This window comes from Nuphar pumila, chromosome 14 (assembly GCF_984573655.1).
Source record: "Nuphar pumila chromosome 14, dmNupPumi1.hap1.1, whole genome shotgun sequence".
Classification (NCBI taxonomy): Eukaryota; Viridiplantae; Streptophyta; class Magnoliopsida; order Nymphaeales; family Nymphaeaceae; genus Nuphar; species Nuphar pumila.
This window is the reverse complement of record NC_143262.1, coordinates 75,800,281-75,925,070: the sequence shown is the minus strand read 5'-3', so window position 1 is coordinate 75,925,070 and position 124,790 is coordinate 75,800,281. Positions and strand designations below refer to the sequence as shown.

Here is a 124,790-nt window from a genome sequence, read left to right as displayed (position 1 = left end):
TCTTTGATATCATCAAGATGTGTTTCGTCAGTTTTTCTGGGCTCAAAAGGCTTTGTGCTCAGAGGTTGCTCCTCATCAGTTGAATCACCATAATAGTTGGAAAGATGTTTAACATTCAATATATCATAAGTATTATAATGCGATGATGAATTCAACCTATATGCATTTTCATTAATTCTCTCAAGAACTTCAAGAAGACCAATATGACAATTTGCTAACTTTTCACGCATATCAAAAGATATCATTTTCATTTCTTTAGAAAAAATAGCCCAACAAAATCATCGGATTCAAAGATTACATGAAGTCGCTTTTTATCCATCGTTTCTTTGTATTTTACAATATTTTTCGATAAGATTTGGTTTTATCTTTTCATGTATCTCATGAAGTGCATTTAGTAATAAAAGATTGAATGTACACATTAATTATATTGATGCTAGTACTTCTAGTTCCATAAAAGTTTATTTAAAGCACAAAATGTTGCTTCTTTCCCAATACGAAGATACATTTTTTAATACCAACTGTATTCGTAGAATGGTAGATATATAACTCATGAGTGAAATCTGATATATCAGGTTAGATGTATTGAGAGCTTATTCTTGACGGTGGTCATCCCTCACCTAACATTGGTGAATAACGCATGACAAAAGTTAAATCATAAATTATTTGAATATATTTCTCTTGAGTCGTTGTCCTGACCTAAGACATTGATCTGTGTTACTATTCACAGATATTGAATATCAAAACAATAATTAAGTATGCATCACTTAAGAAAAAAATATAAATAAAAGATGTTAAAACCATGAAAGAGATATATGATTCACATTGATAAGTAAATGTTCATACATAGTTATGATATTTGCTTCTAATTCAAATTATATTGTACATTTTATGATATTTGCTTCTAAGTCAAATTATAGTGTACATTTGGACTTATAAAATGTTATGAATGAATAACTGCTTAGTTGTTATTAGTACTTATGACATCATGCATCATATATATTTGATTATCTTCACATATTTTATGGTGTAATATTTTTTTATGGAAACTTAACGAGTTTGACCTCTATAACATGATGATGATGATGTGGCAGAATCGAAAGCCCATCTTTTCCTAAGTTAAAATTTTGGGTCGTTAATTTGATGGCTTCCTTAAAGCCCTGTGATATGCTCCCAAACATTTTCTTGGGTCACTGCAAACACCTCAAATTTTTCAGGTCCATTCCGAACATCTCCTTTCACAGATGTCAATCCTCTGCAGGGCGATGTAGAATCTCACCCCTAGGTTTATCCTAGTCTAGAGGTCAGTTTACCCCATTTTTGTCAATAAAATTATCATTTTACCCCTAAGTCACCCTTAGACCCTTTTGTTGCTCAGACTTAGCCAAACTCGTCTTAAGTTCAAAGAAGTTAGAATATCAGTCATTTCTAGCTCCACTGAGCTGACGATGGGTTGTGTCAGTTCACTCAGGCTAAATTTAGTTTATTTCATGCAAAATGAGCTCATTTTTAGTTCGAATTTTACCCAAACTGTCCTTGAGTCAGGTAAACTCAGTAGATCCTATCTCCATGAGTCTAATACGAGTTCATCAGGAGTTTGAACGTTCCAGCACTAAGTCACTTTTCACATTCTCGGACCTTCATTTTATCTCGTTTGAGCTCAATTCAGTCCAAATTGAGCTAACCCAGTCGATTGAGCTAGTGTTTTAACTCTGAATTTAGTTTATCTTAGTATAACTGACTTCCAATTCAGTTTATTCTAATTCTATCTAGTTTAAGTCAATTCAAACCAGTCTAGTGCCATGTTTTGCTACCCCTACAGAGCAAAAACAAAAATTAATAATTTCTTCATAACATCATTTCTATCAATTTTTAAACTGAGCAAGTCCCAATTCAGACTTAGATCAAATTTTTTATCTGATATTTTATCAATATCTAAGATTCAATTCATATTTAAATTCAGATATTGGATCCCATGTTGGATCTGATGTCTATTTGCCACTCTGGACCTAGATTCTTCATCCAATTCATTTTATTATCCAAATTCAGAGTCCACTTTACCTTTTGAACCTGGAATATCTCATTGGATATCTGGAATCAAATTAATCATTCTATATCTATTTCCATCTAGATCCACCTTCTAATCCATTCAAAAGGATAATTGAATCAATTTCTGAATTTGAACTCAGATTCATCTAACATCTGAGATCCAATTTCACTTCTTGGACTCTAATCCAGATCCAATTTTATTTTCAGGCTTGATCCAAATCCAAATTTCATCATGAGCCTAGATCTTTCATTTCAATTCATTTTATAAATCTATATTTAGGGTTCGATTACCATTTTAAACCAATTTCTTTCATTCTTATCTTAAATCGAGATCCAGATCCACTTTATTCAAAATTTCAAATCTAGATCCAAATTTAAAATCTAATTTTTATTCAATTTTTAAAAATCAATTCTTGAATTTCAAATCCAAATTCATCATTTTTATAAAATCTTTTAAAAATTAGTCTGGATCCAATTTCTAACTCGGTTTGGATTTTGAAGAAAAAAAATTGAAATAGATCTTAGATCCAATCAAGATCCATTAAGTTCAAAAAACAAAAATTCTCTTCCTTATTTCTTTTATTTTCACTTTCCCTTTTAAATCCGCTCCTTTGTTTAGTTTTAAAATCAAAAGAAGAAAAATTTTTATTTTTTAAAGGGGGCACCACTTGATATTTTTCAAGTTTTAAATAAAGTTCATTTTAAAAATCCTGTTTTAGCTCAAAAGCCATTGATATTAAAGCCCATTTTTAAAATCCTCTTTGTTTTTAAAACGCACATAGGCATCCACTTGCAAAGTGGTGTCATATGTCAAGGCATTTCCAAAATTCCAACATTGCCCGTTTAAAAATAAAAAAAATGCTCACATGCCCCCCCCCCCCCCCCTTATGAGCTCATTGAATGTCAGGTGGCAAGAGCCTTCTAGAGGCCTTGCCACATCAGCCCTACCCTAACCAATTTTAAAGCTCTTTATACCCAAAATGCCCCTACCTTTGGCTATAAATAGGAGCCAAAAGGAGGGGGGGGGTCATCTCTTGGAGCTCTCTTTCATTCTCTCTTGGAATTGGCACCACCTTTGGAGCTTCTCCTCCTCCTCTTCAGCCAAGGTATGCTTCTTCTTTCTCTCATTTCATTTCATTTCTTTTTTGCATTCAATCAATTCATACTTATTGCAATTTTCATTTCCATTAAAAGCCACTATGGAAATGAAAATTGATCTTCTATAGATCAAATTCATCTTCAATTGGCTATATCAAATCAATCCATGCATTGTTTCTTTTAATTTTTGCTTTGTTAATTTTATATTTGATGATATTTTACTATTTTCTTTCTTTTAAAATTTGAAAAAATATCATCTATGCTTCATTTTTCATTTTATGCTTTGATAGATTAAATGCATTTATTCTCTTTTCTATTTTACATGGATTTTTATTCTAACCTCATATTAGCATATTCATTTTGGATGTTTTTTCTTGTATTTTTTATCTAAATTTTTTATCGGTGACTCATGATTGTATCTTCATAAATCTGCCATTTTTTCATGATTTTTGGGGATCTGTGAACCCACTTTAAAAATTGGGATTCAGACCCTGTCATTGTGCACCGTCAGTATTTTAGCAGAATCTGGACCAATTTACAGGAGTGATTTCTCCCTAACCAAAGATGATCTCTCTTATCCATAAAAAATGATGTCTCCAGGTTTGAATCTAGTTTATTCATGTCAATTTTTAGCAATTTCTATGGTCATTTCATACCTGATTTGGATCAAAAACCACAACCCTTTCTTCTTGTATCATTTTAATTACTCAGATTTTATTCCATTTTGTTAGAGTTATATCTCCCTAATGAGATATTATTTTCTAGATCTGTAAAAAGGGTTTTTTTATATGTATGTATAGTTTATCTCTGTAAATGTTCAATAATTTTTATGGTTAATTTTTATTTCATTTGCATTTAAAACCAAAACTCTGTCTGTCTGCAATCTCAAACATTGCTCAGACCTAGGATCAACTTGTTACAGTCATATCTCCCCAATAGAAGATCATTTTCTAGATCTATAAAAAGAAATTTCTTATTTAAAATGTTTAGTTTATGCATGCCAATTTTCATAAATTTCCATTATCATTTTGTATTTCATTATAATCAAAAATCAGAATTCTATCATTTTGCGGTGTAAGGCTTTGCTCAGACTTTAAGCCATATTGTTTGAATTAGATCTCTCTAATGAGAGATCATTTTTAAGATCTGTAAAATGGATATTTTTTCTCTGCATGTCTAGTTTACCACTATAAATTATTAGCAATTTTCATGAATATTTTATATTTAATTTTGATAAAAAATCAGAACTATGTTATTTTGCATCATTGAGCATTGCTTAGATCTTATCCCATCTTGTCTAGATCAGATCTCTCTAACTAGAAATGGTTTTCAAGATCTGTAAAAAGGGTTCTCTTTTATTATATGTCTAGTTTATACATGCCAATTTTTTATAAATTTTTATGCTCATTTGTTATTTCAATTCTGTTAAAAACTGGGACTGGTTACAGAACTTCATGTTTTATAACAGGTTCATTCCCTGAGATAGAATAGTGACTTCTCAAAGTCACCATTTCCAAACCAGGATTGATTTTTCTTTTCTATAAATTGAAGTAGTTTTTTTATTGTGTTGAGCAATGTATTCTATAAATTTTAGAGAAATTGAGTCAGTTTAGTCTCTGAAGCACTCAAATTACATAAGTTTGTCTGCTAAAATTCAATCTCCTGCTTCTAAAATTAATTCTCCAATGTTTTATTCATATCTCAAGATTCAGAAATGATTTTGATGTTCTTTAAAAAGGAAATGTTTTTCTTATGTGTCCTAAATCCATGGATTCATTTTGATTTTGATTTTTATTTGAGTTGTTTTAGATCTTCATTCACCCGAAACGCTCTGACAAGTTTTTTTGTAAATCCTGATTCAGCAAATTTCTGTTTTAATTTGATAAAGAACCCTAATTCGGGTTTTTCTTTATTATTTTTCTTGAATTTTTCAATTCTAAAGTGTTCATAAGGTTGTTAGGAATCTTCATATCAATTTTTATAAATTTTATAGTCATTTGATCTTCCATTTATTATATTTTTTAAATTTGGTTTTATAAAAAGCATATTTTTGTTAAAATAAAGGTAAATTAGGCATTTTAACATTTTAAAACTCAAATTTCAAATATAATTTATATCATTTTATAACTTGAAAACAATTTTTATTATCTCAGAATGACTTATCTTCATTTCACCAAATTTTGTAGTTCATTTGTATTTATTTAAAAAAAATCAATATTCTTTTCATAAAATCTTGAATTTCAAAGTTATATTAACTTTAAATTCAAATTTTAAAATAAAATTTGGCATTTTCAAATGAAACTTCAAAAATCAAAACTCCAAAATACATTTTCAAATGCTTTTATAAAGTCATGCATCGTTTGCGTTTATTTTGTTTAATTTTTTCCTTATTTTTGAGGCATAAAAGGCTAATTTTCTTCAATTTTCTAATAATTAAAGGAAAATCCATAAAAGCCTACATTTATTTCTAACAAGTTTGCTAATTTTGCAGGAATTTTCTATTTTGCTATTTTATCAATTCATGTATTAATTCAAAGGATTGTAATTAATTGATTAATGAGAATTTTACTTTATGCTTAGTTTAGGAATGAATGAGCATATAGTTTAATTTCTATTTTCATGATTAATTTATTTTATTTTTCTTTTTTATTTCAATTACACCATGGTGAAACACGAATGGCACATGCACTACTTTAATATAGGATAATAAAACTAAGTAAAATTCATATTTATGGCCATAGTCAGAATACGAATATTACTTAGAATTATTATTCTTTATTAAAGAAAATTCAACCTACACTCTTAAGTCATTTTCAAAAATCATCATATTTCAAAATTCATTCATTTTCTTCCTTTATTAGAATTTAAATAAAGATTACCATAGTCATGAATATATATAAAAAATAATCTTGTTTAAATTCTATAAAGGCACAAAACTCTCTTTTAAAATAAAATTCTAATTAATTTTTAATATAATTTCTTCAAAACTTTTAGAAAACAATGCATTCATCATTTAGGATAGAATTGCATGTGAATTTTCAAAATATTTTCTATTTCAGAATAAATATCAAAGTGATTTTTGAAATATTTTTCTTTTTCAAGTTTATTTCAATTTATTTTCAAAACATTTTTAATTTTTAGATCAAAACATTTTCAAATCATTTTCAAGTTTATTTCAAATTATTTTCAATTTTATTTTATGTCATTTTTGAAATATTTTCGAAGTTATTTTGAAATACTTTTAAAATATTTTTAAAAATTATTTTCCAAATATTCTCAAAAGAATATTTCCAAATATTTTTGAAATATTATTTCAAATCATTTTCGAAATATTTTCAAAGCATTCTCCAAGTTATTTTCAAAATAATTTTATATCATTTTTAAAGCATTTTTAAAGCATTTTTAAAGTTATTTTTTAAATATTTTCAAATCAATTTCCAAGTTATTTTTGAAATTATTTGAAAGTATTTTCCAAGTTATTTTTGAAATAATTTCAAATTATTTTTCTAAATGTTTTCAAAGTCATTTTCAAATTAATTTCAAAGCCTATTTTCAACATTTTCCAATAAATTTCAAAATCATTTTTTTAATGCTCTTTTTCAACATGTTCCAAGAAATTTCAAAAATCATTTTTCTTTCAATTTAAAAGTACTTTTGCCATTATTTTCAAAATCATTTCAAGGCACAATTTCCAAAATATTTTCAAAATAAATTATGATCAAGTTCTAAATCATTTCACGAAATTTTCAATTTATTTTCCAAATTTCGAAAAAACACTTGAAATTCAATCTTGAAATACTTTCAGAGGGATTTCTTTTGCAAATCAAACCAATTTGAAAAGCATACATCATGATTTTTCTTTAAAGTTTTCTAAGTAATTTTACATAGATGATCATCTGTTTGCATTATAAGACTTAGAATAATTTTAAAAAAAAATTGAACAAGTAAAAGGCATAAATTTGATCCTTGGTTCAATTGCCCCTAGTAAAGGCGTGAACGGTTGAACCTTGTACCAACGAGTGAGCCTCGTCTCCTCATTTTTCTGCATATTTTTAAAAATAGAGACGAGTTATCTTCAAAATATTTTTTAAAAGGTCAAGTGGACCTTGTTACGACACTGAAGCCGTACATGATACTTCAAGTACAAGGTTTTGATGATGAGCAAGTGAAATCAACTGCATTTCAGCTAAGGCAATGAAGAAATTGAAGAATTCGATGAAGAATCTTTGAAGACTAGTGTGCAAATGTTAAATTCATTAAAAGTCTTAGATTCTTGTAAGAGCCTTACTTAGAGTGCATATTTAGGTTGCATTTTACCTAAAAAGTCTTTAGAAAAACTTTTCTAAAAGAACCCTTCATGAAAATCTTTTTAGAAAACTCTTTTCTTAAATTTTCGTGTTTATTAGTCGACCAATAGACTCACCAGTCGACTAATCTTTTCGTGGCATATTTTCTAAAAAGTCATTTTTGTCAAATTAGTCGATCGATGGTTTTATCAATCGACTGGACAGAATGTCTGTTTTCTGGAAAATTTAGCAGCAGTCGACTAATGCTTTTATCAGTCGACCGGACAGAATGTATGTTTTTCAGAAGATTTTAACAGCAGTCGACTGAAAGTTTTTTCAGTCTACTGATGATATTATCAGTCGACTAATTTTATCTCTAGTCGACTAAGTTTCAAAAGTTTAGATTTTCAAACGGCTCAATAAACAAATCAGTCGACCGACGATAACTGTTAGTCTACTAATAACTAACTATTAGTCGACTAACTACTGTTCTAGTCGACTAATTTTGCTGTTTTTTCTGAAACTTTAAAAAAGTGTGTCTTTTCATTTTTCAAACGTTTTGATTTTTCAAAATGGATTGTTTTGACACCCTTTCATACCCTTAACGTATGGAAACTTTCAACTATAAATATGAGTGCATTTTACACTCAAAAACACTTCAATTCAATCAATTGGAATCAATTACTCTTTGCTTTTCACTCATATTCATTTTCTCACTCACGTGATATTTTTCACTTCAGTTTTTCACTCAAATTCCTTTGAGAGATAGTGAATTCATGAGTAGAGTATTTCAACAACCTCAAAAGCTAATTGCATCTCATTTGCATTCAAAAGAAGGGCTCATAGGTTGTATTGTAAGTTGTTACTTATTTCAATTTTTTGTAAAAGGAAGGACTCCTTGGTTTAAAGGAGTTTGCTTTCAGTAGGTGTGTTACTGAAAGTGGGACCGGATTTGGTTTGTATGATCTTGTAGTTACACAAGGTTGATAGTGGAAATCTCAAGCGGGTTTTGCTTGGGGACTGGATGTAGGTCGGGAAAGACCGAACCAGGATAAATTTTGTGTTCTTTGTGTGTTTGATTTTCAAATTGCAAAATCCATCAATATTCCGCAGACAATTTTTTAAAAGCACTATTCACCCCTCCTCTAGTGCTCGTTGCCTCGATCCTACTGCACTTTCATTTGGTATCAGAGCAAGTTTGCTATTATTTTGATTTGATCATCATCTAGCATGACAACTACAACATTTCAGCACAAAAAATGATGCTCCTCTGTTCGTCCTCCTCTCTTTGACAGAACAAACTATGGATACTGGAAAGTGAGAATGACAATATTCTTACAATCCATTGATCTCGAAATTTGGAGAGTTATTTCAGAAAAGTACCAAATGCCATCAACTGATTTCAGTTAATGGACCGATGAAGAAAAGAAGACTGCTTCACTTAATGCCAAGGCAATGAATACATTGTATTGTGTCGTTGACAAGGTAGAGTTTAATCGCATCTCTCAATGCTCTACAGCAAATAAAATCTGGCATACTCTTCTCGTGACTTATGAAGGTACGTCAAAGGTAAAAGAATCTAAAATCGCTTCTTTAGTTCATAAATTTGAATTGTTTAAAATGAAGCAAAATGAATCTATATCAGACATGGTAACAAGAATGACCGATATCACTAACACTCTAAAATCCCTTGGAAAAGAATATTCACAAGTGAATTTAGTCAGAAAAATCTTAAGGTGTGTAATCCTGAATGGGAGAGAAAAACCACAGCTATTGAAGAAGCAAATGATCTAAACACTCTCACTCTTGAAGATTTGGTTGGTAACCTAATGGCATATGAAGTCCAACTTCAAGACAGACAAGAAGAAGAAATCTCTTGCTTTTAAGGTTACTTTTGACTCTGAAAATTCAGAAGAAGATGAAGATATTGCCCTCATTACAAGACAATTCAGAAGATTCATCAAAAAGGGAAGATTTCAAAGAAAGGTAAAGAAAGCGGATTCTTCCAATCCTAATGAAGTCAAGTGCTTTAACTGCAAAAAGGCAGGACACATCAAGAAAGATTGTCCTCTTCTCAAAATCAAGCCCAAGGACCAATTCAAGAAGAAAAAGGCATTTCAAGCATGTTGGGATGATAGTGACTCCTCTTCTGATGAGGAATCAAATGAAGAAGTCACCAACATGTGTTTTGTAGCACAAGAAGATTCGGTAAGTCAATTTGACTATGATGATTTATTAGAAGCATTCAATGATTTATATGCTAAATTTAAGAGTCTAAGTTCTAAAAACAAAGAGTTAAAAACTAAAAATTTAACTCTTGACTCTCAAAATAAAGTGTTACTTCAAGAGATAGAAGATCTCAAGAAGGAAAACTCTTGCCAAGCATTTGAGATAAAAAAATTGAAATTAGAACCAATCTCTTACAAAAAGAAATAACTAGTCTTAAAGAAAAATCAAATGATCTTCTTTCTATAGTGACCAAATTCACAAATGGTCAAGAGAATCTAGAAAGACTTCTTGGTTCTCAAAGATGCTCAGTTAATAAAACCGGATTGGGATATAGCTTCTTTGATACTCAAAATAGACCAAACTATGTTATGAAAAATGAAAGACAATATTCTCAACCATTTGTTCAAAGAACTAAATTTTTTAGTAGAAATGCATCTAATCATGAAACTTATAATGCTTATAAGCCTAGAAATGATTACTCTAGAAATACTAAACCTTTTTATAGAAAGAATATTTATTATCAAAGGAAACCAAAATCCAAATGGATATGGGTTCCTAAGACTAACTCTCATGGACCCAAAAATAGAAAGGGGTCAAATGCTTTGTCTTCTAATTTTGTTGTAAGTACACAAAATAAGGAGCAAATGGATATTGGACAGCGGTTGTTCCAAACATATGACTGGAAGGCCGGAGTTGTTTTCCACCCTTCAAAATAAGGATGGAGAAACCGTCACCTTTGGTGACAATAACAAGAGAAAAGTAATAGGTATTGGTAATATTGGTAATCCAAAATTTCCCTTGATAGAAAATGTTCTTTTAGTAGATGGTTTAATGCATAATTTATTAACTATTAGTCAATTATGTGATAAAGGTTTTCATGTTTCTTTTGAAAATGATTTATGCTTAATTTCTGATTTTCAATCTAAAAAGATCATTTTTAAAGGTAAAAGAAGGAAAAATGTGTATGAACTATATCTAGATGAGTTACCCACTTTTAATGAAAAATGTCTTATTGTTTCAAATGAAATTCAATGGTTATGGCACAAGAGACTTGGACATGTTAACTTTAAAATTATTTCAAAGTTATCCAAGAATGATCTTGTAAGAGGCCTACCTAGAATACCATATAAGAAAGATCACTTATGTGATGTTTGCCAAATGGGTAAACAAATCAAGAGTTCTTTTAAAGCAAAAGATATAGTTTCAACAAAACGTATTCTTGAACTTTTACATTTAGATCTATTTGGACCATCTAGAATTCAAAATTTGAATGGTAGCAAGTATGCTTTTGTTATAGTAGATGATTATTCTCTGTTTACATGAGTGATTTTTCTAAAAAAGCAAAAATGATGCTTTTTCGGAATTTTCCAAACTTTGTAGAAGAATTACAAAATGAAAAATCTACATCTATTATTAAAATTCGTAGTGATCATGGCGGTGAATTTGAAAATGAATCTTTTCTAAAGTATTGTGATTTACATGGTATATCTCACAACTTTGCTTTTTCTAGAGCGGCTCCACAAAATGGAGTTGTTGAAAGAAAGAATAGAACTTTACAAGAATGTGCTAGAACCATGCTTCAAGATAAAAATTTACCAAAATACTTTTGGGCTGAAGCAATAAATACAATATGTTATGTTTTAAACCGTGTTCTTATTCGACCAATCTTACATAAAACATGATCGTATTCCAAAGATCTCATATTTCAAAATTTTTGGTAGTAAATGCTTCTTGTTAAATACCAAAGATAATCTTGATAAGTTTGATTCAAAATCAGATGAATCAATATTTCTTGGATATTCTTCTAGATGTAAAACTTATCGTATTTTTAATAAAAGAACATCTTGCATTGAAGAATCTTTACATGTTGCATTTGATGAGAATTGTGAGCAGGTAATACCTCTAAGCGAAGGAGAAGAAGTAATACTTCAAGAAGAACCTTTGATAGAGAGTACTTCTCAAGAAAATGTTCTTCTTCAACCAGTTTGGAAAGAAGTTTCTAATCATCCACATGAACAAGTTGTTGGAGAAATAAAGAGTGGTGTCCAAACTAGAAGGCAATTAGAAAAATATATTGCAAATGTTGCTTTCATATCTAAAATAGAACAAAAAAATATCAATGAGGCTTGTGATGATGAATTTTGGTTTTTGGCCATGTCTGAAAAACTTAACCAATTTACTAGGAATGATGTTTGGGATCTAGTTGATAGACCAAAGGATCGTCCAGTAATTGGAACAAGATGGGTCTTCCGAAATAAGCTAAACGAAAATGGCGAAGTCATTCGAAACAAAGTAAGGCTAGTAGCACAAGGCTATAATCAAGAAGAAGGTATAGATTTTGATGAAACATATGCATCAGTGGCTCGATTAGAGTCAATTCGTATGATGCTTGCTTTTGCTAGTTACATGAACTTTAAGTTATATCAAATTGATGTTAAGAGTGCATTTTTAAATGGACACATCAATGAAGAAGTTTATGTAGAGCAACCTCCAGGCTTTGAAAAAGAGAAATATCCAAAAAAAGTCTACAAATTAAAAAGAGCTTTGTATGGACTTAAACAAGTAGCAAGAGCGTGGTATGAAAAACTACGAAATTTTCTAGAACAATCTGGTTTTTCCATTGGTCAGGTAGACTCCACTTTATTTATTAAAAACCTTAATTCAGATATTCTTATTATGCAAATTTATGTTGATGACATAATATTTGATTCTACTAATGATTCTCTTTGTAAAGAATTTGCTAAAGCTATGCAGGAAGAGTTTGAAATGAGCTTGATGGGCGAATTAAACTACTTCCTTGGACTTCAAATAAAGCAAACTGAAGAAGGAATCTTCATCAATCAGGCTAAGTATACAAAAGAACTTCTCAAGAGATTTGGGATGGACTCATTGAAATCAAGAAGGAATCCTATGAGTACAACTACTTCTCTTGATAAAGATGAAAATGGTAAAAATGTAGATACTAAGCTCTACAGAGGTATGATTGGATCTCTATTATACTTAACTGCTAATCGACCTGATATAATGTTTAGTGTTTGTATGTGTGCAAGATTTCAAGCTAATCCAAAGGAATCTCATTTAACTGCAGTAAAACAAATTCTTCGTTATTTGAAAGATACTTCAGATTTCGGTTTGTTTTACCCAAAATTATCTTCCTTTGATTTAGTTTCATATAGTGATGCAGATTTTGCAGGAAGTAAATCTGATCGCAAGAGTACTAGTGGAACTTGTCATTTCTTAGGAAATTCCTTAGTCTCTTGGTTTAGTAAAAAGCAAAATTCAGTGTCACTCTCAACAACTGAAGCAGAATATATAGCAATTAGTTTAGCGTGTTCATAAGGACTATGGATGAAACAGACCTTAAAAGATTTTGGTTTGAATTACTCCATAACAACCATTTATTGTGATAACACTAGTGCTATAAATCTTTCGAAAAATCTTGTTCAGCACTCAAGAACTAAGCATATTGAAGTTAGACATCATTTCTTAAGAGATCATGTGTTAAAAGGAGATATTTCGTTAAATTTTATTTCCACTAAAGAACAACATGCCGATATCTTCACTAAACCACTTAAAAATGAAGATTTTATGAGAATTAGGAGAGAACTAGGTATTTGCTCGTTTTTGAATTTATAAAAATGTTGATTTTTCAACAAAATCTCAAAATCGCACTATATTAGTCAACCGATAAAATTTTAGTCGACTGATGCTTTAAAATTTTTAGTATGAATCACACCATATTAGTCGACCGATAAATTTCTAGTCGACTGATTTTTTTACATTTTTTTTTAGAATGAGTCGCATATTCTTAGTCGACCGATAAAATTTTAGTCGACTAAAATTTTATAAATTTTAACTGAAGGGACCCGATACCCCTTGGATTTTTTTCACCCATTTTTTTTTTTTTGCATCGTTTCATTTTTTTACCTTTCCATTTTTTTTAAAAGGAACGAAACCCTTAAAATGAAACCCTCTCTCTCTCTTTCCTCTCTCTCTCTTTCGAAAAACCCTCGGAGTACCGTTCGAACCTATCCTCGCCGGAATTTTCTGGCCGTGACAGGGAAACGCCAGAATCCTCTTGCAGTAACAGACACATCTTCAAATCTCACCGGAATCCTCTTGTCGTGACAGTGTATCTTCAGTCCTCGTCGGAATCCCCTTGTGGCAGCCTCCTCGCATCTGCCGTCATCTACCGCGGACTCCTCCTCGTCTATTCATTGTTTCTGTTGCATTGGTTCTCCCTCACAATGCCAGACAACATCTTTCTTCTGTCGGACGTCATTTGAAAGTCAACATCATTTTTTGCAATTTTTTTTGAGGTGAATCTGCTTTTTTTAACCATGCCTCGTTCGAAGACTGCATCTGCAAAAGGTTTAGGTTCTCCTCCTCCTACACCTTCTTCAAGACATGGATTTTCTCTCAGATTACTCCGAAATCATTTTTTATATGATACTTTTGGATCGATTTCTGCACTACCTATTTTACCAGGCCGAAATGTACTGTTTCACCTGTTTTCTCATTACAAAATAAGAGAATTATTTCTAGGAATTTCACATCTTTTTGATGCCTGTGCAGACACCTTTCACTATCCTTTTCTGATTCACTTGTTTTATACGAATTTACATTTTGATCATGAAACTGAAGTTCTTTCTTCTCTTGTTTGTGATGTTGAAATCGAGTTTGATTCTAAACTACTTGGAGAAATCCTTGAAATTTCATTTTTAGACACTCTTTTCAATACTGTTGAACTGAATGATGAGAGAATTTTTGAACAAATTCTTCTTCCAGGTGCACCTCACTGCCCTCCTTTTAAAAATACTAATCTTCAAACTCGTGCACGCATTGCTGGACGAATCCTTGCCCACAATGTTCTACCTAAAACTGGTTCTTTTGATTAATATTCCACAGATCATTCTATGGCTCTTTATGTTTTATTTGGAAATATTTCTGTAAATTGGGCCAATGTGTATTTTACAAATTTGTGGAAACAAAAACCATTTCTTCCTTACAAATATCTTCTAACTCGTATTTTCAGACATTTCAAAGTTCCTTTAACAAATGAAAAATATATTGAGCAAAATGAGTTCTTTGATCAAACAATTTTTAAAAGAATGAAAATTAAATATCTGCCTCCTTTAAATGTTGATCAAACTGAACCATCTGATCCTACTAAACCATCAATTTCTGAACCCTCACCATCTTCTGCGACACCTTCATCTCAAGCAAAAAGAAAGAAATTTTCTACAAGTCAAGACAATGATGAAGTTTTGCAGCGACTGGAAGCTTTGGAGCTGCATCAACGCACTTTTTGTGAAGATGTGACTCAACAACTATCTTCGATTCAGAAAGAAATTACTTCAATCAAGGATTTGCTCAACTCACTTTTCTGATCTTTATGTTCTGTCTTTACTAAACTTTGATACTTTATGGGTTGTAATATTTTAAACTTGTATCTCCATTTTGCTTATGCTATTTATGCCCTTACTCTTTTGATTCTGTCTTTTTGATTCTGACAAAGGGGGAGAAAAAGATAAAAATCGAAATTACAAGAGATCTTGCATGATGAATGGAAATGCAAACCAATCAATATGTGATATATGTGCTTTAAATGTGCTAACTTTTAATGTTTTGCAGCATATTGATAGGGGGAGTAAAATCTCCATCTATGCATCTAAATGCTTCATCTTTGATTAAGTTTGTCATCATAAAAAAAGGGAGATTGTTACGTCAATGAAGCCGTACATGATACTTCAAGTACAAGGTTTTGATGATGAGCAAGTAAAATCAACTGCATTTCAGCTAAGGCAATGAAGATATTGAAGAATTCAATGAAGAATCTTTGAAGACTAGTGTGCAAATGTTAAATTCATTAAAAGTCTTAGATTCTTGTAAGAGCCTTACTTAGAGTGTATATTTAGGTTGCATTTTACCTAAAAAGTCTTTAGAAAAACTTTTTTAAAAGAACCCTTCATGAAAATCTTTTTAGAAAACTCTTTTCTTAAATTTTCGTGTTTATTAGTCGACCAATAGACTCACCAGTCGACTAATCCTTTCGTGCCATATTTTATAAAAAGTCATTTTTGTCAAATTAGTCGACCGATGGTTTTATCAATCGACAGGACAGAATGTCTGTTTTCTGGAAAATTTAGTAGCAGTCGACTAATGCTTTTATCAGTCGACCAGACATAATGTATGTTTTTCAAAAGATTTTAACAGCAGTCGACTGAAAGATTTTTCAGTCTACTGATGATATTATCAGTCGACTAATTTTATCTCTAGTCAACTAAGTTTCAAAAGTTTAGATTTTCAAACGGCTCAATAAACAGATCAGTCGACCGACGATAACTGTCAATCTACTAATAACTAACTATTAGTCGACTAACTACTGTTCTAGTCGACTAATTTTGCCGTTTTTTCCGAAACTTCAAAAAGGTGTGTCTTTTCATTTTTCAAACGTTTTGATCGTTCAAAATGGACTGTTTGGAAACTTTCAACTATAAATATGATTGCATTTTACACTCAAAAACACTTTAATTCAATCAATTTGAATCAATTACTCTTTGCTTTTCACTCATATTCATTTTCTCACTCACGTGATATTTTTCACTTCAGTTTTCACTCAAATTCCTTTGAAAGATAGTGAATTCGTGAGTAGAGTATTTCAACAACCTCAAAAGCCAATTGCATCTCATTTGCATTCAAAAGAAGGACTCATAGATTGTATTGTAAGTTGTTACTTATTTCAATTTTTTGTAAAAGGAAGGACTCATTGGTTTAAAGGAGTTGTTTGCTTTCAGTAGGTGTGTTACTGAAAGTGGGACCGGATTTGGTTTGTATGATCTTGTAGTTACACAAGGTTGATAGTGGAAATCTCAAGCGGGTTTTGCTTGGGGACTGGATGTAGGTCGGGAAAGACCGAACCAGGATAAATTTATTGTTCTTTGTGTGTTTGATTTTCAAATTGCAAAATCCGTCAATATTTCGCAGACAATTTTTTAAAAGCACTATTCACCCCCCCCCCCCTCTAGTGCTCTTTGCCTCGATCCTACTGCACTTTCAGACCTTGCGAGAGTCTTCTTCATAAAAAGAAGAAAATTTTTACAATGATCATAGAAGTTGGTGACCGAGATGAGACTCATCTTCATCTGATCAAATCTATGCCTTTGCCTTATTCAAATTTTATAAGTCATTATTATAAAATATCAGTTTCATTTTCATGCAAAACTTAAGAGCCTAGAATCAAACCCAGTTGACATGATGCATACAGACCTAGGCGTGGTTTGGTAGGACTAAATTGAGGAGATTTTGTTCATACTCACTTAAACTTAGATCAAATACAACCCTCCTTAATCTAGGGATTGAATACAAACATTGTATGCAAGTGTATACTTATGATTTTCAAAAATTCTATTTCTTTAGGCATTTGCATTAGAGCCATCTGATTTTCTTGCATGTTTGAATCATATTTTCAAAAACATCCCCCACCTATATTGTTTTGGTCTTCACGTTATTGGGCTTTCTCACTGAACCATAGTTCGGGACAAAGCCTCACAACTGCTTCGAATTTTGTTCACCTTAGTATAACTGACTTTCAATTCATTTTATTCTAATTCTATCCAGTTCAAATCAGTCTAGTATCGTGTTTCGCTACCCCTATAGGGCAAAAACAAAAAAATAATAATTTCTTCAGAACATCATTTTTATCAATTTTCAAACTGGAACCGATCCCAATTCAGATTCAGATCATATCCTTTATTTGATATTTTATCAATATTCGAGATCCAATCCATATTTTAATTCAGATATTGGATCTGATGTCCATTTGCCACTCTGGACCTAGATTCTTCATCCAATTCATTTTATTATCCAGATAAAAAATTTATCTTTTGAACTTGAAATATCTCATTGGATATCTGGGATCCAATTAATCATTTCAGATCTATTTCCATCTAGATCCACCTTTTAATCCATTCAGAAGGATAATTGAATCAATTTATGAATTCAAACTCAGTTTTATCTGATATCTGAAATCTAATTTTACTTCTTGGGCTCTAATCCAGATCCAAGATCCAATTCTATTTTTAGGCTTGATCCAATATCAAAATCTAAAATCCAAATCCAAATCCAAATTTTATCATGAGCCTGGATCTTTCATTTCAATTCATTTTATAAATTTATATTTAGGGTTCGATTACCATTTCAAACCAATTTCTATCATTTTTATCTTAAATCGAGATCTAGATCCACTTTATTCAAAATTTTGGATCCAAATCCAAATTCAAAATCTAATTTTTATTCAATTTTTAAAATCAATTCTTGAATTTCAAATCCAAATTCATCATTTTTATAAAATCTTTTGAAAATTCGTCTGGATCCAATTTCTAACTTGGTTTGGATTTTGAAGAAAAACCAAAAAAAAAATCAAAATGGATCTTAGATCCAATCAAGATCAATTAAATTCAAAAATAAAAAATTCTCTTCCTTATTTATTTCATTTTCACTTTCCCTTTTAAATCCTCTTCTTTGTTTAGTTTTAAAATCAAAAGAAGAAAAAAATATATTTTCTAAAAGGGGCACCACTTGGCATTTTTCAAGTTTTAAATAAAATTCATCTTAAAAATTCCCTTTTAGCTCAAAAACCATTGATTTTAAAGATCATTTTTTAAATCCTCTTTGTTTTTAAAACCCACATGGGAACCCACTTGCAAAGTGGTGACATGTGTTAAGGCATTTCTAAAATTCCAGCATTGCCCATTTAAAAATTAAAAAAATGCCCATATGAGGGGGCGGGCGGGCTTGTGAGCTAATTGAATGCCATGTGGCAAGAGCCTTCTAGAGGCCTTGCCACATCAGCCCTACCCTAACCAATTTTCAAGTTCTTTATGCCTAAAATGCCCCTACCTTTAGCTATAAATAGGAGCCAAAAAGGGGTGGGTGGGTGGGTGGGGAGAATTTCATCTCTTGGCGCTCTCTCTCTCTCTCTTGAAATTGGCGCCACCTTTGGATCTCCTTCTCCTCCTCCTCCTCCTCCTCTTCAGCCAAGGTATGCTTCTTCTCTCTCTCATTTCATTTCTTCTTTGCATTCAATCAATTCATACTTATTGTAATTTTTATTTCCATTAAAAGCCACTATGGAAATAGAATTTGATCTTCTATAGATCAAATTTCTCTTCAATTGGTCATATCAAATCAATCCATGCCTTGTTTCTTTTAATTTTTGCTTTGTTAATTCTGTATTTTATGATATTTTACTATTTTATTTCTTCTAAAATTCAAAAATATATCATCTATGTTTCATTTTTCATTTTCTGCGATTAAATGCATTCATTCTCTTTTTTATTTTACATGCATTTTGATTCTAGCCTCATGTTAGCATATTAATTTCGGATATTTTTCCTTGTATTTTTTATCTAATTTTTTTATGGGTGACTCATGATTGTATCTTTATAAATTTGTGATTTTTTTTTAGGATTTTTGGGGATCTGTGAACTCACTTTAAAAATTAGAATTCAGACCCTGTCATTCTGCACCGTCAGGATTTTAGCAGAATCTAGAGTGACTTATCAGAATGATTTCTCCCTAACCAAAGATGATCTTTCCAATTCGTAAAAAGTGGTATCTCCAGGTTTGAATATAGTTTATTCATGTCATTTTTTAGCAATTTTTATGATCGTTTCATACATTATTTTGATAGAAAACAACAACACTTTCACCGTGTGTCATTTTAATTGCTCAGATTTTAGTCCATTTTGTCAAAGTCATATCTCCCTAGTGAGAGATTATTTTCTAGATTTATAAAAAAGGTTTTCTTTATATGTATGTCTAGTTTATCCCTGTAAATGTTCAACAATTTATATGGTTGATTTCTATTTTATTTGCATTTAAAATCAAAACCTTGTATGTTTGTAATCTCAGGCATTGCTCAGACCCAAGATCGACTTGTTGCAGTCATATCTCCCCAATGGAAGATTGTTTTCTAGATATGTAAAAAAGAATTTTTTTCTTAAAATGTTTAATTTATGCATGCCAATTTTTATAAATTTACATTATAATTTTGTATTTCAATTTGATCAAAAACTAGAATCCTATCATTTTGCGATGTCAGGCTTTTCTCAAACTTTGAGTTATATTATTTGAATCAAATCAACCTAATGGGAGATCATTTTTAAAATATGTAAAATGGATCTTTTTTCTTTGCATGTCTAGTTTATCTCTGCAAATTTTTAGCAATTTTAATAAACATTTCATATTTAATTTTGATAAAAAATCAGAACCCTGTTATTTTGTATCATTAAGCATTGTTTAGATCTTATCCCATCTTGTCTAGATTAGATCTCTCTAACCAGAAATACCTTTGGAGATCTGTAAATAGGGTTTTCTTCCATTATGTGTCTAGTTTATCTTTGTCATAAATTTTTATGCTCATGTGTTATTTTAATTCTGTTAAAAACTGAAACTGGTTACAGAACTTCATGTTTTCTAACAAGTTCATTCTTTAAGATAGAATAGTAAGTTCCCGAAGTCACCATTTCCAAACCAGAATTGATTTTCTATTTTTGTAAATTGAAGTAGTTTTTTAATTCTGTTGAGCAACTTATTCTACAATTTTTGGAGAAATTGAGTTGGTTTAGCTTCTAAAACATTCAAATTACAGAAGTTTGTTTGTTAAAATTCAATATTCTGCTTCTAAAATTAATTTTCCAATGTTTCATTCATATCTCAAGATTCATAAATGATTTTGATGTTCTGTAAAAAGAAAATGCTTCTCTGATGTGTCCTAAATCCATGAATTTATTTTTAGTTTGATTTGAGTTGTTTTAAACCTTCATTCACCCGAAATGTTTTGACAAGTTTTCTTGTAAATTTTGATACTATAAATTCCTGTTTTAATTTAATAAAGAACCCTAATTAGAGTTTTTCTTCAATATTTGTATCAAAATTTTTAATTGTAAAGTATTCTCAAGGTTGTTAGAGATCTCCATATCAATTTTCATAAATTTCTATGGTCATTTGACTTTCCATTCATTGTATTTTTCAAAACCGGTTTTATAAAAGACATGTTTTTGTTAAAATAAAGGTAAATTAGGTATTTTAGCATTTTAAAACTCAAATTTCAAACATATTCATATCATTTTATAACTTGAAAATGGTTTTTATCATCTTAGAATGCCTTATCTTCATTTCAACAAATTTTGGAGTTCATTTGATCTTTATTTCAAATTTTTTATTATTCTTTTCATAAAATCTAGAAGTTCAAAGTTATATTGACTTTAAATTCAAATTTTAAAATAAACTTTGTCATCTTCAAACTAAATTTCAAAAACTAAAACTCCAAAATATATTTTCAAATGCTTTTGTAAAGTCATGCATCATTTGCATTTATTTTGTTTAATTTTTTCTTTATTTTTGGGGCATAAAAGGCTAATTTTGTCTAATTTTCTTCAAATTTTAAATAATTGAAGGAAAATCCATAAAAGCCTACATTTATTTCTAATAAGTTTGCTCATTTTGCAGGAATTTTCCATTTTGCTATTTTATCAATTGATATATTAATTCAAAGGGTTGTAATTAATTGATTAATGAGAATTTTACGTTATGCTTAGTTTAGGAATGAATGAGCATATAGTTTAATTTTTATTTTCATGATTAATTTGTTTCATTTTAATTAAACAATGGTGAAACATTAATGACACGTGTACCACTTTAATAGAGGATAATAAAACTAAATAAAATTCGTATTTATGGCCATAGTCAGAATATGAATAATACTTAGAATTATTATTCTTTATTAAAGAAATTTCAACCTACACTCTTAGGTCATTTTAAAAAATTATAATATTTTAAAATTCATTCTTTTTCTTCTTTTATTAGAATTCAAATAAAGATTAATTCAAAGTATATTTGTAGCCATAGTCATGAATATATAAAAAAATTAATCTTGTTTAAATTCTATAAAGGCACAAAATTCTCTTTTAAAATAAAACTATGAATAATTTTTAATAAAATTTCTTCAAAACTTTTACAAAATAATGCATTCATTATTTAGGATAGAATTGCATCATTTCATTTTTCAAAAATTTGAATTTTTAAAATATTTTCTATTTCAAGATGAATATCAAAGTGATTTTTGAAATATTTTCCTTTTTCAAGTTTATTTCAATTTATTTTCAAAACATTTTCAATTTTAGTTCAAAACATTTTAAAATCATTTTCAAGTTTATTTCAAATCATTTTCAATTTTATTTCAAGTCATTTTTGATATATTTTCAAAGTCATTTTGAAATACTTTCAAAATATTTTCAAAGTCATTTATAAATACTTATAAAATATTTTCAAAGATTATTTTCTAAATATTTTCAAAATATTTTTAAAAGAATATTTTGAAATATTTTTGAAGTTATTTTAAAATATTTTTCAAAAGGTTATTTCAAATCATTTTCTAAATATTTTCAAAGCAATTTCCAAGTTATTTTTGAAATTATTTCAATGCATTTTTAAGTTATTTTTGAAATAATTTCAAATCATTTTTCAAAATATTTTCAAAATAATTTCAAAGTCATTTTCAAAATAATTTCAAAGTCATTTTCAAATTGAATTTTTAAACATTTTCAAAGTAATTTCAAAGCATATTTTCAACATTTTCCAATAAATTTTGAAATCATTTTTTTATATTCTTTTTCAATATTTTTCAAGAAATTTCAAAAATCATTTTTCATTTAATTTAAAAGTATTTTTGCCAACATTTTTTAATTTTTTTCAAAATCATTTCAATGCATAATTTCTAAAATATTTTCAAAATAAATTATGATCAAGTTCTAAATCATTTCAAAGAATTTTGAAGATATTTTTAAACTATTTTCTAAATTTCCAAAAAAATACTTGAAATTCAATCTTGAAATACTTTCAAAAGGATTTCTTTTGCAAATCAAACTAATTTTAAAAGCATATATGATGATTTTTCTTCAAAAATTTTCAAGTAGTTTCGAATAGATGATGATCTATTTGCATTATAGGACTTAGAATAATTTTTTAGAAATTTTTTAAACAAGTAAAAGACATAAATTTGATCCTTGGTTCAATTACTCTTGATAAAAACATTAATAACGATTGAACCTCTTACCGACGAGCAAAACCTTTCTCTCCATTTTTCTGCATATTTTAAAAAACAGAGCTCTTATGTTCAAAATATTTTTCAAAGGACAAGTGGACCTTGCCAGAGTCTTATCATTCTCATCCTGCTGCTAAGAAGAATCTTATCATCCTCACCCTTGCCTTCTGGTTCAGCCTGTTCCATTTCCATGGATGAACCCATCTCTTTATTGTTCGTTTTAGAGATCTTCTCAGGGAGACAATCTGATGTCAAATTGACCACCAAGAACAATGTAACGATTGGGGTGCTAAGCCTGTAGGACCTGACCCCTGGGGCAATTTGTTATGCCGATGTATCTTCACCTGGGTCCATTCATCCTTAGGAGCCTGTTCTATTTTGTCAGTGGGAGACAGATGATGAATTGGGCAAGTGATTCGTCAATCCACAGTGTGAACACAATTTGATTTTTTGTTCATGGACAATGTCTAAAAGGAAGGAGAGACAATTCAAATTCCTTTGGGGACAAAATCAAAAGGGACTGAAACAAATTCGCTCTAAAGCGCAATGGTCCATTAATCTTGTAAGATTGTCTACCTCCAACAGATTACCTTGAAGATATGGCATGATATCTTCAAATACATCTTTTGTTCAGCATTCTACGGATAACCCTGAAAGCTAGATCCAAAGGGGAGCACGAATGTAAATCTCCATAATTCTCTGAGTTCTTGAAAGGCAAAACAATACTCGATATGTTTTCGGTTATTTTTTCTCGAAAATCTGATCAGAAGAGTTCACTTGAAGGGCTACAACATCCTGTCATGCTGATCCGTAGAGATCTCTAGACGCAACTTCCCATCATGCTGGACCATGGCAGCTTTGGTCAATGATCCAGAATTCATAGAACCCTCCATCATGCTGACCCATGAATGAGTCATCAGAGAAGAGGCCAGGCCCTGGGTTGTGAGAAGCGTCATGTCGCTCTTCCCCTTCCGGGATGGGATGAGGGTTCTCTCTCTGTTCCCCCTTGATGTGTCCAACATGACCGGCATGTTGCTTAGGTGGGGTTGGGGTCGACCAGAATAATATTGAGGGTGACATTTTTTATGCGCGGAATTTGGGTTCAGGTTGGGTCAGGTACCTGATACAAACTCGACCCATTTGACAACCTTCTCGTCTTCCCAATTCCAATCGCGATTTCATCGACGTGTCCCAAACGCACCAATGAATGATTAAAATCTCTCTCTCTCTCTCTCTCTCTCTCTCTCTCTCTCTCTCAGATGGCGCTTGGAGGAGGTTCTCTCGAACAGGATCGATCGATCGAGAAGAGTTAAAGCCAGGCGATCACATCTACTCTTGGAGGAAGGCTGTCTACTCCCATCACGGTATCCCTTCCTTCATCTTATTGATGACCTATCTTTATTTTTTTGACAATTTCGTCTGCTTCTTCTTCTTTCTGTTGTATTGAAATTGGTTGATTAAAATGCTCCGGAAGAGATGGGCGAAATCTCGATGTTGAAGAACTTGGGAAAACTGGTGATGGATGTTTTTTTTTCATTTATTTATTTTCTTTTTGAACTTTCTTGTTCTGAAGATAGAGATTGACAATTTTAGGGGGAGAGAATTCTTGTTGCTTAGGAATTATAGCTTTCAGCGATCGACAGTTTTGGGGCGGAGAGAATTTCTATTGCTTAGAAATTATAGCTTGCAAAAATAAGAATTCTGCAAAATCCTCTTTTCTATTTTTATTGAAAAATGAGAAATTTGCAATCGTTTTTTTGACTAAATTGGTGGGCCAAACTGATTTTTGCTTGATTAAAGTGTTTGTTTGAATTATTGTTCGATGGCGTCAACAGCAATAAGGGCAAAAAGTTGAATACTTTCTCATGATAATTATTTGTTTCTATTCGAAGTACGAAACTTGTGCAACGATATTTGGGTTGCACTCCTTTTGTTGGTTCTTGCCTTATGAAGCATGTGTTTTCGAATCAGTAAAATACAAGGTTACCAGACTAGGAGGCGAAAGCAGGAAAATATACAGGGAGCGGAAGCGAGAAGTGATGCATTTTAAAATGTATAGGAAGCAGGAAGCGAGGAATAAAAAATATATATATAATAATTGAATGTGAATCATAATGAAACACAAATAAAAACTAAAATAAAAGTGACTAATATTAAATTTCATGATTTTTTAGTGTAAAAAATAATTTTTTAACAAAATCTAAAATTGATGATTAACAATTTAGAGAAAGTACATGGAAGTTAGTGAGAAGAGTGAGAGAAAACATTTAAAAAACATGAAAAGTTGAGTAAGAGAACATATAAGATGAATAAATGAAGTGTGTGGAAAGCATACGAGAAGCATGGGGGAATCGAGGTTCTCATCAAGTTTCGAAAGCGAGGAGTATCGTGCTTCCCACCTATCTAAGAAGCTTCCGGTAACTCTTGTAAAATATCACTCTTTGTCTTGGGATCATAAGTTGTGTACATTTTATCATATTAGGTTTTCCTCCCATGCAGAGTGCAAAAAAATATGTTTTTGAGTATGGTGGTTCATATTTCTTACTTTAGTGTTGAGTCGATATGTAAGCAACGATTTTTCTTCAAGGTTGTGTTAAATAACTGTGAATATTTGTATGCTAGACATATCCTAAAGTTATTATATTATGCTATATCCAAACAAAAATTTTAAAATTTGAGAAATTGTTCAGGTTGGTGCTTTTACAAAGATGAACTGGATGGCTGTTTGGGGGATACACTTCTATTCTATTGATTATGAATGTAGTCTTGTAATGATTTTTTGTACAGCTTTTATGATGCTTGTGACAAACATACTTTTGGACATAGAATGACTAAACTCTTACATATTCTGTATGTTAGTCCTTGAGTAATGCTAAATTGCTTAGTTGTGGCATTGCGATAAAGCTCTTAGCATCCAGATTGAATACAATAGTTGGATTTTATAGAGTAACCCAACTGAGGGTTCTGTTGAGCTAGAAGTGCTAGGCTGGGAAGCAAATTTGAGGAAGAAAAGTGATAAATGAGAACTTTTAAAATTATCAAGAATCAAGAAACTTTAAGGAACATGGAGAATAAACTAGAAGAAAAATGACATTGGAATTTGAACCAAATTAGGGATTGAGCTGGAAGCAAATGTATTAAAATCATATTCCCTATGTTTTATGGGATATGAATAATTAGAAACATTTCAGTCTTAAAACCAAGCATTAAATGCAATCATGAATATAATACTCTAATGAAAATATTTAATTTGTCAACTAATAACAAAGGTACATCTTCATGCAACAAGCAACATATTAATTATCAATATCATAATAAGGCGACAATAATAACATAATGGCCCTGTTTGGATGTGTTTTTATTTCTTGTTTACAAAGAAATAAAAAAACTTTTTATAAAGAACTCTTGCCTTTATAGATAATTAAGTGAATGTTTGGATTACAAACTAATTAAACTAGAAATGAAGAAAAAGGGGGATAAGTAGTAAGTAGGACATGATAAGTAATGGTGGTGAAGGGGGATGATAGTGGTGGCGGCGGCAGTGGTAGTGGTGGTGATGAAGCGGTGATGGTGATGGTGATCAAGAAGTTGCAATGGTTGTGGTGGTGGTAATGATGGTGGAGAAGTTGTGGTACGGATGATGGTTATGGTGGTGGAGTGGAAGAAAATAAGTAGTAAAAAAAAAGTAGGTCTCTTGTTTTTCAAAGAAGGGGTGATTTTTCATCATATTTATAAAAACTTGTTAAAATAAATAAAAATAAAATAAAAACACCAAACCTTGCTATTTAAAATAAGTATAAATGGGGGGAACATAAAACCATTTTGTGACTATAAACAAGTTTAGCTAAAAACATGCTAGTTACTTGAAATAACTTGATATTTTAACATGAATCTTGAGAAATACCAATCACAAATATGATCCAAACTTTGAATTAGCACAGGAGGAAAAAAAATGATGTATAAAATATAAGAAAAACATATCCATAAAATTAAATTGTTGTATAGTGAAACTAACATAATTCAATGCTAAAACAATTGCACATTTATGGTTATATAAATTCGCAAAACCAGGTTTTTGGTGGTGTAAAAGTTTTCGAGTACAAAATTAAGAAATCATTGATTGATATATAAACCAAAAGTTTGTAATTGTTCTTTTCAGCTTTTGACTTGGGAGTTCTAGCCTCTCCACATGCTCCACTTCCTTTTCCATTTTTTGGAAATACCCATGAAGTTTTCTTTATTTATTGAATATAAAAATGAGTTTTATGACAAGTCAAAAGACAAATATGTACCTTTCTTAGGTTTGCTACTACAGAAATGATGAATCTCACCTTATGCAATTGGTGCACATTTTAATGCATTTTCTCTACTAATTGTATTGAATTGGCGATCAATCTCATCCTTGCAAATGCATAAGGAAAGCAAGGGAGTTCTTGAATATGTGCATCTTCATTTGGAGATGGGTAGAGAAATATCATAGGCTAGTGGACAAACAACTCTTATCGAAAGGGTAGATCTCTTCTCTAGAGGTATGCTTCATTTTTTAGTTGGTACTTCTTTGTAACAATTATTGAATATTAGCATAATAGGCCAAAATTTTACAAAATATTGGCAAATTGAATCTAAGTTAATACCTTTTGACCCCTGAATGTTTTGGACAGATATATGCCAAGCTATATAACACAAACTCTTCTAACAGAGCACCGCACCCACACCCATGTGGGTGCGACACTTGGACACAACTTCCTTTGTGTCGGGTGAAGTCAAGCACACTAAGGTCCATTTCTGTCCTAAAGTAGATTCAGTTAACCCTAACCAAGTCTAGTTTGATCTCTCTCTCTCTCTCTCTCTCTCTCTCTCTATATATATATATATATATATATATATATATATATATATATATATATATATATATATATATATATATATACATGCACATAATGTTGCTCATTTTTTCTGAGTTGACTAGTGACCCAAGCTTCCAATGGAGCTATTTGAGTCAATTACCATGGCCTAGGATATCGGATGCATCTTTCTAGGTATGCTGCTAAAGCAACTGCAGAACATGTCGAGGGATCCACCAAAAAGATGGGGATGAAGTTGGTTGTAATAAGAGTGAAAGGATCCACTTAAATATGTATATCTGCACCTCCGAACCAGTGTGGTGTTATTTTTTATTGATGAGGAATAACAATTGTAGATTGTTAATTTGATTTATTGAATAAATTTATGCATGATGAGTTGATGATATGATAATTGTTTTTATTTCATTTGTGTTAAACTATTAAAAATTATATACATACCCTCCCTGCACCCCCACACCCAAGTTTTTTTAAAGTGCAACATCACAGCATCCGCACTTGTATTTGCACCCGCATCCGCATCCACATCCGCACCCACACCTATGTGACATAGATGCCAAGTATCAACATAAATTTCTTATCTCTTTAGGTGAAGTGCTGATACATTGACAAAGATCTTTAAGGCTTGTTTGATCCCTTGTCCCACGCGATTTCGGACGAAAATCACGCTGAGAACAGGGTGATGAAGCAAACCTTGGATGCAGTGGACGCGTTCCACTTGTCTGCTGTGTTCTTATTTGTACATAATTTTCTCCACTCCTATTACAGTGAGAACGGGGATGCGTGTAATGAAATGGTAGTCTTCCATAAAAGCACAAGAAACCTTCAAAAAGGGTGTCTATTGGAGACACTTCAAGCACAACCCATAAAAGGGTAAAAACGAAAGAACACACTAAAATAATAAATATTTATTTCTTCACAAGAGATGAGTAAAAAGCATTGTTGTACATGAGAGGGGATCACCCCTATTTATACAAGAGGAGAGTGAGATAGCTCTTCCTAAGAGTCACCAATGACTCTATTTGTAGCCATTGGACTAGGTTCAACGACTATAAATATGGTCAAGATCAACTAGTTCAAAGTGAACTAGAAAATAAAAAAAAACAATAAAAGAAAAGAAAGAAAAACAAAATATATTTATATTATTATATTATTATTTTATTAATATATATATATATATATTATGTATTACATGTTACATTTTAACAATGTGGAGGTCGATGCTAAAAAAAAAAACACGGAGGAGGGGTGTACCCCTGACCCCCCCTCTCTCTCTCTTTCTTTCCCCCTTTTCTTCTTTGTCCCCCTTCTTCTTTATTCCTCTCTCTCTCTCTCTCTCTCTCTCTTCTTCTTCTTCTTTTTCGTTTTTCATCTTCTTAGTTCTTCTTTGTTTCTTTGATTTTTATTATTTAGGTTTTCTTTTTCATTGATTAGACTTTTTTTTTTCATTGATCAAAGCTTTAAATCAAATTTCTTAAATTAGGGGTTTTTATAGTTAATTTGATTAGGGTTTTTTCTTTGTTTTTCATTTATTGGTGTTTCAAATCAAATTTCTTAAATTAGAGCTTTTTGTAGTTAATTTGATTAAGGTTTTTCCTTTGATTTTCATTGATTAGGGATTTGAATCAAATTTATTAAATTAGGGTTTTTTGTAGTTAATTTGATTAGGGCTTTTTATTTGATTTTCTTTGATTAGGGCTTTGAATCAAATTTTTTATTTTATTTTTAAATCAAGCAAAATTTGGGTTAAATTAAAGTGAATTTTAGAGGAAAAAATTGAATTATATATTGTTAGATGCGCCTTAAAATTCTGAGTCTAACGGTATGTTACTTTTTCGAATTTGGGCTACGGTTGGCCCGAAAATCATAGTTAAAAAAAAAAGGCCCATTTTAATGGGACCCAGTTTGGATTGGATTGGATCAGACTGGATTTGATCCATATGATCCAAATTAATATGGATCTGGACTCAGTCCAAGACCCATATTAATTAGGATTCAATTCAGCTTAGGATCCAAATGAATTTTTGGATATGGATTTGGATCTTGGATCCAGATCTAGATCTAACAAAAATAAAACTTTAAATTCAATATATAGGTTTAAATTAAGGAATTTTAAAGCTAAAAAGTCTCCCAAAGAGATAATGCACCCTCTAGAAGCTTTTTGATATTTATTTAGTAATAAATAATTAATAATTAATTAAATTAATATTAAATATTATTTAATTCTGAATTTTATAAGTTACCAAATGGTGGGGGACTCTAGAAGAGTCCATAATGGTTAAGAGAAAAAGAAAATGGTAAGAGAATAAAGGTAATAAAAGAAAAAAGAAAGGTGTGAAAGAAAGTCAAAATTGAAATTCGTATAGAATTAGGAAAGGGGTGTTGGAGACGGACTCCCATATAGGAAGCCCTATCTCCGGCCCCAATTAGAAGGGACTAGAAAAAAAAGGGGGGAGGGGTGTGTCACCCCCTAGAACCTCTATATAAACTTAAAAAAAGAAAGAGAAAGAGAGGAAAAGGAAGAGAGAGAGAGGAGGAAAAGAAAGAAGAAGGAAAAGAGGAAAAGAAGAAGGATGAGTCATTTCTCTGGTCGTCCGAGATTTTTTTGGTCATTTTTGAGCTTCAAAAAAGCTATGCTCTTGACTTGAACGGAGGAATAATCTAAATCCGGTTTATGAGATATTTTAGTAGAAAAATGAGAAAATCTGAACTGGGATACAAAATATATATGTAAATATGTATGGTGGATCACGTGTGTATATATATATATATATATATATATATATATATATATATATATATATATATATATATATATATATATATATATATATATATATATATACCATTGATCCCGATTGGCATGAGAACGGTTTCCAGTTTCATGAAAAAAATATATATGTTTATATGAAATCTGATCTGCGTGTTACATTAAGCTTGATTATCAATTATGGTTATGTTTTGCATGTTTAATGATTAGTATGCTTTCCCCGTTAAAACAACTCTTAATTGCAAGATTTCATGCTAAAACAGCAAACCTGAGTTGCATATCTTCAGATTAAAGGAGTAAATCTAATTTGTGTGTTTCCATGGCAACACAACAAATTAGATCTGCCTAACTTGCTAAAACAGAAATGTTAATTGATGTGTTTTCATGTTGAAGTAACATATTGGATGTGTTGGCATGGTTGAAAAAAAGAAAAATACATATATATGGGCCCAACCGCCTATCAGTTGGGCAGTTATTGGACTGAGCATGCCCAACCGATTGTCGACTAGGCAGGCACCAAATCTAGAGCCTAGCCGACTGTTGGCTAGGCATTCTTCTTAACTAATAGAAAAAAAGAGTGAAGTATGTAAAGCAGATATATATATATATATATATATATATATATATATATATATATATATATATATATATATATATATATATATATATATATATATAACTGGCCAGCCCAGCTGACTGTCAACTGGGCAGCCACTTGGCTGGCAAGCCCAGCCTACTGTTGTTTGGGCAGCCAATTAATTGGCAGGCCCAACCGACTGTCGGCTGGGCAGCCACTGGGATAACAAAGCCCAGCCAACTGTGAGCTGCGCATTTTACTCAAAAGAAAAAAATTATATTAAATGACAACAGAAAAAAGAGCGAGAAGGACTAGTGCATCCAACCGACTGTTGGCTGAGCAGCCACTTGTCTGGCAAGCCCAGCCGACTATCGGCTGGGTAGCCAAGTGACTGGCTAAGCCCAGCGGACTGTCGACTGGGCAGAATATTTAAAAAAAAAATTGGGCAGAACCAAAGAATAAAAAAAAGAAAATATATACATATGTATGGCAAAATTAGAAACAGAATCAGAAAAACATAAACATAGTGAATATACATGTTGCCCTTTATGGAGACTTTCACATATAATGCATATCTAGATTTACATGTAAGGTATACTTTGAATTCAACATGTCAAATGTTCCTGTTATGTTCAGACTTATGTATACTACAAGTGTAGACTTTATACATATTCAAAAGTTAGATTTAATACATGTGTGATGCGCAGATTTACATCTTTAATTATGTTCAAACTAGTACATATGTTTAGACTTTTCGGTATGATCAGAATTTGATATGATGAGTGCTTATGATCAGGCACAAATTTAATATGAAAATTGCGCTTGGTTATAAGCACAAATTTAATATGAAAATTGCACATGGTTATGTCCATATTCTCGTATGTAAAGTGCTGATGTTATTTTTAGATTTTACATATGTTAAAAGTTTAGCTTTTATGCTTGTGCATGTAATAAAAACGTGAATCATGAAATTTATATTGTTGTTGCACTCACATGATCACATGCATGTTTACATATGGTGCATGAGGTGAATCATGAAAAAAATGATGTATTTGCAAGCATGTGATATTATGCATATGTGAAATTGTTATATATGTATATTCTCATTATGGTTGTATGAATGTGCATTTGTGAGCGTGATGGATGACTTTATGTGTGCATGCTGATTATGGTTATTGCATATGGTACATCGGTGGTTGAAAGTCAACCACTATAAGCTATGTGGGCCATGAGCAGAGGGTGCTTTACATTTTGTTATATGCATCGCAAAAAAATCAATTTGATATTATTTGAATTAATTGCACTATTCATATTGTAACGGACTGAGGTCCCGCATTTGTGTTTTGCATGCTGATTTGCAAAATGAATTTGGTGTTGTGTTTTGCATGCTAAATTGCAAAATGAATGTTGAGAAATAAATCTTTCTTTTAATAAAAAGAGAAAAAGATAAAATAGTGTAGTTAATGCTTCTTCCTGGATATCCCTTCTATAGTGTGGGAATCCTGAACTTTGGTTTTGGGAAAACATGAAGATACTAAAACTCTCTGTGTAATTATGCCCCTGAACCCAATTAGGTGGTTCATCTTCTGACCACGGTTTTAGGGCGATTCCACCACTTTGCCTGAGGGTCATGTGTAGACTAAGCTGTTATTATTGGTATACCAAGAAAGTGACATTAGTGGATGTTGATTTTCCTAGTCTCTTGACGTTAAATGCTGAATTCTAATGTTTCGATAGATGATGTTGATTCCTGATATCAATTGAGGGCCAAGTGTGGAACCCAATAATAAAATACAAATTGTGTGTTAAGCTATAACTCAGGACCTAACTTAAACTTGAGAATTGTCCACAGGTTTTAATGAAAACTAAAACTAAAATGGTGTGCATTTAATAGGGACATGCATACAAAAAAAAATTATGATAAAAGATAATAAGTTACTCATGCATTTGCATTAATATCATGCATATTTCTGTCTGCATTAGATCATGCATATTTACCTATTATCTTAATTGTGATATAGTGTTGTTGTATGTTAAATGTTCGCTAATGCATGAATGATTATTGAAATCCTAAAATTGTTCTATTTTCTCTAAAATGTTGTATAAATTTGATTTATGTTATCTTGCCTATTTGATTCATTAGAGAAATTCCTACGCAGAATCTATGATTTTGATACCATATATTTTATGTTTTTCACAGCCTCTGATGCCCAGTGACGAGACGAACTGCTATTGAGAGTTACGAGAACCACGTGATTGTTTGACGACTTACCTTAGAAAAGAGTGACTATATTTTGCTTATTTGATATTCCTTTGCTTAGAGTACTCAAACTATTATTGATTGATAAATAAAGTTATTTTGGTTTGGATGATGGTGGTGTAAGATTCCTTGTGATTATGGATGTGTTATGACTATAAGGCCCAAGTGTATGCGTTTGTTTCCGCAAATGTTTAAAAAAAAAATCTACTTTTCCACGGATATGAGTTGGGGTCGTTATAGTTTGGCTCTAACTGACGGTTGTTTGATCTTTGGTTCTGTGAGTGTGTTGTCTCACTTAATTGTATATTTGACTATTTTTATTATGAATGCTTATAATTATGTTTATTTATGATGACTATCTATTTTTTGAAACCATGGTGTTTCGAAAGTTATAAAATTTAATCTTTGTCTTGATTTATCTTTTCCTATTCTTCTTGTTGACGTTAGTTTATTTTCATTACAAGCTCTCTTACCTCATGTGTTTCCTCCTGTTATGCCTCTTATTTAAGTGTCATTTTATATAGACAAGAGATCTTTTCAATGTGGTGAGTTATGTGCACCCATTATGTTATTTGCAGTTTTATAATCATTGGTCATGTGAGGTATGTGCACCTCTTGTGGTTGTAGCTGATTTGTATTGTAAGAGAGCCTGTATTGCCTATGCATGGTCACGAGAATGATTATTGCTGACATTTGTGCTTAGTTTTGATTATTAGTTTGTTGGTGCATGGTCACTGGTTTGGTAATGACTGACATTTGTATTATGGTAGCTATTACACTTGGATTTTGAGGTTTGAAGGCCTAGTGAGTTAATTGCTGGTGGTGGTCGAACTATTGTTGTGGTTTGCAAAATATCATTTCTTGATATTTGTGGAATTTTAACTCACTTCATATTTTTTTTAAGTTGTTTTCTCTTGAAAGGTTTTCTTGTAATTGGTTCATAAGTGATTTTTCATTGATTGTAAACTATTGCTTGGTTCATTCATATATGCATTAGTTGTATGGTTAATATTGCTTCTAAAATGTAATAGTTGATTGATCCATGTTTTGCATATCTGTCTTTTCTTAATCTTTATTGAATGATCTGAATCATTTTTGTATATTCCACTGTGTAAAAAATGATTCGTTCTTAAAAGGAAATCTACCTATGAGTAATTTATTCTCCTCTGAGGGATTTTATGATTTATACTTCTTTGTGAGTTATTTATTCATGGTATTGATGTTGTTTGAAAATCCATATTTCATGCCTTTTATGCATTAATGTGCTTTTTGTGACATATACGTGTGTATTGACTTTGAATAATGCATGTTTTCATAACTAATTAATCACTTTAAAGATTCATGAAAAATGTTTACAACTCGTTTACCCTTGTCTTTGCATCTCATTGAGACATTAAAGTGTCACCTTTGTATTTATATTGATTGATATAGTTGTTGATCTATGTTTGCCATTGTTACAAAGTATCATTTCTCTTGATTTGTTGTATGTGGGATTTTTTAATTTCCTCATTATTTCCATTGTGAAAATGACTACTTTTAAAAAAAAGCATTTTATGAATATTTGTTATTAAACTATCTTGAACGCATGAAGTTAACTCCCCTTTGTTGCTGGCTGGTTTTGAGTTTTCACATCTTATGCATGATTGTGGAGTTTGCTTTAGTATATTTTGATGATTTACTTTCTCATTTTGAAGTATTGTAACATTTTGCATGCATGATTATTTAATAACATGTGCTTTTGTGCTCAAATTCTCCCATCAGTGTCTATGTTTCCTTGAAATATGTATTGATTTTGTAACTACATTCATCTAAATTAGATTCCTTCGAAGTACGATGGTCTTATATATGTTTTTGATTTTTTCAAAACTGTTTTTAAACTTCTTGATTGTTTCTCTTCTCTTGATAATATGTGCTTGAGTTGAGAACTTTTTGTAGACAAACTATCTTTAAAAGATATTTTGTCTTAATACTCATTTTGTATATATATTGTATTGAAATGTTTGACCATTCTCTCTCCGTAATATAGCAATATATTTTGAACAAAAAATATTTTTAAAATCTTATTTGATTTTTGTGATATATATGTTCTTTTGTATATTTGGGACATTTGACTAGCTCTATTTATAGGTTCTCAAAGAAATGATGGTATTGAAGATCCTTTGAAGTGAATGATTGACGAAAATATTATACACCCTTCAATAGAAGGAACTATAAAGAAGCTTGATGAAGACATTTAAAGGCATGAGTTCTTTTGTGTTTGCAAACTTTTGGTTACATCACCATAAGTTTGTCGGGGGGGGGGGTTAAGTTATATGTATGATAATATATATATATATATCTTGAATATATATGTATATATAACTATAATTAATAATGTAATTTACGTTTTCCACCAAGGGCATTTTTGGTCATTTTATATAAGGGTAATTCTATCATTTAGAAAATAGGTTTTTCTTTATTTTTTCTTTTCTATTATTTTTGTATTTTTCTCTTTGTGTAAGGACATTATTGCAAATGCCTCCATAGTCATTGGGAGCCTCCCAATGTCTACCTTAGAGGCTCACTTTTGGCCTCTTCTTGTCTATAAATAAGGGCTTAAAACCCCTTGTATTGTTAAGCTTCTATGAAGCTCTTTATTGAATAAATTCATTATTTTTTAAGTGTTGTCTCTCTTTTGATATTGTATGCACTCTTGTGCTTGTGTAAGCCTTAGTGCTTTTTGGATTGTCCCATAGTGGACTTGTGCATGTGCACTTTGTGTTTGTGTTCTTCATAAGCCGTTAGTGGCTTTGTGTGCTTTGAACTACTTTGTGGGTGTGTTTGTGCCTCTTGTTTAAGGTGTGTGAAGACTTCTTAATTTTATTACGTGGTAACAGAGCTAGGGATTCTTGATCTTGGTATCTTATTCGAGTTTATGCAAGTCATGTTGTTATGGACAATGTTTTCAAGTGAGGGGTTTGTTATATTGTCACCTGCATCTGCAACTGCTAAATGTTGAAAAGAACCCGCATACACACACATAGAAGAGAACACACACAAAAGAACGAGCACAAGATTTATGTAGTTCGGTCAATATGACCTACGTCCATGGTAGTTTTCTCTCACTCTCTAACACACAACGTGAGATGTGAGGTTTTCTTTATATAAATAACCAAGTACATTAGGATGAGTCCTTGTACAATTAAACCTCTCACATACATATCATGAAGAGGATATCTTAGAGTCCTTACAAGAGTAGACTTTACATTTGGTTAGAGTCCCATTAGACTTCTTCACATTAGGATCTTCATGAGGTGTTTTATGAAGTTGTGACACCTCTTTAATGAGAATCATGTTGGACTAAGTTCTTAGACTTCTCACCACGTTGGACTCTAACTTGGAACTAGTATTCATATCTGGATCAGAATATGAAATCTTATCACCCCCCTCAAACTAATCTCCATGAGATTGAGTTTGTCTATGAAAAGATTGAATTTAGATCCAGCCAATGGTTTGGTGAGGACATCTACAATTTGACCCCGAGAAGGAATAAATTGAATGTTTATTTCACCTCTGGAAACTTTTTCCCCAACAAAATGGTAGTCAATTTCAATGTGTTTGGTACAGGCATGAAAAATAGGATTTGTTGTAAGGTATGTAGTACCTAAATTGTCGCACCACAATATGGGAGTTTCACCAGAAAGGACGTCCAGTTCTGCTAGCAGCTGTTTGAGCTAGGCAACCTCAGAGACATCTCCCGCTACGACTTTCTACTCTGCTTTAGTGCTTGACCTAGCAACAATACATTGTTCCTGTAAATGTCAAATATCCGCTAGTAGATTTATGATCATCTAAGCATCCTGCCCAGTCAGCATCAAAATAGGTCGATAACTGAAGAGACAAAGACTTTTTGATATGCAGACCCATATTTATGGTTCCTTTGAGATATCTCAGAATTCTTTTCACGTGTGCCTGATGGTCTTGACTTAGTTCATACATAAATTGGTAGGCTTTATTAACTAAATAGGCTATATTAGGCATGGTAAATGTGACATATTGTAGACTCCCAACAATACTCTTGCACTTAGTGTCATCTTCTAATAGAACTCCATGTCTGGATAACACAATATTTGGTGCAGCAGGTGTAACCATAGGTTTACAGTCTGTCATATCAGTCTTTAGTAAGAGATCCAAAATATACTTCCTCTGACACAAGACGATTCCTCTTGAGGACTCAAAAAAGACTTCAACCCCAAGAAAATAGTGTAAAAATAGCATAATGGGCCTAGATCCTTTACGGAGAATTCACATCCAAAATCTTGAATAATACGTCTAACATCAACCTGTGAGTTTTCTGTGATAATAATATCATCTACATATACCAAAATAAACATATGTAGATCTTTGTTATGACAAATGAATAGAGACACAGATCAACCTTGGACTTAGTAAAACTCAAATTTTTTAAATAAATGGGGAGCCTTTCAAACCATGTCTTGGGGCCTGCTTTAACTTATACATGGCTCAATTAAGTCTGCACATGAAATTAGGGTAATTTTTGTCCTCAAAACCTTGTGGTTGTTGCATATAAACCTCTTCTTTTAGAACACCATGGAGAAAGACATTATTCACATCCAATTGATGAATAGGCCAACCCAAGCTGACAACAATTGACAAAACCGCCTGAACAAATGTGGGCTTAACAACAGGGCTAAAGGTTTCAAAATAATCAACTCCCTCTTGTTGACTATAATCCCTTAGCAACAAGACAATTTATATCTAGCTATGGTTTTATATGCATGCTTCTTAATTTTGTAAATCTACTTACATCCAGTAAGGTTGGAGGCTTTATTTGGTGAGACAAGGGTCTAGGTCTAGTTTTGATAGAGAGCTCTAACTTCTTCTTCCATAGCCTGACACCACTTAGGATCAATGTTGGCTTGGTCAAATAAGTATGTCTCTTGTTCTTCTTGACTTATCTCACTCAAAAGTGCTATAGGATATTTGGATCCCAAAAAAGGTCTTGGATGCAAGGTTTTGTCTTGGGATCTAGTAATCATATGATGAGTTCTGAGAGGTGTTTGATCAGTGAGATCAACAACCGGGTTCAATCCTGAGCAATGTTGTACATATCATTACTGTTTAGAATATCAATACAATACGCACTCGTATCGTGATACAAGTGAGTATCATAGCTGTATCATGTGATACATGCCTGTATCGTACGATACAGGGTCAATGCTCTTAAAAAATGACCAAATCATAATTTTTTAGTTTTGGGTTTTAAAGTCCTCTTGAGGGACAACTCCCTCATTTGTGTAGAATCCATTAGACATATATTCACTTACCCTTATTTTGAGGCCGATCCGTGTACAAGGGAGAGTGATTTTGTAGTTTGTTAAAGTAAAAATGCATTTCCACTATTTTTCTACTCAAGGAAGTTGGATCCACAAAAAATAGAGATTTATATGAAGGTAGAAATCAGGCTCCACACTCAAACAAAGATGACATCAGATGATCCAACATGGCAATGAGACACTCCAGCAATGAGTGAAAACCGATTGAAAATCAAGTGCAACTATTGCCATAATATTTTTGTTTGTGTAATATGAAAGTATGAGTCTTGTGGTATGTTCTTAATTTTAAGATATTTAATATTTTTCATTATTCTTATGATATATGCATGCAATATTATCTATTATTCTGTATTGGTTGATGTTTGATGATGTCTTATGCAGTTCATAGAGACATAAATGCTTTATATGTGATTTTATGGTTGTATTTTGTACAATTCATCATTGTTAAATGCGATATGATTTTTTTAGAATTCCTGTTATTGTTTTTTTTATTTTTGAAATTTTTTATTAAAAATTTATGATATTTTATGATACGATACAGTCTTAATTTGGGCATGATCGATACGAGCAATGATACGATACTTACAACCTTGGTCCTCAGGACAATGAAGATGACTCTTGCTCACCAGACGTGTTTTGGGAATTCGATTGAATAGGTGAAGGAACATCTGGTTCAATGTTAGCCTCTTGAGGATCGGTATTGGACAATTCAGCAGGTTGATTTGGGACAGTTTCAAGGCTAACAACCAGATTAGGCAGGGGTATGAAACCAACAGGTTGACTTTGTGTTATGGTTTCACGAGAATTTGGACTCTTAGGTTTCTGGTTCTGGATCCAGTTTGATACGTCTTTGATGTAATTTGGATGTTTGTTCCTAGCATAAAGAAAATTGCCTTCATCAAAGACAACAAGTCTTGAGATAAAGGTTTGATGACTCACCGGATCATAACATAGATACACTTTATGATTGGATCCATATCCTAAAAAAACACATGGTTTGGATCTTGGTGCAAGTTTTGATTTTGCATAATAAACAAGGTAAGGGTAACATGTACACCCAAAGATCTTTAAGTGTTCATAGCTAGGGGTACGTTTAAGAAGTTCATACAAATATTTTTTACCAAGATTTAGGGTAGGTAGATGGTTAATGAGATATGCAGCAACTCTAAAGGCATCAACCCAAAACTTATGATCAAGAGAAGCATGAATTAGAAGAGCCAAACACGTTTCAACAACATGTTTGATTTTGTTTAGGTGTGTGAGGACATGCTAACCATCATTTAATACCACAATTATTTAAGAAATTCGTATAGGTTGCATTGACAAAATCTCCTCCACCATCATTATGGAATATCTTAATTTGCCTGCCAAGTTGTTTTTCAACAATGTTCTTAAAATTTGTAAAACATAGAAAAACATTAGATTTCTTGATTAATGGAAATAACCATGAAAATTTTGAGAAATCATTAACAATCAACAAATAAAATCTATTTCCTTCCCAAGAGGGTGTAGATGCAGGACCCAAGGATCCACATGAAGTAACTCTAATGGAGCATGGACCAAATATTCGGCTTTCTCAAAGGGCAGTTTATGATTCTTACTAATAGCGCATGATGAACATAATTCAACATCATCATTATTCATAAATACAATGGACCCATTTTTCTCAAGTTTTTTCAAAACGTTGAAACTAGGATGACCCAAACGACAATGTCATACTTCATCAGAAAATCTAAACTTATTAGGACCAGCTTTAGCAAAACTAATTGAAGGCAATCGCTTTCCCAAACGCTCCAGAAGGTCATGCATAGAGTCATCTCTTAATTAGTCCCCTTAGAAGGGTAGTCCTTCTCCGTGGTTTCTTAACACAAAATCCATTAGCATCAATGAAAAAAACATTGATTATCCCTTGTAAACTTAGGCAAAAACATGAGATTTTTCTTAATAGAAGAGACATGCAGCAAATCTTTTAGCTTAAAACTTTTATTTCCATGATGTAAAGTAAGATTATTTATGCTGGTAATTGGTAACTGCGCACTACTTCCGACCATAATGCTATCAGGATCATGATATTCCACCTTATTGGCCATACCTTGTTCTTCTGTAGTGACATGATGCGTAGCACCTGTGTTTGGGTACTTAGTTGCTTCCTGCATATTGTTAAGAGTCATGGTAGCAAAAGCTTTGGAGATATCATAACAGGTGCAAACAATAAGGTTACGACGACCACACAATTGACAAATCACTTGTCCTTCTGGTTCTGAATGGAACGTGATGGGCCAGGCCGACCACCTTGACTACCGTGTGGATTTAAGTTTTGAAAATTTCCAAAACATTGACTTGTCGCCTGGATCACCCCCTGCTTCTACCAAGTGGGCCTCCTCTGCCACGTCCTCTTTGAGAAAAGAACACGATAGAGGAGGTTTCTTCTTGAATAGGCAACCTCTTTTCTTGATTTATTAACCATTCATAAATTTTCAAAGAGGTAGGTAAGCCATCACGAGTATTAATGAAAGCAACAAAACTCTCATATTCTCGTAAGAGACCATTCAATGTTTAATGAACTAAATTTTTATCTAAAACGGATTCACAAACGACATATAGAGAATCTGCCAAAAATTTATGTGATCGAGATACTCTACCATACTTTCTTCTTCTTTCCTGACATCTTGGAGATCTTCCTTTAGTTGAATGATCTGAATGCTCGATTGGGAGGAATAAAATTGCTCCAACGTGATCCATGTTTCTCATGCCATGGAAATTCAGATGATTTGGCCTAGGATAGGCTCAGTGACAGTTGCACAAATCCAACTTAGAGCTAATTGATAAGCTTTTTTCCATTCCAAAAATTCAGAATTTAGTTTTGTCTCTTATTCTTGAATACAATGATTTGGAGTATGACATAATCATCAATGCATTTGATTAGATCCTAGGAAAACTTAATTGATTCAATGCATGATTTTCATAACAAGTAATTGTGTCTATCAAGCTTGATAGACACCAGGGACGAGAACACATTCCACTGAACTGCAGGATTTGGCATGAGTGATGAGAGATTTGAGGACTATGAAGCAAAGCTGGAAGCCATGAGGACTACCACCAACCAATTGAGGGCTCAATATACTAGCACACAATATGGGCCAGTTGGCTCTGATATCATGAAAAGAACCCACACGCACATAGAAGAGAACACACACACACAAAAAAAAAAAAAAGAACAAGCACAAGATTTACGTGGTTCAGTCAATGTGTAAAACCCAAGGAAAAGAAAAGAAATTCTTTTGGGTCAGACCCGGGTCAGGTCCTAACCCGACCTGGATCCAAACCGGGTACTCACCCTACCCCCGTGCTTTTATAAAGCAACGCAGAGGAGGGATGCTTCATTTGAAGCCTCCCCCCCTTTTTTTTGCCTCCCATCCTCCGCTCACACCCCTCTCCCTCTCGTCGCCTTTCTTGACCAGCCACCACCGGCGAGCACAGTCGCCGACTATAGCACTGCCGCCCCCGACCTTCGCTCTCTCTCCCGCTCTCATTTTCTAGCCACGCGTCGCCGGCAGCCTTCAACTCCAGCACTGACTCAGTCGAAACCCCCATCATCGCGGACTTCTCAGGTAAACCCCTTTTCCCCAAGTCTTCTTTTCTCTCTCAGTCTCCCCCTGTCTTCCTCTTCGTCTTCTTCTATTTTTTCGGTTGGCAGGCAGAATTGGCCGGCAGGCGGGGGCTTCACCCCTACTTGTCTCCCTGTTTCGACTGGCAGGCAAGAGCAATCCTGCCTGCTATAAGAAAGTGGTGGTGTTCCACCAAAACACTTGAACCAACTAAACAAGTTTCTAGAAAGATACTTCACACAAGACCCGTAAAAGTGTAAAAATGGAAAACACAAATAAAGAAGGAATTTTTATTAAAAAGTGAAATGCTTAAAAAGCATTTTCAATAATTGTTGTACAATAGGGAATGCATCCCTATTTATAATAGAGAGAAGAGAAGAGCTCATAAGGAGCTCTCCCTCTAGCCGTTGGACTAGCTTCAACGGCTAGAGTTTGGTCAAGTTCCAACCAAAACCCTAACTATCTAGTTCCATTTGAACTAGATAGTTAAAATACAAAAAATAAGAAAAATAAGGAAAAAAATAAAAAAAAATACAAAAAAGTATTTTATATTTTAACACTCCCCCTCAAACTTACGATACAATGAGCGAAAGTTTGTTTAAGAGAAAGTGAAATCGGGGTGTTGCAAGAGGCTTGGTGAAGAAATCTGCTAACTGGTACTCTGATGTAACATATGGCAGATCAACGATTTCATTCAAGTACTCCTCTCTGACATAGTGACAATCCATTTCAATGTATTTGGTGTGTTCGTGGAACGTTTGGTTGCTTGTAATGTATATTACACTATTGTTGTCACAACACATTCGTGAAGCATGTGTTGCTGCAACTCCCATGTCCGCAAGCAAACGACATAGCCATACGACCTCCATTGTGGTGGTTGCCATGGCTCAATATTCGGCCTCAGTGGAGGATAAAGAAACCTTCTGCTGCTTATTGCGCCTCCATGATATGAGAGATTCACCTAAAAACACACAGAAACCAGTGGTTGAGTGCTTATTATTAGGATCACCTCCCCAATAACCTTCAGTATAAGCAATTAAATCCAGTGATGATGAAGCAAACAAGAAGAGTCCTCGTGAAAGAGAAGTTTTTAAATATCTAATAATACGTAAAACTCCTCCCATGTGAACAGAGGTGGGAGCATGCTGAAACTGGCTGGCTATGTGTATGGCATGCACAATGTCTGGCCTAGTGATGGAAAGATAGGAGAGTGCTCCAACAAGCTGTCTAAGGGGGCAGGATCATCGAGACGCTCTCCATCATCAATTTTCATTTTAGCATTGACTACTTCAGGAGTGTCCACCATCTTTTCATCTGTAATGCCAGACCTAAAAACAATATCAAAAGCAAATTTAGATTGAGATATTAGATATCCTTGAGGAGAATAAACAACTTCTATTCTTAAAAAATATCTCAAAAATCCTAAAATAGGCATTTCAAAATGAGTTTTAAGAAGAGTTTTGATATCTGTCACTCCCTGTTTGTTGTCACCAGTGATGATCATATCGTCCACATAGAGAAGAAGAATGATGATACTTGCATCAAATTTCTTAACAAACAAAGCAGTGTCAGTTAAATAAGAATGAAATCCAATATTGGTCATAACATGACTAAACCTGTCATACCAGGCTTTTAGTGCTTATTTAAGACCATAGAGAGCCTTCTCAAGATGAAGAGTTTTACTCATGAGAATACAAATACTAGGTGGAGGATCCATGAATACTTCTTCAACAAGCCTCCCATTTAATAAAGTGTTTTTGACATCCATTTGAAAAATATGCCACCTTTTAACAGAGGCCAAGGCGATCAGGATTCTGACAGTAGTCATATGGGCTACAAGAGCAAAAGTTTCTTTGTAGTCAATGCCATATTCTTGAGCATAACCTTTGGCTACAATTCATGCTTTATATCTTTCCAGGGTCCCATCACTTTTGGTTTTGACTTTATAAACCCATCTACACCTATAGGTTTTTTTCCAAGAGGAAGGTCTTGAATGGACCAAGTCCTGGCTTTTTCTAAAACATCCAATTCTACTTTCATAGCTTCAACCCATTCTTTATGATTTTTGCCTTTAGAGTAAGAGAAAGGTTCAACATAGGATTAGATTAATGCTAAGGCAACCCTATATGATGGTGAAAAGGAGTCGTAAGAAACAAATTTGTTGGGAGGTCTAGAAATTCTAGAAGTTTGTCGAGGAGGAACTTCAGAGAACCTTTGTAATGCACATGGAGGATGTGGTTCTCTAACTCTTCATCTTGTATACTACAATCTAACATCCCTACTGGTTTGGTCTCTGCTATTAGTGTCAGGAACAACGGGGCTTTGATTTTTGTCAAAGTTGCATTCGAAATCATCTTCACCAAATTTCGAGGTTAAATCAATTAGAAAGGAATATTCAGTAATATCCTTAGTTTTTTCACTCTCAAAAGCATTCTCTTTTTCTAGAAAAGACACATTTCTTGATACATATAATTTGCCATTTTGAATATCATAGCACCTGCAACCTTTTTGTTTCTCAGCATATCCAAAAAAGGCACATGGGATTGCCTTAGGGGATAATTTATCATTTTTGTCTATAAATACAAAACATTTGCAACAAAAAACTCTCAACCTAAAGTAGTCTGGTGTTAAATCATAAAGTTTCTCAATTGGAGAAATATTTTTCAAAGAAGAGGATGGCATTCTATTGATGAGAAAGGTAGCAATTAGAACTGCTTTAGCCCAAAACCCTTTTGGAACTTGACTTGTAATTAGCAAAGTCCGAGTGGTTTCCATAATGTGGTGGTGCTTGCGTTCAGCAAGACCATTTTGTTGAGGTGTGTGTGGGCATGATCATTGATGAGTAATGCCATGTAGATTAAAATGATTTTTAAATTCTCTAGACATAAATTCTCTCTCTAAATTGGTGCAAAAAATAACGATATTACTTTGAAATTTATTAATAATCATTTTATGAAATATTTGAAAATGAATAAAAACCTCGAATTTATGCTTAAGAAAATAAATTCAAGTGTGTCTAGAAAAATCATCAACAAAGATGACATAATACGCATAAAATGCCTTTAGAAATAACTGGTGCGGGTCCCCAAACATCCGAATGCACTAACTCAAAAGGTTTTGTAAAGACAAAGGTTCCACTAGAAAAAGATAATCTTTTCATTTTACCAAGAATGCAGTCTGTACAAGCAAAATTTTTAGATTTACATTTTTTTTCCAAACTTGGGAAGAATTGGATTTTAGACATATGAGAATGGTCAATTCTTTTGTGCCATAATTCTATCTCCAATTTTTGAACATTTAGACAAAAAACATTCTTTGGTAATTCCAAAAAGTCTATGTAATATAGTCCTTCTTCTCTATGGCCTTTCCCAATCAGTTTCCCGACTGACGATCCTGTACCTAGCAACCATCAAAAGAGAAAGATATATTACATCCATAATCAGAAATTTGTGAAATAGATAGAAGATTCAAATTTATTTTTGGGATATATCTAACATTGGGAATACAAAAACATTGATAATTTTCAAAATATCCTATTCCTTTTATTTCAAGAGATGTTCTATCTCTGTAAAAACTTTTGATATACTTGAGTTGTTTTTAAGACATTCGAATAAGCATTTGTCATTTGGGGTTATATGAAATGAAGTACCAGAATCTAAAAGCCAAGGAAAATTACCTAGACCGGAAACAGATGCAATTGCCGCTCCAGTTGAAGATGATACCTCTTTGAGAAGAGGTTGGAGGATCTCGATTAGTTGAGCCATTGAAACATGCACATCTTGATCTTTTGGCTCGACTTTAATGGTGGCAACCTTTTTTTCATCCCTCCTTTTTAGTTTAGGGCATTGGGGCTTGTAGTGCTTTGGCTCATGACAATGGTGACAAATGACTTTCCTCTTGTCGAACTCACCATTTTTGTTTTTCAAAGTGAGGCGGCCTGTAAGTACGAGTATGATTCCCAGGCCTAGATACTTCTAGGACAAAATCATCATCATCTTTAGGGGTGATTTTCCGAAGATGATTTTCTTCCATTGTTAATTCTTCAATAGTTTCCATAATAGTGGAAACTTTTCCATGGTGAAGGGGGGCCAATTTGGTGGACTCAAATTCTAGCCTTAACCTAGTTATAAACTGGTAGAAATGTTCAGCATCGAGCTGGTTTTGGCGAAGCTCAATATCCTCAGCACAATGCCATTTTGGTTCCAAAAGAGATAGCTCTTCCCAGAGTTCGGATAGCCCATTGTAATATTCTCGAATTGATTTGTCGCCTTAGGTCATCATCCGAACCTTCTCTTGAAGATTGCACGCATGTGCAACATCTTTAAGAAAATACATATTTTTAAGGCATTCCCATGCCTTATCGGCATGTTCAAACTTGGCAAGACTAGAACATTTTTTAATGTCAACACTATTGATAAGCTATGACATTATTTTTGCATATCCCATTCTCCACTCTTTCCTCTTTTTTTCATAGGAGGCTAAAGCCTTGATTTTCTCTTCCTTTGATAATGGGACCTTCTTATCGCCTTCTTTCTTGGTAATGGATAGTTTAGGTTCCGAATTGAAACCATCCACGATTCCCCATAAGCCTTTACCCCATATGTGGTGTTTCATGATTGAAGCCCACATTACATAGTTTGTGACTTTATCATTGTCATCCATCCTTTACAAGAGGTGAAAAAGAAAAGATAGAAGAAAAAAAGTGTGAGGAGGGAAAGAGATACAATACAATGATGTTGAAGCCCTTCAAATGATACGATTTGTAGCTGATAATGAAGTGATGAAACACTTCTCTCCAAGTGATGAAACACTTTTGCAAGAACAAGGTGATAACACACATTTTGCACAAGGGGCATGGAAACCGAGGTGGACTTTCTCCAAGATCTAATAATTCTGCTGCTCTGATACCTTGTAAGGAAGTGGTGGTGTTCCACCAAAGCACTTGAACCAACCAAACAAGTGTCTAGAAAGTCACTTCACACAAGACCCGTAAAAGGGTAAAAATGGAAAACATAAATAAAAAAGGATTTTTTATTAAAATGTGAAATGCTTAAAAAGCATTTTCTACAAGTGTTGTACAATGAGGAGTGCACCCCTATTTATAATAGAGAAGAGAGCTCATAAGAAACTCTCCCTCTAGCCGTTGGAGCTAATCCAATGGCTAGATTTCTAGCCGTTGGAGCTAATCTAACGACTAGATTTCTAGTCGTTGGACTAGCTCCAACGACTAGAGTTTGGTCAAGTTCCAACCGGAACTTGGCCAAAACCCTAACTATCTAGTTCCATTTGAACTAGATAGTTAAAATACAAAAAATAAGAAAAATAAGGAAAAAATAAAAATAAAAAATACAAAAAAATATTTTACATTTTAACACCTGCTTTCTCTTTGGTTTTTGTCAGGCAGGGGTGACCTTTTCCTGTTCGTGTTTTTTCGTCAGGTAAGGGCAAAGCCCCCTGTAATTTTTAGTTTCTGATAGTCGCCCTTGCTTCTCTGCTTTCTGTCAGGTTGGGGCGAAGCCCTTGCTGCTTTAACCATCCGACAGACAGGAGTTTGCCCCTATCAGCTCTTATTTTTTCGGTAGGCAGGGGTGGAGCCTCCGCCTCTTCTTAACTTCTCGTCAAGCAGGGGCGTCACCCATGCATCCTGTTTTCAAGCAGGCTAGGGCAGATCCCTTTCCTCCCTCCACACTTTCCCTGGTCGAGCTGGGGCCAGGCTCGATTTGATGTGATCGTTCCAAAAATTTTCCTTTTCTTTTTAGGGAAAGGAAAAAACTCTCGTAAGGTCTCACTTGACCTTTGGAAAAAGATTTTGAAATAACTTATCTCTGTTTTGAAATTTACAAGAAAATGGACAGACGAGACTCGCTCAACGGTACGAGGTTCAACCATTCCTGTCACCTTTATCAGGAGTAATTGAACCAATGGTCGAATGTTATGCCTTTAACTTGTTTAAATTTGTCTAAGAAATTATTCTAAGTCCTAAATGCACATTGAATCAGGCTTGTGCTATGATTTTGAACTTTGAAAAATATGTATGCTTTTGAAAGGATTTTAGAGATCTGATTTTTCAAGTGACTTGGAAATGAGTTTGAAAATATCCTTTAGGAAATGAAAGAATTTGAACTTGAATTGGAAAATTGAAATTGAGTTTGAATTGAAAATTTGAAGCCAAATTGAATTTGAATTTGAATTTGAATTGAAAACTTGAAGTTTGAAAAACTTTTTGAATTGAATCTGAGTTTTGAATAGAAAACTTGAAGTTGGCTTTGATTTGAATTGAATATGAGTTTTGAATTGAAAACTTGAAGTTGAATTGAATTTGAGTTTGAAAATTGAATTCAATTTTAAAATAGAATTCTAAGTTGAATTTCGAATTTGAAAATGAAATTGAAGGTCAAGTTTCAAAGTTTGAAACCTGAATTGATTGAAAATCGAAATTGGAGTTAATTTTGAATAAAGAGTTGAACTTAGAAATCGAATTTTGAAATTGAATTTGGAATTTAGAATTGAAATTAAAAATCAGAAGTTAGAATTGAAATTGGAAATTAAAATTGAACTTTGAATTTAAAATTAAAAAATTGAAATCTGAAATTGAAAATGTAATTGAATTTGAAAATTAGAAATTAAAATTAAAATTGAAACTTGAAAATAAAATTGGAAATTCAAAATGAAATTTGAAATAAAAATCGAGAATTGAAATGAAATTAAGAATTGAAATTTGAAAAATAGAAAATTTGGAATTGAAATTTGAATTCGAAAATGAAATTCAAAATTTGGAATTTGAAAGAAATAGAAAATTGAAATTGATATTCAAAATTGAAGTGAAATTCAAAGTTTTAGTTTGAAATTTGAAAATGGAAAATTGAAATTGATTTTAAAATTAAATAAAAATAAAAATTTGAATTTTGAATAGAAATTTGAAGTTAATATTTGGAATTGAAATGAAAAGTAAAATTAAAATTAGAATTTAAAAAATGGAAAAGGAGAATAAAAATCAAAATTTTGAAATTGAAAAAAAAAATTGAAATAGGATTTTGAAATTAAATTGAAAAAATAACTTTGAATTTGATAATGGAAATTGAAGAATGACTTTGAATTTAGAAATGAAAATTGTTTTTTGGAAAATCATTTTGAAAATTACTTAGAAATTTGAAAATGACTTGAAATAATTTGGAAAAATGATGCAATTCTATCTTTAAATGATGAATACGCTATTTTTTTGAAAAATCATTTGAGTTTTAAAGAGAATTTCATGCTTTATAGAATTAAAACAAGATTAATTTCCATATATTCATGACTAGGGTCACAAATATACTTTAAATTAATCTTTATTTACAATTCTAATAAAGAAAATAATTTTATGCCTTTATAGAGTTAAAAAAAATTTAATTTTTAATATATTCATGACTAGGGTCACAAATATATCTTGAATTAATCTTTATTTTAATTCAAATAAAGGAAGAAAATAGAATTATTTATGAAAGAAATGATAAAGTTTAAAAATAACCTAAAAGTGTTGCTCAAATTTTTATTTTAATAAAGAATAATAACTCTAAGTATTATTTATATTCTGACTAGGGCCAAAAATATAAATTTTACTTATTTTTATTTATTCTTTATTAAATGGTGTACATGCCATTCATGTTTTTCATAGTGTATTTCTAAAAAATAAAATAAAATAAATCAATTATGAAATTTTAATTTACATGCTCATTGATTCTAAGCTAAGCATAAAATAAAAATTCTCATTAATAGATTATTACAACCCTTGAATGAATTTACAACAATTAAAAAAGAAAAAAAAGAGAAAATCCTACAAAATGAGCAAACATATTAGAAATAAATGTAGGCATTTATGATTTTTTTTCAATTATTGAAAAATTAAGGAAAATCCATAATTTAGCCCTTTTATGTCCCAAAAAATAAAGAAAAAATCAAAATAAAATGCGAATGATGCATGGCCTTTGCGAGAGAATTTCAAAAAATGTTTTTGGAGTTTCATATTTTTGAAATTGGGGTTTCAAATATATAAATTCATTTTAAAACTTGAATTCAAAATGAATTTAACCTTGAAATTGAGATTTTAATAAAAATACATTGAAAATAATTGAAATAAAAAGCAAATAAACTCAAAAATTTGTTTAAAATGAAGTTAAGGCATTCTAAGTTGATAAAAAGTATTTCTAATTCATGAAATTAATGAATAGTATTTGAGAATTGAATTTAAAATTGTTAAAATACCTAATTTAACTTTATTTTAACTAAATAATGTCTTTTGTAAAATTGGTTTTGGAAAATGAAATGAAAGAAGGGTCAAATAACCATAAAATTTCTAAATTTCATATGGATGAACTAGACTTAAAATGGGAGAAAACTCTTTTACAGATTTCGAAAATGAGTTTTCATTAAAAAGAACACATCTAAACAAGTTGAAATAGAATTTAAGATGTGCTTAATGAAGCAAAATGACATGGCTCTGATTTTTTATCAGAATTAGATATGAAAACTTCATAGAAATTGTTGAAAATTTATAGAGATAAAATAAACATGCAAGTGATAAATCTTCAATTTACAAATTTAAAAAATGATATTCCATTCCGGAGATTCAATCTAAACAATTTGGGTCAAAACCTATGAAATAAAATCAATAGGGTTCTGGTTTTCTATCTGAATGACCGACGAAAAGTTGATAAAAGTTAATGAAAATTAGCATGCATAAACTAAACATTCTAAGAAAGAATTTCCTTTTTATATATTTAAAAAATGATCTCCCATTAGGGAGATATGAATGCAACAAGTCAATCTTGGGTCTGAGTAATACCTGAGATTGCAAACAAACATTGTTTTAACTTAAAATATAAAAGAAATAAAAATACTTCATAGAAATGAATGAAAATTCACAAAGATGAAATAGACATTTAGATGAAAAGATGCCTTTTTACATATCTCAAAATTGATCTCTCATTAGGGAGATATAACTATGACAAAATGAGCTAAAAACCAAACTATGAAAGTGACATAGTATAACAGGGTTGCGGTTATTAACCAAAATAGGGTACAAAATACCCATAGAAATTGACATAAATATACTAGATTTAATGTTGGAGACATTTTTTTTTACAGATTTGAAAGATCATCTCTGGTTAGGGAGGAATCACTCCAACAAGTTGATCCAATTTCATGGAAAATTCGGATGACCTAAAATGGTAGGTTCTGAATCCCTATTTTTTTGAGAGATCAAACCAACTTAGAATGATCTGATTTTTGGTGGAGATCTCGAAAACATATGCATAAACATACAATAAAAATATTAGATCAAAATAATATCTAATTGTATGTGAATTGATGAGATAAAAAATGAATCAAAATTGAAAATATCATCTAAGCATGATTGAGTAGAGTAACATCTCATTAATGATATGATCCAATGATCAAACACGAGATCTATCCTTTCAAACCATGGAAGATGATGAAAATGAAGTAACAACAGAAATAAAAGCATCTAAAATGAAATTAAAAGCATTGGGGCATAAGTTGAAATCGATTTTTCCTATTGAATGTGAGATTTGATCTATTGAAGATCAATTATCAATTCTAAATGGCTAAAATAAAAATGCATAAAGTAAATAACAAATTAAATGGATCAAAATATAGAAATAGAAATTAACATGGAATTAAGATAGATATACATTGCTATTACATGATATTGAAAAGAAATTGCAAGAAAGAAGAGAAGAAAGGGGGGGGGGGGGGCGATTTTGAGAAATTGAAAGAAAATAGAAAGAAAAAGAGAAAAAATTAGAAAAGAGGAGATAGAAGGCCTACCTTGGGCTTTTTTCTTCTTCACTTCAGCCACCAAGAGAGGAGAGAAGGAGTGCTTGAGAGAGAGAGGGGGATTTTTCTTCTTTTTCTTCTTGAAAAACTTGCCCCCATGAAGGCTTTTGATAAGGTGAAGTGAGGGCATAATGAGTATAGCCCATTAAGATATTTTCAAGCCCCTTAGGGATGATGTGGAAAGGTTCACATGGGGGAGGGGTTGGCGCCACCCCCATATAGGATTTGTGTTTGCTGGATGGGAAAAAGTGCCCTTTTGCCAAAATATTTTGACACATGGCACCCTCTTGCAAAAGGGTGTCCATGTGTGTCATTTTTTAATTTTGTATATGGGTAAAATAGCCAATTATTTAAAAATTTGACACATAACATCACCTTGTAAGTGATGCTCATGTGGGTTTTTTAAAAGCAAGAGTTTTTTTAAAGGTTTGTTAAAAAAATAATTTTGATTTTGAATCTTGAAAATGCCAAGTGACTTCCCTCTTTGAAAACAATATTTTTGATTTTTTATTTTGAAATTAAGATAAAAATAAAAATAAAATATGAGAAATGAAAAGAGGAATTTTGGAAATAATTGGATTTAAAAATCCAAATTAGGCAAAAACTGGATCCAGATTAAATTTTTAGAATTTTTGCAAAGATATTGATTTTGGATTTTGAAATTCAAAGATTATTTTTGAAATTGGGGATAAAAATTAGATTTTGATTTTGAATTTGAATTTGAAAACCCCAAATTGATTTTGAGTAAAAATTAGATTTTGATAATGGATCTGGATCCATTTTGATATTTCAAAATCCAAAATAAATTATGAACTGGATCTAGGGTATTTTTCAAAGGATTTTTGCTAAATGATGAATTTTGAATTTGAAATTCAAGAATTGATTTTGAAATTAGAATAAAAATTGAATTTTGAAAAGGATCTGGATCTGAGGTTTTGAAAAAGATTTTATCTGGGTCTTAATTTGGAGAAAATTTGGTTCAAAATGAGAATCAAACCCTGAATATGGATTTATGAAGAATTTGAAAATGAAAAACCCCAAATTCATAATGAAATTTGAGATTTTGGGTTTGAATCTTGGATCCAGCTTAGAAAATGGAATTGGGTCTTGGATCTGGATCAGAATCCAAGAAGTGAAATTGAATCTCAGATGTTAGATGAATCTAAGTTCAGAAATCGAATCAATTGACTTTCTGAATGGATTAGAAGATGGATCCAGACTAAAATGGATCCTGGATATCCGATGGGATATTCCAGGTTGAATGAATAAATTGGACTCTTGATATGGATCATAGAATGAATCAGATGAGAACCAGGTTTAGGATAAAATTTGGACACCAGATCCAGTATTGGATCCACTATTTAAAATGAAATAGATTGGATCTCGAATATTGATGAAATATTAGATGAAGGAATTGATCCAAGTTCAAATTTGGGGCTTGTTGCAATTAAAAAATTATAGGAAATAGTGTCCTGGGTAATTTTTATTTTTTTGGTTTTCGCCCTGCAGGGGCAGAAACACGATACTGGATTGGTTTGGAATTTACTGAATCCGAAGTCAGTTCTACTTGGATGAACTAAATTTGAAATTAGAACACTGGCTCAACCAGCTGAGGTTAGTTCAATCTGGACTGAATTTGAGCTCGAATGAGCAAAAACGAAGGTCCGAGTGTGTAAAAAGTGATTTTGAATTGGAACTGGAGCATTCAAACTCTTGATGCACTCATGTTAGGCTCCTGGGATAGCATCTACTGGATTTGGCTGACTCAGAGACAGTCTGGCTAAAATTCAAGCTAAAATGAGCTTATTTTGCCTGAAATGAACTAAATTAGTTGAAATAGCAAAAAATGATCAGGATTCACTCATTATAAGCACAGGGAAGCTAGAAACGACAACCATTCTAACTATTCTGAACTTAAAATGAGCTTGACTAGGTCTGACTGACAAAAATGTTAATGGAGACTTGGGGGCAGAATGGTAATTTTATTGTCAAAACGGGGTATACTGGTCTCTAGACTGGGATAAACCTAGGGGTGAGACTCGATACTACCCTGCAGGGGATTGGCATCTGTGAAATGAAGATGTCTGGAATGGTCTTGAAAAATTTGGGGTCTTTATAGATGCCCCTCTTTACTGCTAAGCCGGTTGAAAGCCGAGCTTAGTAATAAGGAAAAACACACCAAATTTCAAAAATAAAAATGCCCCAGTCAGAGAAAATTTGACTGGGTATGAAAGAATGATTGTGTAAATGATTTTCATGATCTGATGTTGCAAAAGTTGGGAAAATGAAATTCCCTAAAGCTTGGAAGATTGATAGAAGATAGGTCTCGTGATTGAGACAGAATAAGCTTTTAAAATGGATTTTTGTAGAAAATTCAGGTTTTAGCCCTTAACCTGGATGGGATTAAAATACCTCATGGGATGAGGCTCAGGTTTAACCCTTACCTGAACGGGGGCAAAAAATACCTCATGAACTGAGGCTCAGGTACAATCCTTAACCTGAATGGATATGAAAAATACCTCACGAGGTGAGGCTCAGTTACAATCCTTAACCTGAACGGATATGAAAAATACCTCACGAGATGAGGCCCAAGTACAATCCTTAACCTGAATGGATATGAAAAATATAGAATCCTCGAATGAAGAAACCATGATGTGACTTTTGGATCTGAAAAATAACTGTTTATGGTGGGACAGTGGAAAAAATAGGACCTATCGAACCAGACATCAAGTTCTTGACTTGTGTCGAGATAGCCAAAAAAATATTGCTAATAAGATTGTAGTTAAAAAATCATTGAAATGTGCACATCTGTGCGAAAAGTATTCTCTTTTTCTACTTAGAGTATTACCGCTAATTGGGCTAACTCTGTAGAGTCAAGAATCAAATTCAAATTTGTTGTTTTTGAGCTTCTTCAAGAAAGTTATCTATTTCCTTGATATGAAAAGAGAGGAAATATTCTTAGTTTCATGACAACAATTGGATGGAAAGATATTGATAAAAGAATTTCACATAAGAAAAGATGATTTTTGGCAATTTGGCAGTTTGATATCTAGGGTTTTCCCATGATGATCTGTTTGCACCTTTTTGAGACATAAAAATTGAGCTATTTTGGGGTTTGGCAAGAAATTCATTGCATCATCCTTCATCTTGGCAATGTTCTGATTTTTCCTAGAAGAACTCATCACATTCTCTTTCAACTTGGAGATGGTCAAAGTTTTTCTTGTCCCCAAGGATTAGATTGATGATATTATCTCTTTGATTGAAAATCTTTTTTATGGTAATATAGATCAAATATTTTTTAGGGTTTGTTGAGAGGTTTATCGCATTCACCTTCAACTTAGCGATGATCTAAACTTTCTCTGGAAAAACATGTCACAAGCTCCTTCAACTTGGGGATGATCCAAGTCTTTTTTGTCCCCAGAGCTCTAACTCACCTATCAACCTTCAACTTGGTGATGATTAAGAGATCCCTTTTGTGGATAATTGATTATATTTGCATGACTTGAGGAAATTGAGTGAGTTGCGAGAATTCTTTATCGCTCAGGATATCTCCAATGCCTTATTGCTAGAAGAATTGTCTTTAAGAATGTGTCATAGATATGATCAATATCAATTCATTTCTGCTTTTTCAAAATCGTTGAATGTTCCTTTGCGGTCATATCAAGGATTTTTTCATCATCCTTTGAATTTCGGTTCTTTCTTCGCAAGAACTTTACCCTTTTAGAGAAAATATTGAAGGTAGCTTGAGGTAATTCTTTTGTGTAAAAATTTTGGAATCAAATAAATATTTTCTGTAGCAAATTGGCAATATGTCTTGGAATCCTTTGTAAGTTTGTTGCTTGATGTCAGATTGATAAATCCGTGGCTAAAGTTTGGACCTTGAAAGTTCAACCATTGCGAAGATTGGATTTTGATTGATTGACCAACTCAAAAGCAGGATTTTGATTGATCGACTAGCTCGAAAGCAGGATTTTGTTTGATCGACCAGCTCAAAAGCAAGATTTTGTTTGACCAACCAGCTTGAAAGTATGATTTAATTAACCGACCAGCTCGAAAGCAGAATTTGATTGATCGACCAGCTCGAAAGCAAGATTTTGTTTGACCAACCAGCTCGAAAGCAAAATTTGATTGACCGACCAGCTCGAAAGCAAAATTTGATTGACCGACCAGCTCGAAAGCAGGATTTGATTGACCGACCAGCTCGAAAGCAGGATTTGATTGACCGACAAACTTGAAAGCATGTTTTTGTTTGATCAACTAGCTTGAAAGCAGGATTTTGTTTGACCGACCAACTCGAAAGCAGGATTTCATTGACCTACCAGCTCGAAAGCATGATTTGATTGACCGACCAACTTGAAAGCAAGACTTGATTGACCGACCAACCCGAAAGCAGTACTTGATTGATCGACTAGTTTGAAAGCAGGATTTGATTGACCGACCAGCTCGAAAGCAGGATTTGATTGACCGACCAGCTCGAAAGCAGGATTTGATTGATCGACCAACTCGAAAGTAGGATTTGATTGACCGACCAGCTCGAAAGCAAGATTTGATTAACCGACCAGCTTGAAAGCAGGATTTGATTGACCGACCAACTTGAAAGCAGGATTTGATTGATCGACCAACTCGAAAGTAGGATTTGATTGACCGACCAGCTCAAAAGCAGGATTTGATTGACCGATCAGTTCGAAAGCAGGATTTGATTGACCGACCAACTCGAAAGTAGGATTTTATTGACCGACCAACTCAAAGCAGGATTTGATTAATCGATAAGCTCGAAAGCAGGATTTGATTGTCCGACCAGCTCGAAAGCAAGATTTGATTAATCGACCAGCTGAAAAATAAGATTTGATTGATCGACCAGCTCGAAAGCAGGATTTGATTGACCGACCAACTTAAAAGCATGATTTGATTGACTGACCAGCTCGAAAGTAGGATTTGATTGATCGACCAACTCGAAAGCAGAATTTGATTGACCAACCAGCTCGAAAGTAGGATTTTATTAGAAATATTTGATCCAAAGGTTTGAAAATGGTTGAGACTTGATAAAATTGCAACCCGAAGGTTGGAAAATGATTGAAAAAATGGTAACCCAAAGGTTGAGAAATGATTGATGTTGATGAAATTGTAACCCGAAGATTTGGAAGATGATTGATGTTGATGAAATTTTAACCCAAAGGTCTTTTTGTAAAAATATGGCATTAAGTATGAAGTTACATTTGGAAGTTCGACCCTCTTGAAAGTTGGATTTTGATGAAAATCATTCTATATGAAGATCAAATCTTTGAAAATTGCCAGTGCGAGGACTGGGTTTTAGAAAAAGAGGTTTGATATAAGATCAAAATTTTTGAAAACGACCAGTGCTGGGATTGGGTTTCTTTAGAAAATGATTCGATCTAGGATCAAATTTTTTTAAAATGACCAGTGCTGGGACTGGGTTTAGAAAGTGGTTCGATCCATGATCGAAAATGACCAGTGCTGGGACTGGGTTTAGAAAATGATCTGATCTATGATCAAAATTTTTGAGAATGACCAGTTTGAGGATTGGGTTATGAAAATGGTTCGATCTAAGATCATTTTTTTTGAAAAAGACCAGTACAGAGACTAGGTCTTGAAAATGGTTTGATCTAAGATAAAAAAATTTGACAATAACTTGCTCGAGGACTGGGTTTTTGGAAAATGATTTGATCTAAAGATCAAATTTGAGAAAAATCAGTGATGATTGAAAATCAAATCTGGAGATTACCAATTAAGATAAGAAATTTATGAGAATTCTTGATCTAAGATAGTTCATGATCCGAACAAAGTTACATTGTTCATGTGGTCATGGTCTCAGGATTATCCCTTATCCTGAATGGGTAAAATAGGAGATCACAAAAAATTATTGGAAATTAATGAAAATTGTTGGAAATTGATGAACATCGTTGGAAATTGATGAAAAATTATTGATAAAAGATTTCACTTTGAAATAAAATGAAAATGTTTAGTTTAAAAACCAGTAAAAATTCACTTTTAAAAAGGGGATCAACCCAAAGATTGATTTTGAAAGCGACTGATAAAATATAAATTTTTTGACAGAAAGGATCATCCCAGGGGTTGATTTTAAGAAAATGGTCAACACGGGGGTCAATTTTGAAAGTGAGCAATACGAGAGTTGATTTGAAAAATGATCAACACGAGTGTTGATTTTGAAAAATGATCAACACGATGGTTGATTTTGTTAAATGATCAACATGAGGGTTGATTTTGGAAATGATCAACACGAGGATTGATTTTGAAAAATGATCAATACGAGGGTTGATTTGAAATGAGCGGTTCAAAACCAATTTTTGTAAAAAAAGATCAACACGAGGGTTGATTTAAAATGACCGGTTCGAAACCAGTTTTTATAAAAGAAGATCAGTACAAGGGTTGATTTAAAATGACCGGTTCGAACATAGCTTTTGCAAAAGAAGATCAACACGAGGGTTGATTTGAAATAACCAATTTAAAACCAGTTTTTATAAAAGAAGATCAACACGAGGGTTGGTTTAAGATAACCAGTTCAAAACCAATTTTTGTAAAAGAAGATCAACACGAGAGTTGATTTGAAATAACTGGTTTGAGACCAGTTTTTGAAAAAAAGAACTCAACCCAAGGATTGATCTTGAAAAAGATCATTAAAAATTAATTTTTGATGAAAATACTCAACTTCAAGGTTGAATTTTGGAAAGAGACCAGCAAAAACTTGATTTTGATGAAGAAACTTAACCCAAGCTTTTGAAAAAGGTCATTGCTTTAAAAAGCTCTCGGCGATCATGATGGGGATTTTATAAAAAATTTAAAAAATTCACGATCTTGGACAAACCTCTATAGGTAACCCTATTGCTCTCATGAATGATATCAGGATTGTCCCTTATCCTGAAGGAGAAAATAAAAAAGAAAATTAATGAAAAATTAATAGAAATCGATAAAAAATTGATGACGAAAGATTTTGATCTTGTTTGTACACAGAATGCTTAAAGTGAAAATAGAGTTTCATAATAAAAGATGCCCCAGTATAAGAAAGGGAAGAGATATAAAGAAAATTGATATTCCATTAATGACTGAAATATTTACAAGAGAATGACCAACTAAGTAGAAGAAACTAGGACTACGACGTCCTTACAAGGAAAGAAGACAAAAGAAGAAAGCGAGAAAACATTGGCATTGTTTCTCTTAAGGTGTTGATGAGCTAGCTGGTTTGTCCTCTTCTTCTTCTACGAGGAGGTTTTTATCAATGCAGTCTTGAACAATATTTTTGAGGACAAAGCAATGTTCGGTGTCATGACCTATTGTCTGATGGAACTTACATAACTGGTCTTTAAATTTTTCTATGATCATAGGAGGATCGACCATCTTTGGAAGCTTAACCATCCCTTTAGCTATCACATATTCAAGAACTTGTTCGTGCGGCTGTTCTAAGGGAGTAAAATCATGGTCGTACCCCTAACCGTCATGCTTTGGTCTTCCTTATGGTTTTAATTCTAGTTGGATATTTGAGGAAGAATTGTCATTCTGCTTGTCCATTTTGTCCTTTTGACCTGTGTGGTTACCTCTATCGGGATTTGGGTCTCCTGAGCTGCGAGTGTGATTTTTTCTGCCACCCTTTTTGTTGTTGCCATTGTTGTTTCCGGTGGTATTTGCAGAGAAGGTAAAGTGTGACTTCTTTTTTGTGTCTGGGCTGCTCTTTGAGAGCGTAAGGCTCTCATATACACAAATTTTTATCCTATTTCGAGCCATTCAGCTCATTTTATCAATTCGACAAAAGATCGCGCTGGGAAGTAGAGATCATGCCCCTCAGAGGTTGGGAAAAATTATTCAAGATCATTGACAATGCATGCCCTTTCGATATCAGATCCCTTATTCGATTGCAAGTGGATCTTCACCTGTGAATAAAGTCTCTGGCCTTTTCATTTTCCTTCTACTAAGTTGACAACTTTGTCAAACTCTCGCAACTCTATAGGATTGATATGCTCTGCATACCATTTTGTTGTTGTGCCTTCCAGACGGCGCGGAAAGCATATGAACAAGGCCTTGTTGTCCCTTTTGAATTGACTGCACTCTGTGAAGAACATGGCCAAATGGGCTTTTGAATTGCCAGTTCCATCAAACATAATGAATTTTCGGGGAAGGTCCTCTAGGTTGTCATCCCCTTCTAGGCCATCATAGAAATCCTCGCTAGTGTAGACTCTCTTGCCTTTGTCTCGAGTCTGCAGATCTTTGACCATGCAGGTCATCTCTTTCAATTGCAGCTGGATTGGATCTTTCGTCGGGATCTGAAACTTGGGTTTGTTTACTGACTCAGGCTCCTCAATGGTTTTCTTAGACTGATGCTGAGGGTTTTGAAAAATGCAGGTTGCTCTTCCTCTGAGTCTTCTTCTGTCTTTTTAGAAGCACTGTCTTACGAAATTTTCTTTCTACTAATTCTGACATGCTTCGTTTTGGGCTTTCCCTTGGTTCTGTTCTTGGAAGACACCTTCCTTGGACTTTCCCCAACCTATTCTGATATCATCTTTGTCATCATCTTCTGAAATAGTTTATACATGGTCGGATCGACGTCGTCTTCCACTTTTTGACCATGTACCCTGGATGATCTGGGGAAATTCATTTCTTCTGAACTGTTGTACTGTGGTGGAACTGTCTTCATCCCAGACCTTGTCTGAACCATGCCGCAATACCAATGCTTTCTTTACAGGATAAAGGAATGGTTTAGATTGAAAAAAAAAAATTGAAAGAAAGAGGGATGATGAAAGAGATATTCGAGAATCAGGTTGACAATTTTCTGCTACAATGATCAGAGGATTTACTGGAAAACATGAGAGAAATAAGTTGAAGAGATTTGAAAATAGATAGTAGGATTGAAATATAGGGATCAAAATTCAAGAGAAAAGAAAAGAGAAAAAAACACATGATTTTTTAAGGGAAATAGCAGGCAAGATCAAAATAAGGTTGGAAATTTGAGATCCAGATTTTTAGAAAATTGATCTGAAGAAATGAAGAAAGAAGAAAATATACACCTGTATTTTGAAAACGGAGATAAAATTTTGAAGAAAATATCCAGGGTTTGAAAAATTATTCTGAAAAATGTACGAAAATATAAAAAATAAGCAAGCATCACAGAATCAAAATTGTACAAACAAGGATGCGCAAACAACACTTCCTAAAAGCTGACTCTAAATGCATAAGTTTTGAAATGACTGTAGGACCCTTATCCTAACTCTAAGGCTTAGATTATCTGAATCCAATCAAGATATGCCAATATACCTGAGCCGAAGCTCGAAGTACGTGGCATAAAAATATCTTTGGTTCTAAGGTAATGATTTTTCAACATCCTTGAGCGCCAGTTGATATACTTTGGACTAGGGCCCTTAGTATGTGGCAGGGGGATTATTAGCCCAAATAAGTGGTTCAATTGTGAGGTTTTTTCTTAAACTATGGTTCATGGAGAAAGCCTAGCAACGTGAAGACCGAGACAATATAGGTAGGGGATGTTTTTAGAAACATGATCAACATGAAAAAAATCAGATGTCTCTAATGCAAAGTCCTAAAGAGATAAAATTTTGAAAATTATATAGAAGCATGAACTTGCATACATTGTTTGCATTCAATCCCTAGATTGAGGAGAATTGTATTTCAGACCTAAATCTAAGTGAGCATGAATAAATCTCCTCAATTTAGTCATACCAAACCATACTTAAGCCTATATGCATTATGTCAGCTAGGTCAGAGTTTAGGCTCCTAAGTTTTGCATGAAAATGAAGCTGACATTTTAAGGAATAATGACTTAGAAAAATTTAGACAAGGTAAAGGCATAAATTCAACCAAACGAAGATGAGTCCCATCTCAGTCGCCAAAACTGTGATCGTTGTAAAAATTTTCCTTTTCTTTTTAGGGAAAGGAAAAAACTCTCACAAGGTCCCACTTGACCTTTGGAAAAAGATTTTGAAATAACTCTCCTCCGTTTTGAAATTTGTGGCAAAATGGAGAGACAGGGCTCGCACGTCAATACGAGGTTCAACCGTTTCTAGCGCCTTTACCAGGGGTAATTGAACCAAGGATCGAATGCTATGCCTTTAACTTGTTCAGATTTGTCTAAGAAATTATTCTAAGTCCTAAATGTACATTGAATCAGGCTTGTGCTATGATTTTGAACTTTGAAAAATATGTATATTTTTGAAAGGATTTCAGAGATCTGATTTTCCAAGTGACTTGGAAATAAGTTTGAAAATATCCTTTAGAAAATGAAAGAATTTGAACTTGAATTGGAAAATTGAAATTGAGTTTGAATTGAAAATTTGAAGTTAAATTGAATTTGAATTGACAACTTGAAGTTTGAAAAACTTTTTGAATTGAATTTGAGTTTTGAATTGAAAACTTGAAGTTGGCTTTCATTTGAATTGAATCTGAGTTTTGAATTGAAAACTTGAAGTGGGCTTTGATTTGAATTGAAAACTTGAAGTTGAATTGAATTTGAGTTTGAAAATTGAATTCAATTTTGAAATAGAAATGAAAGTTGAATTTCTAATTTGAAAATGAAATTGAAGGTTTTGAAATTGAATTCAAAGTCAAGTTTCGAAGTTTGAAATCTGAATTAATTGAAAATCGAAATTGGAGTTAATTTTAAATGGAGAGTTGAACTTAGAAATCGAATTTTGAAATTGAATTTGGAATTTAGCATTGAAATTAAAAATCAGAAGTTAGAATTGAAATTAGAAATTAAAATTGAGGAATTGAAATCTGAAATTAAAAATGTAATTTAATTTGAAAATTAGAAATTGAAATTTTGGAAATGAATTTGGAATTTAAAAATGGAAATTCAAAATGAAATTTGAAATTTAATTTGAAATAAAAATTGAGAATTGAAATGAAATTAAGAATTAAAATTTGAAAAATAGAAAATTTGAAATTGACATTTGAATTTGAAAATGAATTTTGGAATTTGAAAGAAATAGAAATTTGAAATTGAAGTGAAATTCAAAGTTGAAATTTGAAATTGAAGTGAAATTCAAAGTTGAAATTTGAAATTCGAAAATGGAAAATTGAAATAAAAATCAAAATTTGATTTTTGAATAGGAATTTGAAGTTAATATTTGGAATTGAAATGAAAAGTGAAATTAAAATTAGAATTTTGAAAATGGAAAAGGAGAATAAAAATCAAAATTTGAAAATAAAAAATAGAAATTTGAAAATTAAAAATAGAAATTTGAAATAGGATTTTGAAATGAAATTGAAATGAAATTGAAAAAATAACTTTGAATTTGATAATGGAAATTAAAGAATGGCTTTGAATTTAGAAATGAAAATTGTTTTTTGGAAAATCATTTTGAAAATCACTCGGAAATTTGAAAATGACTTGAAATAATTTAAAAAAATGATGCAATTCTATCTTAAATGATGAATATGCTATTTATTTGAAAAATCATTTGAATTTTAAAGACAATTTCATGCTTTCTAGAATTAAAACCAGATTAATTTTCATATATTCATGATTAGGGTCACAAATATACTTTAAATTAATCTTTATTCAAAATTCTAATAAAGAAAATGATTTTGTGCCTTTATAGAGTTAAAATAAATTTATTTTTTAATATATTCATGTCTAGGGCCACAAATATATCTTGAATTAATCTTTATTTTAATTCAAATAAAGAAAGAAAAGAGAATTATTTATGAAAGAAATAATGAATTTCAAAAATGACCTTAAAGTGTAGGTCAAATTTTTATTTAATAAAGAATAATAACTCAGTATTATTCATATTCTGACTAGGTACGAAAATACAAATTTTACTTAGTTTTATTTATCCTTTATTAAATAGTGCACGTGCTACTAGTGTTTTCTATAATGTATTTCTAAAAAATAAAATAAAATAAAATAAAATGAAATGAAATGAAATAAATCAATTATGGAATTTTAATTTACATGCTCTTTCATTCTAAACAAAGCATAAAATGAAAATTCTCATTAATAGATTATTACAACCCTTGAATGAATTTACAATAATTAAAAAAGAAAGAAAGAGAAAACCTGCAAAATGAGCAAACATATTAGAAATAAATGTAGGCATTTATGAATTTTATTCAATTATTGAAAATTTGAGGAAAATTCATAATTTAGCCCTTTTATGCCCCAAAAAATAAAGAAAAAATCAGAATAAAATGAAAATGATGCATGGCCTTTGCGAGAGCATTTTAAAATATGTTTTTGGAGTTTCATATTTTCAAAATTGGGGTTTAAAACATATAAATTCATTTTAAAACTTGAATTTAAAATGATATTAACCTTGAAATTGAGATTTTAATGAAAATACATTGAAAATGATTGAAATAAAAAGCAAATAAACTCCAAAATTTGTTTAAAATGAAGTTAAGGCATTCTAAGTTGATAAAAAGTATTTCTAATTCATGAAATTCATTAATTGTATTTGAGAATTGAATTTAAAATTGTTAAAATGCCTAATTTAACTTTATTTTAACAAAATAATACCTTTTATAAAATCGGTTTTGTAAAATGCAATGAATGAAGAGTCAAATGACCATAAATTTTTTAAAATTTTATATGGATAAACTAGACTTAAAATGAGAGAAAACCCTTTTTAAAGATTTTGAAAATGAGTTTTCATTAGAAAGGACACATCTAAACAAGTTGAAATAGAATTTAAGAAATGCTTAATGAAGCAAAATGACATAGTTCTGATTCTTTATCAGAATCAGATATGAAAACTTCATAGAAATTGTTGATAATTTATAAAGATAAAATAAACATAAAAATGAGAAACCTCCAATTTACAGATTTAAAAAAATATATCCCATTGGGGAGATTCAATCTAAACAATTTGGGTCAAAACCTATGAAAGAAAATCAATAGGGTTCTAGTTTTTGATCGGAATGACATATGAAAAGTTGATAAAAGTTTATGAAATATGGCATGCATAAACCTATTTTTGAAATGCATAATTTTGTAAAGCAAATTTTGAAAGTCCTTTGCAAGATAGAGACTGGATCTCCCAAATCAATGTATTTGGGAGAAGTGTTTGACAACTTTGGCTCATGTATTCGATGCAACTCGGACAATCCTGTTTAAGGGGCATGTGCATGGGTTGGACGAGGGTTCTACTAAGGAACCTGCACCATCGCTAGATTTTTACTGCATCACTTCTGTTGCAAGACCTAGTTATTGGATTTTCTGGACAAACTAAGATTTGTTGCATCCCGTTCTTTGTGAGATTATGCTGAAGGATGTTTTTTTAGAAATCTATGCCCCTCTCTTCGTAGCCGTACTTTTAGATATGTACGATATATTTAGACTACGAGGAGTAAGATTAGAGGTTTGTGGTAACCTCGAAATATGTTTTGGTGCATTATGGTAATTATGTAATGTTGATGTTCACCTAATAGGCAAGAGGCTCATGATGGTCTAAAGGACCAGAGCATGGCAAGTTTAAACTTGAATGATTACATCGTGTGCAAAGCAATGTTTTGGGGATTTCCTATGAGAAATCCATACCCTCTCATCATAGTTATACTTTTGAATAGGTACGTTGCGTACTACGATGAGAAGGATAAGAAGTCTATGTTTACCTCGAACGTGCAATGACACGTGTTTGAGACTACAAAATGGTGATATTTTCACCCTCACAATAAGTTGACCACTCTCATCATAGTTGTACTTTTGAACATGTACGTTGCATACTACAATGAGTAAGATGAGAGGTGTGTAGTTGCTTCGAACGTGCAATGACACGTATAAATCACCTAATGGTGATGGTTTTGCCTTCACAAGCAAGATAATCGAGTGGGTCAAAAGACCAGAGCATATAGAATGGGTCTTCAGTTAAGTAACGGCTGACGTACCCATTCGACTCGCTGACTTCATCAAGAAAAAGGATATATGGTATAAAAACTCTGATGGACAAGTCATTAATGGCTATTTCGGACAAAAGACTTGGCTTCCCCAGTCATCAGAGTTAGGAGAAATGGGCTATAAAAAGTAACTTCAGGCACTTTTACAGAAGTTAGATGCATCCATGGGCCACGAATGCCTTTGGGGACTTTCTCTCTTGGTCATTGGCCGTCCTCTTAGGAGCGAACTCAGCTAGCTACTCAGGGTATCTAAAATACATGGCATAATAATCCTCTGGATTAGTCTTAGTTGTTTCTACGTATCGTGCCTTGCACGTACCTGCAAGGCCAGCTAATATCGGAACAATAATTATCTTATTCACATCACTTCTTGACTCATCAATGGAATTGTTTGTTGTGTAAATGATTACAGCTCGTAATCTATGAATTGTTTACATCTTGACTAATGTGGCTACTTACAACTCGTAATCTATGAACTGTTTACGACTAGGACTAATAGAGTTGCTTGTCGTATAAGCTGCTTACATTTTATGATAACTGTTGTTGTGTGATCGCTTACGCATGCAACTTATAAACTGCCTGTTGTGCAATTGTTTGTATCTGATAATTGATTTAATTACTTATCGCATAAACTTTTACCTTGTAATAGTTGATAGCTCACTTGATGCCATAATTAATTGCTCACATTCAAAACCTTATTTGTTTGCATACTCCATTGTACATATTAGAAATACTTATTCATTTATATAGTCTATTGCTCATGCTAGAGGTAGCTTATTTGTTAAAATAAATCAACTAATCATGCTAGTTATAACACATTACTTGTTTTAATTGTTTATTTTAGTTTCATATTGTCTCACTTGTGCACCTACCAGTTTTTTGTGAATCTGACTCATTTTATGGGCACAAGTAATAATTGGATCTGTATAGACTGCGATGGCACAATGGCATAATGAGATCAAGATGAGACTTTTTTCTTAACGTTTAACTCCTGAGGATATTTTGGTAAATTTATATAAAGGTTTTCTTGAAAATCTCTCATTTATTTAAATCTTAAAATTATTAAAAATGGTATTTCTATAATCTATTTGATTTCTTAAATATATTGAGTTTCAAATCTGTTTGTGAAGGAAAGTTTACGCTGTAATGCTCCCAAAGTTCATTGTCTTGCTATTTTAAACACTATTTTTCGCTGAATTACTATTTCAAAACTCTGATAAATGAATAATTACAAAACTTTTGAACTTTCATAATAAGTTTCAAGTCCTAGATTTTTGGGTGTTACAACTTGGTATCAGAGCGACAGGGAAAACAATAATTCTTGATCATCTGGCATCTGCATCACACTGTAAGTATTACTCTTTAAATTATTTTATATTCATTTTAATTAAAGAAATGTGTTTCTGCTTAGATGTTGTTTAATGAAATTATGTATGAAGTACACAACTAAGGTAAACCCAAAAGGGAAGGTGGGCAAATAATTTCTCATTGCCATGATTATGGAATTCACTGGAAAATAAGGTGAAGAGATTTTGAAAACAAGATTGTAATTCATGAGAAAGACACATGATTTTTCTTGAGAAAAATAGTAGACAGAATCAAAATAAAGCTGAAAATTCGAGATCCAGAGGATGGAAATCACATGGAGTTTTAAACAAAATAGAGGATTTAGAAAAATCATCCAGGGTTTGAGAAAATAAAAGGAAATGTTTGAAAAAATAGGAGATTTTGAAAATCGTCTAGTATTTTTAGAAAATTTATGAAAAAATATAGAAAAACAAAAGGAATAAAGGAAAACAACTAAAAATGCATTCAATCACATCCTGTACAGTCAAGTATGAGTATACAGCAATCCCTAAAAAGCTGACTCTAGATACATAAAATTTTAAAATAGCTGTAGGACCCTAACCCTAACCCTAACCCTAACTCTAAGGCTCAGATCATCTATGTCCAATCATGCTATGCCAATATACTCGAGCCGAGGCTCGAGGTACGTGGCATAAAGGAATTTCTCTGGTTCTAGGCTCATGTTTTCCAACATCCTTGAGCGGCTGCCGATATACTTTAGACTATGGCCTTCAGTACATGGCAGGGGAGATCAACCCAAATAGGTGGTCTAGTTGTGAGGCTTTGTCCCGAACTATGGTTTTGGAAGAAAGCCCAGCAACGCGGTGGCCGGGTAAAAGTAGGTAGGGTTGTTTTCAAAATATGATCAACATGCAAGAAAATAGAAGGCTCTAATGACCTAAAGAAGTAGAATTTCAAAAAAATTATGAGAAGCAAACATTGTTGTCAATCAAATCCTAGATTGAGGAGGATTGTATTTGATCTAAGTCTAAGTGAGCATGAATAATGCCTCCTCAATTGGTTCTACCAAACCATGCCTAAGTCTACATGCAATCCATGTCAGTTGAGTTTGATTCTAGGCTCCTAGGTTCATAATAAATAAAGCTGACATTGTAGAACACGATTTGGACAAGTTGAACAAAGCAAGGCACAAGATTGATTAGGTGAAGACAAGTCCCATCTCGGTCGCCAAACCTGTTATTATTGCAAAATTTTACTTTTGCAAGTCAAACTGACCTTTGAAAATGTTTTTGAAAATAACTCGCCTCCATTTTAAAATGCAGGATAATTTCGAAGAATGGGACTCATCTATCGGTACGAGGCTCAACCGTTCCTGGCACCATAACCAGAGGTAATTGAACCAAGGATCAATCTGGTGCTTTGCTTTGCTTAACTGTCTAAATCAATGTTCTATTTCCTAAATGCACAAAGAATTAGACATATGCTATGAATTTCAGAAAAATGCAGATTGAAAACATGATGTTTGCTTTAAATATTGGAAAATACTTGAAAAATGGATGATTGAAAATCGTGAATCACATTTGAAAAGTCTTTTTGAAGAAAGAAAAATCAATTTAAAAAAAAAGGAGATCTTTTAAGAAAATTGAATTCTGGAGAAAGACTTAGATAAAACCGATTTTTTTGTTGAGATTGAATTGAAAAACATCAAAAGGTATGAGCGTGTGGCTCTGTAAAAGTCTTTTCATGATGCAATTTAAACTAGATGAATGAATGAGTGCAATTTGCAAAAGTATTTTCTGAAGAATTTGAGGAAAATCTTTGAAAAGAGATTTTTGTGCCTTATAGAATTTAGATGAAATAAATTCTTTGCATATCTCTGACTATGGCCTCGAATACGTATTGAATATATTTCATTTGATTCTAAAAGAGGTAAATACTTAGAAAAGTTTGAAAAATATGCTATGATTTTTTAAAATGCCTAAGAGTGTAGGCCATTTGTGGCTTAGAAGATGATACATATGGATATTGTTCGTATTCTGACTATGGCAACAAATATGAACTCAATCGAGTTTATTAACTCCTTAGAAGCTAGTGCGCATGCCATTCGTGTAAACCATGGTGGATTTGAATATGCATGAATCATCATCCATCACACGAATCACATCATAAATGAATAAACTATATGCAATGCAACCTAAGCTAAGTAGGAAATTAAATTCTTATTCTAATATTTTTATAATTTACATCAATAATAAATTAAAATAAAGAAAATACAGTCTTGAATGTCCCTGCAAAACTAGCAAACTTGTTAGTGAAAATATGTCAGCATTTCTGGATTTATCCAACAATATCTAACATTGAGGGATTTATCCAGATATAAGCTTTTTCCATATTTTTCTAAGACAAGCATAATAAAAAATGATATAAAATTGAATAAAAAATAAATATAAACAACTTTAAAATTTGTAACTTTGAGAAAAATAACCAAAATGCCCCTAAAACAAGACTATGGCATTGAAATCAGGGTTTTCAGAAAAGATTTTTGTAAAACTTTTAATTCAGGGATCAAACAGATTTAAATAACACAAAAATGGGTGTGGAGCACCTTATCATGATTATAAACATGATCAAACCCTAAAAATATAAAACTTTTCCTAAAAAAATCAAAATATCATACAAATATCAATTTTTGCCTATGTTTCAGTTGAATCGGGACTCCGCGAGCATCCTGTTTTCATGATTTAATCAAATAATACATCAAATAAATTTTAAAAATTACAAAAATTTACATGGGCACTTCTAATAACCCTAAAAGTAAAGTGCAATAAAAAAATTTTGTATTATTTTGATATGAAAATTAAATAAAAACATGAAAATATGCAATTTTGCCCACGTACATGTATCTGTCACAGTATTAGACCCGAATTAGTTATCAAGCCACCATGAAAATTCATAAAAATTTATATAGAGATACTAGACAGATAAACAAAAATTTACTTTTTTACAGATCGGAAAAAGCATCTTTGGTTAGGAAGATATCATTCCGGCAATATACTCTTGATTCCGATAAATACGTAACGAGTGGAAATAAATAGATCTATTTTAGTTGTAGGGAAATATAGCGAACTATGTTAAAAAATTATAAAATTTTCTTATATGACAGTGAACACGCAGATGAAGATATTTTTTTTACGAATCATCAATCAGATCTTTGGTTAGGAAGATATGATCTACGCAAGTTGGACTAGGGCTTAAACGATGCATAATGGTCACTATGAAACAGATTTTGATTTCTAACAAAGTAAAAATAAAAAACAAACATAGAAAAATCTAAAAATTTTAAAAATATACTAAACAACATGAAAATACACTGCACCTTATGGATCATCGATCGGATCTCCGATAAGGAAGATATTACCTCGACAAACTGTACATAATTTTGTATAACGCTTTCACGGTACCAGAATCAGAGTTTGGTTTTTGATTTTTTAGCAGAGTTACAAAACTCAAAATAACTCAATTTTTTTATGAAAACTCACTGACACATGCATGGTTTAACCCTAAAAAAATTAGAATTTAATGACATAAAAATGAACATGAAATAATGTTGTTTCCATATGCCCAAAATCAAGAACACATATTATCAATAAAGTGCATGAATAAACCTTCTTTAACCATATAAAAACCATTCAAAAATACAAATAATGCAATGAATCATGTTTTGATGCTTGAACAAATAAAATAAACATTAACATGATAAAATAAACAAAAAGAAATTAGGAAAAACAAGATGGGAATTTGATTTAGCAATTAAAAGAGGGATTCAATCCATTGAATGGTCGAATCTCGATCTTTTTCGGGCGTTTAACATAATAAACGAAAAATAAATATTATTAATAGATCAAAAACATGTAAGGTACCATCAACATCAAATAAACATCATCTTGAGGTCCTCACATGATTTTTTTGAAATAAAAGAAAAGGAAGAGCATGCTAAAAGGGGCAACAATGGTAAATATATATATAAAAAAAAGAGAGAAGAAGATGACTCACCTTGGGGGCTGCAGCAATGGAGGAAGGAGGAAGGCTTGAGGGAGAGAGGGCCACAAATTTTTGGAGATAAAGAGGGTGATAAAAAGTATGTTTGACCCCCCCTAGAGTTCCCTATTTATAGTTTTTCAAAACATTAATTAGAAAGAGTTTTAGTTAGTTTAAAACTTTCTTAATTGAATTAATTAAGGGGGGGTTCTTAATTGGGTTTGACTTTTCAACCTTCCTAATTAGACTCTAATTAACCTAATTGAATCTAAGTTAGCCTAAAACAAATTCAAATGTGGTGCCACCTATTGTGGGCCCACATTTGATTTTAAAACTTTAAATAAAAGCTAAAACAAGGTTTTAAAAATATTAAAATAAAAGTGAGGTTTTAAAATCGATTTTGACTCTAACTTAACTAGGTCACTAGTTAATCCTAAGCTAACCAAAGTTCTTTCAAATGTGGAACCACCTAGTGTGGGCACCACTTGTTTTTTCATAAAATGATTTTAAAAATATGAAAATAAAGGGGTGAAAAACAGGATTTTCAAAAAGGGTTTAAAACAAGAGTTCAAAATCAAACTTCCAAATTCTCTAGAGACTCTATTTTCATCTAGAATAGAGTTCCAAAATTTTGAAACTCTTAGAATTGAATTTATTTTCGAAAAACAAGTGAAATAAAAGTAAAAAGATAAAATCAGAGTAGAGTTTTAGACCAACTCAAACTCTGGGGTTGAGTCCTAAATTTTGAAACTCTATAATAAAGTCCTGAAATTTTGAAATTTGATTGTTTGAAGGATAAATGAAGAAGTTTTTTAAAGATTTTCTAAAAATTGAAGTCAGGGTTAGAGTCCTAATCCAACTGAAACTCAAGAACATAGTCCTGATCTGACTAAAACTCTAAAATTTTGACTTCTTTCGAAGGATTTTTAAAAGGTTTTCTTGAAAATGGGTAAAAATAGAGGTAAAAAGTAGAGTCCTAATCCGACTAAAACTCTATGATAGAGTCCTAGTCCGATTGAAACTCTAAGATTTTGGTTTATTTTGAAAGATTTTAAAGGATTTTCTTGAAAACAGGTAAAAATAGAAATGAAAGATAGAGTCCTAATCCGACTGAAACTCTGAGATAGAGTCCTAGTCCGACTGAAACTCTAAGATAGAGTCCTAGTCTGACTGAAACTCTGAGATTTTGGCCAAAATGAAGAAAATTGAAGAGGAATAAGACTACCTCTGATTTAAAAATCAAAATAGAGTTTTGAAAAGGTTCAAAAAGGTAAAAAGATAGAGTCCTAAATTAACTAAAACTCTAAAATTTGAGAAAGTTGAGTGAAAGGAGGGATCCAGAAGTGACACCACCTAGATGGGTTTCATCTGAGAATTGAGATCAATTAAAAATTGATTTTAAAATGAATCCAGATCACTTTCTGAAGAAAATATTTTGAAATATAAGATCCCAAGGGTTGACAAATGGAAAAATATCGATCTAAAACCTAGGTATTTGAAATTGATTTCGAAAGAAAAGTTTTAAAATCGAATCTGGATTGAAGATTTCGAAAAACATGTTTACTGGATCTCGAGAATGACATGCAATGCCATGAAATGCCATGAGATGACATGAAATGATATGATATGAAATGAGATGCCAAATGCAAACTCTGGATGAGGGATTTGAAGTCCCAGACTCCTGACAGAGACAAAAATTGAACATTTTTGTTCAAAGGCAAAAATTGATGATTGAAATTAAGATTAAATTTTAAAGTATTTGAATTTTGGGCAAATTTTGGGCTCTGAATGACCTTGTATTAGATGTCGACCAACTGGTTCCCTAAAGGATTTAGAGAGCGGGTCCAAGTGGCAAGAGGAAAGGGTTTGTGAGCAAAGGTGGAAAATTTGGGGTGTTTATAGCATGCTCGCATATATATAGAACACATGCTTTGATTATGCATGCTTCGAGGTCCAATTTGAGAAATGCAATATTCCTTGTGGTGATGCTATAATGTGTAGGATAATATGCTTTTGTATGATATGATTGAAATGCCACGTGATAAAAAATATTAAAAACATGTGATAAATGTTTAAGCTCAATAGTGAACTATGGTTCATGGAACCTTATTGGTGAAATGTGTGGTTTTATGATTTTAGTGTCATATGAAGTAATGTGATTCATATTGATGATATATATGATTGTGCCCATATTGGTGGCTATCGACCCTAAGAGCAGTCATTTGTATTTATGCATGTATCACTGAATGTGGTACCTGTTAAGGACTTGTCCCCAAAGGATTCTTGATCATGCATAATATTTCGTATTTCATTAATCATTATTTATGCATGATCCATGTTAAAATTGATTTAAAAACCCAGTTTTATCGTTAGTTTTAAGAAACCACTTTGAAATGAAAATTATCAAAAAATTATGTTTTTCAAAGCTTTCCCTATGTTTTTAATGTTTTTATTAGATTTAGATTTTCTTAATTATAGTTCAATTAGTTTAGGTTTGTATTAGCTAATTTTTAATTAGCTTAGTAAGTTTTGATTTTTAGAAAAACATGTTTTTCAGAAGAGACCTTGTTTTGAAAATTAGCAAAAATCTTCAGACTCTTTTTGAAAAAACTTGTTTTAACCTAATTAGATCATTATAAATACATATTTTCCAGCCATGGAGGCTGTTTTTCCAGCAGCCCTCTTGCTTCCCCTCCTTCTTGCCTCCCTCTTCTCTCTCTCCCTTGCTTCCCCTCTCTCTTTTGCCGATTTCTTTATCTCTTACTCTCCTCTTCTTCTTTTTCTTTCTCTTTTTCTTCAAGCTTCAAACCCTTTCATCATCGGCAATTTCTTCTTCATCGGGGCAGCGTGGATGCAGCTAGATTGACCACCTTCTTCTTCCCAACCTCTCCTTCGGAGGCAATTCGCAACGGTTTGCTTCTTTCTCCCTCATCTTCGTAGATTTTAAATTCATAACATGCATTGTTTTTTTCTGCAGATTCATAGCATGTAGCGTAGTACGAATTATTGCAATTAGTTTAGTATATTTGTTTTAGCCATTTTATTAGAAAAGAAAAACAAAATTGGTAATGTATAGTTCAGCATATAGCGTTTTTAGTTTGCTTTTATTCAATCGGCATTCATTTCTTTTCAATTGTTTCAGCGTTTTACTCACTGCATGTTAATTTTTAATATTTAGTTCAACGTCTATTTTTTGTTATTTAGTCAGTTCGTACAACGTTTTTGTGATATTTGCATTCAGCGTCTTGTGATAATTAGAAGCAACATCTATTTGATTAACGTTTTGTTTTATTAGCTTTCATTATGATATATAGTGAGGTTTTAGATTAATAGGTTTCATCTATATTATACAGTTATGTTTGTAGGTGAAGTGTTTAGTCAATTAGTTGCACCTTTATTATTTAGGATTCACGTTTTTAGCATGTCGTCTTAGTTTGAGAGTAATTGAAAAAAAAATCATTAACTGTTAAAGTAACAATCTTTGCTTGCATAGGCTGTAGCTTAATTCATGTTTGACTAAGTTTAAGGTTCAGCATTCATTCAATTGTTTATAGTTAAATTGGTTATTTGCCCATTAATTAGTTAGGAGTTAGATTGTTTAGTTTAGGTATCATATTGCAGGTTCTTGCTATTTGATTTACCAATTTCATAGGTAGGATAATGTAGTTAATTTGTAATACATTGGTTAGTGTCATTCATTAGTTCATTAGTTTTTTTTATCTTGCATATAGTCGATACTAGTTTTACTTGATTCAGGTTATCCGATTAGAATTAGGTTGTTAATCAATTTTCTTACTTTAGCTGTTATTTTTTTTTATTTGTTGATGCTAGATTGATTAGTTAGTTAATTTATCCTGTTAGGCTGATTGCTTTCTTGATCCGTAGGCTAGTTAGTTTCTTGATTTCTTGAACTAGTTAAATTCTTGTTAGTTAGGTTGTTTTGCTATTTTGTTTCATAGTATAAGTTGTTACAAGTTGATTTCTTGAAATAGTTTAGTTCATGTTTAGTTAGTTTAGTCAATTCAACTCTTGTTTTTGGTAAATTCTTTTTATCATTAGTTTATAAATTTGTGTTAGTTGTCTGCGTATTGCTTGTTTTGTGTTTTTGTGTTTTACAGGGAAGCGTTGGAACGTACAATAGAGCTATTTTTGTGTCCTCAAAGTACTCTCTGAGGTCTTCCCAAGCCCTCAGAGGGCAAAAGAAAACATGCATTACCTATTCCATTAAAGGGAATACAAGAGGACTACTAAGAAGACTCGAAGCACTGAAGACATTTTCTCTTTCTTTAGAATTAGTTTTACTTTTATTTCAATTATTTGGGTTGTAATAAGGCCTTTAATTATTGTTTAAAGTCCTCTGCAGAGGGCTGCACTCTCTTCTTATTTATTCAATTAATTGATTTTTATTTTCAAAATAAAAAAGCATAGTTGGATTGTGTTTGAATACAAGTATCTCCCGTTCTCTAAGATCGACCAGGACTCCACCACTCGTGCAAACCGGTTTTTATTATTTGGTATTTGGCTTTCACACTTGTTTTCATTAAAAATATTGTTTTAAAAAATGTTTTTATAAAACTCATACCAATTTTTGGCGCCGTTGCCGGGGAACGACGAAATACGAGTATTCACTTTATTGCCTTGTGTTTATTCTCGTATTTTAGGTTGTTAGTTTAATTTAGCTCTTTAATTAAGATTATTTAGTTGATTAATTAGGATTGTTTAGTTTGCTTTTCGCATTTAGGCTTAGAACCACGTGTGTGCATACCGTGGAGACAAGCTTACTTTTTTGCACAACCCACCTACTAGGATCTCCTTAGAGGTGACTGTGTATGATTGGTACCGTGCACATAGATTTCATTTTTTTGCATAATCCCTGTTGTTTGCAACTGCGTGGTGTTTGTTTATTTCTCGCTTTTTAGCTTTGTTTTTGTTTACTCGCTTTGTGGTTTGCGTGGTTTGGCCGCTGCACGTTAGTTAGGTAGAAAAGCCCAAATTAGGATGATTGTTGCATCGGTCTACCTCGTGGTGTATGCAAGGGCGACGCTCGCTTGACCTCGAACTTGTTGAGCCAATCGAGGACCCTGAGTTTCTTATCAGAAGAGCCCATAGAGCTGCAACCATGGCTAAGGATCAGCAGATGATTTGTCCTCTTAGGGAGTACTTTATGCCTAATACGTATACTTCTGCCTTCTGCATCACGAGACTTGATGTAGAAGCAAACCACTTTGAGATTAAGGCCAGTGTGATCTAAATGCTACATTCGTTTTATGGCCTTAGTAATGAAAACCCATATCGTCATCTCGATGAATTCCTTGAGATTTGCTCAATAGTACGAATTAACAATTTTGGAGATAATGCTATGAGGTTGACCTTATTCTCCTTCTCTTTGAAGGACAAAGTCAAGCATTGACTGAAGGCATTAGATATTGTTTAAATTATCACTTGGGACCATATGCAAGGAGAGTTCTTAAAAAAATATTTTTCAATTGGTAAGATGAATCAATATCGAAAGCCCATCACCATCTTTTCACAAATAAAGGAGGAAATGTTTCACGAAACTTGGGAGAGGATGAAGGAACTTCTCCGCAAGTGTCCCCACCACCAGGTGCCTCACTGGCAACTGGTGCAATATTTCTATGATGGTCTTACTGAAAAGAACCGTCAAATGGTTGATTCGTCGTGTGGGGGCACTTTTATGCTCAAGAGTGAGGACGAGACTTGGTCTTTATTTGAGACCTTGAGTGAGAACACGATACATCATGCCTTGTCTTCATGGCTCGATAGGTCCACATTTGTGCCTAGTGATCCTAGGAAAGTTGGGATTTTCGAAGCAAGGTCCGAGCAACATTTGCAAACCAAGGTCGACCTGTTGACTAGGAAATTAGATCAATTCCTAGCAAATTCTTCGCGAAATCTAGTAGGAAGAGTGTGTAAGCTATGCGCTAGCCCTGCACATTGTGTTTTTGAGTGTCTAGCAGCACCACTATATCCTGAATTCGTTTAGGAGCAAGTGAATGTTGCCCAAGGTTTCGCTAGACCCGTGCATGATCCATTTTCACTCATATATAACCCGGGATGACGAAACCACCCCAATTTTGACCCACCCCACCAACCCCCCCAGATAGAGCACAAACAGGATAACCTTCCACAAGGTTACTCACGTCCCACATTTCCACCGTCCCACCCTGCGCTTAGCTCGCCTTCCCCTCAGGAGCCCACATCGAGCTCATCTTTTCAGGAGAAGTTGTTAGAAGCCTTTTTTGACATTAAGTCCACACTCTATTCCCACACACAGTCAATAGCGAAGCTAGAAACACAGATTGGACAATTGGCTGAGGCCTTAAGCAAGCGAAGCGAGGGAAGCCTCTCGAGTCAGTCTATTGTCAAGAAGGGTAAGACACCCATGTATCATGACCTGTACCCCACAGAGTCCCACCATGAGCAGATCAACTCTGTTATGTCCTTTCGGAGTGGGAAGACATTCCACCCTATTCAGGAATCGACTAATGAGCCTATTGTCATACCTACTGATCAGTCGATCTCATTCACCAAGCCCCAGAAGAATGGGCAGGGCCCACAACTTGAGTTTTCATCATATATTTCTCGAGCCCTAGTTTCTTAAGCCTTAGAGCAATCAATTTCTTTTAGCAAGCAAGATACGTACATTCACGAGATGCTTGACATAGTCAAACAGGTTCACAACAACCCTCTCTTGCTTCATGCTGCCTATATTGATAGTAGATCAGTTCTTGGCTCTCCACCATTTGAGAATAGTTTTCATGTGGAGACTAAACTCCATCCTTCCAGTTTAGAGAGTCATCATAGGAAGCATAAGGGTAGAGTTAGAGGAAACACAATGCGCAGTGTCACAGATGACACTCTTTTTCTCAAAGAGCCCAATTGAGCGTGACTTCATGGCCATTGATCTCATGAACGATGAAGGTTTTTTCAGTGATCCGTCTGGCTGGGGACGTCAAACTTAGCACTTTATGGGAGACAACCCATATTTGTGATGTACCATTAGTAGCTTTAGTATTTTTTCTATTTTTAGGTAGTTTTTCTTCATGAGCGTCAAGCCTAAATTATGTATGCATTGCATTCTTTTGCATATTTCTATGAGTTGTGAACTGTGAGACAGGTGAAACCTATGCAGAGCCATTTGCATGTCATATCAGGTAAGGTTATACAGAGTGAATCAGGTGACTTCTACTCCTTTTTTCTCTCATTTATTTTTGTTTTCATATGCATTCCCTTAGTTTCATACAAGCATGGGGGAGTGCCACTGAGGAAAGTGTCATTCACGCATGGGGGAGGGTGTAATTTGTACACCCAAACTTTTCATGTCTTTGTACTTGCATTTTTTATGTCAACTCATAAAAATTGGGCTTTTAAGGAATGAGTTTGATCTTATATGAATGCTTTACATAATCTAATATTTTTATGGAATTTTTAAGCCCCACAAAAACTTTTTCTAACACGAATCTAGAAAACCGTAGTTGTTTATGTGGATTTCAAAGAAATGATTATAGATGTATGTTAGAGTCTATTTTGAATCACAAGTATGAATATGCATAATTTTATTTTTTAAAAACTAAGCAAATGAACAACATTGCAAAAGAGCTCAAAAAGTGAAATGAGCATACGTTTAGTTGTTTGATATCTTCGTATTCTCCAGTAGCTGGGCTCAGACAAAAGTTGAAGTGTTTGAGTTCTATGTCGAAAAGGTTAACGAAGGAAGTCAATTCTTTGTCTACGTTGATATTTGTGGCCTATTTTGTTCGAGCAAGTAGAGCCTGAGGGGTGTTTACACCTGGTGCCCTAAAGCTATCTGGTTTGGGAGCCACCGGCCTGAAAGCCTGTTATATGGACTTTATAGAGAGCCTAATAGATATTGACATTGCACATGATAGAGAAGTACACTATACGTAAACTATAAAAAAAATTGAAGGTCTAGTGACTCGAGCAATTAAGTTTGAGGGATACTTTGTATCTGGTGCCCTAAGGTTGTCTGACTTGGGAGTCACTAACCTAAAGCTCGTTACAATGGTCACAAAAACTGGAAATTTGATATAGTGCTCAATAAAAGAAAGAAAGAAAAAATGTGTAAAAAATTGAAAATCAAGAAAAAGAAAAGAGCGTAAAAGAAAAAAAGTTCATTGCTTAGAAGCAAATATTGAGAAAACTTGTGCAGAACATGTATGAGTGAGGATAAGTAAATAATGACATGTATGTATTTAAATTTCTAAGAATAAAACATAAATGATTATGCTATTTAGAAAAGTGAAAGAAAATATTTTATTCTATGGTGGCAGGTAAAATACTCTAATCATGTTTTGATAATGTAATGGCATGAAATATTTGTGAAAACAAACTCCTTCACTGCCTATTGATTTTTAAAGTTGAATTTTATGGATACATGATAGAGATGTTTGTGGGTAGCATCACTGCAAACCCTTATGAGACCCTAGTCGTCCACTGGGGCAACCCAGGGGTTGAAAGGGCTTGTTGCATATACTAAATGCAACCATGATTCCTACGAAAGTGAGTTAGGTTTTTATTGTGTCTAGTTTAGTATTTTTGTTTTTGCTTTAATTTGCTCGAGGACTAGAAAATGATAAGCATGGGGGTATTTGATCATGCATAATATTTCGTATTTCATTAATCATTATTTATGCATGATCCATGTTAAAATCGATTTAAAAACCCAGTTTTATCGTTAGTTTTAAGAAACCACTTTGAAATAGAAATTATCAGAAAATTATGTTTTTCAAAGCTTTCCCTGGGTTTTTAATATTTTTATTAGATTTATATTTTCTTAATTGTAGCTCAATTAGTTTAGGTTCATATTAGCTAAATTTTAATTAGCTTAGTAAGTTTTGATTTTTAGAAAAACATGTTTTTGAGAAAAAACCTTGTTTTGGAAATTAGCAAAAATCTTTGAACACTTTTTGAAAAAACTGTTTTAACCTAATTAAATCATTATAAATATATCTTTTCCAGCCATGGAGGCTGTTTTTTCAGCAGCCCTCTTGCTTCCCCTCCTTCTTGCCTCCCTCTTCTCTCTCTCCCTTGCTTCCCCTCTCTCTCTTGCCCATTTTTTTCTCTCTTACTCTCCTCTTCTTCTTTTTCTTTCTCTTTTTCTTCAAGCTTCGAAACCTTTCATCATCGGCAACTTCTTCTTCGTCGGGGCAGCGTGGATGCAGCTGGATTGACCACCTTCTTCTTCCCAACCTCTCCTTCGGAGGCAATCCACAATGGTTTGCTTCTTTCTCTCTTATCTTCGTAGATTTTAAATTCATAACATGCATTGTTTTTTTTTTTGCAGATTCATAGCATGTAGCGTAGTATGAATTATTGCAACTAGTTTAGTATATTTGTTTTAGCCATTTTATTAGAAAAGAAAAGAAAAAAAAATCGGTAATGTACAGTTCAGTATATAAAGTTTTTAGTTTGCTTTTATTCAATCGGTATTCGTTTCTTTTCAATTGTTTCAGCGTTTTACTCACTGCATGTTAATTTTTAATATTTAGTTCAACGTCTTAGTCATTCCCTGGGTTTTATTTTTTGTTATTTAGTCAGTTCGTACAACGTGTTTTATGATATTTGCATTCAGCATCTTGTGATAATTAGAAGCAGCATCAATTTGATTAACGTTTTGTTTTATTAGCTTTCATTATGATATATAGTGAGATTTTAGATTATTAGGTTTCATCTATATTATACAGTTACGTTTGTAGGTGCAGTGTTTAGTCAATTAGGTGCACCTTTATTATTTAGAATTCATGTTTTTAGCATGTAGTCTTAGTTAGTTTGAGAGTAATTGAAAAAAAATCATTAACTGTTAAAGTAACAATCTTTGCTTACATAGGCTGTAGCTTAATTCATGTTTGACTAAGTCTAAGGTTCAGCATTCATTCAATTGTTTATAGTTAAATTGGTTATTTGCCCATTAATTAGTTAGGAGTTAGATTGTTTAGTTTAGGTATCATATTGCACGTTCTTGCTGTTTGATTTACCAATTTCATAGGTAGGATAATGTAGTTAATTTGTAATACATTGGTTAGTGTCATTCATTAGTTCATTAGTTTTTTTTTATCTTGCATATAGTTAACACTAGTTTTACTTGATTCGGGTTAGCCGATTAGAATTAGGTTGTTAATCAATTTTCTTACTTTAGCCGTTATTTTTTTTATTTGTTGATGCTAGATTGATTAGTCAGTTAATTTATCTTGTTAGGCTGATTGCTTTCTTGATCCATAAGCTAGTTAGTTTCTTGATTTCTTGAACTAGTTAAATTCTTGTTAGTTAGGTTGTTTTGCTATTTTGTTTCATAGTATAAGTTGTTACAAGTTGATTTCTTGAAATATTTTAGTTCATGTTTAGTTAGTTTAGTCAATTCAACTCTTGTTTTTGGTAAATTCTTTTTATCATTAGTTCATAAATTTGTGTTAGTTGTCGGCGTACTGCTTGTTTTGTGTTTTTGTGTTTTACAGGGAAGCATTGGAACATACGGTAGAGCTATTTTTGTGTCCTCAAAGTACCCTCTGAGGTCCCCTCAAGCCCTCAGAAGACAAAAGAAAACATGCATTACCTATTCCATTAAAGGGAACACAAGAGGACTACTAAGAAGACTCGAAGCACTAAAGACTTTTTCTCTTCCTTTAGAATTAGTTTTTTTTTCAATTATTTGGGTTGTAATAAGGCCATTAATTATTGTTTAAAGTCCTCTGCAGAGTGTTGCACTCTCTCCTTATTTATTCAATTAATTGATTTTTATTTTCAAGGCAATAAAGCATAGTTAGATTGTGTGTTTGAATACAAGTATCTCCCATTCTCTGAGATCGACCCGGGCTCCACCACTCGTGCGAGCCGGTTTTTATTATTTGGTGTCTGGCTTTCACACTTGTTTTCATTAAAAATATTGTTTTAAAAAACGTTTTCATAAAACTCACACAAATTCTCTGTGAGGGTATGTATGATCAAGATCAGGTAATCCGGCTAGAGCGTAAATCTCTGTGAGAAAGTACACTGTCCAAGAACGGGTAGTCGCAAAGACGGTAAATTCATGTGAGCAAGTGTATTGTCCAAGACCAGGTAGACCATATAGGGCTGTGATTTCTTGTGAGGTCGTACATTTCCCAGACCAAGTGATCCAGCGTGGATCCTGTGAAATTTTATTAAATAAAGTGTTATAGTGAGTTATGATGATCTTCTGATATTAATTGAAATAGCCAGTTACGAATCAATAGAATTGACTTTCTATTGAAGCATGATTAGATAATCTAATCCTTATTGATTTTAAAAGTTGATACGCGGATATGTTTTTGTCTTATATGGAAAGCTGGGTCATTATGGGAAAGAGTGACACCTTAAGCGAGGTCACCGCAAGAGACAACTAGTTGTGCAAGGCCTTGATAAATGGGAGTAAGTTAAGATTATTCACGACAAAGAGTCTGCTAGAAATAGTGAGGGCAACAAACGATAACCTGATAATGATAAAATACAGAGACCCCATTTAAGAAACAAAAGTTTATTAATAAAATCACACATATATTTTGTTTAACTGAAACCTTTCTTAAAAGCTCATTTTGAGTTGTCTTGATCACTTTAAAAACATACATATTAAGGATTACACACACAGGTTGTGCATCTTCGTCAATACCGATTAACTCAGACTACGATCTCTATGGAGAATCATGTAATGAAATTTCATGGATGAAATTATTTTAAGGAGGGTAGGATGTAAAACTTAAGGAAAAATTTTTCTTTTGGGTCGGATCCAAACCCGACCCAGATCCAAACAGGGTACTCACCCCACCCCCCGTGCTTTTATAAAGCAACACAGGGGAACCCAACCTGGATCCAAATAGGGTACTCACCCCACCCTCTGTGCTTTTATAAAGCAACACAGGGGAGGGACGTTTCATTTGACCCCCCCCCTTTTTTTTTGCCTCTTGTCCGCCGCTCGCACCCCTTTCCCCCTCGTCGCCTTTCCCAACCGCCGCCGCCGGTGAGCACACCCGCTGATGATAGCACCACTGCTGGTGATAGCAACGCTGCCCCTGACCTTCGCCCTCTCTCCCACAGTTGTCTTCTCTCTCCCGCTTTCATTTTCTGACCATGCATCGCCGTAAACTTCTAGTGCATACACCCAACTCAGTTGAAACCCTCGTCGCTATTGCCTTCTCAGGTAAACCTCTTTCCCCCGAGTCTTCTTCTTCTCTCTCTCTCTCTCTCAGTCTCCCGCTGTCTTCTCTTCTATTTTTTCGGTTGGCAGGCAGCGGCTGCCTGTCCTCTTTTTTTGGCAGGCGGGCAGGGGCTGCGCCCCTGCTTGTCTCCCTGTTTCGTCCAACGGGCAGAGGCACCCCTACCTGCTTCCTCTTTGGTTTTTGCCAGGCAGGGGTGACCCCTGATTGTCTGTGTTTTTTCGTTTGGCAGGGGTGAAGCCCCCTGCCATTATTAGTTTTTGATAGGCCTACCTCTCTGCTTTTCGTCAGGTAGGGGCGAAGCCCCTACTGCTTTAACCATCCGAAAGGCAGGGGTTTGTCTCTGTCTGCTCTTGTTTTTCCGGTAGGCTGGAGCTCTGCCTCTTCTTGACTTCTCGTCAGTTCCCTACTGCCTCTTATTTTTAGGCAAGCTGGGGCAGAGCCCCTGCCTCCCTCTACACCTTCTCTGCCTCCTCTTGTTTTAAGTCATAAAAATAGTGTGTTTATGATCGTTGATTTTTGAATCACCAATGCACACACACACACACCATATTCTGGTGATCCAAAATTTGAACCCAACCAATAAACCATGTAGATCATGTCTATAAGGTTAGATTCTCTTAAAAGATCACGAGCTGTAAGATATTGTAGTCCTGATGACTTGGAGGTTTGATGAGTTTGAGATGAAAGTTGATAACAGTGATTTCCATGGATAACCTCTTCCAAATTAGTGTCTTGGTCCTCTCTTGTTCTTTTTGAGTCATCCTCAGTTGATATGCTATAGTTATCATCATCCGATCATTTACTGTCAACATGATCGTTGCTATCACTAATTGATTATTTAGATGAACAAAATAAATAAAAATTTATTATATCTATCATTTTATTTGTGATTATGCATACAACATTCTTGCATTTTCAAGATTAACTAATATAAAAACAGCACTTATATCTCAAGCATAAATTACAAAATCTAATACTTAGTTATGTAATCTGCCCTGAAAGGCTAGATGTCATCCAAATTACTGCAGTGAAGATCACTAACACTGGTTTGCCAACATAGTTTTACATCCTCTACAATGATCAATTTTAGGCAAGCTGACAGTCGAGCGCACCCCTTCCTTCCCTCACCCTTGCCCCTCTCTGTAAAAGCCGAAAAAAGAAAACTTGGATTAGGGTCGGATCCAGACCCGGACCCAACCTGAGGCCACCGCCTCCCTCGTGCCTTCTAAAGACAGCGAGACAGGGGAGGGGTTTCAAATAGAAACCCCCTTTCCCCTTTCTCTCTCTCATTTCTCTTTGTACTCCCTCTCTTATTTCTCTTTGTACTCCCTCCCCCCTTTCACTTCACGCCGGCAACCTCACCGCCACTGAAGACCTACTCCGGCAACCCCAAGTAACCCTAACCTTACTGTCTCCTCTTCTCTCTCCCTCAACCCACTCTCCTCGCGTCTGCCGAGTAGCGGCCACTAGCGACACTCGCACACTGACTACCCTCCCTCTGACAAGATCCTCTCTGGCGAGCTTCTTCCAGCAACCTCCAGGTACGCACCATCTTCTTCTCTTGTCTTCTTCCTTTTCTTTCTCGTTGAGTCGGCAGAGGAGGGGTCGAGCCCCCTCCCTGCGTTTCCTTCCAACAGGGGAGGGCCCGAGCCCTCCCTGTGCTCCCTGCGGCCAAGGGAGGGGTCAAACCCCCCTCTCTGCACCACCTTTAGTAGGGGAGGGCCCCAACTTCCTCCCTGCTCCTTTTGACGGCAGGGAATGGTTGTTCGGTAGGGGCTTTAGCCCCTACCACTTTGCCAACAGGTCGACAAGGGTAAAACCCCTGCCGCCTGTGAGAAGGGTCTTGGCAGGAGGTTTTGAGGCCCCTGCCTGCTCTTTTGTTTTCACCAGGGAGGGTCGAGACCCCTCCCTGTCTCTTTTTTTTTCATAGGGAGGGTCGAGCCCTCCCTGTCTCCTTTTTTATTACGCAAGGGAGGGTTTGACCCTCCCTACCTCTGTTTGTTTTGGGGAGAGACTCGAACCCTCCCTGCCTTCGAGCTACACAAGGGGAGGGGTCGAGCCCCTCCCTGCTTGTTTATTGCGCAGGGAAGGGGTCGACTCCCTCCTTGCTTCCCTGTTTTGTTGGGAAGGGACCGAGACCCCTTTCCTCCCTTGGTTTGGGCAGGGGAGGGACTAAGCCTCCTCCCTGCACCCTCTTCTTTAGGGTAGGGGCATCGCCCCTGCCATCACCAGTTTTCGACAGGTAGGAGCGAAGCTCCATGCCTATGTACTTTCCGACAGGCAAGGGCGAAGCCTCTGGCCCTGCTTCCCTGTTTCTTTCACGTCAGGACAGCGACAATGCCTTTGTCCTCTCTACATTTTTTATTGAGATAGCATGTTGACATCTTGCTTTTGCAGCTCGTACGATGGATCCCACTTGTGTCCTACAACCTGAGCCATCCATCACTTACACCCGCATACACCAGTAATCTCACAACTCCCCAAGGTAGAGAAAGATTGCATGGAGGTCTTGGACAATTGAATTGAGTTCAATTAACTAAAAAAAATAATTAAATAAATATATATGCATATATATATATATATATATATTTATATGAGTACGCATTTAACTCAAGGATGCAGTTTTGTAATCTTTATCTTTTACTTTCTGTCATGTCTTTACTTTGCGGTCGTGCTTTGCGCCTAGGCTCCTGCTTTTGCAAATGTTTCATTATTGCCTTGTCATTGCAGATGACGCTCAAGTTTTCGCTCATTGCATGTTCTATAAAAGGCATCCTCATGGAGGATGCACGAGGCATTTACCACTCTCCCTCTTGCGACAAGAGTTGAGTTGAGAGCTTAACGATACATCCTCATCTAAAGAGAGGGATCCTTAGCAGGGATTTTGGTTTTTCGAGTGAGCAGTTCTGCAAAGTAGACTTGAGAATTTAGGGAGCTGCGCAAAATCATCAAAGATTGTTCAAATTGAAGTATTTGGAAGGATGTGATTGACTGGTTTTGTTCATCTATTCGACATATCTCGGGTAACCCCGAATTGAGGCTTGAGAAAACTTCTTAGTGGGGGTTTTGTTGAGAAACCCGTATCAAGTCATGTGAGGCATGTAGATACCACGATAGCAGATGAGATTCTAGAAAATCGCATGCCAAATATTGGCACAAGTTGTTGGTTGTTTCAAAATATAAATAATGTCAAAAGTAAAGTTTAGGAAACATTACATCTTTGTGAAACACTTTTGTTGAGGCTCCTATTGAGGAACTATACCTCTTTCATCGTAGGGTACCTTTAGTCGTGCACTACACACTAGTACTGCGATGATCGGATGAGACGGTCGTGCAACCTCGAACAGTGCTAAATGCACAATACTGTAAACACATAAAATGAGATCGCCTTCACAGGTAAGATGCTCATTTGGTCAAAAGACCAGAGCATATAGAATGAGTCGTCAGTTAATTTACCTTTGATGCACTCATTTGCTTCTTGTAGTCTGTCAAGGGAGAGGATAGAGCAGTACACACTCCAATAGACAGGTTGTTAATAACCACCCCATGGGCAAAGATCCAACCTCCTTAGTCATTAGAGTTAGGAGAAGGGACTACCAGACATTATCCTAGGTGGTAGATCTCATTGACTTCTGCAGAAGTTGGATGCATCCGTTGCCAAGTACCTGCCTTTGAGGAATCCTCTCTTGGCTAAAGTCGTCCCCTTAAGAGCAGACTCAACTAGCTATTTGGGTTATTAAAAATACATAGAATAGCAGACTCCCGAACTAGTCTTAGTTGTTTCTACGATTTGTCAGCGCATACCCGTAGGCCAGTAATATCGAAACATAAGTCTGTTCACACTCGTTGATGGGTCATAAGACTTGCTAGTTGCGTGGTAGTTCACAACTTACGATCAAATGAATCGTCATGTTGCGTTTGACAGCTACACTGCTTACTTGCTTTGAACCGCTTAACTGTTTAACTGTTGATCTGCTTTAAACTGCTTAGCATGCTGAATTAATTGCTCTTAATTCAGTTTTCTATAGTCTCTCTTATGCACCTACTAGTTTTTCGCAAAACTAACTCATTCTATGGGTACAGGTGATGATTAAGTACACCACGGGCGATGACAAGATGACTTCAAGATTTCCTTTTTTTGCTCTTAGCTCGCGTCCTGGATGTTTTTGGGTTTTGTCACGGATTTTCTTTTGGATATCCGAATTTTGTACTATTTGGAAACTTCTTTAAATGAAAGTGGTTTTTCCAAGTGTTTTGCAAGTATCATGTGTAGTGAGTTTTGGTTCTTTTAGCTAACGTGCCCAAAGTTGTCAGCTTGCCTTTCTAAATTCAATAAAAGAATTATCTTTCACTGATTACATAAACAAACTCTGAAAGGAAAGAGATTTTCTTATAGTCTCTTGCATGTTTTCTGAAAGGTTTGCAAGTTTGAAATTTTAGGGTGTTACACTTTCAGTCTCCCTCTTTTGTTTCGGCCGATAGGGGCGATGCCTCTACCACTATTGGGATTCCTTTTGCCCCTGCCCCTGTCATCCCTTCGTTAGGCAGAGGCGAGGCCCCCTGCTGCCATTGGGTTTTCAGCAGGGGGGCTTCGCCCCCTGCCCCTCTTCATTTCTCTGACCAGCAAGGGCGTGTTCCCTGCCTTTCTTCTTCTTTCATCTTTATTTTTAACAAGCTAACATGATTATACCTTTTGTTGGTTGCGCAATGAAGCCACATGCACTGCGCAACCTGACCTTCATCTCGTACACTCGAGACGAGCGCAATCCCGAAACTCCCCAAGGTAGGGGAAAGTTGCATAATGGACAATGAACAAACTTAAATTAAGCTATTAAAACTTAATGAGAAAATAAAAGACTAAAGACAATATGTATACATATATCTATATATGTACGCATTTAACTCAAGGATGTAGTTTCGTGATCCTTGTCCTTTTAATTTCCTATTTTTATTGTTTTCTATTGCCACTGCGCTTTATGAGCCCGAGCTTTTATTTTTGTATTTACTTTCTGTCCTTACTTTCTTGTCTTTACGTTGCCGCCACACTTAATGTGCCTAGGCTTTTATTTTTGTCTTTTCTGGTTTTTACTTTGTTGATGCTCTTAAGCATTGCGTATTTGCTTGCATGTTTATTTAGCCAAGGTGCGGTTTCGTACCTCATGTATTGCCTTGCATATTTACTTACTTGCATGTTTGTTTAACCGAGGTGTGGTTTCGTACCTCGTGCACTTTCTTGTGTTTTCACTTGCTTGCATGTTTGCTTGGCCGAGCTGCGATTTTATACCTCGTGCACTGTCTTGCATATTCACTTAACTGCATGGTTGTTTAGCCGAGGTACAGGTTGGTACCATGTGCACTTCATATAAGGTTTTGCACTCGACACACAGTTTTGCACTTTGGGGATCGATTGCATCTTATCGTTACATGGTATTGTACACTAGCTTGCTTTTTGCTGACTTGCACTTAAGTGCAACTTTGAGCGTATTCCATTTCATTCATTTGTTTTAAAAGACACGACACAGACTTATGCACTTCGGTTCTCTAAAAAAAAAGACTTTTAGGCGCAAACCTATTTTCGAAATGCATAATTTTGTAAATCAGATTTTGAAAGTCTTTTGCAAGATAGAGGCTAGATCTCCCAAATCAATGTATTTGGGAGAAGTGTTTGACAACTTCAGCTCGTGTATTCGATGCAACTCGAATAATCCTATTTAAGGAGCATGTGCATGGGTTGGACGAGGGTTCTACTGAGGAACCTGCACCATCGCTAGATTTTTAATGCATCACTTCTGTTGTGAGACTTTGATTGGGTTGTCTTGTCACCTCTGATGCGAGACCTAGTTATTGGATTTTCTGGCCAAACTAAGATATTTGTTGCATCCTGTTCTTTGTAAGATTATGTTGATGGATTTTTTTTAGAAATCCATTCCCCTCTCTTCATAGCCGTACTTTTAGATATGTATGATATGTTTGGACTACGAGGAGTAGGATGAGAGGTCTGTGGTAACCTCGAAATATGTTTTGGCATATTATGGTAATTATGTAATATTGATGTTCACCTAACAGGCCAGAGGCTTGTGACAGTCTAAAGGACCAGAGCATGGCAAGTTTAAAGTTGAATGATTACATCGTGTGCTTTTGCAAAGCAATGTTTTGGGAATTTTCTGTGAGAAATCTACACCCTCTCATCATAGTTGTACTTTTGAATAGGTACACTATGTACTATGATGAGAAGGATGAGAGGTCTATGTTTATCTCGAACGTGTAATGTCACATGTTTGAGACCACAAAATGGTGATATTTTTACCCTCATAATAAGTTGACCCCTCTCATCGTAGTTATACTTTTGAACATGTACGTTGCGTACTGTGGTGAGTTGGATGAGAGGTGTGTGGTTGTCTCAAACATGCAGTGGTGCGTATAAATCACCTAATGATGATGGTTTCGCCTTCATAGGTAAGATAATCAAGTGGGTCGAAAGATCAGAGCATAGAAAATGAGTATTCAGTTAAGTAACCCCTGACCTACCCATTCGACCCACTGACTTCATCAAGAGAGAGGATGGATGGTACAAAAACTCTGATGGATAGGCCATTAATGACTATTTTGGATAAAAGACTCGGATTCCCTAGTCATTAGAGTTAGGAGAAATGGGCTATAAAAAGTAGCTTCAGGCACTTCTATAGAAGTTGGATGCATCATTGGGCCACGAATGCCCTTGGTGACTTTCTCTCTTGGTCACTGACCGTCCCCTTAGGAGCGGACTTAGCTAGCTACTCGGGGTATCTAAAATACATGGCATAATAAACCTCCGGATTAGTCTTAACTATTTCTATGTATCGTGCCTTGCGCGTACCCATAAGGCCAGCTAATATCGAAACAATAATTATCTTGTTTACATCACTTCTTGACTCATCAATGGAATTGTTTATTATTCAAATGCTTATAGCTCGTAATCTATGAATTGTTTACATTCTATGACTAATGTGACTGCTTACAGCTCGTAATCTATGAACTGTTTATGACTAGGACTAATGGAGTTGCTTGTCTTATAAGCTGCTTACATTTTATGATAATTGTTGTCGTGTGATCGTTTACACGTGTAACTTATAAACTACTTGTTATACAATTGTTTGCACCTGATGATTGATTTAATTACTTGTCGTATGAACTATTACATTGTAATAGTTAATAGCTCACTTGATGTTATAATTAATTGCTCACATTGAAAACCTTTATTTGTTTGCATACTTTATTGTTCATGTTAGAAATACTTATTCATTTACATAGTCTATTGCTCATTTGTTGGAATAAGTCAAATAATCATGCTAGTCATAACATATTACTTGTTTTAATTGTTTATTTCAATTTAATATTGTCTCACTTGTGCACCTGCCAGTTTTTCGTAAAACTGACTCATTTTATGGGGCACAGGTGACAATTGGATCTGTACAGACTGTGATGGTGTGATGAAATCAAGATGAGACTTTTTTCCTAATGTTTCACTCTTAAGGATATTTTAGTAAATTTTCATAAAGGTTTTCTTGAAAATCTCTCATTTGTACAAGTCTTAAAACTATTAAAAATTGCATTTCTATAATCTATTTGATTTCTTAAATGTAGAGTTTCAAATCTGTTTGTGAAAAAAGTTTACGCTGTAATGCAACCAACACTACAAGAAAACTGCGTATTAGGGACGGACGTCAGCCATCACAAATCCATTGCTAAAGACGTTAAGGATGGATTTTGCGATGGATATCGTTCGTCGCATAATCCTAGTCACTAAACTGAGGCAGAATTTATCTGTCGCTAAGTAGCGATGGATTACTGGTGGATCATGTCCATCGTTAATCCGTCGCTAAATAGAGACTATTTGGTTTTGTGACAAAATTTAATCTGTCACTACTATTTAACGAGGGATACGTATCCGTCACTAATGTCCGTCGCCAATTTGGTGATGGCCATTAGCGACGAATTAAATTCTGTCGCAAACCGACGACTGCTTCAAATTGATGATGAAGTAGAAACGAATAATATCCATCACTAATTTTTTTTTAATTTTTTGAAACTCGAGAAAAAATTCTTGTTATACAATTCATATAACCTGCTTATAAAAACCAAAATATACATAAAAAATACATATACAAGTGAAACAAATTTAACACAAGTTCTAAGTTAAGCAAACTTTAACAACCAAATACAGTCCTTGCCAAGTTATAATTAGTTACAAGTAGGTCAAACAAATTAAACAAATGAATCTAATCCTCGCCAAGATTTTGGGCATCATCCTCTTTATTTTGTCAATCTGCCCCTCCCTCCATGCCTCTATCAGCTCCTCTACACTGATCATCTCCAGCATCCTACAAGAGAACAAAAATGTTAATATTTATAAACAAAAAATAATGAAATAAATTATATGCAATGCACCTAATCTAATGCAACAAAGTAAATGGCTAAATGACACAGAGAATAACAATAAACTGAAGGACATTAACAGAATTTAAATATGTGTTCTAAGACTGGAAAAAAAATGTATAGTGACTCAATCATGCAGATATGTGTTCTAAGTTTGTCAAAGAATTTCACAATGATTCACACATGCATATATAGTTTATAAGGTTGTCAAATAAATGTGTTATGTATCACAATCATGCATATATGTGTTACAAGACAGTAAAAAAACTTTCATAGTGATGAAATCATGCTTATGTGTGTTCTAATGTTGTCAACAAACTTTCATAGTGATTCAATTATGCTCATATGTGTTCTACAACAGTCAAATAACTTTCATTTCGATTTAATCATGAATAAATATGTTCTAAGAATTTTTTTATAGTAATTCAATCATGCATATGTGTGTTCTATGGCAGTAAAACAATTTCATAGTGATGAAAGCATGCTTGTATGTGTTCTAAGGATGTCAAAAAACTTTCATACTGATTCAATCATGCATATATGTGTTTTAAGGTTGTCAAAAAACTTTCATATTGATTTAATCATGCATATATGTGTTCTAAGGTTGCCAAATAACTTTCATATCAATTCAATCATGCATATATGTATTCTAAGGTTGTCAAAAAACTTTCATATATGCTAATATCATGCTCATATGTGTTATAAGGCAGTCAAAAAACTTTCATAGTGATTCAATCATGCTCATAATTGTTCTAAGGCAGTTAAAAAACTTTATATGTGATTCAATCATGTGTATGTTCTAAGGCAGTCAAAAAACCTTATAGTGATTCAATCATGCTCATATGTGTTCTAAGGCAGTAAAAAAACTTTATATGTGATTGAATCATGCGTATCATGTTCTAAAGCAGTCAAAAAAATTTATAGTGATTCAATCGTGCATATATTTGTTATAAGGCATTAAAAAACTATCATATATGCTAATATCAGGCTCATATGTGTTCTAAGATTGTCATGGTGATGAAAGCATTCTTGTATGTGTTCTAAGGTTGTCAAAAAACTTTTATAGTGATTAAATCATGCATATATGTGTTATAAGGCACAAAGAAAATTTTATAGTGATGAATTCATGCATATATGTATTGTAAGGTTGTAAAAAAACTTTTATAGTGATTCAATCATACGTATATGTGTTATAAGGGTGTCATAAAAATTGTATAGTGAATCAATCATGCATATATATATATTATAAGGTGTCAAAAAAATTCATAGTGAGGCAATCATGCATATATGTATTCAATCATGCATATACTAGCTTGAAATCTAACGACATGAAACAAATGACATGAATATTTATACCTGACGGGCATCGAAGCTCATGTTGAATGCAAACAAAATTCCCCTATTCTGAAAAAAGTTGCACAACTCATTACAGACAATGTTGGAAATGGCTTCATTTAAAAAGTACTGCATTTTATCCTCAAGATGCTAACAGACACCATCCCAAGACATAGCAGGGTCAATCGGATATTAGGAGTTGATGCTGGTGGAAAAACTCTGAGAGTTGTGGCTGCAGGAGGCAACAACTGGTATAGTGTTCATGTTACTCCCAAACCCGAACACATGGCTCGTTTTGGGTTCACCAGTTGCAGTCACCCATGTTGCAGGATCAAAAGGCGGATGCTGAGTGGAGTCATCACAATAGCGTTGTACCATTTGTTGCTCGTATGACTCCTACAAAGTAATGATTAGAATATGAATTAATAATTTAGAATTACAATGTTTATGATAACGTAATTCAAAGTAACTTGTATATTACAATGTTTATTAATACAATAAATATATACCAATGTCGCTCTCATCTTCTTTGATACAAAATTTCTCATGCTCTTACGTTTATGTGTTTCAATAAACACATCCTTGTAAGGCACAATGTCTCTTTTTTCTGTTTCTTGCAATATTAAATGATAAAAAAATTGATTAATAAGTATCAGAAATACTTATAAATTTGACTATATATATTGATAAGTTACCATTTTATTCTGGTGGCTCCCAAAAGTCCTATATTCACCTGTGTGTAGATGGGGATCAGACATCTTCGTTCGGTTTTGTGCAGCCTTTGCTGAGTGATTTCAAAATTTATTGCTCGCCCACTTGTCGCACATGCCCTCCCAATAATCTCTCCTGGTAGTAGAAGGTCCATGACCCTTCCACTGCAGTGAATCATCTATCCCACCAGCTGCTTGTTTTGCTGCAGCTTTTATATTGTGCAACATGTTGATAAATCGATTGACAACTACCTTCTGCTACACTACTCTTGCGCCTTTCTTCTTGTTCGCAGTCACAAAGCAATTGGAAGCCTACAAATACTTTCAAAAAGTTAACACACATAAATATGAAACACATTAGTTATGATAAACGATTGCATACCATGAATGAGGATATTAATCTATCTAACACCTCTGTCGAGTACTCTTTTCATTGCGCTATCGGTCCTGAAAGATGCTGCAGTAGTGACTTCCTAATTTCTCGTATTACTTCTTGCTGCTCAAACATCGCACTGCATATGAATTGATACACATTAACAATCAATTGTCGATATACACTATTTATAAGATAAGTATTGGACAAGTGACAATGAAATACTTACGGTCGACTATCAATATACACTATTTGAATTAGTCGTTGTGTGTCACACTAAGAAGACTCTACATCCAGCGTTGTCACGTGATGTGTATGCATAGCTGGTGTAGGTGGGTCATGTGTAGGCGAAACATCACCTACAAAACAATGAGTTAGAAATTCATATAATACACATTTAAACTAATAAAATATATAATTATTTAAACGATATACCTATCGAAGCAGCCGGTGAAGATGAAGGTTGAGATTGGCTACCACTAGGTGTTCAACGACTGTGACCTCCATGAACCATATTCTAACAAATAAAAAATGGCATGCAATACATTCAAACATTACAATACCTTCAAATCATTTAAATTATTATAATATATTTCAATATATTCAAATCATTTCCATCAAATATTGCAATACATTAAAATATAAGATATGAAATCACTTGCTAATAATGGATAACTTATCCTTAACTTGCAATACAATTGGATCAGTTACACAACTCTATATCTTCATGGATACATAATCAAATCGAAAAAAACTTCATGCAAGATATTCAAATATTGCAATACATTCAAATAATTCTAACACATTACAATACATTCAAACCATAACTCTATACATATCGAAGATACATAATCAAATTAAAAATAAGTTCATGTAATACATTCAAACATTACAATACCTTCAAATCATTGCAATACATTTCAATACATTCAAATCATTCTAATCATTCAGATCAAATACATGTATGTATTACAAGATGTATTTCACTAGCTCGAGAATGCTTCATCATCACTTGTTTGACTTTCATATTCTTCTTCTTCCTCCTCTTTGTCATCTTCTTCTTTTTCTTTATTAAGCACCCATCCATTTGATATATCATTTGAATCACATTCTTCCATGCATGTGACATCGAACAATGGAGATATGACATGCATATCATGTGCGACATCGTGACCATGAGAGAAGTCATACATATCATCTGATTGATAGTAATCACCCTCTTCAACAATCTTATCTTTCTGTAACTGATCATACTTGGGGTATAGTTTAGATTTCACCTTACAAACTGCCCACCATTCATTTCTATCTGACTTTCTTGTACTCAGATATGAAGTATAGTAAACTTGTCGAGCTGGCGAGGCTAATATGAATAGTTCATATGTTCCAAACCTTGATTTATGATTCACCTCCACAATGCCTGAGGCTTTGTCGACTCTTGTTGTTGTAGGATCAAACAAATGACACTTGAATAAAGTTACACTATTATTTGTGCCTAAGTAAGTCGACTCCATTATTTCTTCTATAACACTGTAGTAGTCATGTTCATTTTCACCGTAGCTGCTACCCTTAACGCACATGTCACTATTCATCGTTGACTTGTTGACACCATAATCTTTTGTATGGAATCGATAACCATTTACGATATACCCGTTGTAACATTATACAACTTTGGTCGGACCATTTTATAAATCACATATTTCTTAATCTTTAACATCACCATGGCAGACCTACAAGCATAAACAATGACTGTGACCAGTTAAGTATCTTATTGTTGTTTACACGAAAAGAATGTATATCATCGTCCTTACCAACTCTTTCAACCATGTCACAAACTTATTTTCACGTTCTTTCTGTACTTCTGCATTAGTAAGATATAGAAGTTTTCTTCACAACTCCAGATCAAATTGTCTACACTTAACAAATACAAAGAAGGGCATTGGCCTACGGGCATCTGTCAGTTCATATGGAAAGTATCACAATCTTCTTAAAATCTCTATGCCAGATCAAATCGTCTACACTTAACAAATACAAAGAAGGGCGTTGGCCTATGAGCATCTATCAGTCCATATGGAAAGTATCACAATCTTTTTAAAATCTCTATCCTAGACAACCTTGTGGGTGAACCTTTCATTTCAGTTGTGTCTGCTTGAAACACATTTCTTTGTCGTCAGAACGCATGATCGCTGGGTAGAAATCGACAGTGATAATCAAACCAGCACGACTTCCTTCCATGCGTCAATCTAAAAGATTTTGTATCCTTCATGCAATACGGACATGCCAACCTCCCATGTGTGCTCCAACCAGATAACATACTATATGCAGGAAAGTCACTGATTGTCCATAAAAAACAACCTTCATATTGAAGTTTTATTTTTTTTGGGCATCGTACGTGAAAACACCGTCATCCCACAGTATTTTCAGTTCATCAATCAATGACCTTTAATATACATCAAGATTTTGGCTTGAAGAAGTCAGACCAGGGATCAATAGAGACAAGAAAAGATTTTGATGCTTCATACACAAGTTTGGAGGAAGGTTGTATCGGGTGACAAATACCATCCAACATGAGTATGAGGTTGATCTACCCCCAAATGGATTAAATACATCTGTACATAAACCTAGCCTAACATTTCTCACTTCTATTGCAAAGTTCTGATGAGTACGATCAAAGTGCCTCTAAGCTTCTACGTCAACAAGATGCATGATCTTGTCTTCATCATGTCAAACTTTATTTGCATGTCATCTCATGTGTTTAGTTGTCCTTGAAGACATATACAATCGTTGCAACCTAGGGGTGAGCGATAAGTAGTGGAGTGACTTGTATGACACTTCTTTTGACCTCGTGCTACCATTGCCTCTTGTCTTTGGCTTGAACCGAGGATGCCCACATGACGGACATGATCTGCTATTTTCTTGATCTTTGAAATACAACATACAGTGATTTGAACAAGCATTTATCTTTTGATACCCCATACCTAGAGCGTGATCATAACCTTCGTACTTCAGCATATAACACTGAATATCAACTAATTCTACCAGTGTTGTTGCTCTTATGTTCCTTTCTTACCTAGTGACTTTTGATATGGAAAATTTTCCATTTGTGCGATTGTGCTGGCTTTAAGATATTGTAGTCACAGTATTCCATAGATATGCTCTTATGTATTGCTGGACTTTTGTCATTCATAACTTAGGTATCTACGTTGGTGATGATAAAGTCATCCATTTCACTAGAGGCCAGGGTCAAGCGACAGACATCCTCCTCATGTGCTCCACCCTGAACCCGAGACATGCTCCCTGTCCCGATTGTGCACAGCAGCAAGACAGTCATGGTGTGGTCTCTTCATGCCTCCCCTGTTTTCTGGCTGGTGGATATCTGTATCGATTTGAATATTCTGTGAGCCCTGCCTTCTTTCATGCTAAAGCTAGGGGAGGGACATGCATATGTGCAGATCTGATCCTGCTGAAATTGTGATTCACCGAGCCACCCACTTGTTAAACATTGGTTTTGGATGCTACAACATTTTCAAGAACGGTGAAGATTTCGCCATATACTGCAAGACTGGTCTGATAACTGTGGATGAAACAAGTATTGGGCAGAGTGCTCATGCCATATCATTTCTTGCTGCTGCTTTCTCATCACCATTGCGTCTAATTAGACGAGGAACATGTATGGGATGGCAGCAACAGCTGTTGCAGGCTATTGTGGGAGTCGTTATGCAGCTGATATTGGCATGACAAGGGATGTAATAAAAGTATCAGTGGAGGATCTAACAGCGAGACTTGGTGCAAATGACATCCTACCAGGAGTGCCTAGTGTTGCAAGCTAGCTGCATCACTTTATGATGCCTGCAATTCCCCCTAAGTTTATACTTGTTAGTCATCTTTTGCCTGCCCAGCTTTGTTATGCATCTATGTCTAAAGAATAAACTCTGAAATGATGACTTTTATTTTGATCTTTAATGTAAAAAATGTAGCAACAGGATGTCTGTTTTAATCGTTTCATGGTCTTCCCTGTTTCCTTTTTTCTCCTCTTTTCTTGTACCTTCATTAAATTTTTTGAATGGCTAAACCCAAAAAATTGAGGATGACGTGCCCCAAAGCTCTGATCCAGAGGCAAACCGAGTAAAAGTTTCAGTCGTTATCAGCAACAAGCAATACCATCAAGGGGTTCAGGTCCCCTTGTGGCGTGTTGGCTTTGTGAACTGAAAGCCCAGTCTTTGGAATTGTTTTTTTTTTTCGGTGGCATACATGGTATAAAGTATAAAGGTTCTGTTTGTGCAAAAATAAGGGTATTCCTTGTTGTTGGCTAAAAATGCCTAGCCCTCTTCCTGTGGAATGTAGATCCCATGGACCAAAATGAAGTTTATATGTCAAGAGAGAGAGAGAGAGAAAGAGAAAGCGGCACTTGGGGAAACTCGCTTCTCATTTAGGGAAAGTGCGCTTCTCACTTGTTTCTCAGATTGCTTTTCTTTCGCTTTCTTTTCGTTTTTACTAGTTTCTTTTTCGCTCTCCATTCACTTCCTCCTTTTTTTCCTCTTGCTTCCCCCTTGTTTTTTGTGTTTTTTCATGCTATTATTTATTTTTTTCGCTTTTCTTTTGTTTCTCCCTCATTTCCTCTTTAGTTTCTCACACACTTTCAAAACGAATCATGCTTCACGCTTCTACTCTTTTTAACACTCACTTCCCTGCTGCCGCTTTACACATTGCTTCTTGTATCCCTTTCGCTTCTTGGCGGCTATTTCTGTCACAAAGATTTGTGAACGCCTGAGCACGCAACATCCGTTCGACTCACAAGTTCAATTTTTTTTTCGAAAAGATAGGATGCAAAGACGTGCCATTTTTTAATTTTTAATCAATAAAAGATTTTTTTTTGGTAATTTAATAATAAAATTACTTTTTTATTGAAGAATATTAACATATTATTTTAAATTATTGAAATAATGGTTGCATGCATGTGCCATGTACGTATCACGGTCTTCGACCATGTCCAATGGTGTCGCAAGGGACACACCCAAAATGGCGTGTCCCTGTGACACGGTTTGGGGCTGTGGGCCTGAGAACAGGAGCCTACTAAAGAACACCTTGGGCACGAGGTTTTGGAATCGGTTTGCAGGAGAAACTACCTTGAATTGTCTATTTATGCTTACATTGGGCATCGGGTAGAACATGACCAATTAACTGCTTTTCACTGTTTCTGCCGAATCCTGACTACTTAAAATACTAGCACTTTAGGTGGAGGAAGTGTAAAGAGTCATCAGTTTCATAGGAAAAAGTGGCAAACAAAAAATGCGGCCATCCTTCCTTCTTTTCTTCTGTGGGCAAGGAATGTGCTCTTCAATGCTAGTGCCCTGCAGGCTAAGATCCTTCAGCTACCACCTGAAATGCATATTCATCATGAATTGTTAGTTTTTTCATTCCTTTTTGACAACTATTAGATGTCAACGCATATAGGCCTCTCTTTATATCCATAGTATATTAGTGTTTATAAAATAATAAATAAAAACAATTTGTCGTTGTTTAGATGAATAACTATTTGAAACAACTTCAAAATACAAGTGTGATTGAATATACAGGAATTGTATTTAGGCTTGGAGCTGATTGGGTTGATTGAGTCAATTGGATTTAGAATCGACACTAACAAAACTAATATAAGTTCAAATGCTAAAAATCCAAGCTGAAAGCAGGTGCATTTTGATTTTACATTAATTTAATCTGATTTATGTTCAAATGAGCTCAATTCAAACCTGTGACTTTGGCTAGATCCTACTTAAGCTGCTGCAAGAACTATCCTTTACCAATACAGAGGGTATTCAAGTTCCTTGGTCAGTATGTTGACACTCTAGTCTGGCTGTTGGTTAGCATGGGCTAGACTACTGGATCATGGTTGGTAAGAATCTGATTCTGTCCATGAACATGATGGCTGAGTTGATTCATGAGTCAAACTAATCAGATACTAGAAAAAATTTATTGTTTACAAAAATAAATAAATTTATTGTAGAATATTCATCAACCATGATCATGTAAGAAAATTAAATTAGACTTTGAAAGAACATAAAGATATTCTTAATGTTGGGTACACTGCAAACTTTTCATGACATCCACCCAAATGCACTATACATCAAGAGTTGACTAAGAAACTGACCATTGAGGTTGTCAGTTGAATCTGATACCATGCAAAATCATCTTGTTTAAAGACTTAAACATGTTTAAGATTTTAAGATTGGTCATACCATCATAAATAGATGCATGTCGCAAAAAAACAAAAAATAAAGTTAGATTCGTGTCCAGCACTCCTCTTCTGTGCACATGTAGTCCTAAAAGTAATTGGTTTATACTATAAGGGGTGAATTCAAATATGGGTGAGAAATGTTCAATGATGAAACAACTTTAGAAACTTTGGTTACTGTGATTTCATATAGTTTATAGCAACAATTGATACTTATTGTGGGTGTCTTGAATTCTGGACCCACTCCGAAAAATATTTTAAGAACAGTACAATAGGATAATTTGGGGCCCCGCCGAATGAACCTGCTCTATTTTGGTAATTTTTCTCTGTGTTGGCTTTAGTTTTTTTTTTTAAATAATGGAGAGCTGCCTCACTTTAGAGTTAGGGTGAAAGTTTTGGGTATATTGAAGATTAGGGCTTTAAAAGTTCTTGCTTTCGACCATGGATGTAGGCTTGACTGTTGAACTAAGTAAATCTCGCATCTTTAGAAGTTGTTGCTTTACCTTGATTCTCTCTAAAGAGAAAAGAAAAATAAAAATAAATAATAAGTGTATTCTATAGTTTTGGGGACAGTCAATGTAGATGCTAAATGTGGTCAAGTCATAATTGCTGAAGTTTTCAAGAAAGCCATAAGCAAATATTTTTATGAGATGCTCTCATGAATAAAACATGACACAATTAAGAAGCATTAGTGGATGAGAGTGGGAAATGGAAATAGAGGAAAGGAAGAAGCAACATACGATGAAGCAGGTTATATGTCCCCCCCCCCCCATACAGGTGCGTGTTCGGGGGTCCGAATGAGCACCACATATATAAGCACGTGGGGCTTGTATCCCCGTGTGTATTGGCATCACTTAGCATCGGAGTCTGATGTAGTTACAAAGACTTAAGTACCCTTCCCCACCATTTTCACTATGAAACGATGGTTTGAGAAAATGACAAAAATGTCTTTCATTTAGAAAAGTGAAACGACGGTTCAAGATCCTCTATCTAGAAAAGTAAAACGCCAGTTTGAGTTCTTCTATCTAAAAAAGTGAAACACCGATTCAAGAAAAAGACAAAAATGTCCTCCATGCAGAAAAAAGAAGATGTTAACTCTTCAAAGTCAAAACATTTCATTTTTGCCCTAAACTATAAATGTTTGTACCATCTGCTGTAACAGGAGCTCCTTCTGACAATGCACCCTTTGCCATTGTTTGCTGTCATCGAAGCACCCTTTGTCATCGTCTGCTGCTGTCGGAGCACTCTTTGCCATCGTGTGTAAAGTGAGAGCATCGTTACCACCATCGACTGCATCTACCTTTTGGGTGTTTCTCCTCCACTGTTGGATTACCAAAAATCATGTCGTTTCAATGAGTTTTGTGTAAGGTTTCGTTATGTAAACAAATCAATTTTTAAATTTGAATGCTAAATCTTAAAATTGGTTGTACTATTCATGCTAAATAACACATATTTTCATACTGAAACAAATCAATTTTTACCTATCCTCCTTCTAGGCGTCGAAAAATAGTTAGCACCATTTGTTCTTATGAAGGCCAAACATTACAACAATATGTATTTATGATGGCTAAATTTCTACAATGATTTGTATGTTGGAATGCAACAATGATTTATATATTTAATGCAATAACGATTTGTGTGTTCGATGCAACAACGATTTATACGTTTGAAGCAATAGTGATGTGTATTTATGATTTATGAAGTTACCACGATTTGTACTTAACTTTGCTAAATCGTACAACAATGTTTACTTATGAAGCTCAAATGTTACAACGATATGTACTTATAAAGGATGTGATTTCTACAACAATTTGTACGTTTAAAGCATGAACGATTTATATATTTAAATCACTAACGATTTGTATGTTTGAAGCAACAACGATTTATATGTTTGATGCAGTAGTGATGAGTATTTATAAAGTTACTTCGATTTGCACTTAATTTTTCTAAATCTTATAACATTGTTTACTTATGAAGCCAAATATTGTGAGGATTTGTAATATTGGTGATTGTGTAATGAATGTGATAATTTGTAATAATATATACTTGGTTAGGCGGTTATAACATATAATGATGCAATTAAATTTATGTGTTGCGCAAGTTAGAAATAACTAAAATTCGTAAGACAAGAAAGCCCCCACCATTCGATGAGATGGCTGTTGGAGAAATTATCCACTAGTCTCATGTATATGAGCATTATGAAAGATACCAAAATATAATGAAAATTGAGAATGATAAAGACAAGAACAAATCGTTAGAATTGTATAATGCGGAGCATTATCCATTGGATATTGAGGTTGAAGAGGAAAGGAAGAAGGATGAGGAAGAACTAAAGATGAATAATAATAATAAGAAGAAGGATGATGAAGAAAAAGAAAAGCAAAGGAAGAAGGAGGAGGAGAATGAAAAGCAAAGCAAAAAAAGGCAAATGAAGGAGGAGGAGGAGAGAGAAAGGCAAAGGAAGGAGTAGGAGAATGAAAACAAAAGAAGAAAAGGAAAATGCAGAAGGAGGAGGAGGAAGAGGATAAGAGAGAAAGGCAAATGAAAAATAATGAGAAGGAGCAAGAAAAGAAAAGACAATTGAAGAAGAAGAAGGAGAAGGAGGAAGAGAGAAGAAAAGACAATTGAAGAAGAAGAAGGAGAAGGAGGAAGAGAAGGAAAGGCAAATGATGAAAATGAAAGAGAAAAGACAAAGGAAGAAGCATCAAGATCAAAAAATGAAGGAAAGGCAAATGAAGAAAAAGAAGGACGAAAAAGAGAAGGAAAGACAAAAGAAAGGGGACGGGAAAGAGAATGAAAGACAAAAGAAGAAGATAGAGGATGAGGAAAAGAAGGAAAGACAAAGGAAGGAGAAGGAGGACGAGAAAAATAAGAAAAAAGAAAGAAAGAAGCAGGAGGAGGAAGGTAAGGAAAGAAAAAGAAAAAAGCAGGAGGAAGAAGAGAAGTTAAGGGAAAGGAAGGAAGAAGTAGAAAATCAAAGGAGGGAGGCAAAGGAGCGAATGAAGGAAGAAGTAGAAAAGCAGAGGAGAGAGGTGGCAAAGCAAAGGAGAAACAAGATGTTAAGACAAGGAAGTTGTACACAATAATTCAAATATGATATTTTGATGATAAACAACTGGATTTCACCTGTGACAATAAAGAAAGAAGAAAAGAATTGAAAAAGTTTACAAGTTCTACATTGAAGATTTTGTGCAAGTGTAAATCTCTTTAAATTCTTATAAAAGCCTTACTTTGATTGCATATCTCACTTGCATTGCACCTAAAAATACTTAGGAAAACTTTCCTAAAAAGAACCCTTTGTAAAAATTATTTTAGAAAGCCCTTTACCTATATTTTTAGTTTTATCAATCGACCAATAGTTTTATCAGTCGACCGATTTTCTCGTGCCTTTTTCAAAGCCAAATGTTTATTTTCTGATCAGTCAACTAATCTACTCTTAGTCGACCGACCCGAATGTCCAATTTTTAAAAAATTTAACAGAAGTCGATTGAAAGCATTTTTTATTCTACTAATGATTTTCATCAATCAACTATTTTTTCTTTAGTCGACTAATTTTCAAAATCTCGAATTCAAATCTTTTTGGCTAGACACAGTAGTCGACTGATTTAACAATCAGTTTGCTAATATTTGATTTCAGTCATCTGCTAACTTTTTTAGTCGACTAATATAGTCATTTTTCTGATTTTTTTGAAGTTGCATTCTTTTATTTTTCAAACATTTTGATTGTTCAAAATTGTCAGTTTGACACCCCTTCGTACCACCAAGGTTTGAAATTCTTCAGCTATAAATAAGAGTGAGATCTACACTTAAAACCAATGAATTGAAACATCGAATTCTATATTTTTCACTTATATTCTTTCAAGCATTCATTTTCTCACTCACTAAGTCTTTTCACTCAAGTTCTTCACTTTAATTTCTTTTGCGAGTCAGTGAAATCATGAGTTGAGTATTTTTGAAGCCTTAGAAGCCTCTGCAAACCTATTCCACTTCCTTTGCATTCATAAGAAAGACTCATAGGTTGATTGTAAGTTGTTTATTTTAATTTTTCTGTAAAATGATAAAGTCTCCTTGGTTTAAAAGAGAAGTTTGCTTTCAACAGGGTTGTTGCTCAAAGTAGAATCATTTTTTATCTGTTTGATCTTATGGTGACACAAGTTTGATAGTGAAAATCTCAAGCGGGTTTTGCTTGGAGACTAGATGTAGGTCTGAAGGACCGAACTAGAATAAAATCGTTGTGTTTTTTGTGTGTGATTGCTTTACAGAATTCAAAATCTTTCAAATTCCAAAGATGAAGTTTAAAATCACTATTCACCCCCCCTCTAGTGTTGGTTGCATCGATCATACAGTACTTTTATTTGGTATCAGAGCAATGTTAACTATCTTTTGATTTTACCATTATCTAGTATGGGAATAACATCGTCTTCTCAGCACAAAGAATGATGCTCCTCAGTCCGTCCTCCTCACTTTGATGTAATAAACTATGGATACTGAAAAGTAAGAATGACAATATTCCTGCAATTCATAGATCTTAAAATTTGGAGGATCGTTTCTAAAAAATATCAAGCACCATCAATAGATTTCAGCGTATGAACCAATGAAGCAAAGAAAACTGCTTCACTCAATGCCAAGGCTATGAATGCTCTATATTGTGTCGTTGACAATGTAGAGTTCAATCGAATCTCTCAATGTTCCTCTACAAATAAAATTTGGCATACTCTTCTTGTAACAAATGAAGGTATGTCAAAGGTCAAGGAATCTAAAATTTCTTTTTTAGTTCATAAATTTGAATTATTTAAAATGAAGCAAAATGAGTCAATTTCTTAAATGATAACAAGAATGACTGTCATTACAAATACACTCAAATCCCTTAGGAAAGATTATTCACAAGTGAATTTGATTTGAAAAGTCTTGAGGTGTTTAACTTCAGAATGAGAGAAAAAGACTACAACAATAGAAGAAGCCAATGATTTGAACACCCTTTCTCTTGAAGACTTGGTTGGTAATTTGATGACATATGAAGTTCAACTTCAAGATAGACAAGAAGAAGAACCAAAGAAGAAATCTCTTGCATTCAAAGTCACTTCATATTCTGAAGATTCATATGAGGATAAAGATATTGCCCTTATCAGTAGGTAATTCAAAAGATTCATAAAAAAAAGAGATTTCAAAGAAAGGTGAAGAAAACTGAACCATCAAATTCTCATAAAGTTAAGTGTTTCAAATGCAAAAAGGCTGGACATATCAAAAGAGAGTATCATCTTCTCAAAGTCAAGCCTAATAACCAATTCAAGAAGAAAAAAGCATTTCAATCAATTTGGGATGAAAGTGACTCTTCTTCCGACGAAGAATCAAATAAAGAAGTCACCAACATGTGCTTTGTAGCACAAGAAGAATCGATAAGTCAATTTGATTATGATGAGCTATTAGAAACTTTTAATGAATTATATGCTAAATTTAAGAGTCTAAGGTCCAAAAAGAAAGAGCTGAAAACATAAAATTTGACTCTTGACTCTAAGAACAAAGTGTTACTTCAAGAGATAAAAGTTCTCAAGAAAGAAAACTTTTTTCAAGCATCTAAGATAAAAGAAATTGACATTAGAACCAATGATTTACAAGAAAAGATATTTAGTTTGAAAGAAAAATCAAATGATCTTATATCTATAGTGACTAAGTTCACTAATTATAAAAAAAATCTAGAAAAACTTCTTGATTCTCAAATATGCTTAGTTAACAAAAATGGATTGAAATATAGTTTCTTTGATACTCAAAATATATCAAACTATGTGGTAAAGAATCATCAAAGTCAAAACTCAAAATCATTGGTTCAAAGAACTTAGTTTTCTAGTCATGCATATCATGGTAGAAAGATACCTCATCATGATACTTTCAATGCATATAAGCCTAGATATTTTTATCCATCTTATCATGCTTCTTTCTACAATTTTAGAAATGTTAATACATTTTATGATAAAAAGAGTGATTATTTTCAAAGGAAACAAATATCCAAATGGATTTGGGTTCCTAAGATTAACTCTCATGGACCCAAAAATGAAAAGGGGCCAAATGTTTTGTCTTCCAATTTTGTTGTAGGTACACAAAATAAGGAACAAGTGGATCTTGAACAATGGTTGTTCCAAACATATGACTGAAAGGTCGAAGTTAGTTTTCACCCTTCAAAGTAAGGATGGAGAAACAATTACCTTTGGTGACAATAGCAAGGGAAAAGTAATCAGTATTGGTAATCCAAAATTTTCCTTAATAGAAAATGTTTTTTTAGTAGATGGATTAATGCATAATTTATTATCTATTAGTCAATTATGTGACAAAGGTTTTCTCATTTCTTTTGAACACAATTTATTTTTGATTTCTGATTCTTGTTATAAAAAATCATCTTTAAAAGAAAGAGAATGAACAAATGTGTATGAACTTTATCTTGATGAGTTACCCACCCTCAATGAAAAATGTTTTATTGCTTTAAATGAAATTCAATTGTTATGACACAAGAGACTTGTACATGTTAACTTAAAATTAATTTCTAAGTTATCCAAGAATGATATTGTTAGAGGCCTACCTAGAATATCATATAAAAAGAATCACTTATGTGATGCTTGCCAAATGGGTAAACAAATCAAGAGTTCTTTCAAAGCAAAAGATATAATTTCAACAAAGCATCCTCTCGAACTTTTACATTTAGATCTTTTTGGACCGTCAAGAATTTAAAGTTTGAATGGTAGTAAATATGCTTTTGTCATAGTAGATGATTATTCTCATTTTACTTGGGTGATTTTTTTGAAAAACAAAAATGATGCTTTTTCAGAATTTTCTAAACTATGTAAAAGAATTACAAATGAAAAACCTACCTCTATTATTACTATTCGTAGTGATCATGGAGAATAATTTGAAAATGAATCTTTTCTAAAGTTTTGTGATTTACATGGAATATCTCACAACTTTGTTTTTCTTAGAGTAGCTCCCCAAAATGGAGTTGTTGAAAGAAAGAATAGAACATTGCAAGAATGTGCTAGAACTATACTTCAAGATAAAAAAATATCAAAATACTTTTGGGTTGAAGCAGTAATTATAACATGTTATGTTTTAAACCATGTTCTTATTCGACCATTTTTACTTAAAACCTGTTTTGAATTATATTATGATCGTATACCAAATATCTCATATTTTAAAACTTTTGATAGCAAATGCTTGTTAAATATCAAAGATAATCTTGACAAGTTTGATTCAAAATTCGACAAAGTAATATTTCTTGGATATTCTTCTAGAAGCAAAGCTTACCGTGTTTTTAATAAAAGAACTTCTTGCATTAAAAAGTCTTTACATATTGTATTTGATGAGAATAGTGAGCAGGTTGTACCTCTAGGCAAAAGAGAAGAAGTCATGCCTCAAGAAGAACCTTTGATAGAAAGCACTTCAAAAGAAAACATTCCTCAAAATCTACAACCAGTTTAAAAAGAACTTCATAACCATATAGCTCAAAAGTCAACAAAACCACATGGCATTCATCCAAAATGCAAACCACATGGCCACGATGTCGGCATGAACAAAAACACTCATATTCAACATGACCTGATCGGAATTGCATCCCCACTTAATAGGTTTTATAAAAAAACCTCTTTTGTATCACCGACCGCACATTGGCAGGCTGGCTTCCAATTGGTAAAAGCTTTGAGGTCCCCTGCCCATCCAAGAGTACACCCTACTTTGACCTTACCGCAAGGGGCACCCACATGGGTTTCAAACTCACGATGTTCTGTCAACTTAATGACGGTTCACAAGTTACCCGTACAGGATAAATGAAGCCTTGTGGACATAAGAAAAACCCAACTTTAAAGAGGAAAGTATCACTCGTTTTAGCAAATTATAAGTGAGTTTTAGTTCAAAGTTCAGATTTTATACGAAGAGAAAATAAACTTGGCATTTGTAGAAGTGAGCTTTCTTAAACTCTAAAAGAATATAATTTCACGCTTGTGAGCTCTTAAGGGTAAAGAAGTGGCTTTGGACAACATGTGTGCGGCTGTGAGAATGCATGAATAATTAAAATTTATCCACATATATATATACATACATATATATAGAGAGAGAGATGAAATATAAGCATTTTCATCACCTTTTTTGCAAATCCAACCATGTGGATGTGCTCAGCATGATGAATTTTCTAGGAATCAACAATTGGATCATGTACTTTCAATGAAAAAATATGATTTTTGAATGCTTGAATATTTATGAAAATTATAAGCGATTGATTTTAAAGCCTTAAAAAAATTCGTTTATGCATAAAAATCTAAGATTCAAGAGTGGGTTCTTATAAAAGCAAGCATGTAGATCACATCCGTACTGATAGATTCAAGAGAAAAAAACAAAAAAACCATGAAATTCACAGCTCATACATTAGTTCTCATATATATATATAAGGTAGTAGCTGCTAACCACGTTTATAGCTAACCGTTAATTAGCAGAGGTTTTTCATGTTTTCTACATGCTTGATTTTATAGGAATTGAGTCTTTAAACATCTGATATGCATGTATGTTTTTATAAGGTCTAAAAAATTAGAGTCTAAGATTTTCTTAAATATTCAACGGTTAAAAGATCATCTTTTATAAAAAAACTGATCCAAGTGTTGTTTCTTAATAAATCTACGGTCAGATTTAAGTAAAACAAGATAAAAACCTGGTTAACTGAGCAATTAGTTTGAAAAGTAGTTAGCAGCTACCATCTCTCTCTCTCTCTCTCTCTCTCTATATATATATATATATATATATATATATATATATATATATTAGGGATGGCAGTGGGGCGGGGCGGGGGACAAGGTCTCCACCCCCGCCCCGCCTCAAGATTTATCCTCCACCCCTGCCTCCATCCCCGCCTTCATCCCCGTTTCATGTCCTCCATCCCCGGTTCAAACGGGGATGAGGCGGGGCAGGGCGGGGATATTGCGGGGAAAAATGGTTGGGGCGGGGATGAGGCGGGGCGGGGCAAAGTGCACGTTCATCCCCGCCTCCACCCCCGGACGGGGATGGATTTTAACCTTCGTCCCCTCCTCCATCCCCGTTTGATACCCTTCATCCCCCGTCCAAACGAGGCGAGGCGGGGCCCCGCTTTCCCCCGGTCCACTGCCATCCCTAATATATATATATATATATATATATATATAGAGAGAGAGAGAGAGAGAGAGAGAGTAATGGGTTCGTGCTGAATGAGTTTTTGAGGATTTTTCATTTTATTTTAAATTCTGGCCCTAAAGATGTGATCTATGTACTTGATTTTATATGGACCAACTCTTGAAGTGTTCGATTGCGACACATGAGTGAGATTTTCTAATGTTAAAAAAAATCAATGGTCCAAAATCTTTGTAAATTTTTAAGACACCAAATATCATTTTTTTCATCGAAAACACAATCAATTGCGAAAAAAATACCAAAAGAACAAAAAACCCATTTAACACATTTCATTTAGCATGAACCCATTTCTCTCTCTCTCTCTCTCTCTATATATATATATATATATATATATATATATATAGAGAGAGAGAGAGAGAGAGAGAGTAGTGCGCAAGTGCTTGAACATTAAGTACTTGACGCATACTTGAACATGCTGGCCATCCATCATGTGTTTGATGGACGACCGGTGCCAAAACAAGTTTTTTCTGCCAAACAAGTAATAGGGCGACAAAAGTAGCCGCTAAAGGTCAATAGCGGCGACAAAAATCACCGCCAAAGGTTAATAACGATAATTTTTGTTGCCACTATTGCTCGTTTGGGTGAAAAAACTCATTTTTGACTTAAATACTTTTTGTAATGCTGGTCGTCCATCAAATGCATGATGGATGGCCAACATATTCAAGTATGTGTCAAGTGCCTTATGTTCAAGCACCTACCACTTTATATATATATATATATATATATATATATATATATATATATATATATATATATATATATATATATATATATATATATTGGTGGACGGTCCAACCAAAAGAAGGTCCAAAATCTACAACCATTAACAATTGCCCTTTCTTCAAAGTTTGAGTTATATATTTGTTTTTTATAATTTCTTTAGTAAAAACTTTGCTTTACACAAAGGTTTTAGGACATCTAAACATGTTTTGTCAAACATAAAAAACAGTGTCTCAATGCATTTAAAACTTTACAACACAAAGTATTATGAGCTATTGATATTTAGCACTTTAAAAAACACATCTAAATATCTTAAATTCATGGTGTAAAACAAGGTTGTTAAATGCGATGAGGCGAAGCGAGGCATTGAGCCTACGCTTCGCCTCTGAGGCGTACGCCTCTCACAACTGATGTGGAAGCGAAGCGGTGGAAGGGGAGGCAGTAGGAGAAGGACCACGCGCCCAGCTGGTACGGAAGCGAGGGGGGGCGCGTCCGAAACCAGCTATGCCGGTCGTCCGGTGGTCGGAGAAGACTGAGCAGCCAACGGCAAAGTTCGCCACCGGGGGCTTCCCCGGCAGCGACAACGTATCGGAGAGGAGGAGGCCATCGCCGGGGATGCCGGAGCTGGACAGGAGGATGTACGGGGGACAGGGAGCGGCGGAGGAGCAGTTGGCCGGCACGTGGCGGTGGATCTACCGGCACTTGGGGTTAGCACAGCCGACGAATCGGGCATAGGAGGAAGACTTGGGGATGAAGGAGGGGATTCCGGAGGTTGATGAGGGGCAATTTGCACATCACAGCAATGCCTCAGTACCTTGAGCGTGCGCCTCGCCTCTGAGGCGTACCCTTCAGTTACTGAGGCGTACGCCTCTCACAACACTGGTGTAAAATGTGTCACTTACTAAATAAATGATAAAAAATCAATATGTAATGCTCAATCATTGAAAAACTAGGTCGTTAGATAACGAACGCCCATCGATCACCATTGGTAATAGAGTTTGAATCTTTTGGATAACATTGGCTACACTAGTGGTTAAGGTAAGAAACTCATAGTGAAAAAATGTAATATTTTCATTTTTTTTCAGTTCTTTTTACACATTTCAACCTCCATATGTGATGTATCTATTAAGTTTAGTAAAAATTAACCTGAATCATGTTTTTGAGACATATATGTCAAATTTATGATCGTTGGTTTTATTCATTTCCTCGCACCACCCACACCTCCATCCAGAGAGATGTAGAATATAACGTCATATATACAATATGTAAGTGAGAGATACTGTTGACGAACTTGATATCAGGTTAGCTTAACACGCCAATAACTCCAATCAAATGCTTTCTCGTTTTGCAGTGAAGAATTTTTAGCATGGATGGAATTTAACATACACACGGATTGACATCAACTTGGAGAAAGCTGAAATCTAATTCTTAACGGGAATCAGATTTGCTGCTGACCTCTTGGAGCCTACATTCGGTGTGGCAGTCCTGGTATTTCAAAAGGAGTCCCATGTTTTCTCAAAAAGATACTTTAGAACCCAAACTTTAATTGAAATTGTCAAATAGAGGCCAAAAAAGACGAGTTAATTATTATGATCCGTATTAAATGTCATCTTTAACAGTTGGTTTTGAAGAGGTGTATTTCTGCCTATTTTATTATGCAATAGAAACAGTTTAATGATTTTCTTCTGTTTGACAGTTTCAGTGAAAAATGAGTCCTGAAGTGTCTTTTCAGAAAACACAATACAGTTTTCACGATATCAGGAAAATTGAGGGTGAAACTCATCGCTTGACACTTTTCACCATCTCTAGTGTTACATTGGGCTAGAGATTTAAAAATTTGCTAATCTGCGAAGCAATTCATATTAAAATATACAGTAAGAAGGATGGAATTCTAATTTGTTTCATTCTCATTGAAGTCACAGATACAGTACTAGTGTGCTTCAAAAGACCCAGAGAGAGAGAGAGAGAGAGAGAGAGAGAGAGAGATGCCTGCCTCAGTTTTGCAGACTTGCTATCTCTACAGCTCTCTTGGACTGGGCCTGCTTCTGTTTATACTCTCCAAACAAGTAAGAAGCAAAGCCCCACATAGACATGACCCCAGCAAACCCCTTTTCTGCAGTGAACCCCTCATGGAAGAACAACATAGGAGCCACAACGTTTGCTGGTATGAGGGCAGTTGAACAAATCCCAGTCATCAATGAGCTTGTCAGGAATATCAGCCCAGCCGAACCCACAAAGTTCATCTGCCAAGAAACAGCCCCAAACACCAAGGACAGCCAATACTTCAACTCCCCAACATCAAACCCTTCTGATTCTGCCTTTATCCGCCCAAAATCCCCAGATACGGCCATACCCAAACAAGAAAATGTCGTGGCAGTAGCTAAAACCACAATCTGGGTCTCCAAGACAACACTGAAACTTATAACCACCACCTTCTTCCTCAGAGTGTTATTCAGTAGCTCAAGCAGTGGCAGGTACAATCCAAACAAAACAGCAGTAGCAATTGTTGATACAACTCCTAGAACATACTGAGAACTGCTTACACCTGCAGGAGTTTCATGGCTACTGGTAAAGCCTACCAGAGCAGAGCTCAATGTGAGAAGCAGGATGCAATTCAGGGTTGAAAAATTCATTGGTTGCTTCACAATCAAGCAGGCAAACAGTGCAGTGAAGGCCAACTGAGAAGAAAGAAGCAAGGAAGCGATGGAAACTGGGATGTAAGAGATCCCCCATGCGTAGGTGAAATTGTCAAATCCAAGCAGCAGGCCCAGCAAAATGGTGTAAAGAAACACCCTTGGAGTGAAGCAACTGAAAGGTTTATATAGTGATGATGGATTCATGTAATGTGAAATTGCCAAGGGAATAAAGAGAAAAGGGAAGCCAGCTGATTGTGTCAAGCTGGAGATCCATCTCCTGCTTCCTCCATGCATAAAGTAAAACCTTGACAGCAAGGCAGAGGATATACAGCCAACTGAGAGGCACAAGTAGTCTGCAATGAGTAGAATCCAATAAAAGAGACTATGTTTAGATTCTATTACACCATTCTTCTTCTTTTTTTCGTTTCCTTGGGCCTCTTCTTGTTCTTCCTTATTATTGCTTGCGGTTGTGAGTTTGTTCATCTCAACTGCAAGAAGAAACAAAATAACACTTAACATCCATGAAACACCGAGGTGATAATGAGAACATAAAAGTCATGATGTGCTAACTGCTAACAAAACTTGAGCGCTGAAAATTATAAAACAAAGTTGTTGGTTGAGGGGAAAGGCATTGGAGCAATATAGAACTTACTTTGAAGAATGGTGTGGGATGTCTCATGGGGGGCAAGTGATTCAGCCATGGTGTTTTTCAGACTATGGAGGAAGAAGAGGAGATTTGCACAAGCTAAACACCTTAATGTATCATTTTATACAAGTTGGTAAAGCCTTTACACCAGGGGTTTAGCATCTCATAAAGAGCTTCTAGTAGCTTTTACATCCTGGGGTCTAGCATAGCAGGAATAACTCTTTAAGAGTTTGCTGCAAGGAAATCTTGTCCAATGTCAAAACTCCTTTTGTGGGGAAATCCTGTGAAATTTTGAATATTTTTGGTTTTCTCGAGAAAATCCAGAGAAAATGTTGGCATAGATAAGAATATAAAACATATATACAACATAGCGATATAGGTTATCTCAGAGTACTTTGAAATTTGTTTCGTTAAATTAGTATCATGATACATCTTGATATTTCTAAGGTAGACAATATTTTGAACATGTGGCGCTTTTGGTTTCATATCGGCCTTTAAAAATATCATGATAAAATTGTGATATTTTCAAAATGATAGCGATATTTGTTTAATAGATCTTGTCTAATTACTTTATATACAACATTAAATATGGGACAATATTTGCTACCTCGTGAGTAAGGAAGCCCTTAGTGAAAAAATGTAATTTTTTTTTCAGTTTTTTTTGCACATCTGACACTCTGGATGTGATTTATATATTATGTTTAATAGAAACTGACCCTTGGATCATGTTTTCTAATGTATATGTCAGATTTTAGGATGGTTGTAAGTCAACGGCTTACAATGTATACCATGTTTGTAAATATGATCCAAAGGTTGATTCATACTATTTTGACTATGCTGAACATATCCATGATGTCAGATTTTGTCAAAACAACTTTCCCCTATGAGTTCCAACTGGGTTTCTTTCAAATACAAGGGCAGAAAATAAGAATGCGAATGGGTCGGATTTTATCCCATGTCGTACCCAATCTAACTTTATTTAGTTGGATTTGATAAGCCAAAACTATATCCGGATTAGATTTGGATGCATATATGGTTTTGATTTTTTGCTATAGAATCGGCCATATATTCAGATTTGATGGATATCTGAATCGGTTTATATGTAAAAAGCTGAATTTAGTATGAGCATTTCACCACCCTAATCCAAATCTCAATTTGAATTCGTTTCGCCAAATCCGATTATTCGGATACAGCATTGGCCACATCTGATCTCAATCCAAACAGTTTACATACCTAGTAGCAAATGTTATCCCTGAGGCTGCAATGAAAGTTGCTCATGTAATGATTCACATATCGAGGCCCATTAAAGGCACATAATATCTTGACATTTTTATACAAAAATGATAAAAGGGAATTGTCCTGGTGTGACCTGATGGGAGTGTCACCACCTATACAGAAACAGGAGACAAAAGAACGATCAATGACATAGTTATTGTTGTTGCTAACAAGACAATGCATATGGTTATTTTCTATTTTTGGGTTAATTGTTCTGTTCCTAAATGACATCATTATGCATTCCCCACTTTAAGGTCGACGGACAAAATGCCTTAGGTCACTAGTTTTCAACATGCCAAAGGTGTAAATTCTACTTACGTTTGAAAGGGAAAAAGATGTACAAAAAGTGATGCAAAATGAAAAATTCATAAGAGACTTTTTTGTTGAAAGAGTTTTTCTAAAAAATTACACTTTTTGATAAAAAATATTCCTCCATGGGGGTGAAGAAATGTTTCCTACCAAGAGAAAATTTATTTTCACTCTTCACCATCCATCTCACCATCACCACCCACCATCTCACTATCACCACCACCATCTATCTCACCACCACCCTCTTCCTCCTCCTCTCTCTCATTTTTTTACATTTTTCACTTAGATTTTCTCATGCTAAACAAAGAAGCGAACTTTTGAAAAACTTCTCTTATAAAAATGTAACACCCTGATCTAAGACCTCAAGAGTCGGAGTTCGGTTGATATTACTTCCCAGAGGGAAAAAGTACAAAGTTTACACAGAGAAAACGTGGCTAAAAAAAACTTTTCATTTTATTTCCATAATCACTTTTTCCTTACAATGTTTATCATTCATAACAAAAGAAAAACAATTACATCTTACTCAATGATAAGGAAAGTAAAATATACCAATGCTCTGCTGAAGAAGGAAAAAGTTGTTCACAAGTGATTGTTCTAATGCCTGGAACCTACAGTTGTAATTAAACGAAAATGAGGGTGAGTCTACAACCCATTAAGGAATAATTATAAGCAAATAACAATTAAATTTACAACTGTAGTAGGCTCTAAGCCCCTAGTCTTAGTTTAGTTCTCGACACACCACACAAGTTTGCATATTTTAATTACCCCCATTATCATTCTCAATTACTCGCTTTCACATAACTATCACTAGGTTGACTATACCGGTAATAGCCATCTATGGGCGTAGCAACCCCGTAGAACACCCCAATTCTACATGTTGGCCAGACAATGAACCATACACTCCCAGTGGTCCCCGGACCACCAGGCACTGCAGTGAATCACCACGGGGACCCCACCGGTATCTAGCCGGGAGGTCAAGCTCTCAATCTCAGTATGGTTCATGCTACATCCTATCCATGATGGTTATCAACTATTCATGGTCCTCTAGAGTCACAAACCAGTGTGAGTGAAATCTTAAGTCATAACTAAGTTCACACATTGAACAATATTCTCAAATTCATAGTTCACTCATTCTCTCACGAGTGGTGTCATGACTGATCACAACAATCTCATTCTTAACTTTATGATGACATTAGGACTCACACCTCTCACTTAGCACGCAATAATATAGTGTCTCTACATCATTAAATCACCGGCAGCCCACTCTCCATGGTGGCTGCACTCTGGCTGCGAACCAGGTAGCCCTTGCCACAGGTCGCCACTTCCGGGATTTAAGGGATCCTGCATGCTGATCTCAAAATATTCATTCATACAACATGAATGAACTAAATGAGACTCTAATCTAAACTTAGTCTCATCATAATGCATGACATTAATAATCAAATGGACATGCAATCATAAACATAATCGTTTTCTATCATGCATGACATATCAAAACTAACATGCATATCAAAATAAACATGTATATAAATTAATTCATAATGTCAAGCATAGAATTTATGCATGTCATGGTCTCACTTAAAACTATCATGCTAATCACATAACATCTATAGCACTACGATAACAAGCAACGTGAAAAAGGTTTATTCACATCTAAAGTTACTTATAATATCTCTTACCTTAACTGCGAACACTATACTTTCAACAAAAGTGAGTCTCAAGATGCTCTAACAGTAGGATCTGGTCATTAAAGCAACATATTTGAATTAATTCACAAAACCTCTTACCAAATTACCAAAATACACCTCTCGAATCTTACTCAAGAAACCATGATTTTCGCATTACTAGTTTGACTGAATTTCATGTACCAATTGATTCCCCTCTTCAATACGAATCCAACGCACCAAATCTCACTTGATTGTGAGTTTGGAGTGCGAAGATATGTCCATTTTACTGAAATGGATCTCGAGTATCCAAATGGATATCTTGGTACATTTCACATTTCGGTACCATACGAGACTTTCATTTGATCCGATCCATATCCATTCCTGATATGGATCTAGGACTGATCCAAACCGCTCTGGAACATTCAGTCTGGATCTAGAACAGTCTGATTGGATCTGAACTGGTCTGACTGGATCCATTCTATTCTGCCTGGATCCAGAATAGTCTGCCTGGATCCAGGACAGTTTGACTGGATCTGGACCTGCCTGACTGGATCCCAAACAGTCTGATTGAATCCAGATCTGCCTGACTGGATCCAAGATAGTCTAACTGGGTCTAGACCCGAGACTGATCCAATCAAATCCAGACCTAGTTAATCTGGATTTAGGTCTAGATCGAACTGGGTCCGAACTAATGACCTAGATCCAAACCTTAACTGGTTCGGTTCGAACCTTGGTTCAAACAAGTTCGGTTCAGACTCGAGTTAGTCTGAACCGGTTTCACTTGAACCAGTGTTAACCAAACCGGTTTGGCCTGAACCGGTTCGACCTGAACCGGTTCGACCTGAACCAGTTCACCCAAACTGCCTATCTCGGTTCGGTCTGAGTGTGACCCAGACCGACCCGGTTCAGTCTGAGTCGCACCTAGGCCGAACCGACCCTCTTTTTTTTTTAACAGGCCCGGTTTGGGTCGCACCCAGACCGGACCGACCCTGGCCTACTAAAAAGAACCAAAAGGGGCAAAGCCCCTTTCATTTACAGGGAGGGGCGACCACCGGCCAACCCTCCCTCTGTACCCAAGAGGTCATTGGCCGGCAGCCGGTGTCGGCCGCCCCCACGACAGGAAGATCAGCCACCGACGTCGGCCGACTGACCGATCCTCTCTCTCTCTTTCGCCCACTCTCTGTTTACACAATTTTTTTTTCATTTTTTCTGAAACTCGCTGGCAGCCATGGTTGACGGCCCTATTTGCTCAAAACAAGAACGAAAAAGAAGATGGAGAGGGTGGGGGCTTACCTCACCGCCGCCACTGTTGTCGCCGGTAAGCGCCTCCTTCTCCCTGATGCTCCCCTTCTCTCTTTGTCTCTCCCTCTGCCGCTCGTTGAGATGCGGTGGAGGGAGGCTGCGTGAGGGCTTTTATAGCCCTCACGCAGGGTGAGGATAACCCTCACCCTCCGCAGATTTTGGGGGGTGAGGTTTATCCTCACCCCCTCTCGTTACGCGGTTTCCCCTTTGGGGAAACCGTTGCTTTCTTTAATTTTTTTTTTTTATGCTTATCCCCTCCGGCGACTTTGCCGGATGAGGGTTTTACAATTCTACCCCCCTTAAAAGAAGATTTGTCCTGAATCTTACCTGAAAATAAATGTGGAAATTGCTCACGGATGTCAGATTTACTTTCTCAAGTAGCCTCCTTATTGCTGTGATGGCTTCATCTAACTAATACCACAGATAACTCCTTGTTTCTTAGCTTTTGCACTTTCGTATCCAAAATCTCTATGGGTGTTTCTCTCATACTTAAGTCAGCTTGTATATCTAATACAGTCTCGACTGTATTCAATATATGGGAGGAATCTGCCACGTACTTCCGCAACATGGAAACATAAAACACGTTATGAATTCGAGATAAGGTGGTAGAGCCAAACGGTATGCTGTCTGACCAACCCTCGCAAGTATCTCAAATGGTCCAATATATCTGGGATTCAACTTTCTCCTTCGACCAAAACGCATTACTCCCTTAAACAGAGATATCTTCAAAAATATGTGATCACCTTGCTCAAATTCCAACTCACGACGTCTTTGGTCTGCATAACTCTTCGATCGACTTTACGATGTGAGAAGACACTCTCAAATGAATCTCACTTGGTCTGCCATTCGTTGAACCATCTCGAGCCCTAACAATCTCCTTTCTCCGACCTCATCCCAACACAAGGGAGTTCGACATCGTCGACCATACAATGCCTCAAATGTAGCCATGCCTATACTTGCTCGAAAGTTGTTGTTGTAGACAAACTCCATTAATGGTAGAATATCATTCCACGAGTCACTATATTCCAAACTGCATGCCCGGAGCATGTCTTCTAAGGTCTGAATGATTCTATTTGACTGCCCATCTGACTGAGGGTGAAAAGTTGTACTCATTTTTAATTGTGTCCTCATTGCTTCTTGAAAACTTTGCCAAAATCGTGATGTGAACTTCGAGTCTCTATCTGAAACAATTGAATCAGGTACTCCATGGAGTCTAACAATCTCTCTAATAAACAATTGAGCCAATTGGTCACACGAGTGAGTTGTCTTACAAGTCAAAAAATTGAGCTGACTTAGTTAGCCTGTCAACAATCACCCACATTGAATCCATCCCATTCTTCGTCTTTGGAAGTCCTGAAACGAAGTCCATTGAGATATCTGTCCACTTCCACTTGGGTATGGAAAGTCGTTGCAAAAGGCCACCTGGTCGTAGGTGCTCAATTTTCACCTGCTAACATACTAGACACTTTCTAACAAACTCTGCAATGTCTCTCTTCATACCACTCCACCAAAAAGTATCTTTCAGATCTCGATACATCTTGGTGCTGTCAGGATTGATGGCATATCTAGAATGATGTGCCTCTTCCAAAACTTGATTTCTAAGTTGATCATCCTTGAGAATGCACACTCTTTGACGAAATCTAATAAGTCCTTGATCATCAACTTTGAATTTTGACTCCTTATTTTCTGAAATTTTCTTTATTATTTGGGCCAATTCTGGATCTAAGAGTTGCTTTTCCTTAATTTGATCCCACAATTCTGACCTTAAGGTGGTTTGCACGAATAGCAATCGACCTGGTAGGCATTGAGCTTCTGCCTTTTGATAAGCCACCAAGAAAAATAACTTCCAATCTGCGAGTCTAGCTAGTGCTCATGCCTTTCTGCTAAGAGCATCAGTGACTATATTCGCCTTTCCAGGATGATATTTTAGCTCAAAATCATAATCTTTCAGAAATTCTAACCATCTCCTTTGCCTCAAGTTCAAATCTTTCTAAGAAAACAAATACTTAAGGCTTTGATGGTCGGTAAAGACCTCAAATTGCTCGCCATAGAGATAGTGCCTCCATATCTTAAGGGCAAACACCACCGCTGCTAGCTCCAGATCATGCGTCGAATAGTTGACTTCATGAGTTTTAAGCTCACGAGATGCATAAGCTATCACTTTTTCGTGTTGCATCAGAACACAACCCAATTCTTTGTGAGAGGCATCGCTATAAATAGTGAAACCTCCAAGTCCAGAAGGTAAGACCAACACTGGGGCAGTGGTCAAACGCTTCTTTATCTCCAGAAAACTCTGCTCACATTTATCATTCCACTCGAATTTTACATCTTTCTTTGTGAGCTTTGTCATAGGAGCCGCCAACAAGGAAAAACCTTCTACGAATCGTCGATAGTACCCAGCTAATCCCAAGAAGCTGTGAATTTCAGTAGGATTCTTGGGTATAGACCAATTGGTGAGTACTTTAATCTTTGTAGGGTCTACCATAATCCCATCTTTAAAAATAATGTGTCTAAGAAAAGACACGTGTTCTAACCAAAAAGCACACTTAGAGAATTTGGCATAAAGTTGATGTTCTCTAAGTATCTGCAGAACTATCCTCAGATGCTCTTCATGTTGCTCATTTGAGGTAGAGTATATGAGGATGTCATCAACAAATACCACCATGAACTTATCCAAATAGGGTTTGAAGACTCTATTCATCATATCCATGAAGACAGCTGGTGTGTTAGTTAGACCAAAAGGCATGACCATGAATTCATAATAGTCATATCTTGATCTGAAGGCTGTCTTGGCCACATCTTCTTTCTTAATCCTCAGCTGATGATAACCCAATCTCAAATCTAACTTTGAGAAGCATGATGCTCCTTGCAGTTGATCGAACAAATCATCAATTCTCGACAATGAGTATTTATTCTTGATGGTTACTCCGTTTAATTGACGATAGTCTATACACATGCATAGTGATCCGTCTTTCTTTTTAACGAATAGGATCAAAGCACCTCAAGGAGATACTGACGGATGAATAAAACCTTTCTCTAATAATTCTTGCAGTTGCTCCTTGAGCTCCTTAAGTTCTACAGGTCCCATCTGATAGGGAGCCTTCGAAATGGGCGTTGTTCTCGAAACTAGATCGATTTGAAATTCAATTTCATGATAAGGAGAAAGACCTGGTAGATCTTCTGGAAAAACATCATATTCACGAACTATGTCTACATCTGATATGGTGAGGTCTTCTTTCTCTTCAGTTTTCATGTAGGCCAAGAATCTAATGTATCCCTTCTTAATATATTTATTGGCCTTTAGAAAAGATATGATAGCCAGCTTGGGTAGTTTCCTAACACCCTGATATGTGAAAGTATAGGGTATTTGAAAGCTGACACACTTTCTTCTACAATCGATAGTGGCATGATGGTCTGACAACCAATCCATGCCCAGAACAACGTCCATATCTTTTAAGTCGAGTTGCAACAAGTCCACGGGCAACTCGCAATGTTCGATTTTCACACCACAGTTAAAATACATTGTATCCCTGTGATCATCGCAAAATTTTTCCTCTCATAATATTCTCTCTCTTCCTTCTCTTTTCCTTTCTAACCTCTTATTTTCCTCCTTTTTGAAGGGAGAAAGATAAAAGACAGAAAGAAAGAGATAAGAGAAAAGAAGAGAAAAGAAGGGAGAAGAGAGATGAACTCTTTTGCGGGTCTCACTTGACCTTAATTTTGAAAATATTTGAAATAACTCGTCTCCGTTTTTGAAATATTTTGCGGGAAAACTGGGAGACGGGATCCGCTCGTCGGTACGAGGTTCGACCGTTCCTGGCGCCTTTACCAAGGGTAATCGAACCAAGGGTCGAATTTATGCCTTTTTGTTTTGCTAAGAAATTATCTAAGTCTAGATGCACAGAGAATCATGCTGGTGTAAATGCAAAGATGTATGCTCTTTATTGAAAAATGTTTTGAAGAATTCCCAAGTGTTTCTGAGATGAATCCGATAAAAGAGTGAAGAAATGATTGAATTTAACTTAGAACTTTTGAGATAAATCAGAGAAGTTCTAAGTCTTTGAGGTGAATCAGAATTGGAAGAATAAATGAGGAAGAATGACTTGAAGTTTTTGAAATGAAAGGAAATGAAGTTTCAAAGTTAGAAATGCATTTTGAATTTTGAAGTTGAATTTAGGAAAGGAAATGAATACTTGAGATGGAATTTTGAATTTAGATTTTTGAATGGAATTGGATTCAAATTTTGGAATCCAAGATGGTATTTGGATCTAAAATCTGAGATCCAAGATAGGGTCGGACTCTGGATCCTAAGATGGAATTGGATCTGAAATCTAAGATCCAATGTAGAGTTTGGGTTCTGGATCCTAGGATGGATTTGGATCTGAAGTCTGAGATCCAAAGTAGAATGGGATTCTGAATCCTAAATGGAATTTGGATATGTAATGTGAGATCCAAAGTAGAATGGGGATCTGGATCCTAAATGGGTTTTGGATCTGAATCTGAGATCCAAGGTGAATTGGATTCTGGATCCTAAATGGAATTTGGATCTGAATCTGAGATCCAAGGTAAATTGAAATCTGGATCCTAAATGGAATTTGGATTTGTAATCTGAGATCCAAAGTAGAATGGGTTCTGGATCCTAGAATGGATTTGGATCTTAAGTCTGAGATCCAAGGTGAAATGGGATTCATACTTGGAAATCTGGATCCAAGTTGAGATTAACTTTGGATTTGGGTTTTGAAAAGTCCAAATGGGACTTTTGAATATGGATCTGGGTTTTGAAAACCCAGATTGAATTTAAAATTTAGGAAAGGTAAACTTTTGAGATTCAGAATCAATCTAAAACTATGGTTTTTGAATTTGAAGGTAAGAAGATTAACTTGATTTTGAGAGTGAATCAAAGATTTCAAAGTTTAAATGGAACTTTGAAATTGAATTTTGAATTGAATTGAAATTTTGGAGTTTGAAAAGTGGTTTTGAAATTCCAAAGTCAAATTGGACTTTGAGATTGAGATAGAATTGGAATAGAAATAGAAGCTTGAAGAAAGATATTCACAATCACTTGGGTTTTTGAAAGGGAATTTTTGAAAATATGATGCCATTCTACCCTAAATGATGAATGAATTTGAATAAGTTTGAAATTGGATTTGAAAATCATATTTCATTCTTTAAGTGAATTAAGAATGGGGTTAAAGATATAATATATCTCTGACTATGGTCATTGGATATATTATATAATAACCATATTTAAATTCAAGTAAAGAATAAAATACATTTTTGGTGCTTTTATAGAATTTAAAATGAAATTAACCCTCAATATACCCTGACTATGGTCATTGGTATATATATTGAGCTAATTTTAAGTTAAACTCTAATAAAAGAAAGAAATATTTGAAAATATGATGATTTTCGAAATAGATCCAGTGTGGATCCGGTGTTATTTTATAAAAGATAAAAAATACTAAGTCTTGTTTACACCCCGACTATGGCCGTTGATGTAAATCTTCAACTTAGTATTAAATTACCTCTTATGAAATGGTGCACGTGCCATTCGTGTTTCACCATTGTGAGAATTTTGAGAAATAAAGGCCAAAAATACATGAAAACAAACAATTCATGATATTTACAATGCTCATACTTTCTATCTAAACAGGAAATGTAGAGTTTTCCATTAAGGTCTATCTTATCATATCATTAACTGGACATTGAAATCTCATTTCAAGAAGAAAGATAGCCTTTTTCATACATTTCCTGCGAAACGTAAGTTAGTACAAGGCAATAGGAAAGAAATATCATATTGAAAAACTAATCATACATATGTGTATTCCTAAGAGCTAAAAGGAAAATGTGTGCATCTCAGAATGTACCGATAGCATTTTAAGTTGATGGCAAATTAAATGAGGTAAGGCACATATAGCATGTCACACTAATGGAAAAGCATTCATTGTAATTGGGAGTAAATGCATGCTAAACTCGTGGAAGCCTTACCTGCAAAAAAGGAATATATTAGTATGTATCAAATATTAAGCCCAAATACATGCAGTTCTTAAAAAAAATCAGATATATCAAGTATTTTTATGTTATACCTACATGTTGGCTGATGGATCAGAGTTTTACAATAAACTCTGTTTAATATCATAGCAGGATGCTATATGTAGGTGTTGTGAAAAAGATGTTGGGCAGCTAGTGTACCATCTGTATATGCATATACTGTGGAAAGAAGATGTGCAAGTGGTGAAGAGAGGGTGATAAAGGTGGTGATGATTGTTGTGCTCTATAACTAATCAATACGAACTAACCTAGAGCCATAAGACAGTGCATCACACGCTAACATCAGTAAAAGTATTGAAAGGTTTGTCTGAGCAGTAAGGCAGAAGAACTCAAGGAGTGCTGGAAACATGAAGTTTACCAATCCCAAGAAAGAGATGCCCAGCAACAGTCCTCCATATGCCCGAAAAGGTATCACACTTTGCAACAAATTACAGGAAAGATCATCTTAGTATACCAGACCATTTTCTACAAATATCTGAAGCT

The 124,790-nt window shown here is 34.2% G+C and overlaps 1 pseudogene; it reads left to right on the top strand.

Annotated features, from left to right (window-relative positions):
- The first annotated feature begins 23,721 nt into the window (after positions 1 to 23,721).
- LOC149817004 (protein LEAD-SENSITIVE 1 pseudogene) lies at positions 23,722 to 98,107 on the top strand (annotated as a pseudogene).
- The last annotated feature ends 26,683 nt before the right edge of the window (positions 98,108 to 124,790 follow it).